General features: G+C 39.3%; 1 protein-coding gene and 1 long non-coding RNA gene across 4 annotated transcripts; one reads left to right on the top strand and one right to left on the bottom strand.

The window, feature by feature from the left end:
• Positions 1-71,723: 71,723 nt before the first annotated feature.
• LOC125384499 lies at positions 71,724-143,228 on the bottom strand. Its single transcript, XR_007223298.1, has 3 exons — positions 143,004-143,228; positions 74,834-74,939; positions 71,724-72,526 (listed from the first exon to the last, which is right to left on the bottom strand). It is a non-coding gene; the product is annotated as an uncharacterized LOC125384499 (long non-coding RNA).
• LOC124145340 (forkhead box protein A2-like) lies at positions 90,009-140,224 on the top strand. Of its 3 annotated transcripts, none has more exons than XM_046515074.2 (2): positions 90,009-91,313; positions 139,891-140,224. In XM_046515074.2, the coding sequence occupies exons 1-2, from the start codon at positions 90,164-90,166 to the stop codon at positions 139,947-139,949; spliced, it is 1,209 nt and encodes a 402-aa protein (XP_046371030.1). In that variant the 5' UTR covers positions 90,009-90,163; the 3' UTR covers positions 139,950-140,224. The 3 variants fall into 3 exon arrangements, 2 of the variants coding, with proteins under 2 accessions (XP_046371030.1, XP_046371021.1); XR_006862542.2 differs by lacking the exon at positions 90,009-91,313 and adding an exon at positions 110,166-110,474; XM_046515065.2 differs by lacking the exon at positions 139,891-140,224 and having other exon boundaries at positions 90,010-92,360.
• Positions 143,229-144,179: the final 951 nt, after the last annotated feature.

Raw genomic sequence — 144,179 nt, 5'->3', positions numbered from 1 at the left:
GGTTATACGTGGTCGATATTGCTTAATCAAAGCAGCGGAAAAGAGTCAGGGCTTTCTAACTGTGCAAATAGTTATCAAGTATTTTTAGACGAATGTGTCATTTTCGAAAGATCTTGCGTAGCAACAGGTTAATGTGTATGTTAGCGCGAATGAACCATTATGATGACGTCACGTAAATGTCGTGGCATTTTTTTATGATGATGATGATGATGACTCTGCAGGGTTGCTATCTGCTCAACACATTGCACGTACACTCAATGCAGTGGTCGTTCAGGTATCCTCTCCTTGAGTCTGCGCCGACTTGATATGGCACTTCACTTGGTTGACACTCATTTCTGTACCACCCAGCAGTACAGAACCATCAACAAAATCAACACTGACATTGAGTATATGTCCCTCATACTTGGCTCGTTTACGAAAACTGTGGAATGCCTTGTTTTCATCATGAGTCTTGACATGCTTCACAAGAGGATCATCAGACAAATAAAAGTGTGCAAAAGTGCACAAAACAATTCCATCATGAAGAAACTCCAACGTTAATCAAATCACGCCCTCCCATAATGATTGGTAAATATAAGCGATTGAGGGAAGAAGGAGGGTGGTGGGATCTATTGTCTGACATGATTCTTCGTGTGAGGGTGTCAATACCCTAAATTTCTTGTTTCGTCCAATCAACAACACCAAAAGAATTTGAAAGGACGGGTACAGCATAAATATTTGTTGCTTTAACTTTATTGCGAGCGTTCATATATGGGCATTCTGGAGTGTGTCCCTAATCTGCATCCCTAAGTACGTATAATACGTTGTTGTTATTATTATTATTATTATTATTATTATAATTATTATTATTATTATTGTTATTATTATTATTATTATTATTATTATTATTATTATTATTGTTGTTGTTGTAGTAGTAGCTGTTGTTATTATTATTATTATTTGTTTCCTCACTAGTGGATCCGTTTGCATTCCAGTCTTCAATTCTCAACTCCCTGGGGAGTATACAACCCAAGCTGCCTATGGGGCGCTAGAGGGTTTTTACATCCACCTCACATATGGGGTCCCCATTCCCTGCTGGGTGAAGTGAGGCACATTTGAACTAAGTCGCTTGCCCAGTAGATTATGAGCCAGGAATTCACGCCATTCGGAACAAGATATTAACAAGTAAAACGGTATCAGTATGAAAAAGTATAGAGAAATTACAGAACCATAACTCGAAATCACTCGAAATCGGTGATCAACAGACTCTCCTTACAGTTCCTTCAAGCGATCTTATATCAGAATTACCTTGGAAACTATCTAACAGGACGTTACCGATCCCTATGACTCCGTCATGATTAAAACATTTCCTGATAATCGAATCACGGTAACAGTGATAGCCCTTGAACGTAAGATTATAGATAAGATTGTACTGAATATGGTGCTTCGTATTAACCGGGTCGGGAATAGCGAGGTACCATCGTATATCTATGGGATTCTCTGTTGACATTGCATAATTATTCAGTCTTCATGAAATTCGGTCGATGCATCAATACATAAGCGTGATGTAAATATGAAATCCGTTGTACCAAATGGATGCAAACAGTTGTCGATCCAACACGAAGATATTGGTTGCCCAATAAGTATCTTCAGAGAATGACAATTTGGGTGACGGTTATTCTTGACAAGGTGGCATGTGATCGTCATTTAATGTCATCCAATACGTCAATCAAAGCGAAACCTGTCGTTCGCATCCGTGCGTTTTGGGTATAAAAAAATGGCGAATAATGCAACTTGTGCAATTTACATAAGATTTACGTCATTGGTGTGAAAACAATAGTATCAGTTTTAATCATTTAATTTTTAGTTTTCCTTTTAGACTTGATCCGACAGCTATAAATTTTGTTTGTGTCTGTGATCGCTTATTTACGTGCCAATGATCAGAAACGTAAACGATTTCAGCCAGATATGAGTTATCTCCCCTAAAACACTGAAACAACCTCCATTACCTGCACTAAGCATTTTTTTATCGTGTTCTATACAGGCCAGCGTGTCAAAAACCGTGATCGATTTCACGCGAGAAAACACGAGACAAGAGATAGGCTTGTGTATGCTCTCTAAACAGCAAGACATGCCCGTCCCTTGGTTGTTTCGGGTGAAATTGACACTATACATCAATATCTTCGCGCCTGTTGTTGATTCACCGAATATGACACTTCCCAAGGAACCAGCTAAGCGGATGTGTAGAGCGCTTGAGAATTTTTAGACACCCTCAATGAGCAAGATTTTGTGTGTTTTTACTCTGATTGAATAACGAGAGTATAAAAAATGCAAAAGCATGCTTTTGAGAATGTAGATTTCATAGAATGCTTCGATTGCCTGCTACTTTTCAGTGTTAAAAGACATGCCTATACTTGTTGATTTCAGTCGCGGATTCGTGTGATGGCACTTTGGTTTCAATTTAAAAGTATGTCTACAATGTCTGTTGGCGAGCGCATGTTCTACAAGCAGTGGTAATATAATCAGTCGTTCGCGCGTAGGGAGATTATTTTGATAAATGCCTACTAGTATTTTAAGTAGATTCTTACAAACATCTCTTGATGTGTTTGGATAAACATAATGACCTAGATAATTGTTGTCTTTTGTATTCTTGAAAGAGTTAAGCGTGATAGAATACTTCTAACAGTACTTCCAAATATTTGACCAACATATTTGTGTATTTATTTTATCCCCGATAGCACTGTCGCAACCCTAGTCGTTGATAATTCAAGTACAAGAAGCGATTACGTTATTGTGTGTGGGAGGATTCCGATGAAACGTTTGAGAAATATGTCTTTTCTGCCTTTTCTATGGATCTGTCATATATAACGAAAGATGGAAGAAACGAGAATATTCCGAAAATCATCTGAGACTCAATTTCACAAAAATATAATTTGTTTGGAGTGTGTCAATCATAATATGTTTCTTGATCTGGCAGCATCCGTGGTTGTTGATTTCATCTAAGTAGAAAACATATATTACTGTTATTGCGATACGATGGTAGATAACAGTAAAATAGTTAAGACGTGTTTACACAATAATCAATATTTATCAAACAACGCAGAACTGACGTTTAATCGTCCTATAAAAATGATATTATTTTCACATTCATAATTCTTTGAAACAACTGGATAAACTTATATTCTATATGCGTATAATAATTATATTTTGAAAACATTCATTGTAATTTTTGTTCCCCGTGATCGTGTGTGTGAACAAATATTTTTTACATTGTCGACAGTGCAGTAAAAAGAGAACAGTGTATATATATTTATTTTTTACCTATAAAAAATACATGCATAGTCAACTATTTACAAGCAGTTATTTGTCGAAAGACAAATAAGGAATTATGATTACTTTCCGATAAAAGGATAAATAAAGTGATTACAAATTCATTTACATAGAAATAGAAAATGTTTTATGAAGATCTAAAGAACCACTTTTGTCCGATCTCCTTCAAAAGTAATGCAAACATATACCCTCTTCATATTAATATCAATTCATAAAATCATAATGTAAATAGAACTCCGATATTACCAAACACAACACAAAGCTTATATCTAAATCCAGAGGCAACGAAACACGTGCCTATCTCATGGAAACAAACACCCAAGTACTCATTCCAATATATGCCCAAGAAAGCAAATTTGAGCAAATCACCGCCCCAAGCTAATATCATAATCTATTAAGAGGTGGCTTCGGTAAATTGCAGCAATATTTGTCAGTTTGTTTGAAACAATCAACCTTGGTATTGTGTCTGTCAGATATTGGGATATTAAGTGTATGGGCAATATTTGTAGACACACGCAAGGGGAAGATTCGGAATCCTGAGGCGATTTAGCAAAGTAAACTTACATATAAGGAAAAGAGAGCTTATTACATTCGTGAACACGTTCTAAAGCATGAAACAAAACAACTCCGAAAGAGCATATTTTCTTTATTGAACAAGCTACTGTCTTGGATGGTTCTCAGCTAAACTAATTTTCTGTAAAAATAAGTAAAGATTTCCGTGAAAACGTTTATTCAGACAACTATTAAAATATTGACGGTGAGGGAGTAAGTCAATGCTTTAAGTGTACAGTGTTAACATATATGTAGATATTGTCAATATCGTGTGGATTTGTCAAACACAACGCTCTTGATAAGCTATCCTGCTTCACAGGGTGAAATATATGTCAAAAGTTAAATACATACCGTTGTTGATTTCGATGTGGACTTGACAAATATATGCTATTTTGACAATTATGGCTTTTGAACTGAGCGTTTGTTGTGTTTGCAATTTCTGTGGTTTGTTATGTAAACTCTTCTGTCTGCTGAATTGAGTATTTGAGGATTAATTATATTTCTTTTGGATTGGAATGTCTTGCTGGTATGAGGGGGGTGGTTTGTGGCCATTGACACGGTGATGTCCTCTTCCAATCTATTTAACATCTATTGACAACTCGTTAGATCTTTTTAAAAACAATTAGATACACATGCAAAAGTTTAAATAGGTTCCGTGTAACTCGTTTCGCCAAATCAAATAAATATAGGTCAATTTACTTTATCAACAAAGGAGGGTAATCACAGTCTCCATCCATCCAATCCTTGGGTCTGAGATACATGTATATTTGTATGAGAAACATGTATATTTGTATGCATACAAAACTCGCTTATCTTTTAACATTGCTTTGCTCACCTTTGCACTGCAGATTGCATAGCGTTACCATGTCTCAATACATGACCTAGATACACATAACATCATATTAAGAAGCGTTACAGTTCATCGAAAATATCACAAAGAAAGTTACCTGTAATATGTAACTGTATGAGTTTGCTATGCAGAGTTGTCTCCCTTATTTCTGCCAGGATCCACTGATGGTAGTTTGGAATACAAGTTTCGCAACAACTTCAACATTAGCTGAATCATCAGTTGTCTTCTTATGGTTATTGGTAGAGAAGATTTGTTCGTGTCCGTCTCGCCTTATGAGGGGCGTGGTAGGTGAAGTGGTTGCTTGAATGTTGTTGTGTCCAACAGCGAGCAATACTCCACAGTCAAACCAGTGTCTGACTGCATGAACACCTGGTATCATAGCGAACAGCTGGTACCATCACTAGTTGATAGAGAAACATAAACACGTGATCGTGAATTAGTCGGAATCGTACAGATTGTCCATATGATAATGGAAACACACGCAAACACACACACACACACACACGCACGCACGCACGCACACACGCACGCACGCACGCACGCACGCACACACACACAACGATGATTTGACAGTTAGTATTCATCTTCAGAAGCACGGAATCGGACTTCCCAACAAATACTGAGTACAGAATTTGTTAAACGTACATTGCTAAAATCAGCACATATATTGTAGCCATAGAAACGACATTAAAGTAAGTGAATGTCGTTTTACACCGTAGTCAGCACTATTCCACCCATGTGCATATGAAACAAAAGAACCCCCTTTTGACTTCCTAAACAAAATTGATGAAACAGGTAAATGCCTTTGGACTTTGTTAAAGTAATTGTCAACGTAAGGATGTCGCCGTCGGTCCGCGATGTGTATATGGCGATGTCTGTCCGATGTAGTTATCACATATAGGGGGAACGGGTGGCCCAGTCGTCTAAGGCGCCGCGATTCGCTGTGCAGAGTTGCGTCCCTTGGGCACGCCAGAAACCTATGATTGTGGGTTCGAATCCCGGTTCGCCCCGATTATGTTTCTGGGTTTGTCAGCACCATACCCGTGCTCGTGGGTTTCACCGAAGTGATAAACGTCTGAGACCTGCACCACTTCGGGCTTTCCTCCCACATTAAGCTGACACGCCGCGATATAACTGGAATACTGATAAAAGCGGCGTTAAACCCAACTCACTCACTCACTCATTATCACATATAACTGTCTAATACAACCACAGGACACAACGCGGTTACCTATGTTATTTTCTCTATTAGCCTATATACAGGAACGGTCCTTACAGTTAAAGGCGTCTCTGTTGCGGAGCACACCTTGTATTAACGGGAAACCATTCTCCAAGCTCTGAAACCAATTTTCAGGTTGGGCCTAAAAGTGTAACTGGTCGCAAGGGAGAAATGAAAACAATATTTTGGTTTCATGTGGGTTTTTTTCTGTGGCTTTAGTGACAAAATCAACTGTTAATAATCTACATCATGCAATGCGAGACAGTAAAGTTGTTTTTAACGACCTGAATCAATCCAGCTAGGACTGCCGACATGGCCGGAGCAAGTCCTCCTTTAAGACTTACAGGCAATGATGTTGACTCATCCATCTTCTAAGACGAGTCATTAAAACATTGCGAGACATGAGCACATCTCTTGTATATTCCACCCACCTGTCGCCATAGCCCCTCCGTGACCTGGTGTTTAGGTCACGTGACTTCCTAATGATCCAATATTGACTGTGGCCTTCCCCCGCATGTCAAGGGGGTCGGGTCTGTTTGCCCGTGTTCACTTGCCATGTCCATGAACAGTCGACTTTTAAACAAAGACCGCAACAGACACCTTTGTTTATAGCCAACTTCCATGGGTTACTGTCTACGTATCTGTGTGTTGATGTTTAAACATCGCAGAGGCGAAACACACAGGTGACAATGGAGAATGTATATTGTATGAAATATCATATTGGTGGTCTTGCGGCTTGTGAAATGTTTGGAAAATGTTGACCCGAGGTTGAAAAAAATGGCAGATATTTCATCCCTCGATGAAGACAAATGGTATATTGTTTTAAGCATCGATTTGGCATGAGTTTGTTGTTGATAATGTGAACATTTAGGTCATTGCGATAGACGTAGCTATAGTGTGTCACCTCCTTATTTGTATTGGGTTTTTCTTTCACTCCGTACAGCTCAGTATATCATCGACGTCGTCCTCGTACCTATACTTGGCTTTCAAACACCGACATTCATATGAGTTGTCACATGTAGCCAGGACGTTGCAAATGAAGACTGTTTTTTATTCTGGTTCCTCTTCAACAATTCCTTACTTTCAGAAGTCATTTGTCTCCTATATACGTCGGGGCTGTCGGGTAGCCTAGTGGTTAAAGCGTTCGCTCGTCACGCCGAAGACCCGGGTTCGATTCCTGACATGGGTACAATGTGTGAAGCCCACTTCTGGTGCCCCCCGCCGTGATATTGCTGGAATATTGCTAAAAGCGGCGTAAAATCAAACTCACTCACTCCTAAATTGGGAGTTGGGTGAGGTGGCCAGACGGGTAGTGCGACGTATTGCCTGGGTTAGATCCCGACGTTGTTACACTGACCTGGAATACAGGCTTAACAGAACGCATATACATACAAACGTCCATATTGCCTCCATCACAAACAAGTACAAGATAAAACAAAGAAATTATAAACTTACACCCGCGAATTAGCTAGTCTTTCAGTGATAAAGCTGAAAATATTTTGAAAGTAAACGTATTATTAAACGTAAGCAATTGTGTACACTGGTTCGAACAATATAGATCCCCTGTATCTCTTGCTTCTTGTCGGAGTAGACCAATTTGGGGATAAGGTTGTCAGGGTATATAACCTGGCTGATTGCGTGTCATTGTACCCCGAGCGCGTCAGTGTACCAAGAGCGCGTGTTATTGTTCAAAGAGTGCGTGTCATTGTACCCCGAATGCATGTCATTGTATCCCGAACATGAATCATTGTACACTGAGCGCGTGTTATTGTTCAAAGAGTGCGTGTCATGTTACTCCGAATGCGTGTCATTGTACCCAGAACGCGTCAGTGTACCCCGAACACGTGTCATTGTATCCAGAACGCGTCAGTGTACCCCGAACACGTGTCATTGTATCCAGAACGCGTCAGTGTACCCCGAACACGTGTCATTGTATCCAGAACGCGTCAGTGAACCCCGAACACGAGTCATTGCACCCAGAACGCGTCAGTGTACCCCGAACACGAGTCATTGTACCCAGAACGCGTCAGTGTACCCCGAACACGTGTCATTGTACCCAGAACGCGTCACTGAACCCCGAACACGAGTCATTGTACCCAGAACGCGTCAGTGTACCCCGAACACGAGTCATTGTACCCAGAACGCGTCAGTGTACCCCGAACGCGTGTCATTGTACCACGAGCACGTGTCATTGTACCCCGAGCGCGTGTCATTGTACCCCGAGGGCGTGTCATTGTACCCCGAACGCGTGTCATTGTACCACGAGCACGTGTCATTGTACCCCGAGCGCGTGTCATTGTACCCCGAGGGCGTGTCATTGTACCCCGAGCACGTGTCATTGTACCCCGAGCACGTGTCATTGTACCCCGAGCACGTGTCATTGTACCCGGAACACGAGTCATTGGACCCCGAGCACGTGTCATTGTACCACGAGTACGTGTCACTGTACCACGAGTACGTGTCATTGTACCACGAACACGAGTCATTGTTCCCCGAACGCGTGTCATTGTACCCCGAACACGAGTCATTTTACCCAGAACGCGTCATTGTACCCCAAGCGCTTGTCATTGTTCCAAGATTACGTGTCATTGTACCCCGAGTACGTGTCAATGTACCCCGAGGGCGTGTCATTGTACCCCGAGCACGTGTCATTGTACCCCGAGCACGTGTCATTGTACCCCGAAAACGTGTCATTGTACCCCGAGCGCCTGTCATTGTACCCCGAGAGGGGGTCATTGTACCCCGAGCACGTGTCATTGTACCCCTAGCACGTGTCACTGTACCCCGAGCACGTGTCATTGTACCCCAAGCACGTGTCAATGTACCCCGAGCACGTGTCATTGTACCAACATTGCGTGTCGTTGTACCCAGAGTACGTGTCATAGTACCCCGAACATGAGTCACAGTAACCCGAGCTCGAGTCACAGTACCCCGAGTACGTGTCATTGTACCCCGAGTACGTGCATGCGTGCTCATGTGTCAGTAGATAGTGTGGGAATTCTAGACCCGATTATTTCCAGTCCGCCGTGATATACCTGAACTGGCGCTGACTGTGGCGTTACACACAATTCTCTCACTCGTTACTATGTAATGAAAGACATAAACAAGTCTGGTGTTCAAGATGATCAACAGCTGACTGCTACAATACATTACAAAATGAAACATGCTTCAATAACGCCCTTAATGTACTTTGAATAAAAATTCAGTATCGGCGTTAAGAAAAGAAAAAAACCGAACGAGGGTCGTTTACCAGTACGAATTAAATAACGAATAAACATTGTGATTGATGACTTTAAACACAGTGTGAATATAAAAATATGAAATGGAAATGAGAAAGATAACTACTTACAATTACTAGATTTATGATCTATTGCTATTAAACAAGATGACAAATTAACTTAAACAAAAAATGGTCACTTTTATTCTCAGCACTTGATTCACAGCTCTTTGTTGATACATGCTATGTTTGAGTCTGTGTGCTGCAACCTTTTCAGTTCGAAACCTTTTGTTTCAAAACCATAACTTTTGAAAGAGTGTAATGTGTCATTTTATGCAATCTGAAATATGTTTTGACAGAATACTGTATTACGCTTCACCTCTGGGAACAATAAAAATTTTTTTTATCAAAAACCAACTAGATTTGTGAGGTACAAACCTGGCACTGCTGCATGTCACCGCGGTCAACGTGTATACTTCCTGGTAGCAACCACATCCCCATTACTCATCACATCACCTTATATGGTCCTACATGAAGCTATATGTGCCTCTCAGCACGTCAACAACACATAAACACGAATGTCTAGCAAACGAATGCTCCACACAGGCGTAGCTTTACATTTCAATACCACATGAATGTCCTCAAAGGGAATATTCAATTACTAATTGTCGAAACGTGATTCTCAAATCCATTCATTCAGTAGGTTGAATCGAATAATCCATAGCACATCATGTTACTGAGAAACGTGACGTATAAGTGCTCTTCCTTTATATCACCTTGATTGTGAAAGCCATGTGAAAGCCATGTGAAAGCCTCACCCTAGGGCTTACAGAAATGACTCGACATAAGTCCTTTACAGCTGGAGGACCATCCTTCCTCCTTGTATCACTCGGGTATCTACCCCATCAGTTATAAAAACCCTCTTGAAATTAGTAGTAATTGTTATTCCCCCCTCCCTCCCTCCCTCCCATCTGTTTAAGGGATGACGATGCTTTAAAGTGTCAGTCGGTACTACTGCATACGAAATACATTTCCGGAAAGATCTTCTGTTAAATCTCGTAAATCCGAACGATGTCGTTCTATTGTTTGATAGGCATTACTTAGAATTGATGGATGACAAAGTAGACGAAATTTATGGATAACAACTTTTAAATACTGTAAAGGCGACGTTTCGGTATAGAGCCTTACACCGTTGTCAAGCAAGGCTGGATGATGAGTATTTACATAATATACATAGTAGGTGGAGGATTAACAGTAACAACAATTGCATACATCAGAGAGATTAACATGGGTTAAACAATAACAACAGATGGATGTTACAGTATTATCATTTTGTTGTCATTGTTTAACCTACTCCATAAATTGTCGTTCTAAATGAAATTATTCGGATTTCTGTAATACGCATCAAGCCGAGGTTCATCGCAGTCGTGCGGATAGTAGGGTTTCCAGACTGACGAGGTCCTCTCGGACACGTCAACGATTGTATGCACATCAATTATAACAATGTCACGAACCACTGTGGCCTGAGCAGCTACTTCATGGAGGGGGCGGTCGGGTAGCCTAGTGGTTAAAGCGTTCGCTCGTCACGCCGAAGACTCGGGTTCGATTCCTGACATGGGTACAATGTGTGAAGCCCATTGCTGGTGTCCCCCGCCGTGATATTGCTGGAATATTGCTAAAAGCGGCGTAAAACCATACTCACTCACTACTTCATGGAGGAGGACGACACGCGTTATTACCACGCGTTGTTTTGGCTTTTTCCGAATTCGTTATGTCGCGAAAGGAAGTAAATCGGTACAATGTTGGCCTGTCAACCAGGCCATAACTTGTTGGAGCGTCTACATGTGTACCAAGGGGCATTATTCCGCATCGATGACAAGTAAATCAGTACAATGTTGGTCTGTCAACCAGGGCATGACTTGTTGGAGCGTCTATATGTGTACCAGGGGGCATTATTCCGCATCGATGACAAGTAAATCAGTACAATGTTGGTCTGTCAACCAGGGCATGACTTGTTGGAGCGTCTACATGTGTACCAAGGGGCATTATTCCGCATCGATGACAAGTTAATCAGTACAATGTTGATCTGTCAACCAGGCCATGACTTGTTGGAGCGTCTACATGTGTACCAAGGGGCATTATTCCGCATCGATGACAAGTAAATCAGTACATTGTTGATCTGTCAACCAGGCCATGACTTGTTGGAGCGTCTACATGTGTACCAAGGGGCATTATTCCGCATCGATGACAAGTAAATCAGTACACTGGTTAATCCCACAGTTTCATAAAGACCACTACCGTTCGTATTAACGAGTATCACAGAGTACGGAGATGCCCGTATGTTATTTCGGATGGTCCGTGTGCCTCCAATGTAAACACCTTAAACTTAACATACATGCCATAAGATGTATTTGTTTAGTTTTGAATTATTGTTCTGAGTTTTGTTTCAACATTCGAAATAAGATTACGACATGAGCAACCTACCATAAGCATTAAAACATATACCAGTATCATGCCACAACTTCGTTTTTTACATTCTATAAATTATTTTCAGCAGTCGCTGGGGCGGTAACATAAACTGCCTGGAAAAGAAAGCAGGGGTGGATGAAGGATATTTAAAAAGGGGGTCCATTTGGGCCATTTGTTACGTCAGTTGATGGGGTTGGGGTGGGGTTGGGGCGGGGACGTGTTTCCCCCCAAAAGCCTACCCCAAAAATTACAAACACTATTTGTAAACCGGTATTAATTTTATTTAACATAGAAGTCAACATGTTATAATGGTAGGCAATGCGCATACGAAATGTCACCAGATGTCAAAAAGAGGAAGGACACTCCCAGAACACCCATAGGACACCCACAGCCTCTCGATCCACCCCTGGAATGTATACACTTGAAAACCGTAATGGATCAAACATTTATCAAAACGTTACTAGGCTGGAAACAGTCGCCTAAACACTGCATACGTATGGTTCATAACACAAGTATGAACGTATGACATCCTTATCAAATGCATCACCATCGAATAACCATTGCTTGTTTGTTTCATTGTTTTACACATCAAACATAGCGTATTCTGTCTTTTGCCCGACAATCGACGAAAGACTGCAAACGTAAGGTCCAAAACACAACTATGATACCCGTACCTATTACATATATCAACATCGAATAACCATTTCTTCTTTGTTTCATTTTAGCCATCAACAAACATGGTGTATAACTTCCTTTGCCCGGCAGTTTTTGTATACAATGATCTACAAATGAGACTTTCACGAAGAGCATAAGCCATCTGGAAGTCCATATTTTATTTACACATACCTGTTTATCTATTCATTTACTGATTCAACCCTCGCGTTTACCGTGGGAAAGATTCATTGTTTAGCTTCAATTCAGGTGGACGGAGGGTCAGTGAATCTTACATACGCCTATTCATTAGCTGGGTCCAAGACTCGTAAGATAGTTGACCCTTGACCAGTCATCTTGGTCCTGATTAGCAGTGTATTGTGACCAATCTCGAGTTGTGACCTAATGTCAATGGAAAGCATGGTTGGCAGGGACCACTGAAAGAAAGAGTTGTTTGCAAAATGAATCTGTGTTTGCCAAGTTGCTGATGTATCCGGCGTGAGAAGCTCAGTGAACACGGGCCGTGAATTTGTGTGTGACTTAGGATAATGTTAACATGCTCCCCAACACTGGAGGTCGCCACTGGCAGCCAGTCTCACGACACCTTGCGAGAATCCGCGAGCATCTAGGACATTTGGACCTTCTTACGGGGAGAGTTCATTCATAAGAAAAGCGCGCGTCTGCATTTACGCCACCGGAAGTCGTCTGCTTCTGGCAATACCGTGCAAGGCACGACATTTTTCGGGAAGATCAATGAAAGACGGAAAATCCCGGGCTAGAATCGCCAGACGAGGCGCTCGTGAGAAACTCCAAGCTGTAGTCCCTGTTTTGGCGCCACCCGACGTTGTTGCCCATTGACCATTCAGCTGTCTGCTCTTCCGAAGGTTCTCAGGGCTCTGGTCAACATTTCCGTTCATTTCGAAACTTTCTCTAAGCCTTCTTCAAACGAAAGTGTAACTGTGATTAGAGCCATCACGTACGTGATCAGTAAAAAACCTTCTAACATCACGTGCTTGAATATGTGTGATGCAACTTAACAATGCTGAACGGTTTATGACTCAGAAAGAGTTTAACTCCCCCTTACTCCACACTTCCTCCCTCCCATTCCTTTATATAGTCATGGTAACTGTAAATAGCACGTTGAAGATATTCAGGATTGATTTAAAACAAAGGATTTAACTTAAAGCCAAGACTCCGACCCTTAGACTAAAAAACATCATGAATACAACTCCTACGTTTGAATGATTACTTATCTCGAAATGAATTAGTGACAATAGCTTTTGTTTTTATTGCCTAAGTATGTTTGTACGTTTATTTGTTTAAGTTTTTTTTATGCACCTTAGTGTATGACTTTGCTTTTGTAGAGGTTTCTTATGACTCTGGAAATATGTTTGAAGCCTTTACTTGTGCAGTGTGAGAAGCCCGATCATATTGTCCGTGCTATTGATGGAGTATGCTTAAAACGTCGTCAAAATAGACTCATTCACTCAAGCTACACAAAATTTAATTAGGCAACATGCAATCTACATAAACCTGACTACAAATATGGAAGTCTTCAATAGTTTTATTATATCAATTGTTGAAAACATTACTGGTCAGACAAAAGAACAAACAGACTCATTTCGAGTTTGATAATGTGTGGTGTTCCGCTGTAGAAATGTCTTAAATCAGAAGTATAATGTATGAGTGTTATGATGAGAATATCTTACAGAAGGACCATACCCCACTGTTTTGTGACGTGTCGGGAAACAAATGGTGTCATCAATGTTTTTCCCCACTTTTTTGCCTTTCACGCCCAATGGAATCGGTTTCGGCAGATGGTGGAGACAGAGTATTCTCTGCCGCTGACGTTTTGTATGATCAAAGTCTACACCTTTTCATCTGTACTAAAAATGAGAACTATATCTGAATAATCAGGATTGACCATTAACTGCTAGAAAGATAAGTATCGAATCAAGTCTGTTTTGACTGTTGACTGAATTAGATGAATCGTGCTGGGGCATCCAATTTTCCAGAACATGGTACACGCCTTTTAGGTTTTGCTATTGGGTTTAAGAATGAAGGGACACCGTGAACTGTTCTAATTGCTAAGCGACCGACCACTCAATAAAAGAGAAGAATGTTAATTTTATTTTTGATAAAAAAAGAATACATAGATCAATATTCGTACCGTTATGGCATATGATATCTTATGTCTTGTATAATCCCCAGCGTTCTAAGCTAGCGCCATAAGCATTCACTCTGTGAATAGATCGGAAGCATTACCAATTTATTATTTATTATTATATGAAACGACATTCGCCTAATTGTGACATGCGCCTTGGTATGTAGAAGGTAAATAACAAGCGTGTGTATTTTGTTACCAGCCTTTACTAAACCCTGATTCATTGTTAAATAACATTCACTACCAGAAACACATTTGTAAACATTTTAGCACCATACCCGTGTCGTGGATTTTACCAAAGCTGTTGCCGTTCAAGACATGCATCTGTTCGGGCTTCAAGCTGATGCCGTGATGAACATAAATATTGTTTAAAACGACGTTAGACCAATTTCTGTCTCTGTTTATAAACAAAGTATTTATGAGGCATACTGAGTATTCTTTATGAAAATTGTACTCTTAGAAATATATTCATAATGCGATTGGCTTGACATACAGTAGTATATGATGGACAGTGTTGGACTTTTACTTTTCTGTTTAGGGTAGAGCATTGTTAGAAATCTTGCAAAGGTAATCGAAATGTTGTTTATGCGAATTGTGTGAGCGTGCTACCGGTAATGCCGGACAGACATGCTTACCCCTTTCTCGCACACCTGGCGTCATCACTGATTTTCGGCGATCCATTCACATGGTTTTTACCGTTATATTACCTTTTATGCCCGGAGCAATCTGTCGGATAATCGAGACTGGTTATTACATGGCGTTGAAGTTTTATATATGATAGAATGTGATAAACACAATATGAATATTTTAACGAAATTCATCTCGTTAACAGTGTTAATATGATGGTAAAACTTATCATACTCAGTTTTGAATGACTGCACTTGTAGTAAATGTTTACATGTGCACAATATCGTTGCAAATAGCTTATGCGAAGAAAAACAATACCATCCCCCTCACTCTGGGCGTACATTCTACACTGTAACGAGAGATCCTATTCCAACTTGTGGAATATCGTCAGACAAGGAACACACTACCAGAAGCGTAAGTAAAATCCCTCTATACCAACAAACATGTAATACCGCAGCATTTCAATGTACAAATGTGATCCGACAGTACGCGGATGGAACACATCATGATACCTACTCAGTATATCTGTATGTTGCTATTTCTCCACTTAGAAAGTCTATAATGGCCTTGTGTCACATACAGCCCAGATAGCCGAGGTGTATACCCAGTACACAAGAGTTGTGGCGATTGATTGCTACGGTGTAACCGAGACGGCTTTACAAAGAGATTGAGAGTTGAACGATAGGTAGGTGATCAATTATATGAGTCATTCCAAATATACCTGAAGTTCACAGTACAGGGTGTCTGTGGTATATAGCTGTTGCCCTAACAAGAAAACGAAAGCATCGAAGGCGACGTAAAGAATTCAGTATTTGAACATCAAACATTGTTGCACCCTGGTTCCTGTTATTTCGAAGAACAGTAACATAAGATGGATTTTGAGATAATCAAAGCAAAACAAGAAGAAATAAATTAACACAATGCAGTACATGTCATGGGAACTTCAAGGTACCAAATATTTCCAAAGTGGGTTCTAACGATTTCGGTAATAATCTCTTATATTTATACCATGATAATGTATGATACAGAACAAGAACAATGATGACACCAGGTTTTAACATCCTTGATGGTGTCCGCCAAGGTTATCGGTTTTGTCATATCGCGTTATTTATAGCGGCGCAACACCGACCTGTGTGATTGTAATTTTGGTAAATGTATTCTATCATCAGTGTATTTAAGTGATGTTAAATTCAGACATCATCAATTAACAATGGATTAACGTAGCATATTCATGTGATGGGAATATCGATTCAGAAACTTCTCTGTTTCATATGTTTGCATTTATCATAACTTGGCATGGATGCTTCATGGAAGAAAGAATCGGAAATAAAATTTGTCAATGACATAATTTCATTTGAAATATGAATAATTATTGATAATGAAAAGACAAACATGTACATGTATAGTGCACTCAAATTAAACGTAGTGCTAAACTGGATATCGTCTCAGTAAAGATTATTGTTTTCCGAATCACGAAAACATATTTGGTATACATGTACATGAATTCATACCTGTATTCAGTAAATTATCAGTATTATCCGAAAATGATGCAATGTACTTGTTCCTGATTTTTTAGACCGGCTTATGAAAAATTGGGGAATTCTGTTAGCCACTTCAATGGCGCAGTGCGTTGATGAAGCAGGGTTAGGGTTGACCAATGTACATACATTAATGCATGATATATGTAGATCCTTTCTTCAAACCTCGTTTAAATGTTCAGTGAGATTTCTCTGAAACTAGCAACATCGATCCGTTCAAATAACTAAACTATCTGGTGGCTCGATTTGTGATATCGACTGCCATGGTGCCAGGTGTATGCGAGGACGTTGTAGTTGCACGTGCGTGAATTAAGATGGCAAATATTGGGAAATATGCAGTTGTTTGTCTATATTTATAAACCCTTAAGCTTGACATATGTCATAGCTCTCCTCAATACGTCCCCCGCCTCTAGGATGAACACACAATGCAAGCAACGAGGCAGTCTGTATATACATACCTTGTGCTCAGCACGCAATTAGGGTAATATTTGAGTAGAGGAAAATTTTTATTTTTTTATTTAATTTCATAAAAGAGCATATCATCAGTTCATATGTTGATACAGGTAAGTACGATAGAAAGAAACACTTTCCTCCTTTGTAATAGTGCATCTAAAATTAAAACGTGCAAAGTATCACCTGTTCATTTTGAGACAGATCAGTAACTGAAACAATTTTTTGTTAAAGTATGCTGGTTTAGAAAGAGAGAAATTGATTGTTTCCCTGTAGGCGCATCGATTAATTCAGATTTTAGTAAGAATATCAACGATAAAGTTCAAACAAAAGTGAGCATTGCGATTATGCAAAGTTTTGTACAAACAATTACAGAGTGAACGTTTTCTAATATCGTTCCTAACACATATTTATTCCTTTTAATTAGGCAATTAGAGTTGTCCACTTCTTTACTTTTTACATATCCATATAATAAATCAGACTATGACAAATTAGCTGAACCCCTTAATTTCACTTAGTATTGTTAATTCATTATATGTTTTGCTAAAATGTATTTGCGAGATTATGAAACTATACAAAATGAAAAAAACTATCTCCAAAATGAGCAATTTACCACAAAAAACTTCGAATGTTCTGAGAAATCATTATCCTATTAACTGTTTTTAAATGAAGACACTTTCTCTTAAATGAGTCTCTGTTTACTTAGTCCTAATTAACTGGTCGGCAGCGCTTTTTCTGACAGTATCGCTAATGCAACATGACGTGAAAATTACAAAGTAAAGTTTTCTTATGCGCGCATCAAACCAAGCAAACACTCAATGCTCACGTAATACAACATTGTATTAGGCAATGCCCCCAATCAAAGAATTTTCAGAACGTTTTATCTTAAGAAACTCCCCCATCAATGGATGCCTTTAATACCTTACTTACTCAATCAGAATTCAACGTTCACATATTGCGGATGATACAAAGAGCGGAGCGCATTCATTGACCCATCCAGTGCTAGGACCAAAAGCTTAGGCATCGAGGGGATCTCAAGTCGGACTTGCTGCCGTCTTGGCAAAGTTTGCACAAGACCCGTATGTGTAACTTTGTGTGTAACAGGGCGCCAGCTTTGGTCCGTACTTCTTTATGGTCAATTGTCGGTATTCAAACAGTATGTCTGCTTCGGGACCAAATTTGTCTTACATAATAGCAACAAAGGCTTGAACTCGTTACTGAGGAGTCAAAAGCTTCATTGTGGTGTATTAATCATTCTCTTTGTGTGCAGGATTGAATCATTCAAAAGGGTTTTGTCAAGTAGTTGAGGTGACACGGGTCTTTTCTTGGGCAACACTGATATGTTGAGAATCCAGTACCTCGTGGCAATGCGCTTGGCAGAATAGTTTTCCTTTTGGACACTTGGAGATAGAATTGATGAATCTGAGGTGTTGGGTTTACAATGTGTCCACTTCTGCACGAGCTGTGACGTCATCATGACCCTGAAATCTATGAACTTGACTTAAGCAGTACCTGATATGACACAATGATCCCTTGAACGTGTGTCCACTTCGGGGCAAATTCAAGCTATTTAGAATCTTCCCCAAAGAAAGTTCACCGACGACAATCAAATTCTGATGTACGCGTCGGACGTAAAGCATAACTTTACCGGATGACAGCATTTAAGCAAAAGTTTTCCTTTTTCGTTATCACTTTCCAAATTTCATACATAACTTTCCCCGTGCTGGACGTCCCTCGGGGACCTGGGTCAGAATGGATGCCCAACACCATACTGCTTGTCGTAAGATGCGACTAAAGTTGTTCCAGTTGTACGACTCGTTGATTTAGTTCATTGTGTGTCATCGCACTATAGTCATCTACGTATCCATTCATACTGGCGCGAGTGAGAATTCCGGGTTCGAATTGGTCCCCAGCAACCGCCTGGTCGTAATAGGGGACTAAACGCATGGTCAGGTTTAATGCTTGGTTGACTGCATGTCATCGTACGACAACATGGTGGGTTGCTCACGATATCGATCACTGGATTGTGTGTATGTTTGTTTGTTGTTAAACCCCAAACTCAGCAAGTAATAGTAAGCTATATGACGGTGGTCTTGTATATAATCGAGTCTGGACCAGAGAATCCAGTGATTGACATTGTGCATCGCTCTACGTAAATGGGATACGATGGCATGCCTGTACCAAGTCACCGAGCCTGACCACCCGATCCCGCTAGTCGCCTCTTAGTTTCAATCACTGGTTTGTCTGGTTCAGACTCCATTATTAACAGGTCGTCGTGGCATAGCTGGAATATTGATGACGGGACATTAAATAATATAACCAACTCTCTAAACATTGTACGATTCCCAAACGCAGACACGTTGCATGCGTATCATCTGTCCATATGCTACTAAAAAGGTTAAAAACCACCCATTGCTTCCAAACCACCATTGTTCATATATCATTGCATGGCAGATTAACTATAGTTATATGAAAGAATCGGATGGTCCTTAACTTTGTTTGAGTAGTATGTGGATGTGGATGAGTGTTTTACGCCGCTTTTAGCAATATTCCAGCAATATCACGGCGGGGGACACCAGAAATGGGTTTCACACATTGTACCCAAATCGGGAATCGAACCCGGGTCTTCGGCGTGACAAGCGAACGCTTAAACCACAAGGCTACCCGACCGCCCCTATGTGGATGTGGACACGTGCGGGTTTGCATACAAACATTGTTCATGCATGTCACAGTGGAAAATATCTTTTAAACATCCCTGTAGCAGGGATCATTCTCTTTTCTACGCTCCTTGATATAGTATATATCATTTTGCAACTTGCCGATCATTTCGCGGATCAAACCTTGATGAGACCTGCATCTGAAGTGGGCGATTTGCAGTGCGACAGACCCATGAACGTCAGGGTTTGAATCGGTCTTCAGCAACCCATGCTTCTCGACAGGGGCGACTAACGGGATCGGGTGGACGGGCTCGCTGACTTGGTTGATGCATGTCATCGTATCCCAGTTGCGTGAGCTGATGTTCATGATGTCAATCACTGGATTGTCTGGTCCAGATTCGATTATTTACAGACCGCCGTCATATAGCTGGAATATTACTGAGTGCGGCGTTAAACAACAAACAAATGACACGCAATGTGATATAAATGAAAAACTGTTAAACCCACTCAATCAGTGTTTGCGGGAGCCCCGTACACCCTCTATGGAAGATCTACGGTGAACATAAACAGTCATCACGCACCATGTACAGTTATGAGGAAGTAAACACAGATAACGCTTGTGGCCATCAGAGGGGAACTGAGATACAGGAGGTCAGTTCGCCTTGGTTTGGATGCTTATAATAAACTTTGCTAAAACAAGAAACCAGGAAGTTGGCCAAGCTATTCCTTGTTGAATCGAAAGTTGAAGTCTAGTATTTCTCATTTAACGAGTGATTAGAATGAAATATAATACCCGCTCACGACGGGTGGAGGAAACAAAATCCCATCGCATGTCAGTTTTTCATATTATGTGGTCATGGTCGATGACCAGATACAGAAACCCGTAGATTCACAAATAAGACGCCTCACACGTTATTATAGTTAAACCATAATCACAATAATACCTGCAAGTCACATTAACCTCCCCAACTATGCGCCATTCAACATGATGGCATATATTATCATTGCCAAGATTGTATTCTCCCCAGGGAGCTGAGAATGAAAATCGAGTGCTCACTGATCCATTGACCGGGGTAATAATAGTGTAGCGCTATGAGCATCCACTTGGTGAATGGAATCTGGCGCATTATAAATGCACTTATTATCATTAAGAGATATTTTTGAGTGAATTCTCAGAATGTTCTGACAAAAAGTTGTGATATTCTGTTTGAATACCATGTTATCCAAACAATGTCACCAATGCATTTCCATTGTATTAAGTCCAATATTCATATTTTTACTTGTTATAGATGCATTTATATCGAGTTATGAACAATTGCAATGCATCGATAGTTCGGTTAATCCATGGACATGCGTATTAATACGTCTAGTTCATTATGAGGGGGTAGAGTGGCCCAGTCTTCTAGGTGAAGGTGAGGTGAAATTGGGTTTAACGTCGCGTCCAAGATTATTGCACTTATATAGCGACGTGCATGCACGTGTGTTGTGTGGCTGCTTGTACTAGTCCGGACTGATGCCGATTCATAGTGCTAGCCCACTGAGATACCATACCGCAGTTCAACATGAATACCCCACTCAGACACAGTATACTGACTCCGAGCCAACCAGTCCTCGCTTCAAACAAACCTAGAAACATAATCGGGGCGAACCGGGATTCGAACCCACAACCATAGGCGTCTGGCGTGCCCAAGGGACGCAACTCTGCACAGCGAGTTGCGTCATAGGTTTTATGGTTCGAATCCCGGTTAGCCCCGATTATGTTTCTAGGTTTGTCAGCACCATACCCGTGCTCGTGGGTTTCACCGAGACCTGCACTACCTTCCTTCCACATTTAGCTGACACGCCGCGATATAACTGTAATACTGTTAAAAGCGGCGTTAAAACCAACTCACTCACTCATGAGCTGATACGCTGCATATAACTGAAATACTGTTCAGAGAGCGTTAATCACATCTAACTCACTCACTCTTTATTGTGAAACTAATTGTACCGAATTAGTACCACATGTTACATTTCCGATGAACAGTAATGAACCACCGGTTAATCCGGATCTCGTTATTCCAGCATGTCCACCTCACGGACGACTATAGTTTGGAATGTCTACACAAACATCCGGGCAAAACAAGTACACACTTGAAAATTGGTTTTGACCAGAAAAATTTCAAACGTTATTCAGATGGTACAACGATGAAAACAGTCGCCGAAACACTGCAAACTTAAGGGCCAAATACAACTATGATACCCGTACCAGACAATCACCACCGAATAACCTTTTCCCTTTTTTCATTTTTAGCCACCATCAAACATGGGTGTATCCTTGTTTTGCCCGGTAGTGTATACACTTAGGCATAATATGTACCCATGTCCTTTAATCCGGATAACTCCGGACGAATTATCTGAGGACCGTATATGACAGAGTAACGGTGTTAAAAAGTATTGTTATTATTAACATGACACCTGATAATATGTAACAGTAAACTGGTGTTAAAAAATAAATAAATTCACAACACAGGTCATATTACAATGCAATTGTGTATTTCCATGACGTAGTGATAACGAATTTTACGAAAGGATGAATCTTTCAAAAGTGGAATTGGCTGATGAACTTAATAATTAAATGTTCAAAAGATTGGTATTGAATTCAATCATATATTTTTTTAAGATTTGTGAACGAATATCTAATAATGAAAAATACATTTATTTCTTTAACTTGAATTCGTTTTGAAATTTAAACATTAAAATTGACAGGTGAATTGCGGTGTAGCGACAGCATTAGCATACTCTGACTAATGCAGAATCTCTCGCTATTTCAAATATTTTCCAATTATTAGATCGTTAAATATTTGAAACTATGTGTCAGTCTGAAAGGACATGACCTTGGATCTTTACAGAACAATTACTTCTCCGAAAGAGATGACAAATACACAACAGCGAGCGATTAACATGCTTGCCGGTGAGTTAGTCTTCAATTCACCCAAACTCAACTCATCGACTCAGAATGTGCAACAAATGGCCTTTGAGTCTCCTTGTAATGCAACAAATGCCTTTCCGCTAGTCATACATGCTTATTAATCAGATCAGTGTCCCTCCCATCACGTCCCCCTCCCTCCCCCATTCCAGGTGGGTCAGATCCCTTTATCTCTCCCAATGGGTCTGGCCCGACCCCCCTTTATCCCTGTCACCTGGGCGATCGGCTACAATGATCCTCTCTCCAACGAGGAAGTGCCCACTCGAATACATGTCATTGGTCATCGTGGCGAAGAATACAACCCTTGATTACTTTTGGTTGATTTCTCACGGACAAAGTCCGAACGTAACTGCCATATTTCAGTGGTCGGTCATGTGGAAGAGCTTGTTTGTGGCAGCTGAAGGGGGTATTGTAGCCGACACTTCATTACGGGGGCCCACGTAACACCAATATGTTACCTTGGATCGCTCTAATGGAGGGTCGGATCGCTCGTGAGAACAGACTTTGAATGATGGTTCTCGAAACTAACGGAGCAATGCGGTTCAGCATTGCTTCATATTTGGCTGAAGACAGTGCTTCATAATTTCTTCCGTCAGGTGTTCTAATTCTGCTTCTGTCAGTGCTCCATATGAGGGTGACCATATGATATTCACCGACCTGGGCTGGTATGTTTTTTTTAAGCAATGGTGGAAAACATATTCTGTCTTCATTATACCTCCCCTCCCCAAGAAACAGAAAAAAACGAAAGATTATTAAATGATCGGTCATATAAACACGAGCGGCTCAACATAACTCCATACTGAACGAACAAAGAGGTATTTATGGATTAATATTAAGTTGAATAATCTTGAATGTGAAGGTTCCGGAGTTTTAGACAATAAAGAATGCATGTCAGTACGTCTTCAGACCAACAACAGGTGATGTTCCTTGTGGTTGACATATCAAATGCTTGTGACATTGTTAGGGTTGTGCCTGGAATAGTACAGTTACGTTCAATTATAGGCCAACAACTGTTATGTCCTTTGCGTTATTAAGGATGTGATGTAGGTTTGGCGACATATGTATATGCCCGTAGCATCAAAACTCTAAGTACATACAACGAAACCCCGTTCATCCGTCCTACAAAGTCCCCGGTGAGATTGTCCGGGTGGACAACTGTCCGGATTAAAGAATCATTGGTTCGGAGTCATGATAGACTGAATTTAGCAATATGAAAAAATGGCGTATAAGTATTAAATGTACAACAAAAACAGAGTCCAGATATTCGTGCTTTTCAAAACTCCTTTATCCACACAAGATCTTTCACCCTTCAACGGCTCTATTGGTGTAATGAAAACTTTAACTTACATTGTAGTCCTAGGCGAGTGCTGTACGGCGAAAGATATGCACGTGAATAAATAATAAATGCTAACATAAAACTTCGCATGTCCTGTGAAAAGATATATATATGTTGTTGTAGGAGTAATAAAATATAAAAGAAAAATTATGCCAATATGACGAATTGACATTAAAAAAATCCCGTGACTAAACCCGTCTGCAGATGCCATGCAGTATTATCATAACATAGGCAGAGCTAGTGGTACCTACTGCCACAAGTGTGACACATATCCTCCACACCCTGATGTCCAGGTGGGAGGTCAGGTGCGACGCAGGTCACTCCAGCACAAAGTACCACAATAACAAGAGATGCCTCTTCACTAATAAGAATGCCCTCTTCATATGTGTATCAAAACCTACACAACCATCCACCTACACAATAAGCCAGAGTATCACCTTGGTACCAGCCACCCATCCAATGTTGCATACCCGTGGGAGGGGAGGGACATGGTCCGAGTTGGAGAGGGGTATAGAGTTTCGGGATAAAAGACGAACCTGTCGGACTCTCGACAGAAATAATGTCAGTGTCCATGTAAGATTGGTTCTTTGACGTGGTAAATGCACGCACAACGCTTGGCTGATCAGAGGAGACGTTTCATAGCTTGACCCGGGTAACTGGCGATTAGCTTTTATGAGTTTTCGATGGTATGTGATGGGATATTAATAATTCTGAAGTTTAGGATATCAACCCTCTGCAGGGGCATCACTGTTGATGCATATCGGGAATATGGGTGTTCTTTTGGAATAACCGTGTGGGGATGGCGCTTTTGCACGACACTATATGCGATTAATATAACTAAATACATGCATAAGCGACAAAACAATTCCATTATTAGACGAAAAGCAGAATCCACTGCACGATTCCAAATATATCATATGGATTTGTAAAGCTGATAAATTAATTTAGCATTAAGTAGCAGTTTTAAAGAATTCTTGTACATACACGATACGAAATGAAACCCGTAAACTGATTATGCCTTGAGCACTATCCTATTTCAATCGGGAATACGCTCTGGTTGCAATTTTTCAAGGATACACAGTAACGACGGGTACCTGGCAGAACATACGTATGAAGTTGGCGTGATGCTTTCTAACCGTGCTCGTGGGCCGGGGTAGCGGCAAGCTTAATTTCCTGTAATATCCTGACATATACGGGTGTGCTTCTTCAACAGCACGATGCTGTTAATCGCATCAAATAAATACATCTTTCAGCTGGGATCCGTTAGCTCCAGGTTCAAATCCACATTTGTACCGACTATTCCCCTATCTGTTCACTTTATTCCCACATTATTAGTTTTCTCAGCATTTGGTCGACATGCGGTGTTCAAACTAAAATATTTTTCAAAAGCGACGTTAAACCGATATCACTCACTCACCCAAGCAAGATCTACGAAAACGTTTCTATTCATTTCATTACGGATTCATATTTTTAGAAAACCCTCTACTGAGCCAAGTTTTCAATTCACCCGCTACACATTCATCAATACAAGACGCTTGTTGTCTTCATCTCAAACCCCTAATGGCTGCGCGACAATCTTTTTGATGACGAAGCACGCACCTTTTTGACATGTTCATGAAGAATCATAGACTGGAAAAGCCTGTCGCCCTCTATATCGTTCATGTCAAAAACGTCGATTTCCGATGTATTTAAGACAAGATAATGGCAGACGAGAGGACCTAGCCTTTGAAGTGAGTTGTCGACAGGACCAAGGACCTATACATATCTCTACGCCATTGTTTCTGGTCACGTTAAATGCGTATCGGTGATGGCAGCGTGGTCAGAGCGGAGAATGGATCGAACTTCGACAAAGCTGCCCGACAGAATTGTCTCTTGAAATACACCATACACGACTTGAATAACAACGTCAGACCGACGAGTGCTTGCGCTGGGTTTGAGAGTATGTTACAAGGGGGGATAACTCTAATCTAGCCCTATTGATCTAGCCTCGCACCCGTTACCCTAGTGGGGTTGTGAACTGGTCGGAAATTGATGATTTGTCACCGTGCAAAGCGAGGCGTGCTTCTGTCCAGAATCGGCAGGCTCGTATCGACTTCAACCGACGTAAAGCGCAAATCCTTGTATATTTCCACGAGAACCGGGTCCATTCGGCCTTTGTGGCTCGTTCCATGCTATGTGGTCACTGACACTTTAACATATCTCCCGTTAATTGACAACTTCATTATGAGGGCGTGGTTCAAGATATCATCCGCGTTTGTGACAGAACTATGAACGCGGAGATTATCCCCCAGTACGTTACAAAGAGGACTTAACTAACGTCCTATTTAGACGACTAATTGTGTTTATTTCTACCGCTTTCGCTAAATACGGAAAAAAGTACAATACACGCCAGATGAAGCGATTCCGAGTGTTAGTCCGTTTGCTATAGTAATTGTGTTTGTTAATATTTCTAGTTGGTTACAAGCAAATTAATTCGAAATTATTCCGAAATGGGATCTTAATAGAAACTGTTTGCCGTGTGATGAAGAGTGGAAAACAAAACAAACATGTTCTTTCGCCAGTTTCGGGATTTAACGGTTCTTAGGCATGTTTTGTTTGCGTGGAACAATGTACTGCATTAAGGCTGGGTCTTCGTCATTTATATCTGTATATCTGATGCACGAGTGATGTTCAGAACATCCAGTCTCCCTCATCTCGTTCATCGTTTTACTGTTCTTTACTGTTGAAATAAGCTTTTGGACTATAATGATGCTTACCTATTCCATTGTGTACCCTCATGCTACGCTGCAGAAAATAGTTAATAAATATAGATAAAAAATGAAACGTTCTACTCCATTTACCTGTTTCATATTCCACGTGTAAATCTGTATCAAAGTAAGCCAGTTTCTCTGCTTTTATCTTTTTTAAATAATATCACAGAGCTTTTACATTAAATAGGTAAACAATTAATTATAAAATGAGGTACTGGACCCTAGACCATTTTTCTTCTGCTCTGAATAATACCTGCCATCAAAAAGTGCCTAAGTGCCTCCACCTTTTTGTTGAATTAAACGTTCCTATTTGGCATAGAATTTTCATGAGATTAGAAAACAGAAAACTAAAAGCGTCATTTCTTCCCTTGAGTTATTGATGAGATTTATGTGTATGGAAATACATCCCCCCGGCTAGTTCTTTTAATAGGCTGTGTGTATATCATTAATGAGAATGAAATGAGTTTTTATAAGTCGATTAATACATCCTCCAACTGAAGAAATACATTGTACATTTACGAAAAAACGCAGGTGTTTCAAACTGGCTAATTCCCGCCGCAGGGCAGTAGAAGAAAGCATGTTTTATTTTCCTATATACAGCAAGAATATCGGGCATTTAAACAAGCATTGTCCAGGTGATACCTGAGCGTTCATTAGGGAGGGTCGTGGTTTCGGGGTCAGAAAACAATAGCCATGTAGTTAGTTATCAGGGGTTGGTTTTACCTGTGCTCTCATTAAGGCGGGGAAATTGACAGCGACAGTACACAATGATCACGGAGAGAGCCGAGCTTACTTCCAATTTCCCCTTTCTTTCCAATTTAAATCGTCGTGTGCGACCCCTGAATGCTCTATGGTGAGCGAAGCAAATATCAACACGTCGGGTATACCTGGCTCAAGGCCCGCCCTGCCTTAATAAGCCGCGGGGCTGTCTGAAATGTACATCCCTGTGTCATACAGGTGAAATTGGCAAGCGTCAATTTAATGAATAATGAAAACGACAATCCGTTAGTTTTAAGCATGGCATTGTCAAATACAATGAATTTAAATACTCAGGTAGTGGCACTAGCCAGATTCAGGGCGGGTCCTTCTCCATTCAAGTCAGAAAAAATAACAACACCCGAACGGGTAATTGGTCCAAGTTGCTTCTGAATACTAAGCTTGTCTATTTCAAATTAAGATGTTGGTCACGTCTCATGTCGCGTGGTTCACGGTGGGTCAAATCACGTTTTAGGTGGTGTGATAAAGGTAAGAGTATATCTCATTGGCTACATAACCTTTTGGCATGCACAGTGACGAGTACATGACTACTACATATATTACAATAAGTCAAGTTATTCCGCGTTGTGCGGAAAGTTTTTTCCGTTAAGTGCATAAAAGGGCATTTGATGACATTTGAGTTCTTTCGTACTGGGTTACAATTTCATGACCATACGTATGCATAGTTATTTATTGATGCGGTTATTTTTCTATGGGAGTATGCTGTAGTGGTGAGTGTCTCGTATGCATTGTCGTTGACATCCTAGTCTTAAGAGATAAAGCGTCTAACAAGCACGTAATGATATATTAAATTCTTACGAAATACAAATGCCCCGGTAATAAATCTTATAAAATCAAATTACACATAAGTGGTACATAGATGATATTTACAACAGTTTTAACAGTTATCCAAGATGACTATGACCTGTCTCTATATTTATTTTATTTTTGATCTGTTACACATGGAAGTACTTTTACCTTGGTCTGGAATACATACTCAAGCGTGGAACATTGCAGCGTCATCTGATCAGTTTTGTTTAATATCATTTCGACTTGCCTTTTCACAATCTTCTGGAAGAAGAAAAACAAGGTGTTCGTTCTCATGAATCACGGTGGTGATAGAGCGTTATTGACAAGCAAAACATATATACACCGTAATGAAACAATAACTGGTGGAGCATACGAAAACCACTTTTAATACACTGAGCTACTATTAAGTGAAGACATACGCAATACATTTTTCAGTATTTGGACATATTATATATGATGGAAGATATTTATTTCTTAAATGATACAAATCACGAATTTCTCATACAAAATGAAAAATATCCTGGAGATGAATTTTACAAAGTGAGCAAAGCCTATCTTCCTTATTGATAGCACGCTATCTGTCGGTTTCATGTGGGAGCATGCATTTATTTCCAACAGTTTTGCATAATGACATAGACTTTACATTTGGCTGAAGTATTGAGGAACTTGGTTTTAGAATCAAACATCAGTAGTAAACTATAGTTTCAACACCTTAAAACTCGATATCATTATTAATGCCTATTGCAATAAAGAACACTATTAACTTAGTGAAAAGTAATATCGTAAATATAAATTGTGAGGTAATGAGTGTTTTATTAATATTCCTAATTCAAACAAGTCGAAAATGTAAATAGCATGTCTACCGAAGCAGAGATAATACCTTTGTTGATATTAATAAGATTTGGTGTAATTATGGCGTCATTAAACGTTTTGTTTCAATTTTGTTAGCTATGTTGTCGCTGAATTGTCTTTGTGATTGAAATCTGTTATAAAAGAAATATTATTTATGATTTTGTTATTTCATTTATCACAATCTAGTGCAATTGTAGTGTTCATTATCATGGATTATTATGTTAATATCCTGTACAGTCCATGTACATATTTGGAGTTATTATGTTAATATCCTGTACAGTCCATGTACTTATTTGGAGTTATTATGTTAATATCCTGTACAGTCCATGTACATATTTGGAGTTATTATGTTAATATCCTGTACAGTCCATGTACATATTTGGAGTTATTATGTTAATATCCTGTACAGTCCATGTACTTATTTGGAGTTATTATGTTAATATCCTGTACAGTCCATGTACATATTTGGAGTTATTATGTTAATATCCTGTACAGTCCATGTACTTATTTGGAGTTATTATGTTAATATCCTGTACAGTCCATGTACATATTTGAAGTTATTATGTTAATATCCTGTACAGTCCATGTACATATTTGGAGTTATATGGAAGATATATCGGGGTAGTGACCTGTTTAGACCACATGCAGCTGTACTTTAATATCAAGGCCGCATTCAAGCGCTCAACAACAAACGTTGTTGTAAAACGTTACAGGTGTGTTAGGTGCATTTTGGCTTCAACAGTTTGTGAGATAAATGTTCTTATATCACTGAAAAAACGCTACTTGAGACGCTAACCATATTTCGCAAAGTTTGGATAATTATTAGCACAACTATTAATACAAAGAATATATCCTATTTGAATGCCTACTACTTGAAACAATATTTTTTTTATCAAGATTGAGATTTACGAATTAATTATCAAGATTGAGATTTAAGAATTCATTATCAAGATTGAGATTTAAGAATTCATTATCAGGATGTGTATTCACAGCGTTGTTCAACGTGTTTCGTGACATATGATGGATGAATGTTTAGGGATGAAGGGATGAGGCTACGAGAGGAAAATTTAGTCACAGGAGCAAAGAGATAAAACATTGATGGGTCGCCTCGGTGCAGTCTTAAGCTAATATTTACATGTACTTTGGTCATATAATATTGCTTCCAAGTTCATAAAGCAATAAAAAAAATATGCAAATTATACCCAAACCATCTCATCCCCTATTCTCGTTGTCAAAACGTGTCAATATTTTTCCTGAGGGCAATTTACACCATATCAAAAAGATCTTTCATATATCAGTTATGAAAACAATCAACGTTGGTGGATATTTCTAGTCTTTCTGCGTGTGATAATTGAAAAGATAGTTTAATGAATTTTCCCCTTCCCCATCTCCTGCGTGCACGCCTCTTTGTAGTAACACGTGCGCGTTCAGTTTCCACACCTGTGGGGCCAAAGATCAGGGAGGGGCAATAGATTCAGCGTTCATCCCTCGTACCGCCACCTTACCTATTGCATTCCCCTACTATCGACAATTCTCTGCTAAAACTCAATTTAGATATTCTTTCAATCTGCTGGTAGTGTACAATGCTTTAAAAGGACGCAGAGCTAAAAGAGAAGGTACGTTTGGTGGCGAGCTGGAGAACCATTGGGCCTCTCTACTTTATGCCTTTCAGGACACACACCTCATGGTTTTTTTCTTACTCCCATCTTACTGGAAATATCAATGAATTCCGTTCAAGGGCTTTTATGAATCCCCGTGCCCATTAGAGAGGGGATATTCGTTTCGGTTGGAGTTCTTAGCGATCCGATTTTGTACAACCCTCCACGAACACTTCAACTGACAACTGAATAGGGAGAGAGGCCGCGTGAAGGTACCACTCGCGGGATTTGTTTATGTGCTTGGTTTCATTTTAAGCTGAAGGTGACACTTTCACAGTGGATATATTATAATTATCCTGCAATTGTACTGTAGAATCATGTCAAGCATTTGAAGACTCAAATGTACGTCCCAGCATCGACAAGCATGAAATACTTTTAGAGAATCAAAGATAGAATTAGAGCAGCAAGCATCGGACTATTTTCGAGGAAGGTCTCTGTTTAGGTTGTTTCAATCCTTGTGTTTCTTCTGAATTTGTATTTTCGCTAAAACCTAAACATCATAATTATGGTTAATTTGTTTTAAGAGTACACAAATTATAAAATCACGGAGCACAACACTAGTTTCGAATTTCAATTCCTGATTTCGGTGACGCTTTATACTTTCATTTATTGACACACAATTTAAGTCGCTCACCGTATTGCAATTGGTTGCTCAATAAATAAACATAAAATTCATAAGTTAGCAATATTCACGAAATTTCAATAATTTTATAGACCTCATTGTATCAATAATTTAACGTAAATAAATATTAATATTTAATAAGAAAGAACAAATATGTAAGAACACATAATCGCAATATAAGATATTTTAGTACAGTGCACACAGCTCATATGGACTTGCACTTTTTCACCCCATCCAAAGCTAAATAGTTACCAAGTAGGCCGCAGTGATATCATGGGCGTCTTAGCATATATTTACCTTCATTATATCATGTCTTCATGAGCGTGTCCAATCGAATGTGTATTCGCTACTTAGACAGCTTGGGCTAATGGAGAAAACAGTTTACAGCGAGGAAGACTCGCCCTTCGGCCTAATGTCAATATAATTTGTCTTCTCTCCTCGTTTGAGCGTGTTCTTTCCAAATTCTGATCACATAGTGTATATTTTACGTCGGTTTGTTTTGATCTTACAGTGTATATTTCATGATTGTCGTGGATGTTTCATGGCAGTCATGTCTCAACCTTTTCATGTCCGATTAACTTCTAGGGGTGCATGATGTCGTCGGCGTGTAAGTCCGATTGGTAAGGGTGTGTGAGGCATCGGTTTTATACGTTTACAATTGCTTTTATCAAACATGAATAATTTTATTATACGCGACATGCATGGCGTTTGTTATGACAACGATAACGTTACTAGGGTGTCTTAGGTACAATATCAAGGGTGCGAGTAGACAACTCCACAGTAGGAAGCAATGTAACTCGGTGCCATCTTTGTCACCCTGGACACAAATCACATGATTGTGTGGTTGTTCAGCACGTATTAAACCTAGCGCAGCTGCAGATCTACAGAACAGATGTTGCAACATGCATGAACAGTATCCATTCATATGAAATAACGTCACTACTTGAGAAAATATTATTTAATTTAATGAATGTTATATTATATCGAAAACTAAATATAACCTCTAGATGGTTTACATATCATTCGTGGAATTATTTATATTATTGTGTCTGTTGGTGACTACAATACAACATAAAATACAAACTCAAAAAGGAAATTTGTAAAAACAATTTTGCTAAGTCTTACGAAGTAACACTTTCGCCTGATCACATCTCATATTATACATAAACAGCAGTACGTTGAGAATTGTTTATGGAAAAGGGCATAAGATGCAAACCAAAACGTGCACGTTGAGATTATAGTATCGAGACGAAAGGAAAACTTTCAAAGTTGCGCATACATGTATCTATATGTTCCGGTACATTCAACTACAGCTGACGTACCTGACTGTAGCAATGCATATGGGCATGTATCGTTATCAATATTTAACAAACACTAAACCTCATAGAACGGATACTTCAAAAAACGGTATTCTTTAAGGTCGCTTAAATTCTTCTATTACTATATAAACTTAATGTATAACTGACAAACAACATACTTTGAAATGATAATATATTTTTACATTTATTAATTTAATTTATGCACGTTTCTTTATGATAATATTTGCATAATGTATGGGGAGAGTGACACACATCTCTTAAATCATATTTCCTTTATTAGTAATGACAGTCCGCCCAACCGCACCCTCCGAACACTCGACGGCTGTGCTAACACATGCAGAGTAACAGTCTCTAGCTATATCTAAAGTACCAACCCAGTATTCGGTAAGACCACCTATCTCTGCGTGATCTCCTCGAGCTTGTGTCTTGCTTAAGTCGTCAATACAACACCTAGTTCTTTCTAGTCTATGTAAATACCGGTAGAATCAATGCAGACGAAATCTAAGTAATAAAATATTGACCAATTCCTTGTTGGGTATTGTGAAGTTTTTGCCATCTATTCGTATGTCGATATTTGTATAAGATGAAAACGTTTTTGTTAAGGACCCTTAGAGCGGCGTTTTTTTCGAGGAACTTCTGACCAACGTTAAACAGATGATGTTTAATTGAATTAATATTTCATTCAAAGATTCAACCCAGCTTTTTTCTATTTCTTAAATTAGGATACGTCCCGTTCTCTTTATTTGTTTTTTATTAATGTTTGAGACGATTCTGGGCCCCCGTTCCTTGTTATGAAGAAGCCGTATAGTATCTTATTATGCATATTTTATATCTATCTGGTTACGTTTATGTAAATGAGGTGTCTAACCATTCCCATTCGTGTACTTAAACACTAGTCAACATTTGGACATTTTATAAATGTCAAAGGGTCTAAGAGAAGATGATCGTAATCATATTTGATGTTGAATTACTTTTTCATGAGACAAGGATTTAAACAAACGGTTTTCACGAATAAAAGAGATTTGTGTGTTGTTCCTGTTATTTTTACCTAGTCGTTGCTTGGACAGTCTTGAGATTGATACACATGGTGTCTAATATCATATTGTTACCAATTCTAAAACGTATCGATGGAGTGGACATATTTACATAGGTTTCAAAGACATAACAAAAGATTATTTTTAAAATTTACCTTTCTCTCATTAACAGCTTTGACGAAAGATTCGCTTTGAAATGCGTTCTCCTCAACAAATGTTGATCAACCCGTGCGTTAGTTTGAAACAAAGTCAAGTGTCGGTGCATCAAGTGTGCTTTCTTCTTGGCCTTGTAAATCACAGAGAAGTAAATGAACGGAACATCATTGTTCCCTCAGTTCTGTACAATTCTGTGAGATATAATGTTATGTGTATTAGGGCTAATGAAATATACATGAAACCTATACTCACATTGGCAGCACTGAAAAGTTTAGCGAAAACGAATACAAGATTGTAATAAAGTTATGCTCAGCTTATATGGTTACTTCCTTCGTTAAATAAAAATATATTCTGTTTAATAAACATTTAAACATCATATGCACACTCACTGTGGATACATATTGTCTAAGTCAGCTAAATGTTGTCTGTGTATGTATAAAATGTATATCTATAGAAGCAGCAATAGCAGGAAAAACAGGGGGTAGAGGAAAGATTAGAAGATGATGATGTAGTAGTAGTAGTAGTAGTAGTAGTAGTAGTAGTAGTAGTAGTAGTAGTAGTAGCAGAAGTTGTAAATAAAATGTGCAGAGTGGCTGTAGTCGTTGTGGTGGAAACACCACCTACAGACATATATCCCCCAGCTGCCGAACACAGCTGTTATAATTATTGATAAAACATATAATTGTTCCGTTGATAAACTTATGTGTGTTTGGTTTTCATAATCGCAACAGATGTATGGAATATTTAGCTCAGTGATACATTATATCATGTAGCTGTAACATGTGGCTTACTTGACAGTGTATAACATGAAGTTCAAAACGACACGCATTTAAATGTATGTGATATCTTACTGGTGTTAGCCTTAATAAAATTGGTTAAATGTCATTATGAAAAGTGAGTATTTATTTAAACGGATAATCACATCGGTCGGCGAGATGTTTGACCAAACGCAATGTGTTGAAAGCAATAATACCAGAAAGCACATTCGCACCAGTCCCCAACAAACAATCGCACAAACAAACAAACATGCAACATAATCACGTAGAGATGACAGCTCTTGTCTGAAACCCACGAAGACTCAAAGATCAGATCAACACAAATACTCGCTTTAAGTTCATTTAAAATCCATCAATAACAAAATATGTCAGAATTTGGTCTTTTTGCATATGATTTAGTTTCTTGTTACCCCTGCATGATCGAAAGTACAAAATACATATTTGTTTATAAATGCTCCATATATAGTCATGAAATACAAACGTAACATGATATCGTTGATGTTCCCATGAACATGTTTAACACATATATCTTTGGAAATCATATCGATTGAAATAATAACCATGTTTTGAAACTTCTTCGATAACTTAACACACTGGCGAAACTATAATCTGTATAAAAGATGGCATGTGGTTGGTTTAAGAAACATCAATATCAATATGTTTGAATGATAATATTATTACATATTCCTATATCCAACTTGCAGTTGAAGTCTAAAAATGTATTGATCACACTTTATGCATTGCATCAATGTACCAATAATATTAGATGAATATTAGAATTCAACGTTTCACCCACCGTATAATCTCGTGTAACGGTACTGGGGTTTTGCGAGACGCAACATGCGATTATTGAAACTATCCCCAAGTACTTCAATTATTAAAATGTATTTTCAAATGATTAAGACTGACAGGCGATATATTCAAGGTGTCTGTAGTGTTCGTACCCCGAAGGGAAATATAGTGTACCAATTGTTACAGGTTCAAGCGCTAACTCAGACATACGCATTCACACCCTGTTACCCACTCAAGCGTGATTCACTATGTATACCCATGTTTCGTTGTTGGATATATGTTTTCACATTCGCGCCCTTTGGTGTCATGTGGTGCATAAAGATGTATTTCAAAATATTAAATGAATTAACCTGAACTTAAGCGAATCTTACATTTCATGAATTTACTTACGATAGAAAACTATTTTTTTCAAAACAATCACCATTCGGTGTCAAATAGACACATTCGTTATGTGTAATAGAGACATTCGTTATGTGTTAGTTTCTGTATATGATTTTTGAAATATATCATTGATAAAAGTTGAAAACGATTTTATCAACATTTTTTTTTATCAACTCAGTTTTTATAACAATTATGTTTATTAAAAAAATCGCTAAAGATGAACAATCAAAGTATATTTCTGCCCCGTGAAGCTGATATTAAAGCAGTAAAGAAGATAATTTGCTGTGCAGTTAAACATTTATGATAAATATAAGAACACCTATACAACAAAACACATGCGTCCTGTGAAACATGTAACTCCCCGACGTCATATCACAACTGATGAGGGGAGTAAATCTAACGGTGTCATATGAAAGCATATATCAAGTCTATTGGAGCTGGATATTATGTCATCGACATGTCGGACGAGAAGGCAACTGTGAGCATGGTGCATACATACATTTCTCTGTCTATAGGCAAGGTGTTGTAAGACACATAAATCAAGTGCTTTGTAAATTTAACTAGCTTGCACAAGTACCTTTTCGTGATTGTGTACTATCATGTTTCGCATTATGACCAAGAATATCATATTACATACCAATAGGTGTTATAAAACCTAATGTCAAAATTATGTTCAAAAATTGGTTCCTTTAGATTTGATAGTGAACTTATTGAATGATGAAACATCGTTATCGCCGTTTGAGATTTGGGATATAATTTGTTTTAAAGAAATTCAGAACATTCAAATAACGATATTTCTGATAATTCTCTACCGATGAAATTTATATTTCATATTTCATATGAAACACATATTGACATGAACGTACCTGTGAAATAATCCTGCATTGCGCATGCGCACTGACCAAAAACAGGACAAACTCGAGAATTAGGTGACCGAAGACATGCTCGGAACTTTAATCTGAGAAAAAGTTGCTGTGATTCACCGTGTGTATCAATAATGTCCCGGTGAAGGCCGGTGGAAGGACGAATAGACATGACGAGGCGGGTGACACTCTGTGAAACACTGTAGATCCAGTTGACCACAGTTTGATAAAGACAAGGGGCACGGTATGCATATTGATTCAAGGGCCGGTTGACGAAGTTTCCTGGGCCTGCGTTTGTCAATGAGATGCCTAAACAAGGACTATTGTCTTTCGTGGGAGAAAAATGCGCCTGGCATTAAAATGTACATTCCTCGTCATTAGACTGTGGTGATCAGTGGTAGCCAGGGCAAAGACAGGTGTTATAGCGAATTTCGTCAAGAACCATGTTCATTTCAGGTGTGAATTTCACTCTCGTGTCAATTTCAGTTGAAATTGACAAGTGTCGATTTTCTTTTTGCCCAAATATATGAGATACATCAAATATCTTTAAATTAAATTTTCAAAACAATTTCAGCAAAATTTAATATTTATGAATATTATAAATGACCAGTGAATATTAAACATAAATAAGACCGGTCGGGAATATCTTGATATTCTTGCGAAAAGAGACACAAAGAAGTTATATTTTGCATATGAAACCAACGTGATCATGAAAATATTCTTTAAACAACACTCACTCTACGCAATGATACTTTTTCACCATCTATCCACTATAATTCAAATAGCTTGAAAGAAATGTGTGTCGATTTCCCTAAAACATGTAAATATCAGTCTTTCAATTGTCATAACCGTCCGAGTGATTGCCCTGCTCTAACAGGCTTGTATACAGAATGTGTCTCCCCCCTCGAAACCGCATCTCAGGACCGACTGTAACCTTTACATGTACAGTGGTGCCTTACGGGTCTATATTATGCCAGTAAATGAGACGTATTTTCATGGAAAATTTGCACGACACTGTTTTAGTTATTGAAAAGCTTTGCGTGTTGGTTTCTTGTCAATAACGGTATAGACTTATAACAGTTTTGAGTGACAACTTTCAGCTCTCTGTGTCACTTGTAAATGACATGCGATAAAGATATTTACATGTCTGCTTTAATCCGCTTAACATTACATATAGAAAATTACATATGGGGAGAAAATGATAAACACTTTTGTGGTGTTCGTGTCTAAAAGTTAAAAAGTTGTATTTGTTATATTGCTCACTATCCGCTTCTAAGGGTAAACAGTTGAGTTGTTGTTGTTTTTCATAAAAATATTATTGTTTTTACAAACGATTAGACATCAGGTACAACGTGATTTTATTCTTATAATGTATATTTGATAAGTACTGGTGAGTTTAGTTTTTACCACTGCAGCTATTTCACGAAACAATACGGAAGATTCAGCTATATATCACACCATTAAATGTTAGAAAATCCTAAGACTACATGAAAATTTCAACGGTACATTTCTCACGTTTAAGCAAAATACTTGACTGGGCTTGTAACAGAGCCATAGTTCCCCCACAGGTATTAAGATTTGGGGGTTTATTTCCAGACCCATAAGATGACCCCTCCGCCGGAGAAGCCCTTGTAAGCGGCCCCAGGGTGGCGGGCTAGCGGCAGGGTCAGCGCTGACCACTTCATTTCAGCACCCATGTCGTGAGGCTCTACAACCTCTCAACATCGATCGGAGGGTTCATGGAACATTTTATCTTTGCACAATTTGTAAACCTCTGAATGATTCAGATTTTTTTATTTTGTTGTAATTATGCATTGTTTTAAATATCACTGAAATGTCCGTTAAAGCAGAATAACTAGCTCTTGTCACAGAAGCATCTTTTACGATTTGTAAAATTGCATCATATATAAAAAGAGTAAAAAAAGTTATTTGTTTCATGAATTGGAAGAATAAAATATTGATGAATATTTTAAAGTAAGTACTTTTATAAGTATCATGATGTTATACGTTTCTGAGTTTTGTAAGATGTATAAACACTTGGATGAATATTCTCTAACAATGCCCAATTAAATCATACCATGGTTTATGCGAATTGTGCGAGTTGCTTGTGCTACCAGTAGAGCAGGACATACTCACACCTGGTGTCATCATTGATTTTTAGTCATCCATCCATATAATTTGCACTTTCATTTTGTCTTTTACATCAATAAGAATCAATTTCGGCAGATAATCGAGACTTTATTTTCTGGCGTTGACGTTTTATATTTTCATACTGTAATTGACATACTGTAATTTACATACTGTAATTTACATACTGTAATTTACTTACTATTACTACATTTTCCCTTTTTTTCACCACAGCAACGTTTGAAATAAAACTGTCGATTGTGATAAGATCAAAGCTATTAGTGTTTTGCAATGTGGTTTATAAAATACCAATAATATTTTATACAGATTATTATATATTTTATTTCATTGTTTAACTTTTTACATGGAATCATTTTCTATTGCATAATCACATTGAACACACATAGAAATTAAATTTAGAATTATTTAGAAAAACGTTCAATTTTTCCCTATGTGTAGACCCTCTGTTCCCTGAAGACAGATAGTTATAAACACTACAGGTCAAGTGGGGATAGCTGAGCAAGACAGTGTACGTGTACCCGGGGAAGGCTTGCCCCTACCCCTAACCCGGGCCAAGAGGGGTGTCACGAGCGGCGCACTGCCCCGAGACATCGTCAACTCAACACACGCAGCAGGACTTGAGGAAAATTGATATTTTTAATAATCTTTCGCCGAATCAATCTTCCTTCTGGTATGTAAAACGCCGCGTCTGGTATTGTGTTAAGTGTCCACAAGGGACGCTGGGGAGCGGATTAAAGTCTATCTTGAAACTAAACGCCGACAGCAGTATAACCAAGAGACCTGGTTCTTTTAACCAGGGAATAAAAGATTAGAGAGGGACATCACAGATTTTGTAGTAAAACCCACTATAGATTGTCAGAGGCGTGTGGTAGCGGGTCTTTGACTATAGGGCTGACATATGCGAAGCTTTGGACTTCTAGCTTGGGTTTTATACCCAGGGCAGATGGGGTTTCGCGCTCAGCAGCAATTAACGGGAGGTTAAATGTTTACCTTATGAGAAAGCAAATATTTCATTATTTTTGGACTGCTTTATGTGTAGCAACGATCCCGACATTTATATGTTTACATTCCAATAATTTTCAGTCACAGAGTTCAAGTGTATAAACATTGCTTCTTTTGGTTCCTTTGTGTAGGAAAAATCTGCTGCCCAAATCTGTTCTTCAGATCAAGGTTCGTGTTTTTACAATATACCAAAAAAATATTTTGACAGTGTAATTTCATATGATTACTGTTATTTCCATTCATTGGTGAACACAATCTGCTGTCCAAATCTGTTCTTCGGATCAAGATTTGTATTTCTACAATATAACAAAAAATATTTTTACAGTGTAATTTCTTAGGATTAGTGTTATTTTGATTCATTGATGAAAATTTGGTCATCCGTTTTCTTAAATGAGTATTCGTGCCTTTTATGATATTAATTGCTCACAAAAGACACAATGACAGTTTTTTAGTTGTGTAAAAAATGTATTTTAATGGAATCAATTAGTTCAACATCATTTTTATTCTTTTTAGAGAATTTTTAACGCCCGTGTTTACTCATTAATTGATTATTATTGATAACGCACAGCAAAGGCGGGGTATGAGCTAATTGATGGGAATTGTCATTAAATATGATGGAATTAGCAACTTAAAAAAGGAAGAATTTGCTCTAATGCATTTTGGTATAATTTTAAAGTAAACACAAATATCCAAATTCACTGTCCTATACCTTGTTAAACTCCGAAAGGGCATTTCTTAATGTGCCCCTTTCATCAGCTCTAACCAAAGTGACTATAGTGGGAACCGCCTGGAACTATTTAAATGTCCTGTTAGTTTCAATGATTTGATTTTACTAGTCCTTCATAACTGATCACAAAAATGAACACAGCAATACGAGACACACAAGGGGCAGATAACTCTAATTATACATCCTCAATAGAAATGATGGCGGTACCCAGGCAAATGGGCGTACGCACGTGTTTTGCACGTGGGAGTTGCTATGCCATTTCTTGAAACTATTGATATGACAAACGTTAGACGCAAACAAAAAGACAGACAATGACATCTTGTATCGGCAAGTGGCGATTTAATGAACACATATTAAGTGTTTGTGAAAAACTTGCTCTGTACGACAAAAAATCAGCCCGCCCCCGTTCTGCCCATCTCATTAGCAACATCACATGTTCCCCTGGCTTTTCTTCGCTTTGATGCGAATTTTGTATTTTTTTGAGATTTTTAAATCGCTATTGTTTTACTGCAGTTTGATGTCTTATGTGGGAGGAGGGAGGGGGGGGGGGGGGGGGGGGGGATTGTGGCCGGGGTGTCCCCCTGTGTTTCTCCCTGTGACCTAGGACATGTATGTCAATAGAATAAGATACCTAGATATCTGTAACTATATTTCCAACCAAAATATTTATGAAAGTATTTGATTTTATAACTGTCATACAATATTCCCCATTGCCTCGCCTGTGGCCCACCATTCACAATCTACACAAATTTAGTTCTTTTATATCTTCTCTTAGATTAAGCAAACTCTTATCTTACACCATAAAACAGGGGTTCTTTATATACCAGCTTATAATCATGAAATCTCTCCTGTCAAGAGAAGATTTTTTTCTAACTTTTATCAATCGTTCGTTTTGATTCTATTCCATTGGTCAAATATGTTTTAGGCAGAAGCCATACTCAAAGTTTTGACACTGTATAAAATACAGATTTGTGGTATTTCTATAATAACAGCCAGGAGTTCCTGCACCGCCCGGGGGTCGGAAACGTTGGGGCTCCCAGGGGGATCGCTGTCAATTTCATTATCTTTCCCCATTTGGGGTAGGGTACTATTCTTCTACATTAATACTGTTTGCTGGATAAATGTCCAACGAAAGGTTCCATTTTCATTTCAGTACTCGAGGAAAACAGGCTTGAAATGCAACTTGGGGAAAAGTTATTCAATGCTATTACCGACACATTCGCCAGTCTCAATAACTAGTGTAGTTTAATTCCTATTTGCAGTATGATGGCTCCAAAGCTCAACCTTACATGAACGCTGAGCGACGAATAGAGATTTTATTTACACTATCCAGTGTTTGACTGACTGTACAATTGCGAGACAATCAGGCATCAGTTGTAAATGCAAAGAAAACACAAAACAGAAAGTGCTTCTGGTGTACTGAGAGGGTTCTGGGCTGTAGTTCACCCCAACATTTGTATGCCGTTATAATTGGGAATGGATTCAAATTTATCATCAAATCTGCCTCCGGCGCTTTTTTCTATGAAGTATTCTTTGACGAGGTAAACCCGGTACATGTGTTTTAATAATCATTTAAAACATGGCTTTTACATAATATTTCTCTTTCATTTTGGTCGCGGTGCATAGTTTTGGTAACAGCATTATCAATACTTTTTCCCGTATGACCATAGCGTTGGAGATTTCACCAAATAGTCAATTATTCTGCTCATTATCCTAGTAACCCAACGAATATTGAATATAAATATAGAAGTTCAGTCCTTGATATTGACGAAGCGAAATCTGTTTGATTTTCGCCGATTTCCTGTAGGCGATAATTCACATGTAAAAGCGCCCGATTAAAAGACAGTTTTACTTTCGATTTAACAAATAGATTAATTAAGCAGAATCCAGACGGGCTTTATATACTGAAAATCTGTATTTTGATTGCAGCGATAGGACGTGATGCAGTGAAAGAATGCCACATCGCAAATAGTTACGGAAAATCTACCAGCCCCATTAGCATTGTGACGGAAAACATCGCCTTGTCTCAAGTGAAAATCGTTAAGTGTCAGATAAAATCAAAGGAGGGATTCGTGCATTAATTCGCAATCTGTTCCCATAGCAACAGTGTCAACAACAAATCATATGATCATATATTAACAAGCATTCACATACATTAATGTGTTTCATATGGTAGGTAAACTGACAGTTTGTTAGTTTAGGAAATATGAAATATTTGGTGAAAAAATGATGAGGCAAATGGTAAGACGATATCTTGTAAACTCAGTTATAAATGAACATGTGTTAACATGTAATTTAAGTTTGGGTAGCTGTATTTGAAGGAATATTTACCCGCGCCTATTTGTTCAGGGGAGATAATTTCGTGAACCCGGCATTAGTAAGCAAATACCGGAATGTAAACCACAACACTACAGTTCGAATCCCGAATCCCGAATACCTCTGAACTCCCTTTTTTTCAAAATACTACTTTATAACTGATAATAAAAGCTGAATAATTTTTACTTTTATTTTTTATTATTCTTAAAAAGCAAAATATTTAAGTTTATCGTTTCAATGGATAAATATAACCTTTTCTTTGTAGATTGAGGAAATGATTTCGGCCACAAGATGGCGGAATTTGTTTATTCACTTTTATTCATATTATGTATATGGCTAACAACCAGTTTGCTCAAACAGTTAGTAACCATTCCGTGTTCGTTACAAACAGGTCCAAATTACTATCTTTGAAGTATATGAAACAAATGTATACGCCTATGTTTATTTAAAACTATAAAATATATTATGTATAGGTAGTCAATATATCAAAAGTAATACAAGTAACCATTAGATTAAAAGCATTACAAGTAACCAATAAATACAAAATAATACAAGTAACTAATATATCAAAAGTAATACAAGTAACCAATAGATCAAAAGTAACACAAGTAACCAATAAATTAAAAAAAATACAAGTAACCTTTAGATTAAAAGCATTACAAGTAACCAATAAATCAAAAATAATACAAGTAACTAATCGATCAAAAGTAATTAAAGTAACCATAAATCACACATAATACAAGTAACTAATAAATCAAAAGTAATACAATTAACCAATAGATCAAAAGTAATACAAGTAACCAATAGATCAAAAGTAATGCAAGTAACCAATAAATCAAAAATAATACAAGTAACTAATCTATCAAAAGTAATACAGGTTACTAATAGATCAAAAGTAATAAGGTAACTAATACATCAAAAGTAATACAAGTAACCAATAGATCAAAAGTAATACAAGTAACCAATAGATCAAAAGTAATACAAGTAACCAATAGATCAAAAGTAATACAAGTAACCAATAGATCAAAAGTAATACAAGTAACCAATAGATCAAAAGTAATACAAGTAACCAATAGATCAAAAGTAATACAAGTATATGCCTACTGTAAAAATGTACCTGTAACATGCCATGTTGGGCTGGGTGTGATCCATCAGTTATTATGAACATAATCATTGACGTGACTTTGTATTAGTCTTAACCGGATAGATGTGGAGGATATATTTACATGATAATTCAGGATTCAGGTTTGTTTTACCGATACCCGTGTAAATACTGGAACTTGAAGACATTGAAGAATGTTTTATTCTGATTGGTTAATAAGAGGTTTCCTTTTTGCTACGGAAACCTCTTTTAAATATATTAAGCCTTTTCACACAAAAAAACGTGCGTATGGATACATCGATAGCCTGCATATCGATTCATAAAAAATGGCAGCCCATCGATCACCCATAAGAACTGTATACCGTATCGATATTTCCGATACACGCTGGGTCTCTAATACATGCCAGGTCTCTTATACACGCCGGGTTAACGGCTCTCGCGAAATTAATAGTGAGTGAGTGAGTATTGCTTTACGCCGCTTTTAGCAATATTCCAGCAATATCACGGCGGGGGACACCAGAAATAGGCTTCACACATTGTACCCATGTGGGGAATCGAAGCCGGGTTTTCGGCGTGACGAGTGAACACTTTAGCCACTGGGCTGCCCCACCACCCGGGAAATAAATAGACGGCCTCGCGTCTCATTGAGGAAATACGGTAGTTTGTTATCGGATATTTGGGCGACGATAGGACATTATAGGTCATGATCCTGACTGCTTCGATGATGATGTTCCTAGACTTTATAAAGGCATATCTTTTGCATACACATGATTATGTTTATGAAACTGTTAGGGACATATTCGATGGCGAACAGGCAATTTCCTTATTGAAACCATCGACAATGAAAGTAAAATATAACATTATAAAAAAGAGCTTCAAAAAACTATATCCATGAAAACATGTTGTTTATAAATCTTTTTGTGATCGATAGTCATTGCCATCTCCGTCAACCACCACCGTAAGGATTTGGCAGGAGGGGATTTGAAAGTCCATCAGAACACACTCTTCCCTCCGAAAGGCCATGAAAACAATGTCCCGACATCACTGAAGTCACATCACAGGAACTTGATCATAACAACTTATCAAACTTGATGAAATTCATATCAGAGCATGAATAATAAACAAATTATACACAAACCACTGTTTCTGGGCCAAAACAGTCACATTCCTTTCACACGTTGGCGTCGAATGCCGTGAAATCTTGAAATTGATTTCCCAGACAGGGCCTGTCGAGCTGATTTCCAAGAAAGGACTTAGTGAATTCAAACAGTGCACAACAGGTTGCGATGAAATTAAAACATCTACCTTTGGACTCATTTGGAGGGTTATTTGAGAACTTTTTTTTGAAAAACTGTGTGTTTTGAACCCTTATTTTGAACTAGTCAAAACTATGGGTATTTTTTTAATGTTGAACTTTAGTAATTTTGGTCATATCTATAAACACCTGTGACTCCTTTTCAGAATGTTCTGAGGTAGAGACTTTTGTACCCTGTATAGTTACGCGTTGCAAGAGAGCACCGTTTTCAAGCACCCTTGCACTCAAAGTAAAGCTCTCGGTTCCAAATTAAAATTAGGACTGTCTACTACCCAGTGGGACACATTTAAGTACAGTAGGTTTATCTCTCCTAAATAAGCCAACTACTGTTACCAGTTACACTGCACTTATATTCTTAGTATCAATGAAAAACGCTACTATTTCCATTAAATCACAATACAAGAAAACATATTTACATCAGAAAATAATTAAGATTATGATTACACGGCCTAGTACACATTCCATACGGTAATATACATACAACAATCGATATTAAACGTAAACATAAAGCATCAGATTTCTGGATTAACGATGTCCGCATAACAGAGTTCCCAAACAAAGTGTAAATGCGCCACATTGAAATCTACATTACAATCATAGATGTAGACATAACACGTATACGTTTCTGGATAAAGTCCTTTTCGTTAACTGCCGCACGTTTATCAAAGAAACAGTCGCGGTACGCAATTGAGTATTTTACGGTAGACGTGGCACAAGCTTGCAGGTGTGAGGGAGGGCCCATCTCCTGCCTCTGTTTACACTTCTGTAGCCTTTATCACGGGTATATAGCCGTCAAAATGAAATTCAGGGATGAATAGACCCATCAAGCAAACGGTTCAACTCCTATAGAACGTACAATACCATCGCCAGGGTTTGAAGCACAGAAAGACATGAATAGAAAATTGGCGAAAATGCGTTGTTATCTTACTTGTTATTTGCGCACACTGGGGTGGGAGAGGTGATGAGCGATTTGTCCCATCTCCCAATTACTGCCAACAATTTCTATTATTTGAAATAAAATTTAAATGTGCTAGAATTCAGCTTTTGAAAAGAACCGGGAAATATGCAAACGATAGAGCATTAGTATGCGAATAAACGAGGCAGTTCGTGAATCAAGGTGCGTGTTTCACTAACTAGCGCGCTAATTATCGACGAATGTTATTTAAATAAAGACACTAAACAATTTCTGTCAACTGAGCAGTGTGACTGTAAATTGATATTAAATATTATCCTCGTTGCGTTCTTGCATTCATTACCTAAAACGTCTCAATGACTGCTGGTCTGTTTCCTGGTGTTTCCTGGTGTTAAAAGGTGTTTGGGGATGTGCATATGTCCACTTTAACATCAAAGAAAGGAAGAGGGTCTATGTTCAAAGTATAATGCCAATGTCGTGTCTATGTACATACATTGAACTTAGTGCCATGTGAATAAAAAATGTGAATCTACATGATTAGCATCATCATCAGCTAACAGATTGATATCCATCATACAATGCGTGTTAACATACGAGTAAGGCATACATAGCGGTGTTTGACTTGGATCAAACTGGCTAGGACACCCAATAGGACCGAGTCACGTCCTTCTGTAACCTAGCCAACACCGTCAATGAACAATCGAGTTATTTCCAAATCATCCGCAAATAATAGAAGGGTGATTGTATAATCAGATAATGTAATGAATGTTTAAACCGGTATATTGATAAATTATTTATTACTGTTTTAAATACCCTATATTTCGTTAAAAATCTGTAAACGCGACAAACCAGATTCGGTAATAAAAATGCAAAACTTGACCTTAAGCAGATTCGTAGCAATTTGACACATTAACTGTTCCTTAAGCCGACGGCCCTGAATACAGATTGTCAGAAGGTATCCCAATTACTTCTTATAACGGTAGTGTCAATCGCAATGTGGGGCTCAAAGCTGTTCGTACTCTCTCAGTCTCACTGTAGGTTTTTTCACTTCTTGTTTGACAGGCCAGTGTTTGCAAATATGATAATTAACGCTCTTATCTTGACACTGCATGTTATTTGCCTTTCAGCTTATTATCACCGCCTGTTCGTCCACGCCGACTTAACACTGAAACTGATGAGAGTGATGATGGTGCATAAGCGACAGAGGGCCAAAGATATGTCAAGTCATTAAGAAATATGATCATTGATGGTCGCTTTAATTCTTAACTTGTCAAACCATTTAATTTGCAAACGCTGAAATACTTGTTGTTAAGAAGCCAGAGCCCGTTCGATCTGATTAGCGCGACAAACGCGACCCAAAAATCTTAGAATTCGATCAAGCCGGTAAACATCCCGTCCAGCAATGTCAACAAGCCTGATTCTCGCTCTGTTTGATGTGCTATTATAATAACAATGATGCAGTTCTCTTTACCGTTATATTCTCATTAATTTACATCCACTTCTGTGATGAGAGCATTCGTTGATGAAAAAAGCGTTGGAGAGTTCTAACGAGAGACAGTCGTAAAGAGTCGGAACAAAAATGTGTCATTTTTACGAATTCCTCTTGCAGAGTAGATCTGCTGAATGTCCTATCATAAAAAATATAATGAAAATCGCTTTCAAAGATGAAAGAGAAGGAGTTTAGAGTCTGTTGGAAAGACAAGACTTTCGGACATCACAGAAACAGGACTTCAAGTGATGCTTTGAAGACACGTCGCCAATCGTAATGGCTCAATGCGTAGCATGAACGAGTTACTGTGTGAAACTTTTCAAACTTTCAAACTTTTAATTCCGAGATAAGCTCTGCTTAGCTCTAAAGACTCAGACGACTTTGTAATCATTTTTTCTGTAGTTTCGAAATAACTAATCACTCTCCTGATTTCGTCTTTACGCATTTGATGATGAAGTCTTTCCAAATCCCGCACATTTCAACAAATAGGTTTGAAAAAATCAATAAATCCCTCCAACAGTAGTCTTCTTATAAAAGTGTTCATATACGTCTTAACACCACGCCATTTTCACGCGCTCACAATTTGTTTTGAATCGTAATGTGTGTTTCTGGCGCGAATTACTACCAACAATACCAGCGCGCAGACGACAAGCGCGGCCATTTTGAAACTTATTGATACCCAGCTAAACCCGTGTCGAGGGCTAGCGAGTATTTGACTCGCGATCAATAGAGTAAGACGCGAGAATACCTCTATTGTGGAGTCGAGGAAGGAATCACGTAGCAGAATCCCTTTACTGGCGGTACCAATGTGTTTACTCCGAGGATAAAAGAACCCTGACGATAGCACTAATTAGCCAGCAACCCAGATGTGGCAGTATTTTCATTTCTCTTCTTTCATTGCTTTTGTAAGACACCTAATCTGTTGGATCTTAGATTCAGGTCTTCCCTTACCCTCGGATTTGTCAGCAGGTTTTGCCTGCACTTTGGAAGGCTTGATGCTGGATTTTATAATAATCATTACCGAATTATATTTCAATCTGGTAAATTAGTTCAGAAGATCTACCAGTTCCGTGAAACCTAGCCTTTGTTCGGCATATTTGTATATACGTGATATATATTGCAGAAAATCGCCCATACATCTTTTTACGAAGGATTTAAGGTCATGGTAGATTATTACATTTTCGTACTATTTGAATTTTTTCTAGTGATGAATGTTGTACACAATCTAGTAAAAAATATCATATTGTTGTTTATAGATGGCAAACTACAAGAAGTACAAATCTCAGATGGTAAGAGGTCTTAAATGTCAAGATAAGGTCTTCGCATGTGGTGCAAAAATGACAATATTTGATAATATAGATCATCTATGTATGTAGAGGTTTAAGAGTAGTTAGGTGACATCAGAGGCTAAGGTAATGGGACTTACCATGACGATCCGTTCTTATCCTTCTAATACAATTGTAAACACAAACAACCGAACAACAATAAACATGTTTTATTTTTATTCCATTACGTTGTTTCTGCGTCTTGAATACTTGATTTAAGTTGCAAGTGTACTGTTCAAACAGGTACTGTTTAATGGAGTGATGACTGTATCTGGTCATGTTTGCAATCATTCAATTACATCTTATATGTCAAGGCCACACGTTTTGTAAGGGCTTCGAATATATTTGCATAAAAGCCTAGTGATATTTACACATAATTTATTCCATTTTATTCAGCCCAATAGAACGTTTTAAGACTCACTCGCTTTGTCTATTAATTTCTCGTATTGCACGTGTTTAATAGTCGACTATGCCGTACTGTTTACCCCCTGAATGACACACACAGTTGGCAATCATAATTATCAGTTATGAATTTGATCAAGAAATCTTTTTCATTGTGATTACATGCAAGTGTGTTTTCGATCAAAGCAAAGTTGGCTAACATGTATCATTTCAATGTAAACCCAAACACTGTGTTTGCTGTACATTTTATGGCCAAGATATTGGCAAATAATGAGAGAAAGAAAAACACACAAGATGGCGGCCGGTATCGTCTGCTCTCCCTACCTGTTCAATGGGGGCTGTCCAACCAATCGACGAGGGTTTAATATCTGCAGTGCGCACCCGCTTGTGCTAATATCGGCACACGGCGTGAAAAGGGATCGCAGATTCGCTAAACAACAAATGGAGAAATGAATTTGGTCAATGGCACAATTGGACGAATATGATCATTGCAGACTGCAAAGACATTAAAACAAGAATATGACAAAGGCATAGAAATTGTGAAAGTTTTCTGTACGAGCGATCAGTGTGGGCTTTTTTCAAAATAAAGGATTGAATATTTTTTATTAAAAAAAAGCACGAGTGTCATCGTTATGTTTTCGTAATTCACAGATTCATCTATACTGACAAGCAAAAGGAAGTATACACACATGTTTGATGGTGGCTAAAATGAAACAAACAAGAAATGGTTATTTGATGGTGATGTATTTGATATGGGTACCATAGTTGCGTCTCGGACCTGGTTTTTGCAGTGTTTCTGCGACAGCTTTCAGGCTACTATTGATAACGATTTGTTGGCCTAATCCAATTTGTAAGTGTATACTTCTTTTGCCCGGTAGTTTACTTTGTTCGTGAAGATGTCTCAGCATCAGGGACATAACACAGCAAATATTCACAGTCACTGATGTTTCACTGTTCATTCCTCTAGATGCCCAGTAAACCACATGAACTCCAAGTACTGTCGACCCGTGAAGATCCGGGGTAGAAGAGATCTTCAGCAACCCATACTTGCCGTAAAAGGCGACTATGCTTGTCGTAAGGGGAGACTAGCGAGATCGGGTGGTCAGGCTCGCTGATTTGGTTGAAGCATGTCATCGATCCCAATTGCGTGGATCGATGCTCATGATATCAATCACTGGATTGTCTGGTCAAGACTCGATTATTTACAGACCGCCGTCATATAGCTGGAATATTGCTGAGCGCGGCGTAAAACAACAAACGAACCAACCAAGTATGTCTAAATATGTCTACATCGTATCCATGACAGTCATCAGTTTCCCAACAAATCTAGATTGGTCACAACAGACCGCGCGCGCGCGCGCGCGCGTGTGTGTGTGTGTGTGTGTGTGTCTGTGTGGCTTGTACTAGTCCGGACTAAAGTCTGTTTCAGGCAAGACCAAAGAGACACCATGCCGCAGTTTAACATGGATACCAAACTCAGTCACGGACTACGAGCCGGGTTTGACGCCCAACTCCATGAATGGACGAGATGGATATGTAGCATGTAGCAGCTACATTTTATATACACTGAACAAAAAAGTTGGGGATCATGAGTATTTTGGGGGATATATTTGTAGTGAAGACAGAGCAGGCAATTTCATAAAAATATACCCATAAATATTCATGATCCGTTTTTGTTCAGTATATTGTCTAATTCCATGTCAAGACCAGCTTTGTATGACGTCATCATCTGAGGAACAAAACCCACGTTCTGCAGCAGTAATACAAACTAATAATTCGTATGCGACACTTATATTTCCAACATAGCTTTTCATGAACATAACACTCAATAACCAATGGTGGCAGAATTTCTGCTTGATGTTAATAACAAACGAATGGGAAATATTTATCTGAAGGCGTCAACTCAAGGTCTCTGTAAATGTTATTGTGAATGCGCAGAAATATACTTGATTGGTAAACAACACATTTGCAACACTAACAACACAATAACCAGTCTCGGACACCAGGTGTTCGCGAAAAAGGTAGCATGTCCTACCATTCCATCATGACTATGTAATAACAGTTTGGTCATGTTGGTACTCGAACTCCTTTGTTTGCTATATCCGACATTCGACATTCACATCAGCAATAGTGTATAACGGGACTTTCGTGAATGAGTGAGTGAGTGAGTGAGTTGGGTTTAAACGCCGCTTTTAACATTATTCCAGTTATATCACGGCGTGTCAGCTTAATGTGGGAGGAAAGCCCGAAGTGATGCAGGTCTCAGTCGTTTACCACTTCGGTGAAACCCACAAGCACGGGTATGGTGCTGACAAACCTAGAAACATAATCGGGGCGTCCGTGAATGAAAATGGTTTCGTCAATTGCGACAATTACTTATCTCATGCTTCGGATAGTTAATCAGGAGCACTGCGTTGAATACGGTTGTCGGTTCCCATTAAAGGGGAGCTATGCTTCATGACCGTGTACTTCAAAAGAAGTTGAGGACCACAGATTCATTCATATTACTATATGACAGACAACGCCCATTGGAATCTTTTTCAACAGATACTCAAGGCTGGTTATTCTGTTCTTGACATGGCATGACAGATTAGCTGCAGTAATCTGAAGAATCGGTGCTCCTTAACTTCTTTTGAGTAATATATCATCTCGTGGGGTTTCCGGGTAAGACTGGTCCTCACTCCGCTATCTTTGTCATAAGAGGCGTCTAAAATGGATCGGGTGGTCAGATTCGGTGACATGAATGATTGCGTGTCATTGTCCCTCGAAGGCGCAAGACGTTGCTCATGATATCAGTCACTGGTTTATGCCCTTGTGGGAATCGAACTCCGGCCTTTGGCATTAGGAACGACCGCGCCACCCGATCTACCTTATAAATGATATTTGTCAACTGACAGGTGATATCACCTACTACCAATATAAAGTGAAAACCAATTAAACAATATTTGTTGGAGTATTCAGTAGGGATGGCCAACGCTCAAGACGGACAAGATTAACCTAACAACTAGCGATGCTATGCCTGAAACAAAATAGTACCATACTGCAGAGTCACCTTCAAAACTCCCTATGGGGTTTAAAATATTATACAAGCATTTTAATAAAATGCGGTCACTGCCATCACAATATTTGGAAATATCAAAACATTAGTGAGAGTTATTCTTTTTTGCTTCTTATTTTTATATCACACAATCGCATTCCTTCCGTAACCCAAGACCCGTCCCCCTGGCCAAGCCCGTGTTTCCCGTGGCTCACCACACAACATTACGGAACCAATCCCGGAGCTATTTATTTTCATATCCCGTGAAGATTTTTTGTGGATGTTAAATTTAGCGTGAACGATCGCTGATGTTCAACATATTGACGCGCAGGATGTGTGTATCGGGCCGTGCAGTGCGGGCGTCGGGGGTGAGGGTTATAACGGAAGAATGAGCAGAGAGGAGCTCCGCGGTCGACACCATGTCTTCCATTAAAACACGGAGGGTGCAGAGCTCACCCTGCAATGTCGAGCACGGTGACACTGTCCGCAGTATGTTTCTCGCTCGGGGGCTCTTCACAGAAGACTAAGCTAAGTGAGGCGTCAAATTTGCTATAGATCGCTTTTACACTTCCTTTACGCCCAATTGAACTTCAAGCGACTTAGCCTGCTAAGTGACAGCGTGGACAATAGGCATGATGAAATATAAAGTTCTCTTTCACTAAATTATACTTGATACCGCGGTGTTGCCTCGAAGTCAACCGCATTGGCAGACATTGAGATAATGTCACTTTTTTCCGCCCAACTGGCTTCCCGTGAAACGCGCGTGCAGTCCGCCTACTCCGTGCATATGCCCATGCGCGGGCTATTGAGAAACGATGAAGGGCCGACTCAAGCAGGAACAAAACCGACTGTTTTTTAATATCTTCCTGGATATTTTCCAAATTAAAATGAACTTAGAAGATTTAGCGTGTTGTCCCAAGTGCGTCCTCGTAGATTAGAGAGTTCCACGGGTCTGGCCAGCCCAACGGGCACCCTCTTCACTGCGTATTTAATTTTCCAAAAGTGATTGAAACGTTCGCCAAAGAAATATTGCCGCCACTTGAACAGAGAGAATGACGAAACGATTTCCTCTTTAATCAAAATTCCTTGCCGATATGCCAAGCCAGTTAAACTATCGGGTGTGATTTATCGTCCCCCTTGCCCCCACCCCTCCCCTACCCTCCCCTACCCTCCCCACTCAAAGGGCCTTGTCTGTTTATGCTCGCAGATGTTCAAGTCCCTCACGTTGTCAACTCCCGCCAAAATCACGTCATATGCTCTTCAGCAGACGACAATTGGAGAAACGACCTTGACGCTTAGTACTACGTGCTTGAAATACAATCTTGAACCTGCCGTGTACGCTTTCTGCTCCAAGTGGCAAATGCAGAAACCGTCCTAGGCTAATAGAGGTGTTCCTGTGCTGACGGGCATCGACGCCTGTTGTGATGGTGTGTCATGGGTGCTGTGGGTCACCGTTTGGTGTCTTGACCCCACGTATTATTTACCGAGCATACTTAGATATTAATGAGCCAGATTCGAACCCGTTTCTGGTTTCTGCAACGACGGAAAAACTTCGGGGTCGTTTCACCCAATGCCTGAACCACCCGACCCCTACCCTCATCAACCCTTCCCATCCCATCCCATCCAAACCCAGCCCATCACCCCACACTGCGTATTACATAACCACAAAACCAGCCTATCCATTCCAAACCCTCACATCTCAACTCACTCACGTATACCAATGCCCTACACGTACTTCGATACCCGAACCAATTACAAAGTAATTACTTACAGTCATTAATTTAATTAATTTCGTATTGTTTCATTTGGTTAGGACTAATGTTTTACATTTGGAAGTTCACCACTTTCCCTTTTCCTGGAAAACATACAATTAATACCATCTGTTTGTTTGTTTTTTTACGGCGTGATATAGAAATATGTAATTTTCATTTTTAGAACACAACACAAAACTTTGGTTGAAAACTAGATATATAAAGAAATTAGATAAATGTGTTTCTTAAGGGAATTTTCCCAGTCTTAATCATTAAGTTTTCATAGCTTCCGAACAAGACCTAAAGACAAAATACCAAAATTGTATATTCAAAACTTCTCATACGGCGATATATATACCACTGATATGTATAATAATAACCGAAAAACGTCAAATTATACTACCTACCCCTTTTGTATTAAGACAAATAATATAAAATGTAATTTAAACTTGTCAAAGACATTTCAGCCCAAACAGAATTTAAATTGTACTATTAAGCGACTTACAAATTACTTGTCATATAGGAACGCTACTGACGCAAAACGTTGATCTCTCGATATGAATGACAGTCGCGATTAATTCGAGTTTCTGTGGTTTCTCTGTAGCTTGTAAATACCCGATCGCACGTGTATGAGCCCAGAGCTAAATATTGGCTATAATATGTTCCCCACTCTCTCCGACACCCGAGGTGACAGTTGAATAGGCACCCTGAAGTTTCGACGCCGTTTAAATCAGTTCTCCCGAAAGAAAACGGCAGCACAAAAGCGTCGCTCGCCTGGTAAATCACCTCATTGTGCGAATTCTCCGAGGGCCGATTTGTGCAGGTAAACGGAAAATTAGCCCCCAACAGGTTTAACACCAAGCACATGTGTTTGTTTACGCGTTGTTCGCGGTCAGTGGGCTGTCAACAACACTATGCTTCCATCGGTTTATCCCTGTGTCTTTATACTGGCGTATTTTCTTGAGATTCGTATATATATATAAACGTTTTCTGCAAGGCCTTCGGCATTGTTGATCGAGGCCAACAAAGTGATGCTTCCGCCAGCTGGCATGGTATGCACTAATCAGGTTTATATGGACATTCGGCTTGCATGTTTTTATTTTTGTATTAGAATATTTATTCAAACTTTTAAATTAATCTTGTTGTGCCATGCATGAAAACCGGTTCGGTTCTGTGAAAGAATACATTTCACGGAGTTTAGGATCTATTGACGTACAGCTTCGCTAAATGTTTAGATTGTATGAGCAGATTTCCTTTATTATCGGCTTGTGTGTTTATTTATCTACAGGCGCAATTTCATTATTATATTTTTATTTTAAACAAATTACAAGAGACGGTTGTATCGGTGTGAGGCAGTGGTCACTGTGCAGAGTGATGTCCCCTGGTCATGTTGGTGGCAGTGGGTTCGATTCCCACATTCATACCGGTTATGACACTTGGTCTGTTAGCATCGTACTCATTGTTGTTTATTGCACCCTGAAGTGCTAAATGTCTACAACCAGAGTCACTTATCCCACATATAACGTAAAGCCTGACTCGATATTTGCATTAAGTATTAAAAAGAAAGATAGATGTTAGGCGTTCGTGCGTCAATTTTCAGATATTTGTGTTCAGAATTTGAGTCTATAAGGCCGCAGTACAATTATTTTTATATAAATATATGAGTAACTTAATTACGTGAATTTGTAAAACAAATACCTTATAGAAAATACATGTCTTAAGAAAGCCACAGTAATAGGGACTATTACATCACGGTCTGTTTAATTGAGAAGATCTATCATCAATTATTTATTGTTATGGTTTTTTTACACAATTCGGGAAGATATGTTTTTCTGAGATCTTGACAAGTATCACTAATCAACGAAACATTAAATTCACCTTCGATATATACACTACACGATTTTGTAGCAACTTTAACGCCCGAATATCAATATAATTGTTCTGTTAGCGTATCTATTGGGGAATACCCTCGGGTAAGTGAATGTTGGTTAAGGTTGCTGATGGCAATATTCCATCACGACCGAATAATAAAATAATCGCGTTTGTTAATAGAATAGTTCTTCGCCCCCACGGTATGATGGCACACAACCAGCCACGTATTACAATATACGTGTAGCCATCAACCCTCAAATGTCTGATGGCATTTATGACAAACACGAGGCACTTATGACCTATTCTAAGCCAGAGTTGTATCAGGAGACACAGCCTCCACTGCAACTTGTACGATGGGGTAGCCTAGTGGTTAAAGTGTTCGCTCGTAACGCCCAAATCCCGGGATCGATTTCGATCAAGTCCATTTCTGGTGTCTTCCGCTGTGATTTTGCTGGAATATTTCTAAAAGCGGCGTAAAACAATTCTCTCACTCTACTACTGTTTGTTATGCTTATGTACTCACACAATCGGTGATACCTGTCAATACCAAATTGTAAACACTGACATACATATATTTGATGTAAGTCTTAGTGAGTGAGTATTGTTTTACGCCGCTTTTAGCAATATGCCAGCAATATCACGGCGGGGGACCACAAATGGGCTTCACACATTGTACCCATGTCGGGAATCGAACCCGGGTCTTTGGCGTGACAAGCGAACGCTTTAACCACTAGGCTACCCGACCGCTCCGATGTAAGTCTTAAGGTATCTTAAAATATATAAATTTATGTAATATGTATATATGTATATGGTAAATATACAACGTCAACGTCTCGATTTTCTGTCGAAACAGGATATGAAACTGACCCGAATGGATCACTGAAAATCAGTGATGACTCCAGGTGTTCGCGAAAAGGGTAACCATTCCTGCTCTACCGGTAGCACCCGCCTCTCATACAATTCACACAAAAAAGTGTTTGTGTGTTGCCTGACGCCGCACCCAACAAAACTTCTGCTTTACAAAGAAACACTTTACACTAAATAATATAGTAAACACATAACACGTTCGTTCTACATTCACCATGTATTTGTATTTCATATACACAGAAACCAGAGCTCTAGTTATTACATTTTTCATTGGATAACCGGTATTTTTTCATTCATCTATTCATCTCTCTATTGGGTTTTTCCCCAAATTAGTGAACATTTTAAGATTTTTAAAAAATGAAATAATGTTTTAGATGTATATAACTGTTCTAAATATATAGGTTTGGCTCGGAAAGTAAATTAGCTCGTTATTAGTGGGGGGGGGGGGGGGGGGGGGGGGGGGGGGTACGCATATTCTCTAAGCATACGAGACTCGGGTAGCAGTTTGTACAGCATTTTCTGTACCGAAAATTGATTTACATTTTGTGTAACTCTCTGATTAATATTTCAATAATAATTGTAACCACCCATAGTGATATCTTCAAAAGACAAATTGATACTTAGCGAAAAATCTATTTACATTTTACATTGTATTTACAGCGACCTGGATGCATCTGTTCTTAGTGTAACAATATTTACTGACGATTATCATTGTTTGGTCCACGTCTGTAATTTATGTGTCTATATACATTATAGATCAAATATGAAATGTACGCCACAATGAAATGCACATGAAATACGTCCCATACACACAACGGTCGAAAGGCTTTTAACCTAAGCCTGTATGGGTATAGTGCATGGATCAGTTGATTTGTAAGATGAAGCGCTGGGGTTTCTTTGCGACAGACACACTTTGGCTTAGTCGTCATTGGAAAGGTGTTATTGACATATGGTGACAAAGAAAATTGAAATTAATTCCTCTGTCAATAGACACACGTGTCCGAAGTGACTGTATACCTACATAGAAGTCAGCTTATCTCGTGCAGGGAGCGTGTATGTCATTCTCCTGCCTCGGAGATTAATTAACACCTTGTAGTTCTCATATAGAGTTATCGCCCTTTGACATTTGCAGCTAAACCTCAGAATCGTACGTTGATACTTATATGACTATATATCGATACCGACTTTGATCTGATGGCTTGTAACAATACGTATTTCTCACATATTTGTTATTCATAACCCAGTGTTGTATCTGAATACGGGTAGAAAGAAAATATGTGTTTACTTGATACCATATAAGAAGATCGAAGGTTCTATAATATAACATACCGAAAAGAAACTTGTATTTCTTAATGTTTCATATTTCTTCCACATAATTCAAAAATATTATAGACGTACGTATGTACGAAAAGAATGTTTCAAACATTTTGCCCAAATGCGGCGTACATATTAGTTGTTTTTTATTTTGTCAAAATTATTTAATATTTCATTTTTGAGCTGCATAAATCAAATCATATTTTAAACATACGTGTATTTGAAAAGCGTATTCCAGACCCCATGCGGCCTAAAAACAAATTCATGCTTTTTTATTAGGAGCGATTTTAACAGCCAGCAATACAAACAACATCAGATGTGTCAAACGATGTAATCGTTAACCATGCGAGTTTATGCTTTCCGCCGTCTTACAAATACAACACAATATAGTTTGTGTTAGTTTAGCAAAGAGAGATCAAAGGATTATTTGATCTTATCCCCCATCAACAGGTGTCAAATATTTTATTTCACATGCAGCCATTTTAATGGTCGTGGATGAAACACCCTAGATAGTACATACAGGAAGACCCGATGTAAAACTCGGCTTATAAGGTGTGTATGACACAGGTCATGCAAGCCCCGGAATAGTACCAGTAGAATATGGTAATGAAGCACGTGGGTGGTCATAGCTAGTCCGTCCGTCACAAGGACACAATGTGTCTGTCACATAGTTTGACCACGCGGGTGAATATTGCCAATGTTTTCCTTCACCCTATGTGACCGAGCCGATCATTCACTCTTGAGATACCCAAACTTCTTTTAAACTCCTTCAATGGACCCTTACGGGACACAATATGCAGGGCTCGAGTTCAAAACGCCAAGTGAGGGAAAAAAGAGAGGGGATTACCTTCCAATAACGCTCCGACGACACCCGCCATTTCACTTTTTCTCCTTTTGAAATGGGTTGCGGTGTCTTCCCAGATTGACCAACACAGGTGTGACTCGTTCTACCTGTCTGCCAGAGCAGCGGGTTTGTCATCCCCGTGTGAAATACAGGTAAAGCACCATGCATCCTTAGACTGACTCTAGTGGGAGGCGGAGGTGTCATCCCAGATTATGTGACCATCGTATTGTCCTTCAGGGGGTCTTCTTCAACAGTTGAGTCGGGCACTTGAAGCCGACAGTGACACTATTTGTCTCCCCGCAGAGCTGAGGAGTATGTGGTAGTTAAACTCGGACTTTGTAATCATAAATTTGAATTTGAATTTGAAAAGTTGACAGTAATCGTACAATTCCGTGTCACACTGACCTGATTTAGGTTCCTGTAATACATAAATCTTCTTCATCCGAATAAAATCACCGACGTGGAGTGTGGCTCTCTTTAACAGTTAATGAAAACATGAAATCGTTGGTTGTCTAATTTATGCCAGAAGTGACACAATAACGAATTGGTGTCTGAGTCCTAATGAGATGTCATGCTCTGAATGTCAGATGGATAATAGAATTCCGTCGGAATAGTTTGGGATAGTTTGTGGTTTAACATTTGCATTGTGTTGTGATTATTCTGAAAGTTAATGTGATAAAAGTGGAAATGGTTTCATTGTACGTACGGATTTTGAACCGCATCTTCCGTAACATATACTCCATATTTCATCTCAGCACAGACAAATTCAAGAGAATTACTGTTATCTCAAAGACCAGATCTCTTCCATCGATGTGTGTGTAACCAGTATGCTGGGTATAAATCTAAGTATCTAACGATAGCGCGCATCAATAAGACTTTTCAAATAGGAAAATTAACTTCGACTGGATATGAACTTGTGTCGTACCTACTTGAACTGTTTAGGTATCTTGTAATGATCTGGCATATAACTGATCGAAAACAATGACAAATTAATCAATAAATCGAATGGGAATAATTTTAACATCACTTCAAAATAGTGACTTCATTTAACATCTACATCACGTATTTTGGCCACAAATTTACCTTCATGTACAACAACAAATAGTTTGTGTTCTGGTTCGATGTTGCGACATTTCGACAATAAAAGACGTGATAAAGGCTCGCCCATGTTGATTGCATGGCGTTTCTCAATCGTATCCCAATTGCGTAGATCGATGCTCGGGATGTCAACCACTGGATTGCCTGGTCTAGACTCGATTTTTTACAGATCGCCGTCATATAGCTAGGATAATATGGAGTGCGGCGATAAACAACAAACAAACAAATAAACAAACAAACGGACCACCACACTGCCCGTACACAAGTCTCATATTGTCTCACGCATATATCTGTCTCACATTAATATATCATGGTCTCACGGGTATATCTGGCTCACGTATACCTTAGTCTAACGCGTATACCTGGCTCTAGCTCATCGCGTCAGTCGCCTCTTACGACAAGCATAGTCGCATTTTACAGCAAGCATGGGTTGCTGAAGACCTATTCTAACCCGGATCTTCACGGGCTTGTGGCGGGGGAATTGAACATTGTCTTGATAACGGAGAGACTTCTGACATTGAATTAAACAATACTTTGATATTTCAACCGAACCGTGGATTTACGATCACGCAATGAAATCATTCAGCTAAAGTCAGTTATATATGATCATTCACATGCCATCAGTTGATTACACATGAACATAAACCAAATTGAAACTTCTTCCGAAGTTGTCATTTTAAAGAATCCCTTCTTCATATCCTGAGAACACAATCAAAGTACAAATAATTTCATAGCTATTGTGACAAATTCACGCAAAACACAAACGCTTATCACTGATTACGTCACGTTCTAACAGGACATATCCGGCCATTACCGTTAAACAAAAGCAATTTCGTTCACCACCACGATTGCAAGCACATATATGTCAATGTGCGTGGCATGTGCATGCATGTCAGTACATCGTGACACAAGAAGCGTACAAGAAAGTTCCAGTGGTCCACTTTCAACAATGACGTCATAAGGCTCTCAAGATTTCCGGTTCAGCGAAAACAAGAACCTATGTCTTCTGTTCGTCTTAACGCCACCCTGCCGGTACAATATTAAGCACTTCATGTTCACAATACTTGATACTGCAAGCGGATAAGGTGAGGTATTTGACACGTGCGGTGGTAAGTCGGTGAAATAATATTTTGCTGTCACCGTGTCCCCAAAATCTACTCATCCGTGGCCTGATCTGTTTCACAAATACTATGAATGGTAGCTGTGTTGGGTTATTAGATCGTCCGTCCCTAGCGGGAATACTGTGGAAAGCGGTGCCCTCATTTTAAAAATATGTACGGATAATCGAGGTTGCAAAATTTGGTATGAATGTTCCAGCATGATGTTTATTGTTAATATTCACTTACATATTAGAGGTACAGTAAACTACGGTTATAACGAACTCAAAGGGACTACTAGTTCGTTATAACCGTAATTCGTTATAAGCATATATACAGCATAATTACAGCATATAGTCGGGACTAAAAAGTGAGTTCGTTATATCCGTTAGTTCGTTATAAGCGTGTTCGTTATAACCGTAGTTTACTGTATCTCAATGTTTCATCTGTACATGCGTACACAGATACAACAATCCACGCCCACGAAATTCCCCATCTGGGGTAGCCCAGTGGATAAAGCGTCGGCTCATCATGCCAAGGACTTGATTTCGATTCCTCAAGTGGGTATAGTGTGTGAGTGAGTGGGTATGGTTTTACGCCGCTTTTAGCAATACCACGGCGGTGTACCCTAGAAATGGATTTCACACAGGGTCCGGTATGTAACGCCATGATACGGCTTAACTAAACCCATCTCGACTATTGTGAGCCTAGGAAAATAGACTTTACAACGCAACACCAAAAAAAACTTGTTACAAGTGATCCCGATTTCAAACAAATTCTTATTATACTAGCAGTGCATATGTAGTCTTGTACATTTGATTTACGTTTTGAAAATATTTCAATTGTATGTGAAGACATTATTTCCACGCCAGTGCAGGAACTCTGTAGCATATGTGAATGCCGTGATGGGTTGAGCTCTATCGGAGATGTATACACGCTGCACCTCTGTACAGAGGTTCTCTTGTAAAGGTACACTGATGTCGGTGGTTATGTGCCCGCTATACAATATGTACACAATCCAGGTGAGATGTGCAAGGGGAGCGAGTACATCAACAGATGAAGGAAGTAGTGTGACATGAACATCGTATGACAATGCTGCAGCATGGGCGGAAAGCGAAATTAGCATGGCTGAAAGATAAATAAACATGGAGGAAAGTGAAATTAACATGGCTGAACGTGAAATAAACATGGCGGAAAGTGAAATTAACATGGCTGAAAGTGAAATAAACGTGGCGGAAAGTGAAATTAACATCTGACATAAATTTGAGTCAGCAATCCGCAGATAGAATGCGTAATATTGCTAGCGTCTGCCGTTCCCCTCGTGGATTGGGGTGTGGTGGAGTCGTGGGTGGGATCAGGGTGGCCTAGTTGGTAAAGCATTGTCTCGTTCTGCCTAAAACAAGCGTTCGAATCCCTTCATGGAAGAAGTTTATTCTTTGTGTCCCTCGTGGATGGAATATTTGCTAAAAGCGGCACAAAATCATACTCACTCGCGGGAAAATAAGGCGATCAGTGGGTCTTGAATACACCATGGTTTATTCCACAATAGGTTCTATATTTATTCTTAATTCCGCACAAATGTGATTATTCAATTGCGTTCTGCTTAACTGTTTGTGTCCTACAGTATTCGCGTCAATTTCAGTTTCAAATTTGATTTATAGAATCTGAAGTGAATAAAGGAATCCTTTGGCCGATCAACAGATTGCCAAGTGTTTGTTTTAGACAGATGTACCCTTGTATCAAGTTTATAGCAGCACTGTTCCTCGCGAGGGAATCTTGTAAACAAGCCTGCAAGATAAATTTGCTTTTGGGTGCCGTCTTTGTCGACGGAACCTGTGCCACCTCTCCCGCCCTACGGACTACAAATCTCTTTTCATAGGAAAGTCATCAATTTTTCTTCCACCATAGGATGGTAAACATGGCATTGTAGTTCTGACATTGACGCAACAATTGCTATTGTCAAAACAGTTTAGCATAAATGTCATTAACGCTAAATGAAAATGGGCCTTGTATTTACAAATTGTTTGAGCCCTACAGGGCGGAGCGACCATTAGTAAAATAATACCCAGACTAACATAATAGGAAAATAAGGTTACAAAGCCACTTTAACTCGGAGAAAGACCCCGTTGAGACTCTACAGGGCTGCACCGGGGGGACCCCTGATGGGACTGTTTACCCCAGGTCCTTGTGAGAACGAGGCTAGGGTGCCGGTGTGTGTCACTACGAATCACTACCGGATGTGAAGGTGAACCCCGGCAGTTGTTAAATGTATATATACCACTCAAACCAAGTTAGGAGTGCGGCGTTAAACAACAAACGTACCAAGTTAAAGAACACCCGATTCTTTCATATTACTATTGTTTATTTTTCGTGGTATGGTAACATTTCTAATATGAAAGAATCGTATGTTCTTTAACTTGGTACGTTTGTTGTTTAACGCCGCACTCCTAACTTGGTATGACAAATTTACCTTAGTCATATGAAAGAATCGGATGTTCTTTAACTTGGCATGACAAATTAACTACAGTCATATGAAAGAATCGGATGTTCTTTAACTTGGCATGACACAGTAACTACAGTCATATGAACGAATCGGGTGTTCTTTAACTTGGCATGACAAAGTAACTAGAGTCATATGAAAGATTCGTGTGTTCTTTAACTTGGCATGACAAATTAACCACAGTCATATGAAAGAATCGGGTGTTATTTAACTTGGTATGACAAATTAACTACAGTCATATGAAAGAATCGGTTGCTCTTTAACTTGGTATGACAAATTAACTACAGTCATATGAAAGAATCGGTTGCTCTTTAACTTGGCATGACAAATCAACTACAGTCATATGAAAGAATCGGTTGCTCTTTAACTTGGTATGACAAATTAACTACAGTCATATGAAAGAATCGGTTGCTCTTTAACTTGGTATGACAAATTAACTACAGTCATATGAAAGAATCGGTTGCTCTTTAACTTGGTATGATAAATTAACTACAGTCATATGAAAGAATCGCACACGCAAACACACACACACACACACACACACACACACACACACACACACACACACACACACCATTTATTAGGGTTTATGACTTTGTTCCTTCTTTCATGGTTATAAAATTAAAAATTATATCTGACATTTACTTACGATATACGTGTAGAATTTATACATTGACCTTATAAAAATAGCAGTTGACTATTTAGAGAACATTTCAGAATGTTCCTGTTCCAAATGCATACGAACCAGTACGCGTGACGAAAATATCAACAAGGTTCGCGTAACAAAGGGGGATGACTGCTGTATAACAATAACCGGTTGTCATGGACTCCGGGGCTTGATCTAAGGAACGAAAGGTAGTTGGTCGACCACGACGTGAAAATGGCGGTGTCTGGGGACATTTCTGTTGTAATTGTCGCCCAAACAAAGAACGTGCTGGATGCAGGTGCAGAAACGAGACCGTCTGCCAATGAAACAAAGTCGAGAGAGGGAAAAGTTATTGGGCCTCTTCACGCTCCTCAACGAGAAATCATCTGTGGGCAGTAGTTATGTTGAGCGGCCCGACCACTCACATGGTGGGTGGTACACTTCGGAAAAACCGCCGCAAATTATGATGGATGGGGAAACAATTTAGTCTTGAGACTAATTGTTTCCTTTCTCATTGAGAGCGTATTATTTGGCCTTATTCGTCTGCGCTATTGGAATACCTAATCGACAAATCTCTCCCTGATTCAGTTTTCTGTTTGGGTTTGTTTTTACAGGCGTAGTAAGACATGTACGGCCAGAAAAGTCAGTGGCATACTATAAGAGAGTGTGAGTGAGTGAGTTGGGTTTTACGCCGCATTTTAGAAATACATTAACTTTTAGTGCAAATCATCGTCTGAGGCATCGCAATACGACTTCGCTGTGCAGGTTCGTTCTTACGGCCAACCACGAGCCTCTGATTCTGGGTTCGAATCCCACATTCTCCCTGATTATGATCATTGGGTTGGTTTCAGCGGCATACCTGTGTTCGAGGGTTTCACCAAAGTGGTAAACGTGGAAGACATGCACCATTTAGGGCTTTCATTCAACATTCGTCTGTCCAACTGAAGTACTGTTCAAAGTGGCGTGTAACACATCTCACTCACTCACTCACTCACTCACTCACTCACTCAGTATGAAGGGTTATGTTTTTTGTGAGGATTTAACTACACTAGGAGACATTACATGTTTTGTGTGTACATTTCTGCCCTGTTATTAATGACCTGGTGTCCTGAGTAAACATTGATGTGTTTCTGATCTGTGAGCGCTATATAGCTCCTCTACCCAAAAAGGTGTATATTCACAAGTAAACGTGATGTAATGTTTGAAAGATGTTCTGTCTTCAAAATGATACTCACAGTAATACCTTCTGATCCCCTAACGTGATACATTGATACAAGTCACAGATAAGCGGCATTGAACTAACTTCTTTTACTTATTCTACCTGCTCTACTCGTTTTACTTTTGCTTTCCCAGCTTTTCTTGTTTTACTTGCTTCCCCTGCTTTACATGTTTTACAAGCTCTACATGCTTTTCGTGTTTTACTTGCTTTACCTGCTTTACATGTTTTATCAGCTCTACATGCTTTTCGTGTTTTACTTGCTTTACCTGCTTTACATGTTTTTTTTCAGCTCTACATGCTTTTCGTGTTTTACTTGCTTTCCCTGCTTTACGTGTTTTACTTGCTTTCCCTGCTTTTCGTGTTTTACTTGCTTTCCCTGCTTTTCTTGTTTTACTTGCTTTACCTGCTTTACTTGTTTTACAAGCTCTACTTGCTTTTCTTGTTTTACTTGCTTTCCCTGCTTTACTTGTTTTACTTGCTTTCCCTGCTTTACTTGATTTACTTGCTTCCCTGTTATACTTGCTCTTCCTGCTTTACTTGGTATATTACTTTTCCCTGTTCTACTTGCTTAACCCGCATAACTTGTTTTACTTGCTTTACCCGCATTATTTGTCTTACTTGTTTCCTTGTTTTACCTGTACTTGCTCTACCTGCTTTATTCGTTTACTTGTTTCCCTGTTTTACCAGCTTTACTTGTTTTACTTGCTCTACTTGCTTTTATCCATATTACATCCTCTACCTGTTTTTCTCATGTTATCATCCTTACTTGCTTTACCTTCTTTAATTTACTTTGCTTGTTTTACTTGCTTTACCGTTTAACCTGTTTCACTTGCTCTCCCTGCTTTACTTGTTTTCCTTGCTCTACCTGCTTTAGACTGCTTTACTTATTCCAACCTTCTGCTTTCTCTACCTGCTTTACCTTCTTAATGTGTTTCACTTGCTCTACCTGCTTTACTTGTTTTCCTTGCTCTACCTGCTTTAGACTGCTTTACTTATTCCAACCTTCTGCTTTCTCTATCTGCTTTACCTTCTTAATGTGTTCTTCTTGCTCTACCTGCTTTACTTGTTTTCCTTGCTCTACCTGCTTTAGACTGCTTTACTTATTCCAACCTTCTGCTTTCTCTACCTGCTTTACCTTCTTAATGTGTTTCACTTGCTCTACCTGCTTTACTTGTTTTCCTTGCTCTACCTGCTTTAGACTGCTTTACTTATTCCAACCTTCTGCTTTCTCTACCTGCTTTACCTTCTTAATGTGTTCGACTTGCTCTACCTGCTTTACTTGTTTTCCTTGCTCTACCTGCTTTAGACTGCTTTACTTATTCCAACCTTCTGCTTTCTCTACCTGCTTTACCTTCTTAATGTGTTTCACTTGCTCTACCTGCTTTACTTGTTTTCCTTGCTCTACCTGCTTTAGACTGCTTTACTTATTCCAACCTTCTGCTTTCTCTACCTGCTTTACCTTCTTAATGTGTTTCACTTGCTCTACCTGCTTTACTTGTTTTCCTTGCTCTACCTGCTTTAGACTGCTTTACTTATTCCAACCTTCTGCTTTCTCTACCTGCTTTACCTTCTTAATGTGTTTCACTTGCTCTACCTGCTTTACTTGTTTTCCTTGCTCTACCTGCTTTAGACTGCTTTACTTATTCCAACCTTCTGCTTTCTCTACCTGCTTTACCTTCTTAATGTGTTTCACTTGCTCTACCTGCTTTACTTGTTTTCCTTGCTCTACCTGCTTTAGACTGCTTTACTTATTCCAACCTTCTGCTTTCTCTACCTGCTTTACCTTCTTAATGTGTTTCACTTGCTCTACCTGCTTTACTTGTTTTCCTTGCTCTACCTGCTTTAGACTGCTTTACTTATTCCAACCTTCTGCTTTCTCTACCTGCTTTACCTTCTTAATGTGTTTCACTTGCTCTACCTGCTTTACTTGTTTTCCTTGCTCTACCTGCTTTAGACTGCTTTGCTTATTCCAACCTTCTGCTTTCTCTACCTGCTTTACCTTCTTAATGTGTTTCACTTGCTCTACCTGCTTTACTTGTTTTCCTTGCTCTACCTGCTTTAGACTGCTTTACTTATTCCAACCTTCTGCTTTCTCTACCTGCTTTACCTTCTTAATGTGTTTCACTTGCTCTACCTGCTTTACTTGTTTTCCTTGCTCTACCTGCTTTAGACTGCTTTACTTATTCCAACCTTCTGCTTTCTCTACCTGCTTTATCTTCTTAATGTGTTCGACTTGATCTAACTGCTTTACTTGTTTTACAGTCTGTACCCGCTTTAATATGTGTCTACTACTCACAGATACGTGAACGCCAATCGTGATTAACTTTCGGCCTACAAGTGGTTGAACACTATTTGCCATTCAACATGTATGTTTGTAAGCAGCTTGTGTTTGTAAACACTACATAGGCAAGCGTTGACATATTGAGTCGACGTTGGAAGTCAACAAGGTTACTGTTTACATCCAGATACATTAGTGCAAACAGCAAAGATTTACTTAGAAGTTATGTAAATTAATATTAAGAATATAACATAGGTTTATTGGCATTAACTTTCAACGTGTACATTTTTATAGTATAAAAGTGGTTTGAATAGGATAAGGCTGTCAGTAGAGAAAACAGTGCTGCCTTGAGCCGGTAAGTTAAGCAAGACACTGTGTTTTGTTAAAGTCACCGTTGTTCTTAGGTTAGAGCAGAGCGTCTTACATGTTGTACTTATTTTATCATTGATGTTCTAAGTACGAACAGCGCAGTCTAGTTCCGCACATATGTTAGTTTAACGTGCGATCTTTTCACTGATGTTCCCTTGTTCACATACAAAGTTGGGATAAAGATGCCGATGGAATCAGAGTCTGGTAGACATACCCGTGGGTAGTTTGGTACTAAAAACGCCACGTGAAGACCCGGGTTAGAATAGGTCTTCAGCAACCCATGCAACCGACTATGCTTATCTGTCGTAAGAGGCGACTAATGGTATCGGGTGGTCAGGCTCACTGACTTGGTTGATGCATGTCATCATATCCCAATTGCGTGGATCGATGCTCATGATGTCAGTCACTTAAGTGTCTGGTCCAGACTCGATTATTTACAGACCGCAGTCATATAGCTGGAATATTGCTGAGTGCGACGTTAAACAACAAATGAACGAACGAATGATCTATCTAAAAACACTGCATGTTTTGAGGTAAAAATATCCACATTTCTACTACTCTTAATATACTTACATTGCTCTTACTATACGATTAGACCGCCTCCGTGGTCTTGTGGTAGAGCGTCCGCCCGGAGAGCGGAAGGTCCAGGGTTCGATCCCGGGCCGCGTCATACAAAAAGACGTTAAAAGATTGTACTTGTTGTTACCCTGTCTGGCGCTCGGCATTAAGGGGCTAAAACAAGGACTGGTCGGCTCGAAATCAGTATACTGTGTCTGAGAGGGGTATTCATGTTAAACTGCGGCATGGTATCTCAGTGAGCTAGCACTATAACTCGGCATCAGTCCGGACTAGTACAAGCAGCCACACACATACACGTGCATGCACGTCGCTATATAAGTGCAATAATCTTGGACGCGACGTTAAACCCAATTTAACCTCACCTCACCTACTATACGAATATCCGAGTGGTTAAAACGTTGGGTCGTCACGTTACAGGGTTTCTATTGCCCGAAAAGATACAAGGGGTGAGGTCAATTATTCATGTACCCCGACGTGATTTGGCGACAATATCCGTACGATTCAAAAGTAAATTTACGATTCTATATCATAAACATATCTGTCTGTGTGTCGTGTGTCCGTGTGGCTGCTTGTACTAGTCCGGACTAATGCTGCCCACTGAGATACCATGCCCCTGTTTGACATGAATAGTATACTGAGCCGATAGCCTTCTTTTATCCCCTTAATGCCGAGCGGGCAGGGTAACAACAAGTACCATCGTTCAACATCATTTGGTATGACGCGGCCGGGGATCTGACCACCATCCATTCACTCTCCGCTTCGATCAGCGTTTATCATTTTATCATTCACTGGTTTCCCTGACCCGATCTCGATTGTTTACAGTGAGTGAGTGAGGGGCTTCACACATTGTACCCATGTCGGGAATCGAACCCGGGTCTTCGGCGTGACGTGCGAACGCTTTAACCACTAGGCTACCCGACCGCCCTCGATTGTTTACAGGCCACTGCGATATCGCTAGCTCATAGTCAACTAAACTGGCTACGGCAAATAAACAACAGACAAAATCACATTCATCTACCACAAGGGTATCAAAGGGATTCATGCTTGTAATACATATCAGAACATTTCTGAGCATATATCTCTGCAGATGATCATAAATGTGTACACGGCATTCATGTACATGTATGTCTGTATAATACATTCAGGGCCAGCTGGGTTTGGCTTACCATTATAGGAGGTGCTTACCATTCGGACCGCCTCCGTGGTCTAGTGGTAGAGCGTCCGCCCGGAGAGCGGAAGGTCCGGAGTTCGATCCCCGTCCGCGTCATACCAAAAGGCGTTAAAAGATGGTATTTAAGGGGCTGAAACAAGGACTTGTCGGCTCGGAGTCAGTTTACTGTGTCTGAGTGGGGTATTCATGTTAAACTGTGGCATGGTACCTCAGTGGTCAAACACTATAAATCGGCATCAGTCCGGACTAGTACAAGCAGCCACACACACGTGTGCATGCATGTCGCTATATAAGTGCGATAATCTTGGACGCGACGTTACACCACATTTCAACTCAATTCTTACCATCCTCAAACCACAAACTGTAACAGAAACAATTATAAAAAAGAATTTAGCCGGTTTTGAAACTTTGGCGTTTCAATATATTACAAAAATACTCGACCAGTGAAAGAGTGCGCGTTTGTATAAATATCAGTCAGCTGGGGGTACACAATACAATTTGCGTCCCTGTTTTCCTTTTCCTCTTTGGGTCTTTGTGAATTGCTGATGCGGAAACGAGACTTTATAAACGATGAGTTTCCAACTTATACATTAGATCAATTTCATAACGCAATATGTGACCAAAATCGTTATATAAAACCAAACGCTAAAACGACCTTCGGGAATACGGGTCGACAGTGGAAGGAAGGGCACCAATTGACAAACATCTGGTCACCATTGTCAGTTTAATGATCCGCGTATGTTCTTTTATTGTGACGTTTGTCAATTCAATACCCCGTTACATGAAAACTGTTACATAGATGAGGATGTGACTGTATACAGGCGCATCGGACGCTTTGATTACACAGGGCGTTCTTGAACCCGACGCCTTCCAGAGTTCAGAACCATTTTTGTCTCCGATTGCAGAGGGATAAACATTAGCCTGCAGAACTTATGTATTGATGTTATTATCCAGAATGACATCATCGGGATTTTTTCTTGTATTTTAAAGTTTGTTGGGGTTTAATTATCCAGCAATACAGTGATCTGAACGTACACAGCAGGACATAGTCACCTGCTATTGAACACCTGGTGTTATTTTAATAATGATTCGTTGGCGCAGTTTGGTATTAAGCTCGACTTTCGTGCAAAAAAATCACAACTTTAGAGGCACAATTGTGCATGCTCTATCTACGAAAAGTTCAAAGAGCGCCACACAGGGTTGCAACATTTAAGGCCAGAGCAAAGCTTTCAAACAGTGTTATGATAGACATGTGGAGGACATTACCAAATTTGAGGCATCAGTGACCAAAATTATGTCCGATCCAATTCCCTATTTTGACTTGTACCATATGTTCCCGTGGGGTTTATTTCAGGTGAACAATTGACTTACCTTTGCATGTGTTTATGACGGTTGCCATACGCACACCTTTTCGCGAACACCTGGTATCAGCAGTATTTGAGGGTGATTCATAAACACATGCTCATGATATAGACAGAATCGTACAAGAGATTTCTTATGATAATGGACAGGGTGACGTTTTTATTTTCGATTTGTGTTGTTGATTGTTTAGACAGTGTCCTCGTCATATGTCATAGATAAGAGATCGCTATCTCTCGTGCATGTACTTTATAGTTTATCAGTTGAACAGGATGTGAAAACGAAGTGGGAAAATCGAATGAGACTGTTATCATTTCAATCGGATAAACAAATGTTTAAACAAAAAAGTTTATTTTGTGAACTATTGAATCTGTTAGGTTTTCTCACAATTGGGCAAATCATTTCAAGCAGGATAAACATTAACATGACTATATTGTGAGCAGGGATATCAGTATCAACGGTTCAAATGTTTTGGACGTTTATAATTAATTGATAGTTGATAATATTTGATGCAGAGGAAAACATACGTTGTTTCCTCGTTTCAACTACAAAAACACTCTCAACACAAACGACATCTACGACGTCATTTCGTAGAGGATGCTTCTTTGTGCACACAGTGATGAGGAAACTCATACAGCTGCGGCACATATTTACCTTGAATTACCCAACAATTTATTTTCGTAAAAAGACATTATTGACTATAATTTTTTATACACTTAACGTTTTCCGAGTCTTGCCCTTCATCGTGTGATATCACTATTGATGAATTGTGACCTCCATCAATCTTAAGCTGGGGGCACGGGTGGCCCCGTCGTCTAAGGCTCCGCAATTCACTGTGCAGAGTTGCGTCCCTTGAATACGCCAGAAACCTGTGATTTCCCTTGAGTACGCCAGAAACCTATGATTGTGGGTTCGATTCTCAGTTATGTTTTTAGGTCTGTCAGCTCCATGTTCGTGCTCATAGGTTTCACCAAAGACATTGTTATTCTCGTCTCTCACCTCCATCAGTCCTTCAAAATACAATGTTATAATACATAATGTATACAGTGTTTTGAGCCACTCTCACTGAGTTATGAGAGACGTAAAAGTCAGTAAAATTATATAAACTTAAATATGTATAATACATGACAGATTAAATAGCAGTAACTATATAAAACATGTGTTCAGCGTTACGGAATTAAAAAGCAGGTTTTGGCAGTGTAATATGCATTGTGTTTAAAAAGTACAATAATTTATCTTGGTCACACAAATCGAAACAATTCGGACAGCTGAAGCTGACACTTCTATACATGATTTCACGCAGAGTAAGTAAGTTCGGTTTAACGCCGCTTTTAACAATATTCCAGTTATATCACGGCGTGTCAGCTTAATGTGGGAAGAAAGCCCGAGCGATGCAGGTCTTAGACGTTTACCACTTCGGTGAAACCCACGAGCACGGGTATGGTGCTGACAAACCTAGAAACATAATCGGGGCGAACCGGGATTCGAACCCACAATCATAGGTTTCTGGCGTGCCCAAGGGACGCAACTCTGCACAGCGAATCGCGGCGCCTTAGACGACTGGGCCACCCGTGCCCCCTTCACGCAGATCACCATACAAGGGCAGTGTAACAGTACGTGTCTCTCATCCTCAATGTGTTCAGTACACGATAAACACACACTTTCATCAACATCCATATAAGTGTACCTGCCAGTTTCGATAAACATGTACGTATGCGACATTTGGCTTCCCTCCCACACTAAGCTGACCACACCGTCATATAACTGAAACAAGCATGAAACACTCATATCCCCTGCCAATATGACATGTCCGGTTGTGTGCAAGGCAAAATTATTTACGGTTTTCAAGATCTGCTCCGGAAAAGAGCACTAACGCCATTTTCAGTCTAAGTCAAAATCGTTGCCGTGGAAACTCGAAAAAGAATCTTTTTCGGAAATCCAAAACTAACAAAAGGCACCAGTTCACCATTCGACCTATCTATGTGCCAAGTTTGATTAAGATTTCATGGCGTTTGAGTTCTGCTACCGAAACGTGACGGACGGACAGCACCCATTCCTATAACACCCCCCACCCCCCTCCTCCCCCTTCCATTTCGTTGTGGGGGATGATAATGTTTACATCAGAATTAAATCGACTTGCTATTACCTCCCGCGCTCCAAACCGTCCTCTTATGACAAATCCCTTAAATTGTCTGATCCTGTGATATAATTACGTTTAATACTTCAACACAACCTATCAAATAGAATAAAGTGACAAGAAAGTTGTAAAAACTTGCACACATGTGAGTTTACTATAGCTGTACACAAACTATCAAAGGCACTAAATATGTTGCGGTGAGGTTACATCAATGTGTATCTATTCCGGGTGTTTTGGGTACACTGATGGCAAAAGTGCATGCGGGTAGACAGTAAAGAAATCTGTTAGTCATTATCAAATGTTTTCTAAAGCATCCATTGAATGGATGGGCGTTTCCAAACTGTGGTCGTGACGCAACATCCATACTGCGTTCTTACCAAGAAGGAGGATTTACATTTAAAAGTTTCTCAAAGCCCGAGGCGAGGCCCATTGATCCTTTATAGCGAGCGGGAGAGAAGTTAGTATATTCACATGGTAACTTCAGTTTGATTACTTGCCTGCATTTCTCGGTAACGAAATCGGTTATTCCATACGACAAAATGTTCAACTGATTTTACCTGATGTCATTTTAAAAATGTCCTTTTATCTTGAAACTGTTCATTCCTTATTCAGCTTATGTGAAAACTATCTATGGAAAACATCTCCTCTAAAGATTGCATTTTCGATGAATTTGAAGATTTTCTGAAATACTCACTAACAATAAAATATAGAAGTACAAATAAAGTATTAAAGCAGAATAATATAATTTATTGATAACTGGTGAGAGAGAAGGGTTTTTTGCGAGTCACACATCAAAGACAAGAAATACGTACAATATAGTTGATTATAGGCGTAGTCGGTAAACGCAAGACATTTTTTTCTTTTGTAAGAAATAAGGTAATAGATATACGTTTCTAATGATTCATCAATTACAATGTATATTTTGTTATATAGATGCCTATTTGATCTTGTCAGAGTACAGGGTCGCCTGTTGTCTTATAGCTACCTGCAAGCAATTAAGATCATTACGGCGCTGAATGTAAACGATTGCCAGTTTGTTCAACCAATTTGCACTTGTGATTTGCCTATTATTCTAATTACAAAACAACCATTACCCGTATAACCGACGTAATTAGACAATAAATGATCTGCCACCTTCTTATCAGCGTAACTGAAATCTACAACTTGTATATGTACATACAATGATGTTTTTACAGCATTTTACGACCGTGCTTCATTTCAACACCTCCATCCCAGTGACGTAATTCCATGGTTCAACGGCGAGCCTGACGCGGACTGAATCGAGGCTGCAAATAGCAAAAGAAACACTTTCATTAATAAATATAAAAATAAAATGTACATGTTGTACAGACGTGAGACATAAATAAACAACTGTCTGTCTGTAACCATCTCACTGTCAATCCATGTAATCTTCAGTAAAGCACGACAACCCAATCAGAATGCGCGTATAAGTGTTTTGATAAAAGAATCATCTCTTTTAAAATATACTAACACTTATAGCCAGCGTTAAAGCAATGCATACCAAATATTACCGAAGGTGTCAATTAATTCTGTTGTAAATAGCAACTGGGCTGCTAAAACCTACCCATATAAACTTACGGTTAAACATTTTCGCTATTTTCGTTTTTCGCTCGGAAAATAGAAAGTCATCCCGAAATACAGGCTTGGACTAGAGTGCAAAATTTGAGACTAATTTAATTCATAGTAAATATATGCATAACGAACATATTCAAGGCACTTTCGAATGTAGATAATGTGTTCTTGTTAATATTCGATGGTGGGGTATTTATGAAGTAATAATTTTTGTCAACTCGCAATAATATGTCGTGATGAAATATACATATATTTGTAACATCTTGTCATCATGAGAAACAACGCAATTTAAAAAAGCAAGAAGTGATAAATTCAAACACACTCGGGCTAAATTAATCAATTTATGTAAGACGGGTCATTTCTAGATAAATGACAACAATTGTATATTTCACTTCGATATGTACACAATCAATCAGGGGGACACTAAGTGTCGGCAACTGCCGGATCGAGCATTTATCTGGTGATTAAACCATAACCATTGTGTTAATACGGGGTATTTGTAAACAACGAGATACTGTGATCATACCAACGGCGGTCTGGACCAGTGATTGATATTATGAGCAACGCCCTACGACGTCGGGAAACGATGACGCGCAATTACCAAGTCCCTAAACCTGACCACCCGATCCACAGTCGCCGCATAGGTTGCCGGGCCCTTGGACCAGTTCCTCAAAGCGATCTGAGCGCTACGACGATCGTATGTAAGACAGTTACGATCACCTTAGCGCTAAGATCGCTTTGTGGAACGGGTCCCGGTTCAAACCCAGAATCCTCATGGCGGGGGCGGGGGTGGGGTGATCTATCTGTAATATGGCTGGCGGTGGGGTATAGCCTTCACAAGTCTCCACCTTGCTGTATAGGACACTATCATCGTGATATACGACACTCATATCTCGAGATTTTCATGACAAGTCGAATTTATGCACATGAAAATATCAACCCGTGTAGACAACTTCTGAATCTTTCATCAGCACAACAAAAACAGATCATCCATTAAACTTTGTGTTTTGTTTGTTATAATTTTATTGTATAAAACAATAAAGTAGTAAATAATATAATTATGCTTATCACATTTCACATAAACCATCGCAATATTCATTACAGGTCTATCTTGCTGATAAGCCCATCGTCCTATCAAGCCTCGCTGACATCTTTACAAGGTACCCGACAAGGTCGTTCACTGCTTAACAACTGCTAGGCACTCACGTGTAGTCCTGGACCTGACACGTCTGTGATGTATAAACCCACGCTAATTAATTGCAGATGTAGATTTCTTTGTTCTGCGCAATCAGCAGGTGTCATTCACCTCGATATCGTCGTACATTGCTTGTCAATAGCCTGTCAATAAATGCGGGGCCATATTAAACTCTAAGTAAGTCACAGGCAGAGTACTTTATGTTTTATGATGGTGATTTAACGGTGGGGAATTAACCCTTGAGACTGCAATTCATTACTTGTAGACACATGTTTATGGAGCTAAAATTTCCAAATCTAAGATCGTATTTAGGTTTTTCATTTTCAATGTTTTATTTCATTTAGTCAACGGTTTCTTTTTAACAATAGGCATAACATATTTTAGGTGAATATTTAATGTTGGTGTATGGTATATGTGAGATTTTCCTGTTCACCATTGTGTTTGGTTAACCAATTGTATTATGATGATAACATGTAGTTTTATGACTTGTATAACCCTAATGGTTAAGCGTTCGCTCGTCACGCCGGAGACCCGGATTCGATTCCCGACATGGGTAGAATGTGTGAAGCCCATTTCTGGTGTCCCCCGTCGCGATATTGCTGGAATATTGCTAAAAGCGGCGTAAAGCCATACTCACTCACTATAAAAATAAAACAAATAGAAAATGACCACAAAAATCCCGAATTCCTTGTCTAGGACGATGATTTTCTATACCTCGACGTTAAGTTGTTATCCCAAATTGCATCCGAACTAAAGATTGTAACTTCCTAATGATAACATTCAAAGGCAGCCATGGATACACCACTTTATATTGGATTGTGTATTATACGGTAACATGTTTCTCGGCATGCTTCTTCCCAGTGAAGGTTCGAATCCGAGAGTATTCCTGATTATGATCCTTGGTTTGTCAGGACAATACCTGTGCAAGTGGGTTTCATCGAAGTGGTAAACGTCACTCACTCACTCACTCAGCTGGACCGTTGCTCATGCTGTCGACCACTGGTTTGCCTGGTCCAGATTCGTCGTGTCACAGACCGCTTTGACATATCAGTAATGATGCGGACTATAGAGCAAACTAACATCCACTACCTATCGCCCGGGTAGATGCTCATGCTGTCAACCACTGGTTTGTTTTTTCCCAAACTGGACCTGTCTCTGACCGCCTTACATCCGTAATTAAACACACGAGAGAATAAAATAAAATTCCCTACCAATCGTCTTTCGTACGATTAAATTACAATGTTCAATGTATATCTATCGGTTTTGTACCATATGAACCAATACACTCCACACCTTTTTTGTGGTCTCCATTTACACCTAACAACCCCGAAACTGTCATATATCTCAGGGCGAGAAATTTAATTTATAATGCGACAAAAATAGGGTCACACATGTTCTTGTTACATGAATAGTGTTACCCACATTATAATTCCGACCAAGGAAACCATGCACTCTATAGTCCTTTATCATTAAGTATCTGATCTATTCAGCCCTAGCGATGTACATGTCAAACCACTCCATGTCTATTTCTATGTTTACACTGTTCATATCAGCACAGATCGTAGCCTATAACGGTGCTTATGTTTACTACCTGCTGTCTATTACATAGAGTATATGTATGTGTCTGTACGCTGCAATGGGGATTGTCCCTGTCAGCCAAACCCAACAACAGGATAGTTTATTACTATTTGCCTTCCTTCCTAAATAAACTATCTGAGCAAATAACAAATCGGACCTATTGGAACATTAACATTATAGGGCAAAAAGGCCACTTTATTGCTTCAACAGGTTGAATGAAACTACCTCTGTTTGACGTGGCAATTCAAATGCCTACACAATAACCCGGCGACAGAAACCAAGCGGATCTGCTAAGTAAACTGCCCCCGTATCCTGCATAGATAGATGCAAGTTATGGACTAACTTAATAAGTGAACAGTGATTTTATGGGTGAGAACATATTTGATCTCCATAAACGACCTACAAATAGGCATTGGTGGCGGAACGCTACTCTCTATTCTTGCAGAGCAAACAAACATGTAAACAGTCTACTGAATGCGACAACAATATAACGGTATCACATACATGACAATGTGTGTACTTTTTACGGTTTGGTAGAAGCAATAACGTGGTGTCATTCATGGTTTGTTTACCTAACGTGGATGATTAACGAGGTTAACATCGCTATCAATGTTTGAATAATCATACACACAAATGGGAAATTTCGGTTAGATGACGTGTTTATTCCAAGCGAGTATTTGAAAAGTGTGTTAATCCGCGAATGAAGTTTGTGTAAGATTGTTGAATACTTGAATACAACCTTGTTTACCCTGCACTGATAATAAATCTGGGGTATTTATTTTATCGTTTTATCAACACATCTTTATTGATAAAAAAGGGTGACTCAGAGATGATTTTATCATTTATGTAATTGTATATCTAAATGAATGCACGACAGAATGAACGAACGATAAAATAACTGGATGATGTTTATGTACGAACAAATGAATTGTGAACGGGATGAATAGATGGATTGGATTGAAAGACAAACGGAAATATGAATGGATGAATGAAGGAGTAAAAACGAACTCATTGACCAACTGACAATTCATGACAAAACGTTATGTCTCTCCATCAAGGATCGATGGCACGCTGTTCTCTCATACTAACGCCAATTATTCCATTTATCATCATGCTTGAATCGAGTGAACCAAAGCAAACGTTTTTATTGGCAATAAACACGGCTAACTTGTAATCAGGCGAACAAATAAAACAGACATAAGATAATGCTCCTGTCCGGTGCTTATTGCTCTTCGTTCATGTCAAAGAACACTGCAATACACGCCAATCAATCAGCTGATATTTAGATGCAAGTTTCACAAGAGCATAAACACATCAAGCAACGCTGTTTACGAGATCGGAGTTTATTGGCTTTGGAAATTATACGAAACAATTGTGTTTGGCGAATTTATCTGCTGTGAATAGGAAATAGTATGCTGTGGTGGCTATGTGAAACGTGTACCAGAAATGTCTTTGATAGTGTGGGTTTTCATTTTCACATCACTTCATGCTAATTTGAACGTAAAGACTGCTAATGAGTTGTGTAAAATTCAGAAGCGAAAACTGCCGTGATGGGGGAATTGTGATGATGGATCATGGTTGATTTGAGAGATAAAGTTGGCGGTGATTTCAGATTGACAGATAAGGGATGTACATTGCAAGATGAAATGTACCAGGACACGTTTCCTTTTAGGTGGAGATGTCTGAACACACAGCGTATAATGAAGTTGTCAATACATCCACTGCGGCATGGCCTTTGTGTAGGGATATGAGGGGCACTTACATCACAATATGCGTATCAGTTTCCCTAAAGAAAACGTGTATGTATTTGCTTTTTAGATAATTCTCACTTAAATGCTTACAAGTTTATATTTCACGATATATTCTGTATATTGTTTGTGTGAATGTGCGCACCTTTATGGGACTAGAGGCAAATAGATTGGTTTCATTTAATCTACTGGTACAGTACCATTGCCAATATCACCGTGCAATGGAACACCGACCTACATCTTATTCTATGTCACCCTAACATCTAAACACCTGTGCCAACATCCTATCTTACATCTCAACCCTCGCCATCATTAGATCTACATCACCGTAGACGATGTCCCAACTTACACCACAACCACCGTCACCCTGAGATCTACGACACCATTCACAACGTCCCAACTTACATCTCGAACACCGTCAACGGGAGATCTACAACACCATTGACAATGTCCCAGCTTACCTATCGAGCACCGTCACCCTGAGATCTACAGCACCATTCACAACGTCCCATCTTACATCTCAACCACCGCCTTCATGAGATCTACAACACCACTGACAACGTCCCAACTTACATCTCAACCACCGCCATCATGAGATCTACAGCACCATTGACAACGTCCAAACTTACATATCGAGCACCGTCACCCTGAGATCTACAACACCATTGACAACGTCCCATCTTACATCTCAACCACCGTCACTCTGGCAACTACAACGCCACTGACAACGTCCCAACTTGCATCTCAACCACCGTCACCCTGAGATCTACAACACCATTCACAACGTCCCAACTTACATCTCAACCACCGCCATCATGAGATCTACAACACCATTGACAACGTCCCAACTTACATCACAACCACCGTCACCCTGAGATCTACAACACCATTCACAACGTCCAAAACTTACATCTCAACCATCGTCACCCTGAGATTTACATCACCATTGACAACGTCCCCACATACATCTCAACCACCGTCACCCTCAGATCTACAACACCATTGACAACGTCCCAACTTACACCACAACCACCGTCACCCTCAGATCTACAACACCATTGACAACGTCCCAACTTACATCTCAACCACCGTCATCCTGGCATCTACAGCACCATTGACAACGTCCCCACTTACATCTCAACCACCGTAACCCTGAGATCTACAACACCATTGACAACGTCCCATCTTACATCTCAACCACCGTCACTCTGGCAACTACAACGCCACTGACAACGTCCCAACTTGCATCTCAACCAACGTCACCCAGAGATCTACAACGCCACTGACAACGTCCCAACTTGCATCTCAACCACCGTAACCCTGAGATCTACAACACCATTGACAACGTCCCAACTTGCATCTCAACCACCGTAACCCTGAGATCTACAACACCATTGACAACGTCTCAACTTACATCTCAACCACCGTAACCCTGAGATCTACAACACCATTGACAACGTCTCAACTTACATCTCAACCACCGTCACCCTGAGATCTACAACGCCACTGACACCGTCCCAACTTGCATCTCAACCAACATCACCCAGAGATCTACAACGCCACTGACAACGTCCAAACTTGCATCTCAACCACCGTAACCCTGAGATCTACAACACCATTGACAACGTCCCAATTTACATCTCAACCACCGTTACCCTGAGATCTACAACACCATTGACAACGTCCCAACTTACATCTCAACCACCGTCACCCTGAGATCTACAACACCATTGACAACGTCCCAACTTACATCTCAACCACCGTCACCCTGAGATCTACAACACCATTGAGAACACCCAAACCTATTCTGTGGCATCACAAGTCCATATATGGAATCCCCTATCCAACTATGAGAATCCCTTATTCCGTTATGAAACAAATGTATCATATAATAGTATATTCAACCCATACCGACCCAATATCCTCCGCCTCACTGTCTTGCCTGGTTACCCAAATTCCCAACATATACACACAGGCAGAATACCGGTTGGGATTCCTGGTTTTATAGAGGCGACGAAATGGATCTTGTGGTTAGGTTCAGTGTCTGGGTTGATTGCCTATAATCACATCCCAATGTTCCTAATATAAATCACTGGTTTGTCTTATCACAATCTCTGCCTTCAAATAACGGGGATATTGCTGATTGTTGTGTAAACAACATGCAACAGTCGGATCCTATATACTATAAGCCATGCTCTGGTACACTTTTGCTGACACTTTGATCAAACGCAGTTCTTGTGTTTACTGGTTTTGTTTAACGCCGCACTCAGCAATATTTCACCAAAATGACGGTCTGTAAATACTCGAGTCTGGACCAGACAATCCAGTGATTGACATCATGAGCATCGATCTACGCAATTGTGATACGATGACATGCATCAACCAAGTCAGCGAGCCTGAAAATCTGATCGCGTTAGTCGCCTGTTACGACAAGCATCGTCACCTTTTACGGCAAGCATGGGTTGCTGAAGACCTATTCTACCCCGGATCTTCACGGGTCGCAATTCTTGTAACTAAACGAGACTCCCAACTTTGATGCATATGAACCCCACATCCTTTAACGTGTAACTGGATTTTCAACAGGCCATTAATCTGCATACATCTCCGTTATAACTTTCGCATCCTGTTCGTGAAACCGATGTGTCAATATCTACGGTACTTGAATGACATTGTCAGCTTCGAACCACCTTTGTGGCCGAGATCAATCTCACACTACCATCACAACAAAGCTAAATCGTTTGATGTATGTTTGACAGCGCCGTATAACACGAAGTAACACCTTTGGACACTCCCCGATGTCTATTTCAAACGCAAAGAGCTTGTCTTCCAATTAACACCAATGCCGCCGATCTACTGTCGTATTTCAGAGTGTAATAGACACGACGGATCAGTGTTAATTTCTTAATGAAGGCGTTAATTGCAATTTTGCCGCTCATTTCTTCTGTTTGCCCTCTTTACCGTCCTGTATTGTGGTCTTTGATCTGTTATTTGTTGACCAATAATTAAGTGACAAGTTGTTTGTTTCTCTTAAATGTTGTGTCTAGCGTGACCCAAGGGCACAATGTTGTATATAGCTCCCCTCGGCGAGTCACCGTGACTGGGTCACAACTGTAATCTTATTGTTATTATCAATGAATCTCATAAATAGAATATGAATATATAGTAAACATTTTAATATCATACACATAAAAGTTCAATAAATTCATTATTCTAGTTCTTGAAATTTAATCATGGTCACAAATCGTACATATATCAAGTAAAAGTGTTACGAGTGATGATCATGATAAACACAGCATAAATAATAGTTCAGCTGTGTATGAAATAACACCGTCATTGAAAGCAGGTAGATAGCTTGTACTCATAATTGCCTATGATTGTCTTATTTCGTATATTATTTTAAATATATGTTTGGCCACTGATGGCGGCCATGAACGTAAACAAAAAGCTGTTCACAACTGATAAACGTATATGCTCTCAATATAAGTTTCTTAATACAACCGCGCATATACTTGATTATGCAAAATCTAATCAGCATATTCGAAAGAAAACACGCATCACGCATAAGCTGTTTACAGGTGTATATACAAGACATGAATATGTGACATAATTCATCAAAACTGAAATCCACTCTTTACAAACAAGGCAGGGGTTTATCGTAAACATCAAACGCGGCATTCATGTCATCTCTCATAAGCCTTCAATTTCGCCAAGACTGTACTACTATCCTGAGCGCTAATCCCATGTCCCGCTTAAACGTGGCTTAGTAAATAATGTATGTAAAACAACTGTTTACCACACAGCATTACGTCCCTGTGGCGGCTTTTTTTCAATCATTTATGTTTTCACCTTTAATTAGTGCCAAGGTAACTTGGATATTAGCATTTGAGCAGACAGTGCCCTTATCTCCGGGGTAAACGCTGATCTCGTGCGATATGTTCTTTGATGGGCTGCGCCATCGGCGATTAGCAATTCCCACCGCGAGAACTTATCTGAGTACCGGGGTGTTGCGGAGCGCGGAGGGGGGTAGAGGAGAATGTTAATTTAGGGGATAATGCGTCTATTGTGTGTTTAACTACCTATACGCCTCTCCGCGAGGGTGTTGTTTTAGCAACACAGACTGAGCTCATTGACCGATCAATCAGTATGGGAAAGAGCTTGATTTTTAAATGTTGTTTGGTTAAAAACGCATTTATCAGTACTTTGACCACCGCTCGTCGTATCCAAGTCGATTTTGTCAACACATTGTATATTTACGTGGGTTTCGTATGCATTGAGGGATCTTGATCCGATCCTGTTTTCGTAAACTCTCTTTTAGGTATTTGAATCATAAACCTTTTAGAAATATTACAGCAATATCATGGCACACCAAAAGTGGTGTACCGATGTGGGGAATCGAACCACGGTTCTCAGCGTGTCGAGTTGACGTTTAACCAGTGGGCTACAACACAGGGCTCACAACAAACCACCTATGATCGAGAGTTCGAATTCCGGTTCACCCTTTTCTAGATGTGTCACCAAATTTGTAAACGTCTGAGACCTGCATCACTTCGGGATTTCCTCCCACATGAAGCTGACACGCCGGTATACAACTGGAATACTGTTCAAAGCGGGGTTAACCCAACTCACTCACAATAAAGACAATAAAAGATGAATCATAACCAGAATTGGACAAATTATATATTTATTCTTGCAATATACGACCAACATTGATCGTCGTCACCTATTATTGCGATTGTAAAGTGACGACTGTGGAAACGTTGCCAACACTGAGTTTGATAGACTACTAACTACACTGACGGGCAAAAGAAAGTGTACACATGAAAAATTTGATTCGACCAAAAAATTACAAACGCTACTGGGCTGAAAACAGTAGCCGAATTACTGAAAACTTATGGCCCAAAACACAACATTGGTACCCGTAGGAAATAAATCACCATCGAAAAAGCATTTCTTGTTTGTTTCATGTTTAGGCACAAAAAAACATGAGTGTATACTGTTTTGCCCGACAGCTTATCTGAATATTAATGTAACTATACAAAACCTGTAAACACTGGACCCCTGTAGCATCGTACGAATTCGAATAATAGTTCAGAAAGATAATAGTTCAATTGTGCTCACATTGAGCGCATCAACGGAGTAGGAACGTGCATCAAATATAGGTGCAAAACACAATATGGTATTTAAAGCTTTATTAAGGGTAGTGTACGAATGATGGAAGGGTCACTGAGTCCCCTGTCGTTCCGATTGTCAATATCATCTACAGCTGTTCATGCAATGTGTTATACAGGTCTAAGTTTCAGCTAAATACATGTTTCCATAACACATCACTCAAGCATCTAGAGCGTTGTACTTCATTCTGTCGAGCGTGCTTAACTATACTATCGCACGTGTTCTTGAAACATTGTTTCTTTTATCGTCGGTTTCAGTTGAAATTGACAAGCAAAAGGTAGCATAGCTGTAAGTAGGAGGCCCACGTGGTCCGTGAAATGTGAAAGCTACTTACAACAACACTGCTGGATTGTTGTCGATAGCAAAAAGAGGTATGAATCGACACCAATCAAGGTTTTGACAGCTCTATTGTTGGTAGTGTCGCGCACTTCGACTGACAATCACAACATTGATCTCGCCGGAGGATATGAGGAACCAGTGTTTCAGTCTCGACATTTCCTTACAAGATATTTCCCGCGTTTTATGAATACAGCAACAAAACTTGGCTCTTCAGGTCGTTCATGCCTTGCAACCCTGGAATGACCGTTTAGAATAAGTTCAAGCAATGTCACAATAAGGCTTAAATCAAATGTCATTTCGTCACCATAACACATATCATAAATTATTAAAAATTAATCATTTCATATTTGCAAAATATTTGGGTTTAGATATATATTTACTCATATATGATTGATAACTGACACATTATTTGATATATGTATATAAGAGGAAATATAACGATATCGAACAATGTAACATCATTCAAGAAGTTGCGCAAACATTGCAACATCTTTCGGCGGGAATCGTTGGTATTTTGTTCTGTTTATTATATTTAAACTTGTTAAATATTTTGATACCTTTAAAGGAATGATTCTATTAAATATAAACATGTTTTCAAACAATGTACTGCAAATAAACGACATTAATCATTTTAAATTTTATCAGGTCACATTAACTACATACAATACAGAAATATATAATATATGTTATCAAAAAACCAATAGTCTTTATGTGACGAAGATAACTTTCACTTATCACGGATCACCTGACTTTGACTAATCGATACTGTTTCATCCCAAACCACCCAATAATTTCCCACAAAAACAAATTAAAGCTGCACAGGTTCGGTACGGTAGCTGGCCGTATCACCCCACTTTGTCGCAAGTCTTTGAGTGATGAAAGGTTAAAAGGAATATAACGACATGCCTGATACAGCATATGACGCTGAGACCTGAAATCGACAAGCAGGATGAAATTAATGAATAAACCCAGTTAGTCGCTAATTGATTCGTGTGTCGCTCAAATGGCGACGATTGAGATAACGTGCCAAGGTTGCCCGCTCCCCACCCTGTCCAAGGATAGGCCCCGCTATGCACCTGTCCTGCTGCCGAGCGCTCTAGGTAACTAACAAATTAAACAGGCGCCCGAAGCAATGGTATAGTTCCCCGCTAACTGGGTCGACTCTGAGGTTTTAATTTAGCATTGAGAATCAAAGTAGCGTGAACACTGGAATCATTCTGCTGTTATGCTTGGAGGGCTGGAATTGGAATTTGTTGTTTATGAAAACGGTTACTTTTTTTTGTAATTGACTCCTGGGATTTTATGGTTCCATGGACAGATTTCTGTTAATAACGTTTGTAATTGCAGTACATGCGATATGTATATCAATAGTCTGGCATCATGTCGGTTTTATGTGTACGACTTTGATTTACATGGCTTATCAACTGTGTCTTTATAGAAAGCAAATAAAACTAACCAAGAGCGCAATTCGGGACATAATCAGCAGAGTGAGTTTATTGTTGGGGTAAAAACCTCATGATTAAATGCATTCCACATGCAGTTCCCAAAACAAATATATTCGCCAGGTTTTAATTGCAGGTATTCTTTCTTACTTGAGTGAAATTCATACTTAAGAAATGAATCATAACCTTTTAAGACTCCTGTGTTATAGTACATTGTACACTGAATGTTTGATAACTACATAAATTTCATGTTATTTCATTGGTCATCTGGTTATGAATATGGCTGTAATATAAAATACAAGTGTCCCACCGCATATCGTATTATTAAGATCCAAGTGTTCCACGACATATCGAATTATTAAGATCCATTGAATAACCTTTAATGGGCATGTCTGAGATCATTTCGTTAGTTCTGCAATAAACAATGTACATATAGTGTACATATGAGTATATCATTCTACAACAGACATATGTGATTCACATGAATCTTGGCGGTCGTAGTGGTGAGGTTTCGCTTTAACGAGCTGGTCGTATTACAGAGGTTTATTTGGTAAATCCCATGCAAAACCAGCGTTGGCATCAGAAACGAACAGCTAATTCTAAATCATAGCCATGCTTGTTATCTAATCTTTTACGATATCATCTCATGAACAGATTATGATCAATATCTGGCATATCAATGAACTAAAACATTTTCAACCAGCTAGGAAACATACAGTTCACATTGTTGTTATTTGGGAATCTCTATCGCCAGTACCCTATGTAAATCAGCCAGGTCACGTGACAAGCCGTTGTATGTTATGACACGTTTATAGGGGCAATGTACACAATGGTATTTGTCTTTCATTCATTAGGCCGTGTATGATAAAATGTAGATAAATACAGTATACTAGCAGATGTACACATTTAGGAGATCCATTACGACGTGTTTTAGTGTCCCAGCAGATTTATTCCCATTTATATAAGTTTTGTTTAGATTTATATGTTTATTGTTTACACGTATTTGATCATTACTGATGTGAGCATGACAGTGAGTGAGTGAGTGAGTGAGTGAGTGAGTGGTCTTTGGTTAATTGCAGCACAGCGTATCGTACTTGTACATGGTGTTACCAGTTTAAATAACAAACCTATTAATAACTATGCCACTAAGGTACTTTCTTAATCAGAGTACTATTTTGTTTTCTTGTGAATGCATTCCATTTCACGCAAGGAAAATATTGCGACAGATGACGACTTGATATGAATGCTTCCTTGTCAATTTCACATTTACTCAAATCAATTTCGAAATGACCACTGACTAACTCTAAATGTTTTTCATGCGTTAACACAGTCCTCTATTGTTACCAAATCTTATATACCTCAATAACACCACAAACGTAATGTGGATCATAGACTATAGTCAGTCACAATAAAAGTCGCAAAATCTACTTTGTTTGGGTGTGAATAATCATATACTGACCAGACAAATGTACAAACCTGACACTGAATGTTTACATGTGTAACACGGCAATTTGAACCTTAATAGTGAAACTGTTGTTATTTTCTATGCTTGCCCTTTGTATACATTCTGATTAGAAATATACATACATACAGTTGAATGCATCACGCGATACTTAACCCCTTGTTGGCTGTATACACTACTCTATATACCTAAGTAATTAGATAGGAGGCTACCGTTGTATATTTCACTGCCAATCAAATGACTGAGGGCTAAACAGTGATCTGTCAGATAGTATGTCTCCCACAACAAATCTCTGCAAGACAACGAAACAAATAAATTAGTTGCGTTTAAGAATGCAAGTTTAAAGGGATAGTAACCTTTTTACAATTGCATCATAATCTACCATTTGGACCATACGGTGTTGCGAAGTCGATGACAGGCGGATGGGTTTTTAATTTTTATTCAGTGACATGATAACTGAACGTAGATGATTGGTAAATAATTTCTCGCTTTCACGCGTTCGTCGACTGCAAAAAAGCCCTCGGGGTATAGACTGAGTTGCATTGAGGCGGTAGGGAGGGGGTGTTTGGAGGGAGGGTGTCGGGAGAGGGTGGTTCTGTAACCAGGTGCGAATCAATGCTATATTTTCACACGTATTGAAGCCACGTTGATGTGATGACTGTACACACCAGCGCTGTCAGCGAATACACTGCGAATAGGTGAATACAACCATCTGAGTATGACAGTCATTCAGAGGAATCCTATAGGGAATTACTTGGCATAACGTCATACAACACATAGGCATTCACACCAGATTGCACTGGCTGTAATAGAATAGACACGGAGAGCTAAGGGGAGCGGGGGTAGTAATCATTCGGGAAATCTCGAGACTGATATGAGCGCTATCTCTAATGAAACACGGCTAGTTTATTATCTCGGTTCGGTTAATACCTGATCTCTGATTAATCGCACTATCCACATTTCCTGGTTATTTATACTGTTAGCTAGAGTCCCTATCTCTGAATCAACAGCTATGGATGACCCAGACCGTGTTTACAGGAGCATCTGATGCGGAAGGCGATGTACATCGACCTGAAAGGGAAATATATTTGTATTGAATACGAAAACGTTTTGTGTGTGTTAAATTACGGGAAATATTTATCACGAGGAAAATGCACTGTAATTTATCTGTGTTGAACTGACAACGGCATCCCTGCACAGACTGAGGTCAACGTGTTCTCTGCGTGTCTCGGAACAGTCATCAACATGTACGATGTACACAATGTAAATTTCTTGTCATATCTAGGAATCTTAGTACACTGATAGTGCAAGCAACGGTGTACACATATCTACTATAGAGTACACACAGTGGTAGACGAAGCGCGCACGCTCGCCCTGGACATGAATGAAAAGATAACCGATGTTTATTCCCCCTGACTAGATGTTTGAAAAAGCAGCTTGATTGACAAGTAAGGGCCACGATAGGGAGGTAATGACGAGTTTTGACAGCGACCAACTACTCCTTGAGTTTGAGACCTGGTCTGGAAATCCGATGTTTGCTGGCAAAGCCCGCCTCTGAAAACCGATGGCGTATCACCAAGCCAGGCCAAACCGCTCCTGTCGATGTAGAAATAATGATGTTTTGAAGTCGTTCTCGTTTAAAGTGGCTTGTTTGCCAAATTGCTTGATCGACAGTCGATAGAAGTGCTGATACTTTTTGTTGAAACAGACATGTGACAGGCAGGCGGGGCGGGGAGTCATCCCGCGCTCTGATTGGCCAGTCGCGTCGGAAATAGCTCCGCCCCTCCGGTGAAGGACTCGAGGTATATTTACCCTGGTGCGAGGCTGATTTTCTATATTTTTACGATTGCTTCGCCGTGAAGTGCTTACTATTGTCACTGAACGAATATCAGCGTAGCCTGGTGAATGACTGCTGAAGATAGCGGTCAGTCAGCGAGAACGGAGTGGTTTTTTTCTTGTGAACAGTCATTTCGGACATAACGCTATGGATTCGTATTCTCCGGGTATGCTGTCGGCCAAGTCGCCATACGACCCCGCCAGCACCGGCAACTACGCCATGACAACCATGCCGAGCATCAACAGCATGGGGTCCACGATGGGATCCATGGGATCCATGGGATCCATGTCCAACATGAGTTACGCTCCCCAAGGGATGACCAGCATGGGGAGTATGGGAGGGATGACACCCTCCATGGGCTCGATGGGAATGAGCGCTATGGGGATGCACAGCCCTATGAGCGCTATGAACAATATGAACACTATGGGAAGCGTGTCGGCCATGAACGGGATGACCATGGGATCTATGTCACAGATGAATGGGATGAGTAGGTCCCCCATGGACCCTAATTTGATGCCTATGGACAGAGCACAAGCCCTAAATCGAGCGCGGGATAAGACCTACCGGCGGAGCTACACACACGCCAAACCACCATATTCCTACATATCGCTTATCACTATGGCGATCCAGCAGGCTCCCAGCAAAATGTGCACCTTAAGTGAAATCTATCAGTTCATAATGGATTTATTCCCGTTTTACCGTCAGAATCAACAACGGTGGCAGAACTCAATAAGGCACAGTCTATCGTTCAATGATTGTTTTGTTAAAGTTCCGCGCACCCCCGACCGACCGGGTAAAGGAAGCTATTGGACTCTACACCCTGACTCAGGTAATATGTTCGAAAACGGTTGCTACCTCAGGCGCCAAAAGCGCTTCAAGTGTCCGAAGAAAGAATCAATGCGGAGCGTGACTCGCTCCCCGGAGCTAAGCGGTACGCCACAGAATGGTCAAAATGCTCAAAACCCGGACTCTACCCCAACATCTACAGACAACGGGTCGGGAATGTCCGCGCCTAATACCCCACCCCATTCAGTGGAGCCACTCGTTCAACCCAAGATGGAAACGGGGCATGGTACCCCTCCCGATTTGTCGCACACGCAAATGCACGGGCACAACCCTAGTCAGCAGCAGCAGCAGCAACAACCACCACCACAACATCATCAACAGCAGCCACAGCACCAACCACAACATCAACAACATCAGCCGTCACTAACCACGTGTACTACAGAACTATCTAACGTGCAATCACTTCAACACGACGTTCGGAACCATTCTCAGGGATTATCCTTGGGTCCAGGTCAGTTGAACCCTGCCCACCATCCGTCATTTAATCATCCTTTTTCCATCAACAATCTTATGTCCGAGAGCACCATGAGCAAACTGGATCTGAAAATGTATGAGAATATGCAGGGATACGGCGCGTACACCCAAATGTCACCTCTGACTATGCCAAAAGACAGTTCGCCGCCAATGTCCAACCCAGATGGTAGCTACTACAAATACGTACCACACTCCACAGCAAGTTTGTGAAATTCAAATTCAGTTTAAGTTTTGTTCACGAACGTTTTTTTACATTTTTATTTGACACACACGTATTGAGTGGAAAAGCTGTTTAACCAAAGAGCGGACAGTCCCTACCTTGCTGAAGGCGATACTGTGCGCCGGTCGGCTTGCAAAAAGAACTCAGTTGATAAAAGACGAACAACTTTTCTATTTTAAGAAAAGACGCATTTTTAATTTGCATGCACTGTTTGTGCACAGACATTGTGTCGCATTGACGGCAAGACGGGTTTCGTTTGTATAGGCGATGGGTGTCAGGGTAGTCAAATACCCACAATTCGAGTGCTGCTCGGCGAATTGTGGCTATCGTGGACAATAAGCAGTTATATCGCTGTAGTCACAACCTAGACAAGGTAACTCCCAGTTTTGTTTTTTATATATAAACCACTTGTAAAATAGGTAAATATTTTTGTTTAATTTATTTAAAGCCACTTATCGGTAGAAATGAGTTTGAAAGATATATTATATTTTTCTTTCAAAAATGAGAGGAATGATTTCTTGTAATTGACAATCACAACATTATCAATGTTTTTGTACAAAATGCATTTTTTCTCAGACAATATGTCGAGAAAATTGAACACCACTAAGGAGATTACGGTCTGAACTATTACAATGTTCTAACTTAAACACTGATGGTATTTTATGTAGCATATTTAAGTCATTCTCATGTCAATGTTGTAATTCGATATTGTTAAACCTTGTACAGTTTTCAGATCTGTATGTCTCAGAGGTTTTCCACAAAATGTTCTGTTTTAGAAAAAATATTAAACTCTATGAAACGTAATTCGGCTTTTCGTTATTTAACCAATATATGGTGGTGGTTTGTAAAGTGGTATTGTTGCTTTGAATCGCTGATCTCATACGCACACCCTAGGATCCTTGTTCAAATCTGGTTCTAAAATTCTGGCAGGCATTCTGCGTGTCTGATTTAGTATCTACCCCGTGATACTCGGTTGCTAAGCAGAGTTGAGTTTTCAGGCTCATATCTAAGATCGTCATGATAGGATGTGATTAATAATGGCGAACACTGAAGTCGCGGGGCAGTTTCAGCGCACCAGATACTTTCCTCACCACTTCCACTGTTATTCCTACACAATATATATTACACGTTTTGTTTTGTGAACGCAGACATTTTAGTTTTGCTGAAGGATAAAAGCGACGGGGAGAATCAGGAAGCAACAACGAAATCCGGACAACGCCGATATAAAGTTTAAAATTTTAAGCCGGCTTTCAAAAATCAACAGCAAACGGACGGGAATGTCTTGGAAAAAGGATGGTTAAATGAAGGGAAATGTCACTATTTTAGAAAATATTTCATGCGTTTATTCTAATTCTGCAACTGGGATGCTACGTGTATTTGGATTTGAACGTGTTACTCACACGCGTGATGTAACAACAATTAACAAATGAGTGAAATTAACATTGATTTCAGCAGTGATCGGCTGAAAGTTTCCCGGATTTCCCTACCGCTTTTATCCTTTCTAGCAACATATTTGTCACATTGATCAAGGTTTGCGGAACAATCGACACCTCCATTTCACAGGTGTCACCTCACTGATTAGACCGTTTGTCCATATCACTATCTTTTGTTATGTATCAAAGCGTGCAACTTAAGGCTGATTAGCGAAATGAAATGGACAGGAGTGTATTTCAGTTTGAAGTTTTAGACTTGCCTTGGTAATACTGTGCTCGGTGTATATTGTAAATGACCATTGAGTAGTTTCTTTTATGACTTAAGAGTAGACATGTCCATTTATTCAGGTAAAAATGTATTCATTTATAGCATTTACTAATATAGTTCAGAGTATTCGACGAGCCTGATACTTAATGTTTTTATGTTGCCCATTAAGAAACGCTTAAGTGATTCAAGAGGTATAACATTTTTCCGAAGTAAACTATTGTATAAGGTTATTTTATGCTGTAAGTAGCAAATGTAGCAGTTATATCTTGGGAATAGTTTTTCATTAGTCTTGAGTTATTTTTTAAAAGCCATAAAGTTCCAATACAAAATGCACCATACTTGAGCAGAGGCAAACGTTATGTTTTAACAAATCATAGCTCAACCGCTCTGTAAATTAAAATTAAAATTGATATAATGGTTAAGGCCTAAAGTACTTTAATGTCTTAGAATTGGCTTCATGTTGCTATTAAGTGTCATTTTTATAATAATAACATTCTCTGAAAACAAAATTGGGAAATTGCAATATTCAAATACGTATTCAATTCGATTCTAAAGTACTGGCTATTTTTTCCACATCTAAATGCAACCTTCATCAATGATGATGTCCCCAATTGTAGTTCAGGCTCAATATTTTTCTGTCACTTAAGAAACGCTTTCTACTAGACAGGAAACTTAATTTTCACGTTATTAAGAATTAATAATGTTCTCTTAAAACTGATAGCGGGGTAGTTCCAACACGCCTTATAATTTAAGTGATCTCTAGAGTGTATGGAAAACTTTGCTCGTTTCTTCTCAACCCACACAAAATTACCCCCTCTTCAGGGGTGCGATCCCCAGGGGGAGAGGTACTCTTTAGGGCCCGGTCGCCACGCGCGGCCCGTCGACTCCCCCCGCCTTTTCACACCATATCTTGTCGAATTCACTCGGGCGGAAAATAGTTAGCGCTCTGTCATTGTGTCTTTGTATGGGTTCGACGATTTCATGTGGTTGCGATTTGGCAAATCACTGAGGCGTAAGAATTATCAGTTTCTCGGGTTTGTCGAAAAACCAACAACTAAAAAGGGCTCTCGGTTTTCCGTGTAGAATAACAAAGGCGTTTGAAAGAAACACAGCTTATCAAAAGATGACGCCCTTTCATGCCAGTCATTATAGGAATTAGAGGATAGGCCTCTGTTTTGGGCAATAATTTGTTATATTTCACACTAATTTATTTCATTTGTTAAATTAAGCGTAATTTATTTAACCTTTTAATCATGTGTCTCCTCTCAGCCTAGTGTTTATGGGTGAGCAATAACCAACACAGCCATATGTTTTTTTCAAAGTTACACTGGCGAAAATTACAGTTTAAAAAATTATAGCAATCTTCACCGGAAAAATAGTATTTTTGATTGAAAGATTTGAGTTTTTGTCCGCCCTCTGTTAATCTGAACCGTTTTCTTTTTTCATCAAAAATTGAGATCGCATCATGTCCGAAATGGGGAAAAAGGGGGTCTCTCATGCCTTTGCTCGTCTGAATCTATTTAATCTTGATAAATAATATGTTTTTGCCTTCGACTCAATTTCCTCTTGGCCGCGGAAATGAGCGCAGCATTGAACCCTTGGTGCCTTGGGGCAGAAGCCCAACTAGGGTCCTTATAACCTCCGAGGGCCGCGAGCACCCTTTTATATTGCTCCGAAAGATTGCGGGACACAGCGCTTAGAGTTTGAAAGCAAGAAAGAATGGAAAAAGGAAACGGACTGCAGTTTTTAATCAATGTACGAAGATGTGAATCAAATGGGGGATATTTTGGATTCGTTCAGCCGCCATTCTTTTACTAGTAATCGACGGCTAGGCATACAGAAAATGCTGGGAATCCACTTAAAGTTTTTTTTCTCTTTTAGCAAGACATTCTACGTGCGTTGGAGTAATTTTCATATCGCGCAATGCCAGGTTTTGGGGAGGGTGGGGGGAGGTGGTATTAGGAAATGGAAGTCTCTCGTATTTTTTACTTCTGATTGGACAACCAAACGTCTTTTGTATTGCAAACCAATTAAATGTCTTGCAAACTGTGAACATTATGAATTATATCTCAGCTGTTTTGACCCTGTATTTAATTCACAATTGAGGAAATTCGCCATGAAGTTATGACAGCCCTGACCAATGATGAACATTTTGAAAAAACCCATTTTTTACGGGACACGAATTCTGACTGAAACAGATAAACGATTTCATAAAAATGGAACGTACACGTTGAAAAAAGTCGTACAATAATGAATTCTTTTATTCAAATTAAGTAAATTAATATTGATAAAAATAAAACACCATTGCATGCTTGATCATTATGCAAATATTTAATCAATAGGAGACAAATAATATTGTACGCAAACCTACGGGTTTCTTAGTATAAAAACAGCAAAAGAATTATCTGTATTATTTGTTGGGGAGTACAATTCTTAAAGATCGTGGAATTGTGAAAACAACATCAGTTCAAGAGTTCATCAATAGTACTTAACCGTATACTCAAATTCTATTTGAAATTAACCATAGCAAATATATTCTTGTAAGCGAGAGGAATTGTATCTGTAGAATACATGTACATATATATTTTCTAAGATTGTTTTTAAATGTTATAATATAAGGCAAATGATCAATGTTAATATGACAGAACGATTCGGAACGTTTTACAGGAATTTAATTATATCGAAACAGGGGTGTAAGATTTTTCTCATGGAATTGCCGAGCATCAAGGAAAAATTAACTTCAGAAATATGCATGTTCAGGAACTAAGGCGATTTCACGGTCACTTCAAACCACAGGGGGTAGAGCAGAAACTCACATACAACGTCCGAATAACGCATTTATGTAATGTTATAATAAAGGGAGTCAAGCATTTTGACCGAAGTCAAATTTAATGGCACCTCCTTCATGATAGGATGTGTATCATCGTGAGAAGAGTGGAGAGTACAGGGAATTCTACTTCTGTACACCCCCACCCCAGTCCCCTCCCTCTCATATACCCCTCGACCTGACGCAGAACTGCCTTTCATCTGCAGAGGTATGAAGGGCCCTCTATTCGGGAAAGTCAAATTTGAAATATCCAATCTCGAATATTATAAATCAACTGTTTGGAACGTGACCCCCCACCCACCCACCCTGATAAGGCCGAGTTTAGAGGGTACATTATTTAAGGTCAAACTTAACAGGAACGGATATGACGTTGGTACGCACGCATCTCGTGGTTGGGTTTAAAGTTGGATTGGTTCGAAAGTCCCACGACGTCACAGTTGGCCATTATACGTCGTTTTATGTTTCAGTATCTAGCCCTTGAAAACCCATGAATTTAAAGTTTCTAATTTTAAAAAACTCCTTTTTAAAATTGTTTCATTTCATTCTGTGGTATACCCCACTTGAAAACTATATTTTTTAATACCTGCTATCACTATCAAATGCCTACCGCTTAAATGACAATATTTTAAAAAATGCGTTTAAAGAAATCGCAATAAATTATAACAATTTAATTCAGACAGTTTTTTTCTTCTTATTGTAACTAAAACCAAATATTAATTTGCAAAATTGTATACAATGTTAATTTTGTTGCATTAGGAATGAGATCATTTCGCGTAGTAAAGGAACTATTCTTCATTATGATTGTATACTGATAACCAGGTTGCAATCTGAGTTGACGATATCAAGGTCGGGTGCCCTAAGGTTAGTACCAACAATATTGATAGTTGAAAGCAAATATTTTGATGTGTTAAGTACAGTTTGAAATAGCTACTTTGTTAACCTTTTCGAACGGGGTATTTGTGTACTATAAACAAACAGGTCGGTAACCATACGTAAAGCTATCCTCGGAGGTCAAACTAATATGTCAATACCAATTTACAATTTAACTATTGCATGGTATAATTTCAAACTGAAAAATAAATTAAGTCAATCATATATGTTTTAATGCGTAGAATGTTGTAAGCATTTTTTTCGTTTACATTTCGTTCTTTTGCATAATTTTGATAACACTGCATATTTTTAAATTGTTTCAGATTTTTTTTATTTCTATCGAAATATTTAATTATTCGAATCATAGATCATACTGATTGACGTCATTAGAAACGTTGAAACAACGCTTCGGATTTCACAGAGACATTTACAGATTTCCACTGGAACCAAATAAACGTCGGAGGATATTATTTATCGGTGTCTCTACGAGCTCTGAGATGGGCGTAAGATTGGGCCTCAGACATTTATTGATAGTTGTTGAGAGTTGGGTATCGGTTGAAACCTCCAAGTAATGATTATTCCGACCCAGGATCGCCATTAATGTTGTAGGATGAAGGCGGGGTTTGGAGGATTTTCCACCAGCACACGTTGATTGTACAAATTGGAGTCGCTAGAACACGGGCGGTATGCGAGAGGGGAACATGACGAATGAGTTTGTGAACGTTTGGCGAGATTTGCTATTGCGGGTTTTGCGATTCGTTGAACAGCGCTTGTCTTGTTTTAGTTAATTATGAACTGAATTTGGCTTTGTATCGGCCTATCTGGGATTTAATTAAATCGAAATTAAATTCGTTTATGGTTAAGCCAATTTAATGTTAAGATGGAGAAGAAACGCGTTTATTTTAAATGTTCATGATTTAATAACTGATTGTAAACACTTTCAAAGCAACAAAATAAATTTTTAAACATAATGATAAATATTTTCAAAGCAACCAAGTTACGTGTTGGATGAAGTAATCCTTCTAAAGCGACATCACTATAAGAAGTCGTTTTATTTCATTGTTGAAATAAGTAAAATAATAACTATAACACCATCAACATGCTTCTATCTCCAAATACCTACAGAATTCGTGTACATTTTTAAATAAATTATAAGAAGGGAATATGTCATCTGTATGAACAGTATCAGAACATGTCAGTTAAATTATTCATAAACACGACACTTATTTCCGAGCTCGTTGTAAGGAAATTATAAAATGCAAATTTACCCAATTATCACTGTTTACCCAAATGTTCCGTATGCCACACTTCTGAATCTCGAGGTGACACAAGCCTGTTTATCAATTCAAATTCCACGCCCTTGGACCTGTAGCTTAGCTACGGATCCAAAACCCCTCTCCGACATAAACCACCCGCTCTGGCTCTACCCAGTAACCCGATATCAACTTCCTCCATCTTCGCAGCCCGCAATGCATTATGGGTAATGTTCTGTATTTAAACCAATTATAAAACATGTGTTTGTCATTTCGATTCAGATGTGTCATGTATGCTTATCGATTCTAATTCATTGCTAATGGTTAAATTATCACTATGAAAAAAACTATAATCATGAGTATTACTTAGTTGGGGGTACACAATCGTATACAGGTCCCTATTCACCAGCTGTTCACTAGCAAAGCATGGAACACGAAGCCATATTCAATTCAATATATCATGTTACGTCAGTGCGTTTAAATGTTGGCGTTCAGCCTGGTTGCTTTAGGTTCGGTTAGTGCGATGTATTAATGGTTTAAATACTTTTCATTAGGTTTTCAGTCGTTCTCATTTTAGGTAATTTGTTTAGAGGAAAGCACTATGTTCAGATAATAGTATTTCGCGAGATACGTGACTTGGGCTTCGTTTGGAACAAAACTGACAAGGAGAGTTTGTGTACCGTTATTCGGCTTGATTGTAAAGTACTTAAATAATAATGAATTAGTTCAAACTTATTTGGCGGTTTATCAGTTCTATTCTATGAAAGGTATAGGCTTTATATTTTACTATATTATTTTTTCCAATATGTGAACACTCAATCACAGTAATTTTCATAAAATGTATTTGATAAAATAAATTAACACAAAGTTACAAACGATAAAACCTCAATTGTGCTTTATGACAAACAAACAAGAACGATGCAAATATCATAAAATGTGTAAGAACATACAGAAATAACATAATATCGTAATCGAGTTTGTCCTGTGCTATGGGTGATGTGGACAACAGAGGTGTGTCAAGTTTGAGTCACTTATGTGAAACCACAAACAGTAGCCAATTTGTCAGATCTATAACCATTCTTACAAAACGGTCAGGCCGAATCTAGCACCTTAACGCCATTATTACCTTCTGATAGTGAGTATTGTAGTTCGCCATTACGACTGCCTTCGTTAATTGTATGTACACAAGCTAAACCTACACCAGAAACCTAGACAATGCGCAGGTAAGCCGGAGACTAACGGAAAACACAAACACGAGTATTATCAATAAGGTAAACAAATGCGTGGCTCAATTCGCAATAGCATACGAACTGATCGTCAAAGCTATGGTCATTTTCAGTATAACAGCGAGCAATAATGTCCAATTTGGATTGAACTTGGTTCGCGCCTTTGTGTTGGCTTGTCATCGTAGCGTAAAGGTTGGGGACCTATTATGTCAATACGTGGTCTGTTTATTCGAGGATGAAAAATGTCTGTGTTTTGTTCGCTGGTTTACCCGTCCATTGGACAAGTACTGTCCGCCTGCGTGTAAAAACATTGAGGTGTGACGTCAACCACACAATTTCATGAGCGTCGGGGAACACGTCACATGGCGGTGACAGCGGTTGGGGCTTGCTGCACGTGCTGACGTTTACTCGTTGCTAGTTAGCTGTCCATCGGTTAGCACTTGAGCGTCATGCTACATGTTTTGCACGTGCATTTGTCGCCACCCCAATCTGTCACCCACCGTTGCTGCCATTTGCATTCTGTTCTTAGTCCGTTAACATTTCCCTCACGACCTGCCTGGATTTGAGTCTGGCGTTGAACCAATCTGTCAAATCTATGATAGACTACACGAAGTCACATCGCGTGCACACCTCGCACAGCTCATCCTTCAGTACGGAAGCTGAAAACAACACCACTTACATAAACCATAGATACGGTGATTCCTATTTTCATCATGCCAATGGATGAAGATGGTTAATTGAATTTGGCCTTTTTTATATACGCGAATGCCTTTTATATTTTTATAAGGTATTCGTAAAGTCGTTTCATACTTGGAGTGAACAAAATTAATAGTATCTTTAATTATTTTCGTTTGGTCTGCTACCCCCTCCCTCCCAACCCCAGCCATCCCGCGAAACATATATAGTATACAGTAATTTTGAATCAGTCTTCATCTGTACCTTTTTTGTCTCGTTTACAGACGTCACGTATTTTACGCAGTAACAATAAAAAATATTTTGAAACAGAATCCCTCAATTAGTAAGGTTCAATTATCTTTTGTACGCATCTTTGGTTTTCAAAGATTTCGTAGAACTGTGACGTTATGAACGAAAGATACATCTCTAATATATATAAGTAATTATAATACCTATAATTACATTTATAACTTTGTTATTTTGCTTGTAAATTACACGTATAGATTATCTGATGTTTGTGACAGTGAAACAGACATTGTGGATGGTATTACCATTCTTATAGACTATTTAAAACTTAAAACCATTGATGCATAGGCATTAAGATTTGATGAACAACGATAGTTAACGATCATGTTCAATTAATTACTGAAGGATTAAAGTACTGACTGCTTCTGAATCATGTCAATAAATACCACAGTGTACCGCCATTAAGGATGGTGATTGTACTGGTGATGCCGCGTTAACGTCAACAGTTCCTGGTTATTATGATAGTAAATGATTGGTAACTATTGCTACTGCTATGATGATGATTATGATGATGATGATGATGATGATCATCATCATCATCATTAATTTCGCTGATAGTAATGAAGTGATAACTACCCCTACCTCTCCCACTACCTGTGCCACTACCTCTACAGCTACCATTACCCCTACCCATCTACCCTGCCCGTATTGCCATCACTACCTCTACCCTATAATTTGACCCCTACCGCAACTATTATCACTACGTTTATCTCTACTTTTACCGTTATCTCCACCCCTACCACAACCTCTGTCACTACTTCTACCCCCACTTCTACCGCTACCCCCACCCTGCCCCAACCCCGACCCCTAACTCCATCGCTTCCTATACGCCCCCACACCAGCCGTTCCAACTTCCTATCCCATTGCCCTACCCTTCTACCCAACCTATGATATAAACGGACAGGGTCTAGAGAACACGATCCGAGGCTTGTGTGGGCGTCCTTCACCTTGGGTCAGATTTAAGATAAAGGCGCCCATTTTGAAGCCCCTCTTGCGTTATCCGCAGTATATCACCTACTTATCGCCGTACCCCTATCCCCGTTATAACACGGATCAAATGACTTGTAAAATCTCGTTCATTTGCACCCCCAGTCAATGCCCGGACAAGAGTTGATAAGCTGGACTGGTTCTTATTTACGACCAGTACTACCCCAACGTACAGCTCAGGGACTGACGTCCTCCATGGCCGAGGACATCCCGCATTATTGCAACACAAAATATTTATGATCCTAGACCGAGTTCTAAACCTAGACAAGGACATCATCTCGTGTGTACGACATATGCGTAGATACAACATGAAATGAACGCTCTGTAGTGCAACAGCGGGGTTCCGGTGTAACGAAACACTGACTATCCCAAATTTCGTCTTCCAATAACTCCTTCGAAAGGGACGTTAAGAGAATTAGTTGCTCTGACAGCCTTCGAACTTCACGCTAGTCCGCTTGACCGAAACAACTAAATTGTACTAAGGACAAATAAAACCCCAATGATGGTAGTTCCCATTGGCTAGTCGCATTTGAGGGACATAGCTCTGAAGCAATTATCTGAGCTTCAATTCTGCTACAAATTAAAACTTAATAAAACTTACAGAAATCTAAACATTGTAAACATTTGTGTCTTGTTCAAGCAGGACGAGCTACAAACTCTGAGGACTACATAAGGTTTACACTATTCCTCTGGACTGTTCTTAAATACTCCGAATTTCTAAAGCTGATTTGAAGTTTCAGATTATTCTTAAGATATGTCACTTCATGATTTCAAAGCTAATATAGCCAGAGAATATTTATATTTATATAAATGTTCTCTGATATATTTGATGCAACAATTGTGACTTATTCTAGTTGTACCCTACCCGAGTTAATTCACGAGAACTTATGAAACGGAAAACAAACAAAATTAACGTCAAGGCCGTCTTGGCCGTCACATGGCGATACCGGACTCGGCAACACAGATGCTGTTGCTGTGGAAACGCCTCCGACGTTGCTGTAATCCCTTATTTTACTTTAACCACAAACAAATTTTCGAGGACGACGCATAATCTCTGCCCATCAGTCAAGTTTCCCAAGGAATGCGTTGACCCAGATCTTTCTGACGCACAGGACGGACAGAAGATCCCAGACTCGTTGGGAAAGACGTCGCCACCAGTCTACATTTTGATTTAAATTTAAATTCAGTCTGGGGTATGGTCAAAGATACTTATGAGTAAGCAGTGAGAATAAGGAGAGGGTTAAAAGCCCTTCCCCAATCTAATATTGCAAATCCCAGCCACGTTCGAGATCCTTCAGACCCAGGAGAAGCCGGCGGGGTGTTTCGATGAAGTGTCGCCTTGCACAATGGCGACCCATAATATCACATCCTCTTCACGTCTTGATTCAGATGAGGTAAAACTTTTGAGTCACAATATCCATGGTGAGGTTCTATTCTTCTATGCATGCTCGTACCTTGCTTCAAGCGCCATTGCATATCCGCCAGAAGATGCTTAAAACGCGCGGGAAAAAGCAGACGATAATTAAGGCGGATCTCGTCTGCTTCTCACGTGATCTACGTGTTGGTGTTAACATGGCGACCAACATGAGGTGAGAGTGCTCCAAAGCTCAGGAGAGTTGTTTCAATAAGGGAAATATTTTCCTTTCAGAGACAAATATTGATTGTAAATGATTTAATGTTGCATGGGCGGACACACAAGTAGATGGTCCTGACACTTACAGTGTTCATTTTGGTCAGGTCTCTTCACCGAATAGTAACGTTGTTGATTCCTACAGAGGGCCGTGACCTACATTTGGAAGATCTCGTTATTTAATGGATGAAGACTATTATTCTCAAAATGACATTATCAGAATTAGGGAGTGTAAAGGCATTATTATATTTCATTCTTAATATTGGCAAACAACAAAATATAACTGATGATGAGATTATATATAATCGGCGAGTCATTTTATGAAAGACATCTTTCATTCTCAAACAAGTATCCGCAAAGGAGGTTATCTGAAATAACGAAATGTCACTGTTTAGAACTATTCGTATATGTGAGTGAGTGAGTATGGTTTTACGCCGCTTTTAGGAATATCCCAGCAATATCACGGCGGGGGACACCATGGGCTTCACACATTGTAGCCATGTCGGGAATCGAACTCGGGTCTTCGGCGTGACAAGCTAACGCTTTAACCACTAGGCTACCCGACCGCCCCTATTCGTATATGTGGTTTCGACATGCACTGCATAATACGTTGACAAATACACACCACTGGCTTGTCTGAATGGTGGTGCACCTGAGATGCAACAACATCAACAAGAGTGAAGACTGGTTGATCTAAAATCGGTGTCAGCTTTGATGTCCTCCTTTCTGACAACATACCAAGTCTCATCTCTTCAGTGCAATACCGACTCAAACGCAGAGAGGGCTTGCTTTAAGTGACCTGTTGCGAAGTGTACTGATGTAGACGTGACCTTTTGGATTTCTTTGTCTTTCAGTTCGATTTTCCAAACAGACAACAATTTGACGATGGTATTTAAACAATGTTTACTCAAACGTTCTTGCACTGGTTGCAGTTAATTTGTAAAGACATAAATGAACATGGGTGTAAGTTTTCATTGACAGTGAAACCTCTTTAATCCAGACTGTAACGTTGTAGGCAAGAAATGAACATGGGTGTATGTTCATATGTACAGTGAAACCTCGTTAATCCAGACTGTACCGTTTTGAAGGCAAATATTAGCATGGGTGTAAGTTCTATTTTTACAGTAAAACCTCGTAAATCCAGACTGTACTTTTGTAGGGCAAATGAACATGGGTTATGTTTACGTTTACAATGAAACCTCGCTAATCCAGACTGTACCGTTGTGAAGACCAAATATACATGGGTGTAAGTTTTCGTTTACAGTTTACATTTGAAGTGTCTCGCTCATACAGACAGTACCGTTGTGAAGACCAATATATGCATGGGTGTCTCGCTTATACAGACAGTACCGTTCCGTTCATATTGAAAAAGTTTCCGGTTTGACGAATTAGGGATTCGGATATTATATGTCTGTATATGTGGACATTATTTGTTCCCAATACGAGGTTCTTTAAATAACGGCGTTTCATTGTACTATGTGTTCGCATATATCATGTAAACAATTGTCTCTATACCATATACTTACGTATATTAATATAGATATATAAAATGGTAACGCCAGAGAATAATCTATCTGCCTAGTCCTTTGGGCGTAAAAGACAAAATAGAGGTAAACATTATATGAAGGGTTCACCGAAAATCAGTGATGACACCAGGTGTTCGCGAAAAGGGTACGATTGTCCGAAAAGGTAGCATCCGACATTCACACGATTTACATAAGCATGTGTTTGTGTTTGCAATCTTTATGCAAAGAGTCAAAGGTGCTTATTTGCAATGTTTATTTAGAACATTGAAATGCAATGCATTCCTAATTTCTAAAAACACTGTGACTTTACACACTTAACAAACAATCTGTGTGACTAATACATTATACTCGTTACGATTTTGCAATATATTTGCTTTTCATTATTGTGAATTGATAGTATCCCTGGGGGAAATTCCTTCAGCTCAGACTACTTAATTGGGCATGTGTTATTGTCAATTTTCACAATAATGTACGTATCATCAAAATTATATCTTAACAAAACGCACTACGTCTCAATATATCCCGGTGACATAAATCGTTGGTGGCATTAATCATACCATCAACACAAACAATACCTGTGTCGTAGCGCCACTGCAACAACAAAACCTGTTCTAAACATCATCTTAAACATCAATATTGTGAACAAGCTGCAACAAATTAGCGCCGGGTACAAAACAGCTATCAGATCAGACATAAAGGAAAGTCATGCTGGCTACGTGCTAGCCCCATAAACCACACCAAGAATCGATTACCTGGCCATACAGGCCACGGCCGCCGATAAGACCGTGCACCTGACGACGCTGGGGTGGGGCGTGGGTGGGGGAGGTCGGTGTGGCGGGGTGGATGGGCGAAAGTTATGAGAGCTGTTATCATATCACCTGATGGAGACGTCGCTGACGACAATGGAACTGGACGACGTTGTGTGGGATCCAAGATGGCCGCGCAACCTGCTGAACAAGATGATGAAACCTAGCTGTATGGTATGGCTGTGTGTAGAGCTGACCCATATCTAATCTGAACATTTTTATTTTATTTGACATCCCCTATTTGATACTCCAATCAATGGCAAATATGTCTTGTTTAGGTCACATGATCTGAGAATATACTTATACACATGGTCTTACTGAGTAAAAGATACACTGCGAACATATTCACTGCGATCTAATTTATGAATGTACAGTAAACTACAGTTATAACGAACTCAAAGGGACTACTAATTTTAGTTCGTTATAACCGTAATTCGTTATAAGCATATATACAGTATAGCTACAGCAAATAGTCGGGACTAAAAAGTTAGTTCGTTATATCCGTTAGTTCGTTATAAGCGTGTTCGTTATAACCGTAGTTCACTGTATACAATTTGTGCATTTTAGAATAGCCACAAGAGAAAACAAGAACATAGTCACATAATCCTGTTCAAGAATCATATACGCGTGATCTAATACATGAATGGACACAATACGTGTATGGTCAAGTAGCCTAGTCTTCGAATTGACGCACGAGGGACATCGTCACGCTGTTTAATCAAAGAAAAGACACAACAGGAGCATATTCACGCTTACGTCATATCTTACAAAATATATACAATAAAAACATATTCAAGTTGTCTAGTCTAAGAATAGAAACAATATGAGCACATTCACTCACTTTGTCTAATCTGAGAATAGAAACAATACGAGCATGTTTACGTTGTCTAGTCTGAGAATGAACACAATATGAACATATTCACGTTGTATAATCTAAGCATAGGCACAATATGAACATATTCACGTTGTCTAATCTAAAAATAGACATAATAAGAACATATTCACTTGGTCTAGTCTAAGAATAGACACAATATGAACATATTCACGTTGTCTAATCTGAGAATAGACACAATATGAACATATTCACGTTGTCTAATCTAAGAATAGACACAATATGAACATATTCACGTTGTCTAATCTAAATATAGACATAATAAGAACATATTCACATTTCTAACCTAGGAAAAGAAACGCAATGATAATGTTCACGTTGTCTAATCCCTGAATAGACACACTACGAGCCAATTCACGTGGTACATATAATGGCTCTACCACTATGTACTATATATATATATGAAGAAGTTCTTCTTCTCTCTCTCTCTCTCTCTCTCTCTCTCTCTCTCTCTGTATATATATATATATTTATATATATATATATATATATCGGTTTTCGATCGCTTCACCCCACCACCCTACAAACCCTTACCATTTAAACAATATGTTTGTTCAAAGGATACCTCATTCATAACAAACATGTATTTTTTAAACTTTCGTTCAAAACAACGAACAGGTTACCTTAAAAAATACCAAGATAATGTTTCTAGTGACACTTGTATTCAATGTATAAAGAAAAGAGTTTTGAAATTAATCTACGTCTCAGTTAAACACGAATGCATGTGATAGTCTTTGTACAGCGTGTTAGCTATGTCACTCGCGGCTTCAGGACAACTCACTGTCGTTCACAATATGTATTTCAGAGTTGCATATCTCTTTCGTCGGCGTATGTGTTCGCCACACAGTTATGTGGTAATCACAAACTACAGGGTAGTTATAAACCACTCCAAAACCAGGATGACATAGACAAGTACTTGATGGCATTTTACCACTACCAAGTAGAGGTTTGACGTCGCTAGCCATTGTCTGAATGCTGAGCTGGTATTATCAAATCTGGAGTGAATACGAATATTCGAGTTATTATCAAATGTAACACGTACTTCGGTTATTTTGCAAATATATGAATCATATGTCTTATTCTTGAGAGTTATTGATACTGAATATGTATATAAAGTGTATAATGGATGACGTCATGGAAAAGTTTGCTTGCTGTCATGAATTTAACTCTTAAGCTGATAACACAAATCATCAAATAAACCTCTACTTTGTTTCTTTAAATTTAACATAAGTGTAAGGGTCATAATGGGTATTTTCTGTTTACAACATCTGTATTTTATGACTATGAAATATATAAATAAATACACTTGTATTGCTATATGTTACTATAAATAAAAGTAATTCTACATCAAAGCTTTGGATTTGGGGGACTCTTTGTGTTAAAGATTCTATGTATTATTATTACCAAAGGCGATAACCATCTACCCCAGTATACAAATAATTGGATATTTCTAAATTAATATGTTCAACTATAGTCATTTCACGAAAATGGTACGGGCTGTAGTTAGATGGTTTGTATTGAGAGCTACAGAGTATATTGTCTTGGTGATACGTTAATAGCCATGACTACAGATTGTTAATACCGTCATTCACAAGACTCAAGATAATAATATTTCAGTATAAAATGAACGAGTAGCTATTTTCACAACATGGGTTAAAATACACCAAATCAGTATAAAAAATATACAGCATTAAACCGATGTTTGACATTAACCATCGCAATAGATTTCAAGTAGTGCATAGTGGTATGATCATTATCAGAAGAGATACTGGAAATCTACAATGAATTATACTTGTACATTTCAGCCAGATCATATGTGATATATCACTCGATGCAGGGCATGTCTGTGCATACATGCATCAGAGGTCCGACAAATATGCTACTTGAGCCACCAGTATGCTCATATATACACCAAACCAGTTATTATAGACTCCATAGTCCTACATATCATAAACTAATGTAACATGTAATTGCTTAATTATTCAATTTCGGTCAGATTAAAAGGAAACATATTGAAATCATGGTTATCTTTCTTTAACAACGCGTGAAGAATTTACAGCTGAGGGATGTAAATATAATTAGCTTCGACCAGGTGTTAAGTGTCGAGTTTCATGTTTTACGTGTCGAGTTTCATGTTTTAAGTGTCGAGTTTCATGTTTTACGTGTCGTGTTTCATGTTTTACGTGTCGAGTTTCATGTTTTACATGCAGCGAACCCGAGATACAATGCATGGGTTTGTACCTGCTCTACCAACACAACGGACACCGGATAATATGGATCTCACTATTCCGAACAGTTTCTTTCTGGAAACGAAGAGATAATTCATATCTCATATTCATATTAGCCCGGAACTCAATAATCCAGACAAACAACCGTGCGGATTGCCGAGGTTTTTTATTACTTGTCACCACAATTGGTGTTGAATTAGATTATTAAATTAGAAATGTGTGGACGGGAAGCATAATGATATCACTGAACTGGGATTGAAATTGACTTCGTTATGACCAGTATTTTTAAAAATAAAACAAAAATTGAAAACAAAGCTTGCATCACAATCTGCCATTTGGAGATTATGCTATCACGAAAGCTTATTCTGGGAAGTACCTAAGAGTACTTCGAACGTAACCTTTTCAAATTCTTAGCCTCCAAATACGTCGACACAACCGGATCCACTTGTCGTGATCAAGGCAGTGTGGGTTGAGGCCAAGTAAATGGGAAATAATGCCACTATAAATGGCAAAAGGAAGCAATATGTCGGCTATTACGAAACTGTTCGTTCGGGTTATTGAATATCGTAATATATATATTATAAATATTATAAATCACATTGACAACAAGTTTCGGTATCTGGGAGAGGTTTCGATAGGACTAATTCTGAAGTATATGACAATTCCAATGTTGATGGGAAACTCATGATTATATTAACACGTCGTTGTTGAAATGTACACGCCCGTTATGTGCCTAAATTTGAAACATGTCAAGCCCAAGGTTTTTACTGTAATTTATTAGAATTGTACATTCTGTATTTCAGATATTCCTTCCTGTCTGTTACATTCTGTATGCAACAATTCTCCATATTCATTGTAAACGGAACTATTAACCAGAATGTTACCCTTCCTTTAAAGACGTTAGTATTTACAAAATAATATGTATTTGTGCATTTCAATGAATATATAATAAATATAATGCTTAGTCACCATTATGAAGAAATTTATTTTTTTTAAAGAAAATCTTAATTAGTAAAACTGACTTAAAAATCAGCTTCATGATATATAATCGGAATGTTGCGTTTCCCTGAAAAAGTACACAATTGAGTAAATAACCTGGGCAATGAACACATCCTACAAATAATTTATTATGTATGCATTTCATTAGACACCAGTTACCGCTCTCCTGAAATACATTGTCAATTGAACACAATGATGTTCAACTGTGATCTTATCGTTATTACGTTGACGAGGTCGCCATATTGTACCTCCATCACAACGTTAAGCAAATGCAGTTGTGTTTGCAAAATCTATGAGGCATGAACCAATCGACTCTATTTGCATATAGACATATCCGCCAGTGTGTCAATTCCCTAAAGGATGGCACCAAATCAGGCTTACAATTATGGAACCCTAATGTCGAAATTGTCGTTTTAACTATCCTGGATCCTAGTCAGTATTTTAACACGTTCATCGCCCTGGCCAGACGTGGTTGCCTGTGTTTAGCACGACCCAAGCGCGATCCAACATCGTTGAACTTGTATGTCAAATTGGCTTGTATTAACGGCGAGGCTCAGCCTTTGCTTCTTCACTACGTTTATTGTATAATCAATACCCTAAGAGCGAGGGTAAATATACCCGCTTCGCGTTCTTTATTTTCCTAGGGCTTCCTAAGTCAACACTGAGAAATTCAAATAAAAGTCTCATATTTTACTGGCCAGAGCGAGAGCTTCGTTTGTTTTGGGTATCAGCTCTTCCGCCAGCTAGAGAGGGCACACATAACCTCGTCATATTGTACTAGACGCTTTCACATACGGTTTTCTCGCTTTCAAACGGGATGTACGTTTCTAAGTTTTGTTTTGTGGTCCGAGTTTCGTCCGAACGTTGACCTGGGAGTCACGCTAGACCATGAAAATGGAGGACCGTCGTCACCTTGACTTCCGAACACGACCAGAGATATTTAGCAATGGCTATGATTCAGCAATCCTGGGAGCCATTTCGTTCGTTGAAAGGTAAACTTATTTTCTGTACAGGTTTATCATAAGATATGTCTATAAATATATTTCTATCGATCTACGTGATTTCCGATCACGCATATTGGCATGTGTAAATTTTTTTGTGGTGATCGCTGAGCTGATGTTTATCATTACATCGTTTGATTCGTTTATTTGTTTATTTATAAACGGTGGTAGCGTGTAGGACATGCTGGGGACGGCAGTGGCATCGGCGCAAAACAATGGATGAGACACTTCGTCATAACTCACAACAATTGATTTGTAAATTTCCCACTTGAGCAGTTTGGGATCACAATTTCCTCTTTAAGTTTGGCCCAGAGCTTAAGACAGTATAGAAGCGAAGTTCATAAGATGCTGGCTCCAGTCTTCGCCGACCGCTCACTTTGTGGCTTGAACGAGCTTTGTTATATCTCCGGGAGGGGGCTCGTCCTCCTGTGCCGATGGCCGGCCATCTTGATCGAGTTAAAGGCTCGACGCCTCAAGGAAAGGGGACATCACAGAGAGAAATTAGTTTGTGAAATGACAATAACGTCTTGTAGGGCACAGACTTGCGTTGAGGAGCACAGCAATGAGAGAAGGATAATTCAAACTGCTCGCAAGACTCCGGCCGTACACCTTATAATTGTATTAAACTTTCACCGGTCAATGGAAGCCAATGGTTCCCGCTAATCGAGCAAACGACTTAATTCTGATAAAAGGGGGTTGCATTAATGCAGGCGGGGTCTGACTGGACCGGCGCTGTATCCCGAGACAAACGCGTGCAATATGTCACCCTAATCTAATAGAGATGGCCCGGAATTATGTAAATTTCTCCAAGATTCGTTTCGGACGATCTAGCGACACGGTTCGTGTGTGTTTGACGATGGCCGGAATGTATTTGCCTTTCTTCCCGTCTGCTTGAACGTCTGGGGACAGTTGAAGCAGAAATCCATTACACTAAGTCGTGTCCATCTCCCGATATCACCCCCTATCTCCAACATTACCATTTTCCTCTCCCAGGGAATTTAGAACCCATCCCATTACATGAGTCTTAATGTTTGTAATAGCGCTAATCTTTTTACCATATTAGCAGCTCGGAGACTTGTTTCATTGGGTTGCATGGCGATACCTCGGTCAGGGCATGCTGTTTAATTTCGGGAAGAACAGTCACAATGGTTCATTCTTCCTCCTATTACAATCAATAGACAGAGGGAATAGCCTGACAATGTTGCTTTGTCTCAGAATGTCTCCACCTCCATCCCCAGGCCGACGCTGGAAATATTGGCTGACCATCCTGCAATCTGAGAGAACCGCTTTGGCCAATTGTCCAGTTGGTTATAATAACATCATGGTGTTCTATACGGAAGAAAAGCAATATGGCCGCCTTTTTTCCTGCATTGCTCTCATCTGTTGCTGGACCAAATGTCTTATTGAATATGCCCCAGGGTATCGTGGTCGCTCATTTGGAAGCTGTATCTCGAACCAGACAGCCTTGTTAATCGTTTAGGTGCAAGGAACTTGGTCAAAGACGAAAGGTTAGGATCAATGCGTGAAACAGGCCTGGGGCCATGTCTCTTAATATCAAACCAAGTTTCACAACAACTAATTGAATCTAGCTATACATAACAATACCCAAGATTCTCGGTTGTAGGCGCATCAACGTCCATCCATGCCTACGGTTGCAATACCCTGGTGAAGATGAGGATATTAAAATGAAATTTTGTTGTAGACGGGTAATGGGACAGAAGGGTAATTAATATATATCTAGACCTGAGAGATTTATTGTACAAGCGTTACCATAGAAACGGTTTCACATTCTACACCTTGTTGATATCGATGTCTGAAGATTTCGAAACTTGGCATGGCGAGTGAGTCATACTGCTGTCATTGATAGCTGGGTCAACTGGTGTACGCTTTGACAACGTATGGACCCAGGTGTATTAGACGTTAACCCCAACTTACCACTAAGCTACCCTGCCCGAACACGGTTCAAAATATGTTGTTTTTACGCCGCGTTTAGCACTATTCCGGCAATATCACAGTGGTAGGACAATGAGGTTCACACGTTTTTACCCACGTGGGACTCGAACCCGGTCTTTTGACGTGACGAGCGAACAGCTTAACCACTAGGCTACCTCGCATAACGTGTCTTCCATCGCCTCTAAGATATAAATACAATTGCATCTGTACCAAGGCGTACGTAAGAATAATCATGTTCAGTAATCACACACCATCGGATGTTGTTTGTTTGTTTGTCTGTTTGTCGTTTAACGCCGCACCCAGCAATTTTCCAGCTATATGACTGCGGTCTGTAAATAATCGAGTCTGGACCAGACAATCCAGTGATTGACATCATGAGCATCGATCCACGCAATTGGGATACGATGACATGCATCAACCAAGTCAACGAATCTGACCATCCGATCCGGTTAGTCGCCCCTTACAACAAGCATAGTCCCTTTTACGGCAAGCATGGGTTGCTGAAGACCTATACTACCCCGGATCTTCAAGGGTGTATATAACACAGGCTGTGATATATGTTGTACAACTAACACTGACCTACTTACCCACTCATTGCCTTTCTGATTGAATATCAAACATCTAATGTATGATATTGTTTGGTAGATTTGATCACTTCTGTACGTGTGTGTGTGTGTGTGTGTGTGTGTGTGTGTGTGTGTGTGTGTGTGTGTGTCCTAGTACAGAATAATAATAATAACTATCCCGAAATAATGACCAACGCATATGCTATCAAATACCGGTCTCAGACCACGCCAACCCCGGCAGAAGCAATCTGTTATCACTCTCACGACGCCCTGGTTACCCGTGCTATGATATGAGGTAAAGGCTCTTGAAATAACATTAAACCACAGTTGAATTATATTTCCTTCTCACTACCTCGCAAATTCATCACAGGGCTCTTCAAAACACACAAACACATCCAGGTGCTTGTAAGTGGTAGGCTCAAAGGTCATCGCGTCTGCGCAATGGCGTCAAATCAAGATGGCGACCAATTTTGTCATGACGACCCATGAGACTAATGTCGTCGCGCATAGAATGATCGGAAATGTATTATCAATCATGATAAGAGACCGACAAGCCTCAAGATAGAACCACTCGGCCTACCTGACAGTTCCCTTGAGTATTCATACAAAACCGTAGCCGATATATGACGGTCATTTTACATTAACATTATGATGTACCCACCCTTATACACAAACCCATACTTGGTGCACCAACTTGGAAAATTTACGAATTTAGGTCACTCAACAGTATTTTGTGACTCTTACCCTTTCAACAACCAGAGCATGAGAATTGAATATCACATACCACGTACCCGCGTTATGAGGGCTACAGAACTATTTTGTTTTCCGGCATTGAAGTAGGGTCATATATCACATTTTCGTTAAGTCAAAACGTCTTTTAGGGATGGGAGTTTAAGGAGTGACTACAAGCCATTAAACAGTTTGTGCGGCGTATTCCACCGTTGGGATTTATTTGTTTACGGTTATTTATCAACCTTGCATGCTAAAGTGAATTAGCAACACATGTAGTTTTATTTTGTTTAATGAATTCAGTACCTCTTTTCACCCGGGAAGTAACATTTCCTAGACGATACCAGTCCCCCTGAATTCTCTATCTCGTGTCTGTGTGCGTCAGTGATGATAACATGACTCCTTCGGGGTGACCTGCTTTGCAAAGATGCGACAAGTCCAATGGTATTGCATTCAATAAATTTCACTTATCGAGACCCGTTGTCAGATTCCTAATAAATTATTCCAACATCAAAAACCTCAGAGAGGTTTATCAGGGCCTTTCCCTGACAATGTAAAATATTTCCCTATAAAATTTTATTACGGATTAAAACTTCCGTACGTATAGCTACTTCTACGAAGGCAGATGGACAGGATTCCTCAGTTGCGGTGGCAACAATTCCTCCGAGCCAGCCCGTGTAGTTTTACCTGGTATGTTGTCGACCTCAGCTGATAAGGCGGGAGAAATGGGTTACCTCGGGCTGAAATTGACAAGTCTGGATGTAATTAACAACGACAAGAAATTTACATCCGTTCGTGAAACAGCGTCTCTCCGAGCGGAATGATGACATCACGCACGAGGTCCGCGTGCTGTCACGTGATGCTATGGCGACATCTAGCGGAGCTAGGACGTGCATGTCGTCATAACGAAGGGAGTGTGAATGGTTTAATTGGTAAATTGCACGTTATTGACAGGTGATAAGAGGGCATTTGAAATAGATAAGTACTGAATGCTGATGCGTGCCCAACGTAAGAGGCGAGGGTTTGACGCGAGTGGGCGTGGCGACCCTCTTGTGACAGGCACAAGGGGAATATAAGTCTGCTGGGTTCTACTAAAGGCACATGTTGGTCCTTTTAGGGTCATTTTGAAAACAACTTATAAAGTTACAAAGTCTCATCAACAGCCATTTCAATGGGAGTTGGACGGTCGAGGCCTTCGAAGCGTATCTGATTACGTCTTGGAGCATCGCTGCTGCCTGTTCGAAGATGATAAATATCATGATCGCGTTACAACATTTCTTTTTCGCTGAGAGTTTGTAATCCGCTTGAGGGTGAAATTGAATCTGTCAAGCAACTGCATATTTGGACTTTAATTTTGATTTTTAGCCAACAGTTACCAACAAATAATACAAAACCTACGAACAAATAACTGTTCACATGTATTTTCTTAAAGAGACACTGTATCACGTTAGTTCATTCGTACCATCGCTGATTATGTTTCTAGGTTTGTCGGCACCATATCCGTGCTCGTGGGTTTCACCGAAGTGGTAAACGTCTGTGACCTGTATCACTTCGGGCTTTCCTCCCACATTAAGCTGACACGCCGCGATATAACTGGAATACTGTTAAAAGCGGCGTTAAACCCAACTCCCACACTCGTACCATCGCTATCGGTTGTAATTTATCATCGCCCTATTACCGATGCGTCGTTAAACTCACTCACTCACTCGTAGTTCCAGGGGGGGGGGGGGGGGGGGCACTCACTCACTCGTCGTACCAGGGCCCTACATGCATCACAAACACACATCAAATGTCATGTATTAAATAATTTACAATCATTTATCATATTACGATAGTGTTATTGATGCATAAAACAATCCGATAAAATTGGTATCACGATCAGATAAATATGCAAACGAGGTTACCAAGCAGGAACTACTTTTAAGGTCCATAGGTCCATATAATTTGACCAACAAACTAACACAAACCTTTATAACCCAATAATTTTAGATCAATGTTTCCCGATGTGCGGGCGTTTCTGTAGACAAACACGGCTGCACGCCATTTGGCGCTATATGATAAATGGGGCGGTTCACTCACATTGTATTCTTACACATTGTCTAAAGTTATTTCATTCAGTGAAAGTATTTCTTTAACATCGATTATTTACAGAATGTCATTATATTATAAAAGTACCATTAGACCAAGCGTTTCCGTATCGTACGTACACGTACCAGGAATAAACCTGTGTACACTGCCGGGCAAAAGAAAGTATACCCCGAAGTTTGATGGTGGCTAAAAATGAAACAAACAAGAATGGTTATTCGATGGTGATGTATTTGATACATGTATCATGGTTATGTTTTGGGCCTTAAGTGTGTCGTGTTTCGGCGATTGCTTTCAAGCCAGTAACGTTCTGATAACGTTTGTAATTATTTAATTATTTTGTCAAATCCAATTTTCAAGCGTATGCTTTCTTTTGCCCGGCAGTTTATATGCTGTAACTCAAGTTCTATTTCTAATATACTACTCAAAAGAAGTTAAGAACCACCCGATTCGTTTCATATTACTAGGTACTACATATATTAATAGTTAAGAATGCTTAATGGTTTCTTTGTCGAATGATGATTACGTATATATCAAAATAGATCTTCAGCAACCCATGCTTGCCGTAAAAAGCGACAATGATTGTCGTAAGAGGCGACTAACGGGATCGGGTGGTCAAGCTCACTGACGTGGTTGATGCATGTCATTGTATCCCAGTTTCGTGGATCGATGCTCATGATGTCGATCACTGGATTGTCTGGCCCAGACTCGATTATTTACAGACCGCCGTCATAAGCTGATATTGCTGGGTGCGGCGTTAAACAACAAACAACCATCGAGAAAAAGTTATGGTTTTTTTATATGAGAGACTTGAATTTAAGATTGTACCTAATCGGCGTGGAGTGTCGTCTGCTTGCTAGCACATTCTGTTCGGCCCTAATCATCAGGAGTATCCGAACTTCACAGTCATTAGTATCAACTGGGGTCCCTCGTGTAGTTTCTGAGAGCAGACGACAGCTCCCCTCGTGTTAGACCCCCCTTGCCACGACTCTGAGTGACGTCATCAATTACCAAGTGGGCTAACTTGCCTCATATTGTAAAAACTTCCACACTTTATTGCACCTTTTATATCGGCTAAGAACCATTACACGTCGGCCCCAGTGAAATTACTCCTTTAAGTGACGTTCGAGTATGGCATTCGTGTTATTGTCGAGAGAAAAGTCCGCCATAATTAGCCCGCCATTTCCTCGAGAGGGTGAACTTTGACAGAGTCCCTGCCACCTTGGTTTTGGGTCACGGGTGACACCATATTATGAGCAAAAGTGCCGATATTTCACACTAATCTGTTACAAATAGGCACCCTCCTCTGTTGCTAATGACTGCGATGAGGTCGGGCGTAGCCTCGTTATGAGATTTAACTGTCGTCTGCGCTGTCGGTCGTCTGCTTCCACATCTTCGTAACCTGTATGTAGCTGAAATTACCTTCACTTAAAAAAATGCATTATTTTAGCCCCAAAATATATTCTATGCACTTTTTATTCAAGATTTGTCTCTACATCTTTCTCCATCTGGACTTCAACTTGAATTACGTAATCTAACCTCTCACATTCTTGTTCTGTGTTCTGAGCCCCATCAACTGGATGAGTTGAACCGTGATTTGATAGCGGCTACATCTAATCCCAGTGTGACCTTTTGGTTGACCTTGATTGTTTATGACATACGAGTGTTCTGAAGAGCTCCTCTCAGCGTCATAACGGGATGACACAACACGGAGTTCAGTCTTATCGCGGTGGAAGGCATTGATTACTGTAGACATGATAATGAATGGAGAGCATCCGCATTGTGTTGTTTCGTAACGATAACATGACTATTGATAGCAGTCTTTGGTGTCTTCGTCATTAACAACTGGGGCAGGGGTTAATGCTCGTCACTACGAAGACCCAGGTTCGTTCCCCACATGGATACAATGTGTGAAGCTCATTTCCGGTGTCCCCCGACGTGATATTGCTGTAATAATGCTGAAAGCGGCGTAAAACCATACTCCCTCACTCCCTCCACCAGTGAAGATACTTGCCGTAACAGGCGACTATGCTTGTTGTAAGAGGCGACTAACGGGATCGGGTGGTCAGGCTCGCTGACTTGGTTGATGAATGTCATCTATCCCAATTGCGTGGATTGATGCTCATGATGTCAATCACTGGATTGTCTGGTCCAGACTCGATTATTTACAGACCGCCGTCATATAGCTTGAATATTGTTGAGTGCGGCGCTAAACAACAAACAAACTCACTCACTCACTCATTAACAAAAAGTAACCATAGTATGAACTTCGTTAATTCGATGTTATCGACACCATCGAAAATACATCGAGTTATCGGGGGTTCGAGACAAACGGAGTGTCGATATTAGACCAAAGAGTCGATTTTTATTCTGCCTGGACTATACTGTTACATTCTCTGACTGATATATCGAGCTGGGTTCGAGTTATCGAGGTTTTGTTCCAGGTCAACAATTGTGAAATGAGAACATTTTCGTACATTGATATATCTAATTCAGCAATGCGCCATGGTATAGGATACATGCTGTTGCATTCGAGACAAGAGTTACTGTAAGATATCTTTATAAATCCATGAATTATTTAAAACTGCACTAAAACGCGTGTGTTGTAATCAAAGTCTGTCTAGCTTCTGACCTGACATTGTTTCCAAGCTTTATCGAACTACGGATTAGACGACATATATTCAATGTTCCCCGTGACTTTGAGTAAATTAACCAAATTGCTGGAAAGAAAGTATCAACCTGAAAATTGGACTTCACCAAATCATTACAAACGTTATCAAAACGTTACTAGGCTGAAAACAGTCACCGAAACAATGCAAACTTAAGGTCCAAAACAGAAATATGACACCCGTATCAAATACATCACCAGCGAATAACAATTTCGTGTGTCTGTTATTTTAGCCCCCATCAGGTGAGGTGAGGTGAAATTGGGTTTAACGTCGCGTCCAAGATTATTGCACTTATATAGCGACGTGCATGCACGTGTATGTGTGTGTGTGGCTGCTTGTACTAGTCCGGACTGATGCCGATTTATAGTGCTAGCTCACTGAGATACCATGCCGCAGTTTAACATGAATACCCCACTCAGACACAGTATACTGACTCCGAGCCGACCAGTCCTTGTTTTAGCCCCTTAATGCCGAGCGCCAGACAGGGTAACAACAAGTACAATCTTTTAACGTCTTTTTGTATGACGCGGCCCGGGATCGAACCCCGGACCTTCCGCTCTCCGGGCGGACGCTCTACCACTAGACCACGGAGGCGGTCGTTAGCCCCCATCAAACATGCGTGTATTCTTTTTTGCCCAGCATTATATGTAACATACATTTCGTTTCCATCGTTTAAAGGCAACTTACACTAGGCCGAAACACGGTTGTATCAGTTTAATGGCGCAGCCCCGTCCCTGCCCATGATTTAGTGGGCCTGAAGAGTATTCCCGTTACATCACAGGTATGAGGTCAATGGTGGACAAATACTGAAGGTGATGCAGGTCTTAGACATTTATCACTTTATTCAGTTTTGGCGAATCTGGGATTCGACACAGGATAAGCGGATTCTGACCCCTCCAAGGGACTGAACTCTGCAAAATGTATTGCAATGCCTTGGACGACTCTACCCTTGATGATAGTTCAAACAACTCTTTCTTTAAGTGTCCCATGAATAAAAATATTAAAGTCAGTATACATCTAAAATACTGTCCAAACGAAAACATTGTACTTGGATGTTTAAACAATGCTATCAGTTCCCATGGTGTTGCAATTAATCTCCACGTCAACATAAAACTTTATACCACACTATATCTTTCACTGCGAAATATTTTCCTTGTTTAACGACATTTCAAATAGGAGATAGCAAAGAACCTGTCGATTGAAATAAGATGTAGGGTAAGGAAGGCCTATTTATCCTTATACATTCCGAGCGTTATAGCAACACAGACGTGTGGCGGACGGATACACTGGGAGGCGGTGCACGTGGCTGTGACGTTTGTACCACTCCGCAAACAAGTGCAACGATAATGGGAAAGACACCGCAGCCATGTGGGACACATTTCTCTGATGTAATCATATTTGTTATTATTTTCAAAGACGAATCATGCTAAGGTGTCGATGATAATGTCAGATGTCATTTAATGTTTGTGCTGTATAACAACGCTGTACTCATTCACGCAAACCTCACGTGTTCCGTAATTTGTTTTTTTCGGACGTTAATGTTTTAAAACAAAAGAGGACAGATGATACCTTATTTTATACTTTTTTGATATTGTATATCATTTAGCATTATATTATTAATTACACCAAAAATGTATTTTTGAAATAAAATTAAATTGGGGAAAATGGGAAAAAACGTCAGATTTACTGATTAGGGGTTTTGGTCGGGAGGCTGCATCGACTCCTCTCCAGATAAATGAGTAGTGATGCTTGATCGATGATTTGGTAGGGTGAGAGTACGGGCCTCGCTGCCCCTGGATTCCTAATGACAAGGTCTCGTTGTTTGTCCTCGAATGCTTAAGTATGGAAATCGTATCTCAACATGTATGTAAACACTTCGTGTGCATTTTTTCAAGTGTTTAATGTTTATCGAGGATTAACAGACATGTATAGATAGGCCCTTTTCTCTTGTCAGTCTTACCGAATGATATCGGTTAAGGCACTCAATGTGGAGGTTAATCACTTCCATTCAAAACTGGGGCTGGGCCGAGTTTACTGCGTGACAATAGTAAGCTAGTTTTACTTGACGTGCCCGTCGTTCATGTTGTCACTACAGCTTGACTTGAAGTGAGGAGAAAAAATCAATCGATCGGTTGAAATTCAGAATATTTTACTGACCTGTTCCGATACGAATATCTGGAAGTGCAATTGTCACTACGACTTCATATATTTGATTAGTTGAGTGTGTGTTATTGCACTTGCAAGACGTTCCTCCATGACTTGCTCGTCCTTGACTTTGGTTTAAATTATATACTGGATGTGTCTAAATCACCCGAAACCCAGCAGGTAGGGTCAAGCGCGGATACGGTTTGGGGGAAAAGGAGGACGCATTTGGTTTTGTTTGTTTGTTTGTTTGTTTGTTGTTAAACGCCGCACTCAGCAATATTCCAGCTATATGACGGTGATCTGTAAATAATCAAGTCTGGCCCAGACAATCCAGTGATCGACATCATGAGCATCGATCCATGCAATTGGGAAACGATGACATGCATCAACCAAGTCAGTGAACCTGACTACCCGATCCCGTTAGTCGCCCTTTAAGACAAGCATAGTCGCCTTTTACAGCACGCATGGGTTGCTGAAGACCTATTCTACCCCGGATCTTCACGGGTCGGAGCATGTGGTACTCATGAGTAAATATATACTACCCAAAAGAGCTTGAAAAACATCCGATTCTTTCATAAATATATGACAGATTAACTATAGTAATATGAAAGAATCGGGTGCTCTTTAACTGTATTTGAGTAGTATTCAAATGCTAGATAAATACAAACAATCCCCAAAGAAATTGCCATTTGGTAGTGTTATTTTGTTTGAACGATTATAATCAAATATACCAAAAAACGTTAGCTTTATTGTTGTCATACGTTCATATTAAGTATACCCGGATGTACCTTCCAAATGTGTGTTCAATAATATTCATAACATGCGCCCGGCCATCCATCTTTGGATCCGTGCGTGTGTAATGACGACATGGTGCCCGATCTGTCAGTTTTCCCTGGTACAACACAATTGGTATTGTAGCGCTCTCAGAGAGCAATAAGTTATTCACATAGACGAATATGACGACTTTGATGCTCGTTCGTCTTGCCCAAATTGACCATTGGTCAATTGCTTCTAATCATAGTTCTCTTGCCGAAGTCAATGAAAGTACACACGGCGCCCGTGCAGCACGTGCAGTTGCTTTAGCCTGTGAGGCTGCACGTGCATGTGGTCATAGACAGGTCAGAGGTCGTGCAGCTGCAAGAGCGATTCCTTGTTGCCTCTCAATTGGTCATGTCTTGGAGCGTGTGTTTCTTGTTAATACTGAAGCAGACGACAGGATTGGTGTGTGTTCCGTTAGATGGGAACATTAACGCCCGGATGGCGGTGTCACTCTTTACGAGATTCGCTGAATCTGGATGACCAAGAACTTGATGATTTATCAAAACAGTTGCAATATTGACTGAATTGGGATTTTGATGCAGTGCGCTGCCCCCAATTGTAGTGACTGATTTTATCGGTTAAGAGTCTAGTTTTATAGACTCAAGTTTTGGCTCAGGAGCGTTAAGAATTAATCTCGATTTTTATCTCATGTGTGCATACGGTAAATGTGGAAATCTGTCTGACCTATAACCTTTAACCTTCCTTTCATTCTCCTCCCCTGCCAACACCCTCTAAATCCCACCACGCCTCTGCCTTCTCCCCCTCACAACCCCACCCAATCCGCCCTAACGGAATAACAAACCACCAAAACCAATCATCGTTCGAATTGTCTCATCACTGTTCTTTTCCCATTAAGCCACCATGTCTTCATAGCACTACTGAACACGGCCCGAGTCATCCATCTTGTTCCATCGATAAAGATAAATCAAAGAAGTGTAAAGTATAGCGGGTTTATTGCTGTCTAGCCCGATTCAGCGACGCCTGACATCACTAATCTCTGCCTAACATTAGTAAGTAAACCGGGTCCTGTCTGCCGGACTGTCTGCATTATCCTACACCTTTGTGGGGACCCGAATGGGGTTTACTCCCATGTTCCCGCCTGTGCTCCCCCGTGCTCAACACTCATTAATGGAGTCCTGTATCGGCAAAGACCCTTCATCTATGCTAAGTCACGTTCTTGGTGTGCCACCTTATTCATTCGAGGTCCTTCCATCTCCGCGACTCAGCCTGGCCGTCCCAGATGCCCAAGCCCAGTCGGGTCTCGCATGAATCCTAAAGAACTGGCTTTGTTTCAGGATTGACATTAGAGTAGGCTCACAGTGACCCAGGGCTAAAAGTTTCTCAAAGAATCCTTTGGATTTTATTCCATCAGTTTTCCACGGGGCAGGTATCGCAGAGGAGGATAATGGACCGACCTAAATGCTCTCTCAGTCTGCCATATTGGACGCCGAGCTGTGCAAACAATCTGCATAGGGATACCAACTTCTCATTGAAAACTCTTTGAGTCATTAAAATTTCGTTAGGAACTTTTTTTCTCTATTGGAAGCTTTGTATCAACTTGGGCACGCGCCGGTCCATTGAAGCGGCCGGCACGCTCCCCCGTATTGAAGATTGCAGGACCGAGTTTCAGCCTATACTGAACTTATCGGCTTGATAATATGAAATTTAAATATCATTTAACTCGTCTTCTTGTCCGCCGCGTGCTGTCTTGTTCGTCTGAAGTTTTGTTCTTCTTTTAGATGGAAATTAAGGATTTGCGATCGCGTCTGTCGTGTCGTCTGCTTGCATTGAAAACGCGCGTGTGCGGACTTGGAGTCATCGTCTGTACGCCATGGCCGATTGTCACTCTATGTTATGCTGCAAGCACCAAATTAAGCAATGATTCCGAGCTCATAATTTACGCCTCATTAGGTGAAAGGAAAAGAATTATTACGAAATGCTTTTATTGACACAACTGGGGAACAAAATGTCGCGATACTTGCCAATATAACTGATTATGATTTCCGTGCTTTTGTGACCTTCGCGAGCAACCCAAGGCAAAGGCACAGGGTTTATATTTTAATCTCCTATCGACAAAGGAGATATTTGATGCGAAATTGGGAGTCTGACGTTGTAACGTTAGGGCAACTTGCTTTTTATGGCAACATTTGCAGCTTTTTATGAGGCCTGTACACCGAATAAGAGCTAGGCCAAACACCTGACAATGAACGTATTATTGAGAACACAGGAGCGTTTAGTCACTTTCTCGTTAAACGCGCCCGACAAAATAACACTACCACGTTCCAACAAAAAACTGTTTGTTTTATCATTCGAAGAATGATTGACCAATTCAGTGTATTGCATGACAACAAAGAAAATAAACATTCGGTGTCCATAGCCCTTAAACTATAGCACCTCTGGCGGAAGAAATATCTTCCCGCTCATTTTATTGCATCGTCTGGTTTGCAGGAGGTCATTGATGAGACTGCGGTAGTTCTTCATAAGATTGCCCAGTTAATTTGAAGACAATTCCTGAATGAGCCATTGTTAGACAAGACGGCGATATTAGAACATGACCGAAGTAAAGTTAGGCCATATTTTATTTTCTTATTTCCCCGACGGCGGCGAAAATCACAAAACTTTCATGGCGCAATTAAGACTCCAACACTTTAGCTTTTAGCTCATGTCAGCAAGTCTTCATTACACTAGCTTTATTCAAATAAAAACAATAAATAATTGATGTTACTTTGTGAAATTTGGTGATTTGCCATATATATACCATGGCAACATCATGATCACTTAAATGTATGCCAACTTCAGTGTTCTACACGTCTAACATTCTTGTAAAATAAAACATGATTATTTTTGCATTTTCAGTCGTACACGTTATTTTAAAGAAATTATGTGTTTTATGGTCTTGTCTTATAGCGTAGATAGCTTTTTAAATCAGCGGACAAGTGATTAAATGTAGAATTATCGGCACTAAATATCTGTCTTTTATTTATAACAAATTGCCTACTTTAGTTAAGTGAACTCAAAATAGATGCTACGAATGGTGGCAGCATGTCTCCGGGTTCTCTATACCGGCGTAAAACTGAAGTTCTTGTTTGGAAATTGCTCTAATCCTTCATCTATGGTGCCATTACAGAAGAAAGTCTTTGATGTTTCAGAACATTTGGTAACGTTTGCTTAATCTCCGAACCTGTCTGCCGCGAGTCTTTGATCACGCGCAGTGAAACTGTATTTTGTCATCGGGTCAACTAATTCTGGGTTCTGGTCAGAAATGTCTTGACCAGTGGTCAGACAGAGTAACAAATGACCCACTTGTCCAGACACAAACAGAATGCAATCCATTGTCATGTCCATTCTCGGACCATCATGCCTAAAGCTCGTCTATGATCAGATCATATTTGCTTATCCTCTGTCCTGTGATCTCTAGATCGATATTAAAGTGATCCATGGCTCTTTAATATATATCTAAACCTAGACCTTTAAGTTGTGCGAGGCTCTATTTCATCTAGGAACCCCATAATACCAATACCATCGTGTTCCCTGCCTTTCAATGTCGTCCTGTGCCTGTTTGCATAGGCCATCTTAAATAAACATGCGATAGTTATTAGAAAGACCTTGTCTTTCAATCGACAATGGGACGGGGACAAACTCGCTGGTGGACGAACGAGGGGAGTTTTGGGGAGGGGGGTCAAACGGTGAAAACAAAGAATATCTGGGGAGTGGGGATTGTGGATTTGCACATTTTAATCATTTTTGTACAAGGACACGGTCTGGTGTCAAATTGATAGGATTCGTTGCCGTCTGCTCTAATCCGGAAGTGAGATTGATATGCTATTATCCTGAGGAATGTTATAAGCATGTACATGCCCTGACTTTAAACTGTCACAAACTTTCCTTTATCTTCACTTATTGACTATTAAAATGTCAATTTCTTTCATTTATCTTCTTAAAATATTTTGCATCGATTTCAATGTTTTCGTTTGATCTCCTTGTCATCGAAATGATTGACACAACTGTCATTAATGTTAAGACTTCAAGAACACATCCCTATCTTAAATTCGATCTGTCAGATTTGAAGGCAAAATATGTTAAATTGAATGACATATGCTTGATTAAGAGCTATCAAACATATCTGTAGATAATGTTAAGGGATGTAGAGGCGATTTTCGGGACAGTTGAATCAAATATTTCGTGGTCAAAAACCAATTACTTTTGTGATTTACGAATCATCTTTGACAACTTTCGCCGTGTGGTGATTGATATTTTATTACAAAATCGGATAATTAAGCAAAGTGTTGTGTTTGTCACGTATTGCTCATAACCCCTTCTAATTTCGACCACAAATCATGAAAGGCGGGTTATATGCTAATAGCCAGGATCAAAGCCCTGGTCATTCACAGACGAATTCTATTGGTCGTAATAACAGCTTTCGTGAGTGAGTACCACCTGTCCTGTTTAGCGTGCCCGATCTGTTCCCCACTGGCTCCGTCTATCACTTTCATCCTTCTTTCATTCCATGTTCATTCACACTTTAACAATCTAATCTACAATCCAACTTCGAACAACTGCCCCCAAGATCAAAACGAAAAGAAGTTCATTTTCTCAAGATGGTTTCACTCCGAATTCGTTATTTCACCCAGATCCCCCCCCTCCCCCCCTCCCCCCCCCCCCCCCCCACACACACACACTGACCCCCTCCATCTAGTCTTCTTCCTCATACCACTGACTCATCTAGTCTTCTTCCCCTTCACATCACTGACCCACCTTGTCCCCTTCCTCCTTACATTACTGACGCATCTAGTCTTCTTCCCCTTCACCTCACAGACCCACCTTGTCCCCTTCCTCCTTACATTACTGACGCATCTAGTCTTCGTCATCTTCACATCACTGATCCATCTAATCTTCTCACTCCTCACAACATTGACCCGACTAGTCTTCCTCTTCCTCACATCACTGACCCATCTAGTCTTCTTCCTCACATCACTGACCCACCTAGCCTTCTTCCTCACATCACTGACCCATCTAGCCTTCTTCCTCACATCACTGACCCATCTAGTCTTCTTCCTCACATCACTGACCCACCTAGCCTTCTTCCTCACATCACTGACCCATCTAGTCTTCTTCCTCACATCACTGACCCACCTAGCCTTCTTCCTCACATCACTGATCCATCTAGTCTTCTTCCTGACATCACTGACCCGACTAGTCTTCTTCCGCCTCACATCACCTTTTCATCCCGACTCCCGGCATCTCACCCTGTACATCCCCGACACCTCTCATCTCACCCTTTACAATCCCGACTCCTCTAATCTCAACCTTTACATCCCCGACTCTTCTCAACCCCTCATCTTTACATCCCCGACTCCTCTCATCTCACGCTTTACATTCCCGACTCCCGTCATCTCACCCTTTACATCCCCGACTCCCGTCATCTCACCCTGTACATCCCCGACTTCTCTCATCTCCTCACCCTGTACATCCCCGACGTCTCTCATCTCACCCTTTACAATCCCGACTCCTCTAATCTCACCCTTTACATCCCCGACTCATCTCATCTCCTCACCCTTAGATCCCCGACTCCCCTCATCTCACCCTTTACATCCCCGACTCCCGTCATCTCACCCTGTACATCCCCGACTCCTCTCATCTCACCCTTTACAATCCCGACTCCTCTAATCTCACCCTTTACATCCCCGACTCTTCTCAACCCCTCACCTTTACATCCCCGACTCTTCTCATTTCCTCCCCTTTACATCCCCGACTCCCCTCATCTCACCTTTACATCCCCGACTCTTCTCATCTCCTCCCCTTTACATCCCTAAACAATCTTTCTTGTCGCAACATGTTGGATCATCTTCTTCACGCCACCGATTACTTCTTCCCTTGAGACAACATCTCCCCCCCCCCCCCCCCCCCCCCGCCTCTTCTCCATCTCCTTTGTCCGTCATCTCCTCCATCCGACCCAAACATCACCCAGTCACCTTACTCCTCTGTTCTTAATCGATCGTACTGGTCATTTCCATTGACAATCGTCCTTATTACGATTCCACCGCTTCTAAAACCGAATAAATTCCTCAATGTCTTATCGTTGTGTGAAAACCCGACCTTTTGCTGAACGCGCAGCTCATATTGTCTTGCAAATCAGACTGTTTGTCTTGGAGTAACCGGTGTTTGGATTTCTGTGTTCTGTTTACACCTTTAGCTTAGGTTGAATTAATCATTCATAGTTCCTAGATTATTCATCAGGACACGGGAAAGGAAATGGTAAAGAGCGTTGCTAACTTCCTCTGCTGTCGATGTTATTATAAATATCAAGATAAAAGCAACGCGGTGACAGGACAAACAACATTAAGCATAGAGAAAACAGTTAACGTTTTGTTTGCTGTCGATCTTTTGTGCAGCATTTTATAAAAGGTGACAATGCAACACGATTCGCTTCACTCTACACCAGTACCATAAGTATTCTAATTTAAACAAATTATTAAAGGGGATATTTTCAACGCGTTGCTTATCTGCAATACAATAGATCAACATTTTGTCGATAGTTTCTTTTAGGAATCGCAGGAAATTGGGCAACGTATCTTCTATCACGATGCTTTGTATTCGCTGTTGTCATTTCCTATGTGAATTAATCTAATTGACCAATTAAATAGTGGCAATATTGAAGCTGAGGAATACTATAGTAAACAGTTTTGTGTTTACATAAGACTCTTGGAGATTGACAACGCTCCACAGTCGACTGTGTTAATCTATGTTATTGATACGAGCGACACATAACCATGTTCGTAGGGTGTTACATGCTGTCTTCAAAAAGACAGAGTATTAAATAAATAATCAAACTCGAAACGCAACCTCGTAATATATTAGTTCTTTTGTTTCGAATATAAAAATGTGAAAATTTAAAACGATATACGATTAGAATGAATTTGTGTGAAGGAAATCGGAATCCAACTTTAGGAATGGTTGTCTTTGATTTCATTATAATAAAGAAAAAGCTACATATTTTTCCATTCATAATTATATCTTTAGATATTCACAATGAAATAAATTTCAGGTACATCAATAACTTATTTCATGTACTTTGGATCCCCTTTTCAATGCATGATATTAAAATATTGATATCTTTAATCAAAACGTTAAAATCATTTCATATATGGGTATAAATCAAGAAGGAAGAGAACAATAGCCCCAGTATTTTAATAGATATGAACTGGCAGTCTCACTGGGGACGTAGGGAGGGCCCGTTCCGTGTAAAACATTGTGCTACACGCGGCATGGCATGCTTTCAATGCAAAATGATTGGCTCTTATGTCAACATTGCAAACACAAATACAAACGGCCTTTTCAATGACAAAAATATTTATTTACTTTGGTTATTTCATGACAAGAATTTTGTTTGCAACCTATGCGGGTAGCACACGTGACAAACCTAACAAATGTGTAATTGGCCAATAGGAACACGTGTCACGTGATTAATGGGCACGGATTTCAGCCAATCAAATGGGACTAGGTCGACAAATCGCCATACTACCCGGTTATGAAAGATTACGCATGGAGATTGAACAAAATATGATTGTGTTCGTGCTGTTATCATCACGGAAATTGAAAATGTTTTGTTTACCGAAATCTGGCCCAAGGAGGAAGAAAGCAAATGGATTCATATAATAACGCTGCTTCCATGAAAAGAATTTATAAATGTTGTTATGATGACGCCTGTGATAACATGTTGAAGCTGATAGAGATGATGATGATGATGATGATGATGATCACGACAGCGATGATGGTGATGATAAAGGTTGTGATGATGATGACATAGTTAACCTTCCGTTATGCATAGTACTTTACATTGCACAATAATAATATTAATATGATGATGATGATGATGATGATGATGATGGTGATGATGGTGATGATGTTGGTGATGATAAAGATAGTGATGATGGTGATGATGGTGATGATGGTGATGACATATTTAAGCTTTTGTTATGCATAGTATTTTTCTATTAAACAATTTTCAGTGCAGCATTCATATTTTGCATCAGTTATAACATTGAGATGATGATGATGATGATGATGATGATGATGATGATGATGGAAATTATTATGTCGGTAATGATGGGGATAATAATGGATATGATGACCGTTAACGAAGATGGTTTCGATGATGATGAATGTATTTGATGATGCTATTAGAAATTGATGACAGTTACAAGTATCACTTGATGAAGATGAAGGTTATGATGAGTACAGAGTTATCAACTGAATATACAACACATGAACTGATAAAACCTAACACTCAACTTAGACTGATGGAATCTGTCTGTTTTGAGTTCATTTTGCCACACCTCTTCTTTACCGGTACGCTGCCACTTATCTAAGAAACGAGAAACACGAGAGACAGGTCTCATCTGTGGTCTCAAATGATTTCTTGAGGATGAAATATAAGGTATCTGACTGGATGTGTTATTTCTTATGTGCCCTCCAAAGCCAGGTAAGCAGTTCATCTCCGTGCAAGAATGTTGACAACCGATATTACCCGAGCCATCTTTCAGGCCAGACACGAAACCGCTTTATTGTTCTCAAATTTTCATTATCCTCGGAACAGGTTTTTCTACGAGTTCTCGTCTAATTTTACCCAAAGCACGGCTTCTATTGACAATTCGATCAATCGGAGATAGCACATTAAAAACGCTACAGAGATGCTAGGTTGCATCGTATCAGGGGAGGGGCGATGGGGTAAGGGAGGGGGGCTCCTACTTCAAAGAATAGCCGTGTATGTGTGTGCATACGTTTCTCCCCCTCCCCACATTCCCCACCCCCGCCGTGTCCCCTCATCTATTCACGTGACCTTTGAGGTACAAAGTTGGTTTGTTCTGAGTGACGTTTCCATGGTAACGAGGAAGTCTGTAAATAAAGCCCGAGCTCCAATTGAATACGTCAAGCCAATGTTACCATGGCGCCGACGGTCGTCATTGGTCGACGATTCGATTGCTATCCAGTTTTTCTCCACTGAACAGGAGGAAGGAGTGTAGTTGGTAGTTCTACAGATTCGTCTTAATTTTCAAAATACTTCCTCTTAAAAGCATTCCTTTCTGTTCTCGGGAAAAACACGAGTGGTTTTCGATTTTATGTTCAAAAGGCTTTCGAGAAAAATGAGGCATACCGCATTTTTGTTCTCGGTATCACCAATGGAATGACCACTTAAATTACTAACTGAAATATACATCGATTTAGAAATAATAACAATTTTATTTATTTATTTATTTATTTATTTATTTATTTATTTATTTATTTATTTATTTATTTATTTATTTATTTATTTATTTATTTATTTATTTATTTATTTATTTATTTATTTATTTATTTATTTATTTATTTATACTGTCTGCAGATTATTCTTATTCACTTTAAGTGTTTGGTGCTCCTTTTTTTGCTAAAAAACATCCACTGTAAAGTACTATCGCAATGTTCCATCGTGTCACAGTGACAAGGTGCAGATCCATCATGCAAGCTATGGATTCTCTCTTGCAATACAACCCACACTACAAAGCCGATACTTCTCATCCTGAGTATGCGCCGAGGAAAAAAGCATACATGTTTACAAACTAAAATCAATAATTACTCATTTGAACGCTGCGCGAAAATTGCTCAATAAAATGCATGAAGTACTATACATCACGGAAACCTAACTATGTCATGTTCGGAGCGTATAACCCTTCACACATAATATTCAAACAGTTCAACAAACGCGGCAATAAGATTTCTATGGCCGGTGCAACGAGACATAAAGGTAAAGGATCAGGACCATTATATTGGAATGGCATGGGATTTCCAGGTAGACGGTGAACTAGGGTAATGGAATCTGACAATATTATAGGACATATATTCGTTATTGGTAAATTAAGCAGCACTCGGTGTTGCTTTGGTGCCATTACGTTGAGATTGATCGAAATTCACAAAACGTTTCATTTATCAAATTTTCCGCTCAGACCTGGTCAAACGGCGATGAAGGTTTTATGGGGACGGAACTTTCTGATAGCGCGCATGAAATTAATTTCGTCTGAAATTGTAGATTATCTCACCCGAGGCAGGTGAACTGGTGATAAATGTCTGGACGCCGCTCGGAACCGGCGTTGATGACGGGACGGGGTATGATAGAGTCTCGCATTCACCACCTGTCGTCAAGGTAATCGATAATACTGACTGATTCGTGAAATTTATTAACTGTTTCGGGGACAGGGGGAAGATGTGGGATAACAAAAAACATGAGGATATTGAATGAGGTTAATTGGTGCCCACAGGTGAAACAAACCAGGTTTTGATGTTAGATGAGGTTGAGTGATGAATTATTAAAATAATTAATAATTCACATATATTAAACAAAAATGAATGAAGTTTTAAAAAAAACTAAACTATCAAATATATATTCTCGACATGGTATAATTGTCAATTATTCGATGTTATAAATATAACTCGAATGATTGACAATTATACCAAGTTATAAAGGTATAAATTCATCCATGTAAATGAAAGCATATTTTGTTGTTTCAACCTCTTAATGCACTTGTAGCTTTTATATTTACATGTCACAATTGTGTCATTCGACAGCCTGTTATTTTCGTTGTGGACACAAAATGAACTTTGGAGTAGATTTCTGCCTGTTGATTTTGAAATGAACACTCATTGATAAACATGTGGATCATCGTATTACATGGACAAATATTTAGAGAGAGCATTTGATACCGCTAAAGCATCACATATCACTGAACCAGGTAAATATCGGCTAAGATATGTGTGATATCAATGATAGAAATCGCTAGGTCAATGTGCACTTTCAGACCATCGGTCAACTTTTAACAAAAACGATTATTAAACACCCAAATCCAAATTTTTACATGAAGGAGCCTCTAAGTTACTGTTAGGTTAACTGTTCAGTTTTTTTAAAACTGAAACTTTGAACATTTCTGTAGTAATTGGTGTAACTGTCCGTGAAGAGATCGGTGTCTACGTCAATATGGCGGTTTGCAAGCACGCTTGGAGGGTTGAGTGTCAGATCGCCCACGGCCTGGGATCACGGTAAACTCGCGAGTGATTTCGTGCAAAACGTGCTCTGCGTATTTTACTAAGGAAAATACGTCACACCTGTGGGTTTCAGCAGACATTATTATTTAAAGAAGACCAATATCTTTGATTGTATGCAAAAAATATGAGCCAGTGTTTTACACATGAATGTAATACTCAAGGTTGATAAATCAAGAATTTCTTGTGCGAGTGGCGGCTGTTACCGATAGTACAGGACACGTTTACCCTTCCCGCGAACACCTGGTGTTATCACTGATTTTCAGTCATCCATTCATAGGATTTTCACCACTATTGTGCCTTTGTATGCCTAATGGAGTCGGCAGATAATCGAGACTGGTTATTCTCTGGCATTGGCGTCATTGACTTCAATGGAAGAACTTTAACTCAAAACAAAAAATTGTTCAGAGAAGGCTCGATGGGAATATTTTGAGTTATCTGAAGTTCGAGAGAAACAAGGCTTCTGTGAAGACCACATCGTTTTAAACGATATTTCGAGATGATGTAGATCGAGGTACAGGTGCATACTTTGCTGTATTTGGAACCAGTGTTACTACTTGTGAAAGAAATTGTTAAATTAACATCGCGATTGAAAACTAGGAAATTTGAAATTATTGCAAAATGCCTCTCATTACACGTGCAAGAACCGAGGTTCATGTTTTGAGCCCTATCATACAGTTGACGTGACTCATTACATGGGAAGTATGTCAACGCGTTATTTATCACATTGACAATATCCGGCATGTTAATTTCGAGTGTATAATTGGTGCCTTATCAGTCATCAGAACAAATTATAAAACAATAAACATTATATTTGTCCAAAAACAAATGTCAGCTAAAAATACCATGCTCAATAAAGGATCGTATGTTATTATTTGATAACACCGTTATTTCACCAAATAAACGTTCAAAAAAACTATCCTTGGATTATCTCTGCATCAACAGAAATATGTCTAACAGTTACCAAGCAGATCTTTTGGTCTCAACAAACGTTCCCAGGTAAACATGTTCAACGAATTATAGTATCATATCGCTCAGCAGCCATAGTGTCCGAGATATAAGTGCCAAACAGTATCAAATTATGTTGCATACTCCCAAGGAAGCTGAAAAACAATATTGAATTCATGGGTCGAAAGATTTTATACATGTTTGTTTGTTTTTTAACGCCGCATTCAGCAATATTCCAGCTATATGACGACGGTCTGTAAATAATCGAGTCTGGACCAGACAATCCAGTGATTGATAACATGAGCATCGATCTACGCAAATGGTATTTTTATACATGTAATGGCATTCCTTTCAGAGCGTGGAATTTTATGTTTTATAAGAAATCTATTACTATATCTATTATAGTTATAATTCAATAAACAAAATTATAATATTATATTTCTACAAGAAACTACAAAGATGATCATTTAACCGATCATAAGGTACAACATAGATGAACATTCAAAGTATATTCAGAGTAAACCCACATCAACGAACAATGCAGAATTTCTGCATGCTACGCAAATCATGTATGACTTTTAAATCGATAGTTTTAAAGAGATATATACTCAAACGAACGGCACTCAAATCCAAGCCAGCGATACTGTCCGTTCTTGTTTCAGAGTATTACTGGGACCATGATACCAGATGAAATCACTAGAATTAGTAGCCCTGTGCATATACCGTTATTTCTACTATAAATATTGACATATTAGGAGCAACCATAGGCCAATTACGAGTAATTGAAACCCATTTTAGTGCACCCCGCCCGCCTTTCTTGATGTCCTGTGTTGATTCATTGTTTCTTGGAGTCAGTATCCGCAAGTTAGCTGCGAATAAAAACGCTTTTGTTGTTTTTGCCAATTTAATCTATATCACTATCAGTTTTTATTGATTTATATTTACCGCGAGGACTGAAAAAACACCTGACTAAAATACCACCCGGTCGTCTTAAACCCCTTATCCAGGAAACCTTACTTAAACACTATAGTTTGGGGTCACGCAGGACGAATCAATTGTAGCATTGGTGTTTATATTATTAATTTTCTAAATATATCTGTATTTATTTTCCCAGAGAACAATGAATTATCCTACAACCAATGTTTGAACGGGTGCAACCTCTGGGGAGAGGTTCTAAATGGAGCATGCCAATGCATAGTCACGGGAGTTGTCTCCCCCTTGTTCGCTTCCCTCAACGCAGCCCATCTCGACGTGTAACACGAACATGTGAATAATGCTATTGAATAAATTTGATTATGTGGGACTCTAAATGGAATTAGATCTATTTTGAGAAACAGACACTAACAGCATGTCCTCGCCACAGTATAGCGTTTCGAGTATTGATTTTAACCGTTGTCTTACATCTCAGTGTTTAATTACTTAAGCCTACAATTTCAAACACGAACATAACTATCTCCTGTTGGGTTAGACTTTTATATGTCTGCTTAGGTGTCAGACATACCATATACTTCCCAATTTAATAATAACAAGGGCAAAAGTGAGCGTGGCTCACTAATACCCCGACCCGCAAGGTGTGTCAGTAGTTTCAAATTAAATAGCTAGGATAGGGTTAGGGTTTGAAAAAATCATAAAAAAATGGAAAATTAATAAAAGCAATTTTCCTCTTTTGACTGCACCCCTCCATATGACACTGATTATATGTACTAAGTTTGAGATGAATCCACTGAATAGTTTAAGAGAAATCGCGCGGACAAAGTTTTCGTACGGACGGGCGGAACCTTGGTATAACTATATACCCCCGACCTAAAAGGTCGGAGGTATATAAATGTATTGCCTATTAAACTAGTCTGTCTACCTTTAAAATAGTTTTTCTTTCCAATAAATATACAACGTCAACGCAAGAAAATAGTCATGCTCGCTTATCCGCCGAAACACATTAATTGGGTATGAAAGGTTAAAAAATAGTGTGTAAACTATATGAATCAGTGATGACACCAGGTGTTCGCGAACTTTATTTAACACTTTATGCATATTGTCACATCATAGTTCCAATGAATCCCATTACGTTCTGTTTTAGCTTAATAACAGTATATGTCAGCCGGCTGTTTTAAAACGTTTTGTTCGTGTGTTATTAGTTGCCCCGATCACAGGCTGTAGACATTCCAAATAGACAGAACAAATATCTAATAATAGAAACCAATTGCAACAGCAACCCTAAGATCTACATTCGAATTCTTCAATGGTATGTTCGATCGTTTCAGGGCCATACCAAAGCAACTGCACTTTTATGAAATGCAAATATCAATCAAAACAAAACAATATCGATAACAATATAAAATCTAGATTCATCTCATATCGAGCATGTGTTAACATTTACACTGTAAATCCCTAGCGGACTCGTTAGGCCACGTGGCGCGCTGATGTAGGTTTCATCGTCCAAACAGTATATACACCAGACGAACAAACAATTTGTGTAACATGTAAATATTCACTCATTTTATGTAAATAATAATCCACGCCATCCTTGAATAGCAATGTACATTTTCCCATGGGTGAATACACATATTTCGATACTGGTGAAAATTCGCGGTCAGTATTTGTTCTGATGATCTGCAGTCACCATCGTGAAATACTAGGCGCAGTCGGAGGAGGGGGCTTGCGTTGACCTTGATAACCTCTGTATATTTATTATTTGGAAACCTTGACAAGCTTCGTTGACCTAAAACCACACTATCAATATTGATCAAAGATTACTTGCCTGTCTGTACAGAATGCCTACAGCATAACTGTGGTATTTACTCTCTTGTTTACATACGTAATACGGCAACATGTGTGTATTTTACATGTGTCTCTGTTAATTCAACCGAAATTAATTTCGTTTCTTGGTATTACCAGTTATTCTTTCCAACCGCCAGACATGAGTTTAAGAATGATAATATTTATTCGTGGTTGTGAATGAGATAATTTTTGCTGGGTTTAAAATAAACGACTTTCTGGTTTCAAATTTATGTCAACAAATGTTGTCATGTCATAAAGTCCAGTCATAAAGTTCACGTATGCAAAGTACACAGGCTATTTAGTTCCACTGTGTGTATTTACGGTATGCACTGGATTTATGTCAACGGTCGGGGTAGCTGAGTACAAATTCCCCCTTGATCATAATACTAGATCCACGGATTGAAAAATGACTTCATGTGAGTTGTGATGTTTACACCAAATGCTGGCATGTTACAAATATCAACAAAGCCATACGTTAATTATAAGTTCCTTTGATTTACACACTTCTAAGATTTTATTACACTATAAAGATAGCGGTTATATATATAATAGTTACTCGTTGGAATATTAATAATTTGATGTCACTGGGTACACGATGAATTCCGATTATTTCCAAATTTATTTGAGCAGTTTCATTTATGCTGAACCTTTAATGGCTAGAATGATTTTAATCTTTAGGTATGGTCCACGTTAAAGCATCGTATCAGTGTGACTGAGCCGGGTATCTTGGCGATAGTCACAATACAATGTAATCACGGTTTACCAGCGTACCCGTCCGATAACCCACGTCGTAACATGGAGTTCGTAACAGCTAGTTGCATAACGGTTATCAATATAGCGACTGAAACTGCGGACCGATTTTATCCTCACAATCGAGAGATATAGCCTTTCCACAAAGTCCAAAGATCCCCCTCGGTACAGCAAGTGCACATGACATTTAGTTCAGGGTGCAAACGGGTTATTTAGAGATTTTCTTCCGATCAAGCTTCGTGTGAGACTTTCGGTGCGAGGTTTGAGAGCGCTGCTGAGAGTTCTCGCGGGAAGTTCTAAACCTCGTATCGTCACGTTTGTTCGCTGCCTCGATAGTCGCACTCGGTTTTGACAGAAGAGGAGGCGCTATCTTGGCCGAATAAGTGTTGAAGGCACATTTCACACCGCTTTTCAAACGTGTTGCTAGTGTACATATGTTTATTTTCTTGTTTTGGTTGTTTACACTCGCAAGACAATAGCTCGGGTGAGGCAAAAGACCCTCCCCTACGTTCACCGCTCTCCTTTGTGGGAGATTAATTTGACATGTTCGCCTTCCTGTGTCGCTCTCCTGTGTTGGAGGTAGGATGGCGTAGGAGGACGCTTCGTGCACTTGGAGACCCTCACGTCATGGGAAATATGTCGAATATGATAAATTATTTATGTGCTTTGCTTCGGTGAGGCATTGCTTGATATCATCAAGTTGTATCAAACTGCAAGCGCGAAAGAAGGCGAAACAGTTTACAGTGAAAATAGTTTACCTTTTTTAATTCACTCAATAGAATAAATGCAGCCTCGGCCATAAAGTCGTGATGTCATTGTTAATTGTCTGTAAACAGTGCAATAACCCCTTTCAGTTTTCCTACATCATCGGGCTCAGAGGCAATTGTTGAAAAACATTTCAATTATCAATGGGATACATGTCACAGGTGTATGCTTTTGTATAGATTCGTTGTCCTTTCTTCTTGTCTTATAGGTTGCTAGTCTCAAACTGGACAATACTACTGATATTTAGAAAGGACACACACCACTTTACAAATAGCCGTATATTTATACATTGGTGTGGATAATGCACAAGCGCATCTTTCAACCCCAAGTATAGACAACTTCCATGCGTACATTTCACCGCTGCGAGTGGACAATATGACGCCTTTGAATCTTTAATTTGGACACTATATACACGCATCTTTCAATACATTAAGTGGAGACAATATGTACACATGCATCCGTCTGTCCTAAGTGTGTACAATATACATATGAACATTATATTAGACCTTAGTATGGACAATATGCACATGCATGTATCAGACCTTAGTATGGACAATATACACATGCATGTGTCAGACCTTAGTATAGACAATATACACATGCATGTATCAGACCTTAGTATGGACGATATACACATGCATGTGTCAGACCTTAGTATGGACAATATACACATGCATGTGTCAGCCCTTAGTATGGACAATATACACATGCATGTGTCAGCCCTTAGTATGGACAATGTACACATGCATGTGTCAGCCCTTAGTATGGACGATATACACATGCATGTGTCAGCCCTTAGTATGGACAATATACACATGCATATATAAGCTCTTAGTATGGATTATACACATGCATACACAAGCCCTTAGTTTGGACAATATACACATGCATGTGTAAGCCCTTGGTATGGACTAAATACACATGCATATATAAGCCCCTAGTATGGACAATATACACACGCTTATAAAAGTCCACACATGGATCTTTCAATCCTTTATATGGACAATGCAGACATGCATCTCTCCAACTGTGCGGACAATATACATGCGCATCTTTCACTTTTCATCCTTCATGTCCAGTTGCAGAATAGAGAATATCTTTAGTTTGGGAGAACCTTCAGTGTTCATCGGGAAGCTGAAACATTTATTATTGGAAGTACATAAAGAATCATACGAAAGAAAGGTTTATGTCACAAATGTCCTCGATGTTCATGACTGTTTGGCTGTGCTAGGCGAACCAGACCAGGTACATCATTCAAGTACATGTTGACAGTGCCATATGTAACTTGTGTTAAGACAATCCTGATATGTATCGATGTATATTTCAACACGTGTTTAATATCACTATCGTGTCCAAATTATCTCGGTGTATACGAATAACTTAATTTCCGTTTTCATGGAATTGCCATTGATGCATCGACAAACTTACAACCAAGCTCATGTCTTTTTGCAGCGGTGTCTTGGTATTTTCGATACATTTCAAAATAATTCCAATAACAAGATGCATAAATATTTAATACATTACAACTGAAATAACGAACGATTGAACATGAATTAAATAGTCTCCTTCATTCTGGTGTTGCGAACAATATATATTATACATTATAGAATTTATGAATGTCCTGATTTATAATTTATTAAGCTATGAAAAAGAAGAAGATTGATATCATAAATAACAGATTATTAACCGTGTGTCACTGTACTGAGCTTCCTATATCAGTAACAATAAGGAGGCAACGGACCTGTAGCTATCTAGCGCTGTTGTGAGTACACACGCAGTGTTCAAATATTTTGAGGGCGATTTGTTTTCTGAGCATATATATCTCCCGATAACCTTTCGCCGTCAAGATAACCACGTTTACACCAACCGCATGCGCCTGGTTGCCTTTGTTTTACACTCTGACCTAGTCAAACAATATCAAGCCTATTTGATAGCATTTACAAAGGTTATCTAGTAATTCTAACGAAAAATCCGCGATTTGACACATATATATGTGTACGCGGAGCCCCGGTAAACATTGTGAGGACTTAAACAACATCTCGGCAGTAAGTGCTTGAACATTGCTTTGTAAATATTTTCTTTTGATAATTCTGTTTAATCAAATCACTAATATTATCTCTTTATTTACAGATTTCAGACACGCCCACTATTGGCACAATCCGGAAAGCCATTGGTTGTACTCGGCCTGATTTAGGAACGAACGGACGGGCGGACTCGACCCGATGGCTCAAATTCTTCTCAACTAAGCGGTAAACATCAAGGAGATTGTCCTTTCCACCTGCGATTTACCTGCAGATCGGTGAATCGTCATGAATCTCCCAGGTAAAACATATTCCGCTTCTAAAGGCAGCGTATCGATATCAAAGCGGACGGAATAGGAGGAAAACTTATCCCATTTTTTTTCTTTCAATATATACGTGTTGTAATATTTCCACACCATTAAATTGATTATCCATAAACCGTTCTTTTCTAGTTTGTTTCGTGTTTGAGAGTAAATGTTCCGCACAGTCTTCGATTATTTACACTGGTGTAGAATCGATGAACTTGTTTGCGTCGACAATTGTGGATAGAAACCAATATTCATCCGTAAAATATTTTACACTGCGCAACGAAATATGACGAAATAATGCATTAATCTGAACTTGAAAATTATTTTTTTATTGCCGACAATTATTATCATTATTTGAATTGTTTACTTTTATTCTATGGTATTGCTGATAAAAAAAATAATTTGCTGGGTTTTTTTTAATAATTGTAAAGATTCATGTTATGTCTATCCCTACTTCGTGCAGGTAAAATATTTTAATGATGAATTTAGGCAGATATTGGCTAAAAGCCTGGATTAAGAAATGGATTTCGTTCAATGAAACTGAGAATGACAAAACACAAACTGCAAATAGGCACCCTGCTTTATAAATACATTATCATGGGCCGATTGCTTGATAATAATTGATTATTCAGAACAATATCCTTTTATAAAATTATAGAAAATGCAGTTATCAGATGTCATCATATGTAATGCAAACATAGTTGTGTGCTTCCTAAAAAAACATATTATCATATGATTGACACATGACGAAAAGCTCTATCAAGAAATGTGCAATTATTTCTTATGAGGTGACAGGGATCTGACAAGGATTACACCACCGTCTTTTCAACGTACACCCTACAATTACATTTTATAACATCAAATAAATCACATGGAGAATCTTTATAACGCGATTGACGTTTTTTCACAATTGCTGCTATTAGAATACTTTGATGTTAATGTCACAATGAATATGGAGCAACATTCATCTAATTTTAAGTTAACATTATAAATTTTCCACTTCATTTATTTCTTTGTGTACACTTGAATGTTTTTGTCGGCTTTATTCAGCCTTCAATGGGTCATTTTAAGTCAATTCCTTTTATGAAAGCGCTTTTCCTTGAAGAAATAAAGCTGTCGATAATTGATGTAAAATAATGAATGTTTACCCAAAATTGAAAACAAAATGTCTACGGTTTCCTTCGTCAAGCTTATTAATTTTTATTCAGCGAAGAGTCTGCAGCTTCGTAATAGCATTCAGTACTCAAACGTCTCAATGTTTTCGGTTTTAAAATCTCGTCATGAATATGTTGTAGTTTTCAGCCATAACAAACACGTTAGGGATTAGTGCGAAACACGATCTTTAATCCATGGAATAGGAAGAAGAAAAAGCGGAATAATCTAAACTTAATATTCCTATCCACGAGTGGGCGTGGCCGATACCCAGCAGCTGTGAGTCAGTGCATGACACAGACAAATTTTATGTTTTAGAGTTTATGTTTATTATTTCTCAAACGTCGGAAAATTTAACTATAACTGACGATATAGAGAGATAAAGATAGATATATAGCGTACATGGTATACACATTTAATAAACTCAATTCGACATTTGTATGTGTGTATTTTAAAAAAAACTCCATAGTATCGCCGAGATTACTCCTTTTCATTCTTTAATTCTTAATTTCAACAACAAATAAATTTAACTTCCACTAATTATTTTACAAAATTAATTTATGTAATGTAATATGCCAAGTTCTTAATGGACACGTCAAATCGAAACGACATTGAAACACTCAGAATATTATTATTATTATTATTTTAAATAAAAAAGAATAGTATATAATAAGCATGTCCATTCAGTTCTGTGCGGGTTTAAACACGATTCTACTTGTAAGTGAAGATTTTACAAACCCATGTTTGTCCTTCTCCCACTGGCGTTCAACGGAGCAGGTGATGGTACTAGATCCGTACGATGAGTGTAAGTAAATACGCCAGACCATCTCTTTTCCAAACATCGCCGTGTCCCTATTCAGTGACAACTATGTCTAATTTCTTCTTTTCAATGGCCATATCAATGCATTTACGTATAATTTTGTCGGGAGGGACTGATCGAGAAGGAGTAGGGAAAGGCAAATAAGGACAGTATAGTTAACGGTGACATGCTATATTAGAAGAGACATTTAACACAATGACGGAGGGAAATTGGATGGTGTTTTTTTTTTTACAGTGGTGAAGTGTCAATGAATATGTCAAAGAATAATGAGTTTTAGTGTCATTGAATATTATTTTAATTATAGAATTGTTTATTGTGTTATGGCGAGTAAGAGTTAGAGTACGAACGTGTATAAATTATGTTGGCTGAAATAAAACTATCACTTTTCAAATGCAAATTAATTATATGTCTGTGGTTTTCTTGTATGACAAAATTGCTGAATAGATAATTAAACATTTGTATTTAATTAAACACTTCCAAAATGATAAACATTTAGTGATGTATACTCGGTACTCGGTTTTAAATACCTGTAACAAGATATAATTATTAATCCTTAATCCCCCCCCCCCCCCACCACACACACACACACACACACACACACACACACACACACCAAACCCCTCCCCGACATGTACAGAAAATCCTTGATGAATATATATAAATTCAAATCAAATTAACTTCATGAAATACATTAAACTATCTACAGCTCAAAGTGTCACACACTTAAATAACAATATCTTTTTAATTTAAAAATATGTGTAGGGCTTATTTATACATTACAATGATATTGGGTTTTGTTTGTTATTACTCAATATAACTAAAAATAGTAAGCATACATACATTTATTTCTGGCTTTTGATTTCTAAAACTGACACGATTTCGATCGGACTTTTTAAAACAGTATAAGTGACCCTGTACAGTTATCAAATATTAAATACTTACAGTACTGAGATATGATCCCGAGGATTATAATCCCGATATCTGATGCAAGATGATCTGCATGTAATCCATCTTAATCCGCTGGGGTCGGGGACATTGTTTACACAAACGATAAGACGTATATCCATCATGAATTTTTATGAAGTAAGATGACGGTATATACTTCAAGACAGTTTCGCCAAACCAAAGAAATGTTGAAACGTCAAGGCTAAAAGATGAACCCATAGCTAAACCTTTGTTCGACATATATTTCTGAATATCCTGGCTTATATAGTACAAGGATAATTAGAAAATTCAGATATGTTTATTTCCATTTAACATGTTAATAAAGTATATGTTGTTGTTAACATTATGACAATTACTTGCTAAGGAAAGGACAGTTCATAACAGTTTGTCTATGAAATTGACACCATTCTTTGCGCGTACACTACAGAAGGTATTATTGATTCATGGGTGAAATTGACAACATCCTAATGAGTGAAATCCATACTTGTATATATCATTTCAAGCTAATTACACTCTGGTCAATACCATCACCTGTTTACACAGCTGAGATTCTCTAGAACTTGTATATTTCAGGAAACACATGGCATTGAACGATATTGGATGAACGATATAAAAACGATAACCGATCTTGATATATGTCTGTTCATGTAAGACCTTGCACAATTAAAACGCATGGTTTTTTCAAATAAAATAACACAAAAAATAGTCATGAACGTTTAACGATCGATAGTTCCGTTTTTCGATCATACAGACATATTGTATTTATCCCAAATTAATATTCTCTTTACAAGTGTGAAGGTTGTGCTTTAGTCATAGAGAAATGACCACAAAAGTCATACCACATAACAACACCTTTATTAAAACATCAATGAGCAGCAAAAGTGATTATGTTTCATCGCAATTCAAATACCAATCTGGACACTCTTTTATCATTACCAAAATGATTCATAGATTAAGTCCATATAAATCTTAAGTCCATATAAATCTTGAACAGAAAACATCTAAATTGCCGGGGTTTTTTTTGTAGAACTTTTCTTCTGAAAGACACTTACCTACATGTAAGCAGTTGATACTGACAAGGTCACCACATTAATGCGATCATTATAAGCCTCCCATATTCTCCACATGATATGGTCAAATATATATGTCTCTGAAGGCACAAAACAAACATAC

The sequence above is a fragment of the Haliotis rufescens genome, unplaced genomic scaffold (assembly GCF_023055435.1).
Source record: "Haliotis rufescens isolate VD_foot unplaced genomic scaffold, xgHalRufe1.0.p SCAF_3, whole genome shotgun sequence".
NCBI classification, from domain to species: Eukaryota; Metazoa; Mollusca; class Gastropoda; order Lepetellida; family Haliotidae; genus Haliotis; species Haliotis rufescens.
Note: the sequence above shows the minus strand (reverse complement) of the source record. Positions and strands in the feature narration are given on the sequence as shown.

Coding starts and splice junctions, on each gene's coding strand:
- LOC124145340 (XM_046515065.2), top strand. CDS start 90,164: ATGGATTCGTATTCTCCGGGTATGCTGTCGGCCAAGTCGCCATACGAC.